Source organism: Phyllobates terribilis, unplaced genomic scaffold (genome assembly GCF_046119375.1).
Source record: "Phyllobates terribilis strain yellow unplaced genomic scaffold, ASM4611937v1 Scaffold_12__6_contigs__length_324123572, whole genome shotgun sequence".
NCBI lineage: Eukaryota > Metazoa > Chordata > Amphibia > Anura > Dendrobatidae > Phyllobates > Phyllobates terribilis.
The window spans coordinates 50172344-50316522 of NW_027362772.1; the positions used below are offsets into that span (position 1 = coordinate 50172344).

The window sequence follows — 144179 nt, forward strand, 5'->3', positions numbered from 1 at the left end:
CCGCCAGCTAGCCTACCTGGAGGATCTGCCGTCACTTGCCGTGACCACCTGCCAGCCAGCCGAGAGACTCTTACCCGCTCACTTGGGAGCGCTCACCTGCTACCCGCCTGCTAGCCTACCTGGAGGCTCTGCCGTCACTTGCTGTGACCACCTGCCTGTCTAGAGACTCTTACCCTGCTTTCACTTGCCGTGACCACCTGCCTGTCTAGAGACTCTTACCCTTCTGTCACTTCCCGTGACCACCCGCCTGTCAAGAGACTTTCCCCGTCACTTGCCGTGACCTCCTGCCCTTCTACCCAGAGACTGTTCCTGTCACTTGCCGTGTCTACCTGCCCGCCTTCCCTGGGAGCCACCTGCTTCCTTACAAGGACTGCCCCTTTGTATAGTAGCTCAGAGGTTCCACCTCCCAGACCAGTTACAGCTACCCCTAGCCCAACCCTACCCTACCTTACCCTAACCCTAGCTCAACCCTAACCCTAACCCAACTCTACCCCTAGCCCAACTATACCCCTACCCTAGCCCAATCCCAACTCAACCCTAACTCTAGCCCAACCCTAACACAACCCTAACCCTAGCCCAACCCTAACCCTAGCCCAACCCTACCCCTAGCCCAACCCTAGCCCAACCCTAACTCTAGCCCAACCCTAACCCTAGCCCAACCCTAACCCTAGCCCAGCCCTAACCCTAGCCCAACCCTAACCCTAGCCCAACCCTAACCCTAAAGTTTAATTTTTACGCCGCTCCTCGTGCGGTATAAGTGATTAGACGTCTTTATTCTTCGGGTCGGTGCAATTACAGCGATGCCAGATTCATATCGGGTTTTTATGATTGACAGCTGTCACACACTAAAAGATGCATTTTTTTGCATCGCCATATTTTGAGAGCTATAATTTTTTCCATATTTCGGCCGACAAGAGACATGTGATGGCTTGTTTTTTGCGGGACAAGTTGACGTTTTTTATTGGTACCATTTTCGGGCATGTGACATATTTTGATCGCTTTCTATTCTGATTTTTAGAAGGCAGAATAAACAAAAACCAACAATTCAGGAATTGTTTTTTTTTGGATTTTTTTATGCCGTTCTGCGTGTGGTAAAATTGATAAGGTAGCTTTATTCTTCGGGTCAGTACGTTTACAGCGGTACCGCATTTATATATTTTTTTTTATATTTTGGCGCTTTTACACAATAAAAACAATTTCATAGAAAAAAGAATTGCTTTTGCATCGCTTTATTCTGAGAGCTATAACTTTTGTATTTTTTGGAGGTTGGAGCTGTATGGCGGCTTGTTTTTTGCGGGACAAGATGACGTTTTCAGGGGTACCATATTTATTTACATTCGTTTTTTTGATCGCGTGTTATTCTATTTTTTGTTTGGCGGTATGATGATAAAACATCGTTTTAGGTTAGGTTTTTTATTGTTATTTTATACCGTGTTCACTAAAGGGGTTAACTAGCATGACAGTTTTATAGGTCAGGTCAATCCGGACGCGGCGATACCAAATATGTGTACTTTTATTGGTTTATTTTTTTTTCCATAAGATTATTTATTTATGGGTACTAATATATATATATATATATATATATTGTTATTATTATTTGTTTTATTTTTATTTTTTAATATTTTTACAATTTTTTTTTTTTCTTTTTCACTTTCTGACATTTTTATTACTTTTACACTTTGTCCCACTATGGGACTTTCACTTTTTGCCGCCTGATCGGCTGTATAGCACAGGAATGCAGAACTATCCCTGTGCTATGCAGCCTGTCAGCGCTGCACAGGGAGAAGTTACTTTGGTTGCGCATTGCGCATGACCAAAGCAACTTCCTGCCTTCTGGTAACCCGGATGTTGTCATGATGACATCGGGTCACCATGGCAACATTCGGGACTGGACTCAGACGCCGCTGGACGCCGGCAGAGAAGGTAAGTATAGCGCTTACCTCCTCTTGCCACCGGAATGCTGCGATCGATTTAGATCGCAGCATTTCAGGGGTTAATGTGCAGGGAACGGTGCGGGACCGCTCCCTCCACATAGCACCGGGTGTCAGCTGTAACAATCAGCTGACACCCGGCGGCGATCTCGCACGCACCGCTTGTGTGCGGGTGAAATCTCCAGGGCGTACTAATACATATCAGGCCCATAAGGCCCAGGGCACAGATACGTATTAATATGCCCTGGGTCAGAAAGGGGTTAAAAAGTATAAACCACTGAGGACTCAAATTTTAATATTATTCTATCTACTGGCCAGCACGGTACAAAGATATATTTTTTCTAAGTTTAGAAACTCTGATGTGCCACCTGGTGGCAAAGTGGTATTACTGCAGGCCAAGGAACATCCTGCTATGAAGTAGAGGGGGAATGTCCAGCTTTGGGAATATTATTTTTTCTTATTTAGATACATGTATTTGGGGCCAAAATTCATTTTTGCAATTGGAATCCATTAAAAACGTTGCACCGTTTGGCTTTTAGTCTTTTATCAATTGGGACTGGCATGTCTTCGCTAAGAATACGTGCATGCAGTGTTTTGTTTGTTCTTAAAGCCGATCCTCTCCAAAAGCAGAGTCAAAAACTTAATTATGAGTTTTTAATTTTTGCTTAAGAAGTTTTGAAAAATGTGTCATGGAAAAAAAAAAGAAAGTGCCGGTCAATTCTTTAAAAAATGATCCTTAAGAAATCCCCTGGCCGACTGAATCTGCAGCTGTGTAAGGTCTTTGCCCACCACTAACGCCGCCATCTCTCTCTACTGCTCCACTTTATAGCATAGTTTTACAAAGACACTGTGGGAAAGAAACTGCAGCTGCATCCTCCTCCTCTCAGTGATTTTTTGTGGTGGTGAACAATTACGGAGATCCTATAAACGGGCGAACTATAAGGTTTGTAGAAAATGAGGCTGAACAGATACGTAGATCTGCGAACTTAGAATTTATTTCTGGCTTATGTACAATACATGAAATTTTTCCAAAAGTTCTCGGCCCAAATTGCCATTAAAATATCAGTAGTGCTTTCAATCTGAGACGCACCCAATAAGTATCCTCTGAAATATCGATATATAATTGTCTCTGTGGGCAGACATATAGTCATGTTGCAGTCGGTCTCTTCCGGGCGTGTAATCTCTCCTTCGACTTATTCAATATGGAGTGCCACAGATACCTTGGCAATTGACGAAACCGTGCCCCACATTTGCACTGGAACTGGGATACGAGTGGATGAACCCAACTGTGGGCTTGAAGCTGCTGGTAACCTCTCAACAATTTTCCGCACGTGGCACAGATAAAACACGTGTCGCTTAGATGCTGCAACTGGTGGCGGAGGAAGTGGAGTAAACCCACCGGAGTTCGGCCACAATCGCACTGGTATTTCTTCCACCGAGATCTCATTGCACCCTTGTTCTGGTGACACTTCATCCTCCATGACTGGAAAAAGCACAAGCCACAGTCCCGACATCTGTACGGTGGCCTTGGCTTTTTAAAAAGGTGAACCAAAAACTCGTAAGGTAACGCCATAGTCGGTGGTACAGAACTCATACTGGGTTCGTTGGTGTCGAAAGTGAAGGAACTGGTTTGGGTCCTTGATGTGGTCTCCTCCACAGGCTCTAAAACCTCTACGTTTTGGATTACCTGATTATCCGTACTTGTAAAACCCTCATGGAAACTTTCTGTCCCCACTACTAGCTCGTAAATGAATTCTGGAACTTCTGCAGAAGTCTTCTGCTGGTCAAGATCAGCCAGCATACTCAGGTTTTCTTGCTCCTCCAAATTTGGATGGTTGGCCAGGCTGCCATAACCTTGATCAACGTCAAGGCCAAAAATAGGCAGAGCTTTACTACTGCTCTCTTTCGAAGAAGTCTTTAGATAATGTCCCATGGCAAAGGCATCACCTGTGACCAGGGCGGTCTGGGATGCAGCCTTAACATGTAGCACAAGCTCTCGTTCTTTTATGTGCCAACGAGTGTGGTTGGTGTGGGCCGAAGACTTATGAAACACTCTCCCGCATTCTTGGCAAGTGAAAGTATTGCCAGCCATGGCCTTTGTCTTATCACTACTCTGACGCTCAGCAGAAACAGAGGGGACTTGGGCTTCCTCTATCCTCATCTCCTGACCCTCCGCTACTTGGTTTAAAGCTGGTGTAACCGAAGAAGATGCCAAATTTCTACTCTTAACATGCCAGAGAGTGTGGGTAGAGTACGAGCACAGTTTATGAAAGACTCGGCCACATTCCTGGCACGTAAACGTTGGCCCAGTTTTCTTTTTCAAACCCATAGAAGTCACGTCAAACGGGGTCAGAAGAGCTCTGAAGTCGCCTGAGGAAAATGACTTATTCACAAAGGTCACCAGTTCTTTCTCCTTCCTATGCCATCGCATGTGGGTTCCATAGGACGATCGTCTATTGAACACTTTCCCACAATTTGGGCAATTGAAGACTTTTACTTGATTGGCGCCATCCTCACTTTTACTTACAGTAGATATGACTTGACTTGAGTCAACCTGATTGAAGTCCAAGTCTACTGAACTACTGGGTTGAGGGAAGCTCAGTTTTCCATCACTGGAGCACACATGAGACCCTAGATTAATCCTTCTCCTAAACTTGCGCCCGCAACGACGACATGTAAAAGGACGTTTGTACCTCAATACTCTATTGTCAGGGACCAGTTCATTTCTATGCGTTTCCGTCAAAACGCTGAGCGGAGGTTTCACTTCTTCTTTCTTGTACAGTTCCTGCAGGTTGTGAAGCTCCTTTTGCGCCTCAGCACACATCTTCTCCAACCTATTCATCGACTCTTCACTTTGTTCACATTTGTCCGGTAAATTATACATATCCGAGATGTTATCGGACATTATATTGTTCGGCCTCACCCTGGTTAGGGCCTCCTTGATGCACATATGGCTCTCCAGGTTGTATGTCCGTCCAAACTGACGCCCGCACTTGGTGCACTTATGGCTTCGCACCCAGGGCTTCAGCGTTCCCGCTCTCTGAGTTTTTGCATTATAGTAGCTATACTTCCCAAATAGCTCCGCCTCATCAGCTTCTTGGGTGGTGATCATTTCCTGATATAGCTCAGTTGGCTGAGTGGGAGAAGGACTACAATTCGGAGCTGGAATAATTTCCAAGTACGAGATTTCGGTTTCTTCCAAACTTGGTCCCAAAGGACAAGTCTGATCCTGATCTTCGCTGTTATATGCATAGCTCCATTCCACTGATGGGTCATTGTTCTGCAGAAAGGGCTCGGAGGTGGAGAACATTTGCCATCCCAACTGTTCATACCCTTTATTTAATGTCTTGACTTCGGGCACATATTTTGGTTTTTCCATATTCTTCTTCCCCTCGAAAGACGGGGAGAACACAAGCTGGTGGTCCAGGCTTTCATCACTACTCGAATCGTCAATGTAATGGAGATGATGCCAGGCTGGTAAATCCAGCTTATTCTCCTGAGGGAAAAATCAGAAAGAGAAAAGTCAGTACTAGTGTAAAAGCACAAAGGACTCTACGATTTTAGTATATGGGTCATGTTCTCATTTATGAACAATATTTTGAGATGCAGTCTACCTTCCCTTGAGATGACTCAACTTGTAGCTCGAAGACACGAAGATCGAGCAATTAAGTCCAAATCTTAAGAGACGCTGGTCTGACTCACCCAAGATGTGCAGCTTAGATTACCATCCAACGTTGAAACCACTGGTGACCCTGCCCTGTGGTGGTCCCAACAATACAGGACATGGGGTATCCAGAGACGCTGCCATACCCCATACTAATGCCTTATCTAGAAGATTGGAGTAGGTGGGCGCACCTGGAAATGTCAAGTGCAAGCTCAATTCTAACTCAGTGGGCTAAAAAGAGGGTCAACTGCTTTAAAGGGGATCTAGCACGGAGTAAAAAACAATATAGGTCTAAGTTTTCAGACTGCTAGACAATAAAAAAACAAACAAACAAGTAATGCAAACGACCAGGAAACTGCAACACATCTAAGGCTCCAGATCAGTCATTATCCATGGTGGCAAAGACTCCCGAGCTATGAAGAAAAACCGTCCCTGGTATCTGAGCTTGGAAGGTCAATGAGATTTCTGGTCCCTTCCGAGGTGTTAACATAAGAAATCAGTGGAGTCGCAGAATACATACAATAAATCACGACAGTATCTAAGCTGCTGTACCTACCACTTTTACTGCAGCAGAGTCCTCCACAATGGCGAGGCTGTCATTTAATTCAACTTCAGCACCGACTTCAAATCCCTGATAAGGATCCATGACCGAATCCTGACTATGATCACCTATAGGAAGAAGATGGCAAAGATGATAATGTGTATTATACTCCAGAGCTGCACTCACTATTCTGCTTTTGGAGTCACTGTGTACAAACATTACATTACTGATCCTGAGTTACAAACAGTATTATACCACAGAGCTGCACTCACTATTCTGCTGGTGCAGTCACTGTGTACATACATTACATTACTGATCCTGAGTTACATCCTGTATTATACCACAGAGCTGCACTCACTATTCTGCTGGTGCAGTCACTGTGTACATGCCAGAGACAGAAGAACACATCTGCCGTTACAGGTGAGAGGGAGGAGGATGAGGATGAAGGACTGTGGTGTCAGGAGATAGCGATATGTGTAAGCGCTGACCGCATACCGCCATCTCCGGGGCCATTAGGACACATACCTCGATCTCCGGCGAGGCTGGAGGAGTGTGGTGCCGGAGTACGCGCTAACGCATAGCGCGATCTCTGCAAATTTGTCTTCAACAAAATGGTGCCAGAGATCACGCTATGCGCAAACTCTGCAAGGGAGAGGGGAAAAGGTGAGTAGGAGTGGTTTTTTTTTTGAAAGGATGAAAGAACAGCTGAGCAAACAGGATGGGGGACCATATAACCGGGTGGGGGCACAAATACCAGAATGGGGGGGCATGGGCCATGATGGGGGAGCATATACCAGGATGGGGGACCATATACCAGGATGGGGGAAGCATATACCAGGATGGGGGAAGCATATACTAGGATGAGGGACCAGGATGTGGGGGGGGAGGGGCATATACCAGGATGACCAAAGAGCTGTTGAAGGACACCAGAAACAAAATTGTAGCCCTGCACCAGGCTGAGAAGACTTAATCTGCAATAGGCAAGCAGCTTGGTGTGACGAAATCAACTGTGGGAGCAATAATTAGAAAATGGAAGACATACAAGACCACTGATAATCTCCCTCGATCTGAGGCTCCACAAAAGATCTCACCCTATGGGGTCAAAATGATCTCAAGAAAGGGGAGTAAAAATCCCAGAATCACACGGGGGGACCTAGTGAATGGCCTGCAGAGAGCTGGAACCAACGTTACACAGGCTACCATTAGTAACACACTACGGCGCCAGGGACTCATGCGCATACCACGCTATCCGACGCCATTTGACTGAAGATACCATTTGCGAATTTGCAGTCACAGTGTCTTAAAAAAACGGCGCCAGAGATGTACCAATAAAATGCTCGCCACCCGGGTGTAGAACGGATTCAATAGCTAGTACACTATATTACTGATCCTGAGTTACATCCTGTATTATACTCCAGAGCTTCACGCACTATTTTGCTAGTGCAGATACTGTATGGGTTTGACTTCATAAACCTTAAAAAAAAAAAAAAAAAAAAAAAAGGAATACAAACAGCCTTTAGTTATGGCCAACAAAATAAAGTGTCCTGTAAGCAAGTCTCTGCTTAGCCAGTCCTGTGCGCACATAGACTGGGTAGCATCCAGTATCCTGGCTCAGTCTGGAGACCACAACACACAGGAGGACGTCTCCCTCCAAACACACAGACCATGTGCCAAACAACGGCCTCCATTTTATAGGCTGTTAACCACACCGAGGTGAGGTATGTGGGTAGCTGGACCCGCCCAACTCTCCAAATTACCCGTAACCCGGTCTCTGGTGCACCAATCAGTCCTCTTCGTGCTTAAGTGCACTAGAGCAACACTCCGGGTTACATCACAGAGGACAGCCATCTCTGTGATACATACCTCCCATCAACTATGTGACTATTAGTCACCTTACATATCTCCCTCCTCTGTCTAAAGCCTTGGGGCTTGGCACCTTCTACTACAGACAGGGGATTCTCGAGGGCATCTACATGGAAGTTGAAATCTTGTAGGGCTAAGAACCAGCGGGTGACCCTAGCATTTTTCCCCTTTGTTTCCCTCATCCACATGAGTGGGGCATGGTCGGATACAATCTAAACTTCCGTCCTAACAGATAGTACCGTAACTTGTCCACAGCCCACTTTATGGCCAAGTAGTCCTTCTCTACGACTGAATAATTCTTCTCACATGAGGACAGCTTACTACTCAGGTAGAGAACAAGGTGCTCCTCCCCGTGTATCTACTGGGAAAGAACTGCTCCTAAACCGACATCTGAGGCGTCCGTTTGGAGTATAAATTCTTTCTTAAAGTCGGGGGCAACCAGAACTGGTTGCCTACACAGAGCCACTTTCATTTCTTGAAAAGCCGTCTCCGCCTCTGCAGTCCACTTGGCCATAGCTAATTTTGTCTCCTTAAGGAGGTCAGTCAGGGGTGCGGCCATCATGGCGAAGTTTGGGATGAACCTCCTGTAGTATCCCACGATCCCTAGGAAGGCTCTAACTTGCTTCTTTGACAGCGGTCTTGGTCAGGGTTGGATTGCCTCCACTTTATTGATTTGAGGTTTGATCTCACCTCAACCCACTACATAACCCAGGTATTTGGCTTCATTCTCCATGGCATATTTGTTAGCGTTTATTGAAAACCCCGCCTTCGTTAGCATCTACTCTATTGCGACTTCTCCAACCTCACCTTCTGGTTTGACCAGCAAGCATGGAGCTTCAACAGCTACTCTGTCTTGTCACGGCCTGATGAGGTTGACGTGGCATATCTGGTGTGGCTTACATCGTCCTGGTTGATGAATCTTGTAATTCACTTCACCAACCTTTTCCATCACTTCATACGGCCCTTGCCACTTGGCCAAGAACTTGCTTTCCACTGTAGGAATTAACACGAGGACTTTGTCACCAGGATTGAACTGCCGCACTCTGGCTTGCCTCCTGTGCCTGGAGATATTCTTTTATGATGGGCATCACCTTCGGAATCCTCTCCTGCATCAGGGAGACGTGCTCGATGACGCTCCTGTGGGGCGTGACCTCGGCTTCCCAGGTTTCCTTTGGTACGTTCAGGAGACCCAGTGGATGTTGGCCATACAGGAGTTCAAATGGCGAGAACCCAGTAGAGGCCTGTGGAACCTCTCGGATAGAGAACAACAGATACGGCAGGAGACAGTCCCAGACTCTCCCAGCCCTTTCTATGGCCTTCCTCAGCATACTCTTCAGGGTTTTGTTGAACCTCTCCACGAGGCCATCAGTCTGAGGATGGTATAGTGATGTTCTCAGTTGGGAGATTCGCAGCACCTTGCACAGTTACCTCATCACCTTACTCAAAGGCTGTTCCCAGGTCGGTAAGGATCTCCTTTGGCAACAGTGTCCGGGAGAAAACATGGACCAACTTGCACGCTATACTCTTGGCAGAGGAGTTCCTCAGAGGGACCGCTTCAGGTTAGCGGGTAAATATATAGACAATAGCCACACTCAAAGTTGGTTTGCAAAAAAAGTAAACAGTTTATTCACAATTGTTTTACAATCATCACACCGTGGAGATCAGAACAAAAGGAGATTAATGTGATATGCCGTGACGTTTCGACCAGAGATGGTCTTTTTCAAACATCGCTTCAAGGGCTCCAGACTTGGAAATCAGGTGTCATGAAGGGTAGGTGTTTCTTTCTGCTTGGACGAGACTTAGTGGTGGTGTGAGGGGTCCGGGATAAGTTACTATGCCTCTACACGCATACACGCAGCCAGAGGCATAGTAACTTGTCCAGGACCCACACACCACCGCTAAGGCTCGTCCAAGCAGAAGGTAGCACCGACACTTCATGACACCCAAATACACTGTTCCACTTTTTTTGCAAATCAACTTTGAGTGCGGCTATTGTCTATATATTTACCTGAGGAGAGTATCCCATTTAGCCAGCACCTCATCTACAGCAGTGTGCGCATCTTCTTCTAATACATCAGGATAGCAGGTGGCATAGTTCAAGATATATATATATATATATTGATGCCCCCGAGCAGACTTAACTAAGAGACCGACCAAGTCCATAGCAATTCTCTCGAACGGTACTTCAATGATGGGCAATGGCACAAGGGGACTTCGAAAGTGAGAGGTGGGGCGGTTAACTGACACGTAGGACAGGACCTGCAATACTTTAATACTTAATAGTGACATCAGGGCCAGTAGAACCTCTGCATGATCCGTTACTGGGTTTTTTCCACTCCCAGATGTCCCCCCAAGATGTGTGAATGGGCCATGTCCAACACCCTCCGTCTATAGGGCCCCGGCACCAATAACTGTTCCACAAGCTCCTCCTTCGCTTTCATAACACAGTATAACTCCCCACTCAACATAAAATAGGGAAATCGTGTCAGCCCCCGGCTCCTGTGCAATCCCATTTATGACCGTGACATTATTGAAGGCTTCCCTCAGAGTTAGGCCACTATGTTGGGCAGACCCAAAATTCTCGCTGGTCACCCCTAACTTAGGGATGTCAGACTCAGGGGACACTACCTCCTCATCCACCACAAGGACACAAAAGGGAAACCCGTACGACTCTGGGTGTGGCGATACCTCTTCAGGGTTACCTTGTTTCTTATCCGAGCCAGTGAACCCTGAACCCTTCCCCCACAGATCCCAAAACGAACAAAAGTCCCGACCTATAATAATGGGGTGCAACAAGTCCTTAACAACGCCGACCTCGTGGGACTCAGTACTGTGGACCATTTCAATGTCCACTCTGGCCACGGGGTAGTCATTAGCATCACCATGAGTACACCAACTTTTTCCCCAGGATCAGTTGGAGAAGAAGTGTGGCCCTCACAAGGGTCACCAGAATCCCAGAGTCTAGCAGTGCGGTTACTTGTCAACCATTCACCTTTACGGGACATGCTTGTGGCCCCTCCCTGGGTGGACAGTTCACACTGCAGGCCGGATAGGCATAATATGAACGACAGCGTCCAATGATGCAGTCCATCTGCTCAGGGGTCAGGGGACAACGGGCAACTATGTGGCCTGGGCCGTGGCACCTCCAGCAAATGACATCACCCGTTGGGACCTTGGGCATTACCTCCCCCACCCCTTTGGACCTTGGACGCCCCACCCCCTTTTGAGCCTCCGACCCCTGTCGGAGTGGGCAGCCTTCCCAAGGAACCCCCTGGTATCTCTTGACCAGTCCAATTAGTTCATCGGCATTCCGGGGATCACCCTGGGCAACCCAGGTCTGTATTGGCCTTGGCAGGGAATGCACAAACAGGTCCATCACCACTGGCTTTACCATCTGCACAGGCGTAGAGGACTCCGGCTGCAGCCACTTCTGGAGCAGGTGAAAAAGGTCAAACATTTGGGAGCGAGGGGGTTTGTCCCGGTGATACGCCAAGGGGTGGACTAGCTGAGCAGTGATGGTCATTGTCACCCCCAAGCGCGCCCGAATCTCGGTTTTTAGCATGCCATACTCTTTAGAGTCATGCAAAGCTAAATCATAGTACGCCTTCTGGGGCTCTCTCGTCAAGTATGGCGCCAGTACCTCTGCCCACTGCTCTGGCAAAAGTTTCTCCCTCTCTGCAACCTTTTCAAATACTGGATCTGCTGTAACAACAGCCTGTTGGTCTCCTGATGCTGCGACTGGAACAAGTGTTTCGGCAGGTCCTCCGTTTTGTCTGACATTGCTTGTTGGCTTGCAGCAGACTTTACCCAGGACATGCAGTCTCGCCTGTAGCAGTCACATGTCTCTGCTGGAAACGCTGCCCGTACATCTAACACCAATTGTAGGGGTTATACTCACTTGGGTGCGACAGGAGGAAAACAGGGAGCATGTTCCTTTAAAATTCCATGTCAGTTTATTAAGTCATAAACCAAAAGGAATACAAACAGCCTTTAGTTAAGGCAAACAAAGTAAAGTGTCCTTTAAGCAAGTCTCTGCTTAGCCAGTCACAGAGGACCGCCATCTCTGTGACACATACCTCCCATCAACTAAACCACCATTAGCCACTTTACAATAGTTACATCCTGTATTATACTCCAGGGCTGAACTCACTATTCTGCTGGTGCAGTCACTGTGTACATACATTACATTACTGATCCTGAGTTACCTCCTGTATTATACTCCAGAGATGCACTCACTATTCTGCTGGTGCAGTCACTGTGTACATACATTACATTACTGATCCTGAGTTACATCCTGTATTATACCCCAGAGCTGCACTCACTATTCTGCTGGTGCAGTCACTGTGTACATACATTACATTACTGATCCTGAGTTACATCCTGTATTATACTCCAGGGCTGAACTCACTATTCTGCTGGTGCAGTCACTGTGTACATACATTACATTACTGATCCTGAGTTACCTCCTGTATTATACTCCAGAGCTGCACTCACTATTCTGCTGGTGCAGTCACTGTGTACATACATTACATTACTGATCCTGAGTTACCTCCTGTATTATACTCCAGAGCTGCACTCACTATTCTGCTGGTGCAGTCACTGTGTACATACATTACATTACTGATCCTGAGTTACATCCTGTATTATACCCCAGAGCTGCACTCACTATTCTGCTGGTGCAGTCACTGTGTACATACCTTACATTACTGATCCTGTGCTGATCCTGAGTTGCATCCTGTATTATACTCCAGAGCTGCACTCACTATTCTGCTGGTGCAGTCACTGTGTACATACCTTACATTACTGATCCGGAGTTACATCCTGTATTATACTCCAGAGCTGCACTCACTATTCTGCTGGTGCAGTCACTGTGTACATAAATTACATTACTGATCCTGTACTGATCCTGAGTTACATCCTGCATTATACTCCAGAGCTACACTCACTATTCTGCTGGTGCAGTCACTGTGTACATACATTACTGATCCTGAGTTACATCCAGTATTATGCTCCAGAGCTGCACTCACTATTCTGCTGGTGCAGTCACTGTGTACATACATTACATTACTGATCCAGAGTTACATCCTGTATTATACTCCAGAGCCGCACTCACTATTCTGCTGGTGCAGTCACTGCGTGCATACATTACATTACTGATCCCGAGTTACATCCTGTATTATACTCCAGAGCTGCACTCACTATTCTGCTGGTGCAGTCACTGTGTACATACATTACATTACTGATCCTGTACTGATCCTGAGTTACATCCTGTATTATACTCCAGAGCTGCACTCACTATTCTGCTGGTGCAGTCACTGTGTACATACATTACATTACTGATCCTGTACTGATCCTGAGTTACATCCTGTATTATACTCCAGAGCTGCACTCACTATTCTGCTGGTGCAGTCAATGTGTACATACATTACATTACTGATCCTGAGTTACATCCTGTATTATACTCCAGAGCTGCACTCACTATTCTGCTGGTGCAGTCACTGTGTACATACATTACATTACTGATCCTGTACTGATCCTGAGTTACATCCTGTATTATACCCCAGAGCTGCACTCACTATTCTGCTGGTGCAGTCACTGTGTACATACATTACATTACTGATCCTGAGTTACAGCCTGTATTCTACTCCAGAGCTGCACTCACTATTCTGCTTGTGCAGTCCCTGTGTACATATATTACTGATCCTGAGTTACCTCCTGTATTATACCCCAGAGCTGCACTCACTATTCTGCTGGTGCAATCACTGTGTACATACATTACATTACTGATCCTGAGTTACATTCTGTATTATACTCCAGAGCTGCACTCACTATTCTGCTGGTGCAGTCACTGTGTACATACAGTACAGACCAAAAGTTTGGACACACCTTCTCATTTAAAGATTTTTCTGTATTTTCATGACTTTGAAAATTGTACATTCACACTGAAGGCATCAAGACTATGAATTAACACATGTGGAATTATATACTTAACAAAAAAGTGTGAAACAACTGAAAATATGTCTTATATTCTAGGTTCTTCAAAGTAGCCACCTTTTGCTTTGATGACTGCTTTGCACACTCTTGGCATTCTCTTGATGAGCTTCAAGAGGTAGTCACCGGAAATGGTCTTCCAACAATCTTGAAGAGTTCCCAGAGATGCTTAGCACTTGTTGGCCCTTTTGCCTTCACTCTGCCGTCCAGCTCACCCCAAACCATCTCGATTGGGTTCAGGTCTGGTGACTGTGGAGGCCAGGTCATCTGGCGTAGCACCCCATCACTCTCCTTCTTGGTCAAATAGCCCTTACACAGCCTGGAGGGGTGTTTGGGGTCATTGTCCTGTTGAAAAATAAATGATGGTCCAACTAAACGCAAACCGGATGGAATAGCATGCCGCTGCAAGATGCTGTGGTAGCCATGCTGATTCAATATGCCTTCAATTTTGAATAAATCCCCAACAGTGTCACCAGCAAAGCACCCCCACACCATCACACCTCCTCCTCCATGCTTCACGGTGGGAACCGGGCATGTAGAGTCCATCCGTTCACCTTTTCTGCGTCGCACAAAGACACGGTAGTTGGAACCAAAGATCTCAAATTTGGACTCATTAGACCAAAGCACAGATTTCCACTGGTCTAATGTCCATTCCTTGTGTTCTTTAGCCGAAGCAAGTCTCTTCTGCTTGTTGCCTGTCCTTAGCAGTGGTTTCCTAGCAGCTATTTTACCATGAAGACCTGCTGCACAAAGTCTCCTCTTAACAGTTGTTGTAGAGATGTGTCTGCTGCTAGAACTCTGTGTGGCATTGACCTGGTCTCTAATCTGAGCTGCTGTTAACCTGCGATTTCTGAGGCTGGTGACTCGGATAAACTTATCCTCAGAAGCAGAGGTGACTCTAGGTCTTCCTTTCCTGGGGCGGTCCTCATGTGAGCCAGTTTCTTTGTAGCGCTTGATGGTTTTTACAACTGCACTTGGGGACACATTCAAAGTTTGCCCAATTTTTCGGACTGACTGACCTTCATTTCATAAAGTAATGATGGCCACTCGTTTTTCTTTACTTAGCTGCTTTTTTCTTGCCATAATACAAATTCTAACAGTCTATTCAGTAGGACTATCAGCTGTGTATCCACCTGATTTCTGCACAACACAATTGATGGTCCCAACCCCATTTATAAGGCAAGAAATCCCACTTATTAAACCTGACAGGGCACACCTGTGAAGTGAAAACCATTTCCGGTGACTACCTCTTGAAGCTCATCAAGAGAATGCCAAGAGTGTGCAAAGCAGTCATCAAAGCAAAAGGTGGCTACTTTGAAGAACCTAGAATATAAGACATATTTCCAGTTGTTTCACACTTTTTTGTTAAGTATATAATTCCACATGTGTTAATTCATAGTTTTGATGCCTTCAGTGTGAATGTACAATTTTCATAGTCATGAAAATACAGAAAAATCTTTAAATGAGAAGGTGTGTCCAAACTTTTGGTCTGTACTGTACATTACATTACTGATCTTGTACTGATCCTGAGTTACATCCTGTATTATACTCCAGAGCTGCACTCACTATTCTGCTTGTGCAGTCACTGTGTACATACATTACTGATCCTGAGTTACATCCTGTATTATACTCCAGAGCTGCACTCACTATTCTGCTGGTGCAGTCACTGTGTACATACATTACATTACTGATCCTGTACTGATCCTGAGTTACATCCTGTATTATACTCCAGAGCTGCACTCACTATTCTGCTGGTGCAGTCACTGTGTACATAAATTACATTACTGATCCTGTATTGATCCTGAGTTACATCCTGTATTATACCCCAGAGCTGCACTCACTATTCTGTTGGTGCAGTCACTGTGTACATAAATTACATTACTGATCCTGTACTGATCCTGAGTTACATCCTGTATTATACTCCAGAGCTACACTCACTATTCTGCTGGTGCAGTCACTGTGTACATACATTACTGATCCTGAGTTACATCCAGTATTATCCTCCAGAGCTGCACTCACTATTCTGCTGGTGCAGTCACTGTGTACATACATTACATTACTAATCCTGTACTGATCCTGAGTTACATTCTGTATTATACTCCAGAGCTGCACTCACTATTCTGCTGGTGCAGTCATTGTGTACATACATTACTGATCCTGTACTGATCCTGAGTTACATCCTGTATTATACTCCAGAGCAGCACTCACTATACTGCTGGTGCAGTCACTGTGTACATGCATTACATTACTGATCCTGAGTTACATCCTGTATTATACCCCAGAGCTGCACTCACTATTCTGCTGGTGCAGTCACTGTGTACATGCATTACATTACTGATCCTGAGTTACATCCTGTATTATACTCCAGAGCTGCACTCACTATTCTGCTTGTGCAGTCACTGTGTTCATGCATTACATTACTGATCCTGAGTTACATCCTGTATTATACCCCAGAGCTGCACTCACTATTCTGCTTGTGCAGTCACTGTGTACATATGTGGCACCCCAGGGGTCTGGTTTCCACAGTAACGGCAAGGTTATGTCTGAGAGCAGGTGGGAGGTCTCTTGGTCAGGAATCCTATGCATGCCACACCTCCTGCCCAGTCCTGGGAGGGGAAGAACTTCCCCTATATAAACCTAGGACTGAGGCAGGGTTAGTGAGTAGAGAAGAAGTAGAGACAGAGAAGAGAAGCAGCATAGGAAGAAACAACAGGAGCTCTGTGGGAGCAGTACTACAAGGAGTCAGGGGCTGGCAGCTGCAGAGCTCGCCCTGACTGAGAAGCTATCACCGGACCCGGAGTCCGAGGCTGTGGGGACTAACTCCTATCCAGCAGCAGAAACCGACCGGCAGGGGATTTCAGGTCCTCTGGCCAAGAAACCCGAAGGCACGGTCACACGCGTGGGACCAGCACCGCCGTCGTGGAGCGGAAGCTACTAGAAGGCCCCGAGTCACCGGCCATACGGGTGAGCACCACACGGTACACTCAGGGACGTGGGCTACTTATACCCGCCTCTAGCAAGGTAGCCAGAAGAGTACAGTTAGTTTGGGAGGCCTACAACTCTGCCTGGCCAGGGGAGATCCCATCTGCTCAAGGACTGACCAGGCCCCAATCGCTAGCCAGTACTCCGGGAGGGTCTATCTTTGTCACCAGTAAAGACCCTGAACTACACCGTACCGTCTCCGAGTGGTTCCTGCTACCCCCATCATCCACGTCGGCTGCCCTGAGGCCATACCCCTCTCGTTGGGGGTGATACTATCACGCTGCACAATCCTACCACAGGCCTCAGCGGTCTGCCCTGCAGCGGCAGCTCCTTCGCTGCATTCAACGGGTGGCGTAGTCGTACAACATCTGCCGCTAATAAAGCGCCACTTAGTCTGACTCCCTGGGCACGGACCGGGTCACCGCCACGAGACTACAACCCTCAACAGATCCGGCTCCGGGGAAGCTCCCGCGTGCGCAACGCTGCGCGACACAGGCCCAGGGGTGCGTCACATACATTACTGATCCCGAGTTACATCCTGTATTATACTCCAGAGCTGCACTCACTATTCTGCTTGTGCAGTCACTGTGTACATACATTACTGATCCCGAGTTACATCCTGTATTATACTCCAGAGCTGCACTCACTATTCTGTTGGTGCAGTCACTGTGTACATACATTACATTACTGATCCTGAGTTACATCCAGTATTATACTCCAGAGCTGCACTCACTATTCTGCTGGTGCAGTCACTGTGTACATACATTACATTACTGATCCTGAGTTACATCCTGTATTATACCTCAGAGCTGCACTCACTATTCAGCTGGTGCAGTCACTGTGTACATACATTACATTACTGATCCTGAGTTACATCCAGTATTATACTCCAGAGCTGCACTCACTATTCTGCTGGTGCAGTCACTGTGTACATACATTACATTACTGATCCTGAGTTACATTCTGTATTATACTCCAGAGCTGCACTCACTATTCTGCTGGTGCAGTCACTGTGTACATACATTACTGATCCTGAGTTACATCCTGTAATATACTCCAGAGCTGCACTCACTATTCTGCTGGTGCAGTCACTGTGTACATACATTACATTACTGATCCTGTACTGATCCTGAGTTACATCCTGTATTATACTCCAGAGCTGCACTCACTATTCTGCTGGTGCAGTCACTGTGTACATAAATTACATTACTGATCCTGAGTTACATCCTGTATTATACCCCAGAGCTTCACTCACTATTCTGCTGGTGCAGTCACTGTGTACATAAATTACATTATTGATCCTGTACTGATCCTGAGTTACATCCTGCATTATACTCCAGAGCTACACTCACTATTCTGCTGGTGCAGTCACTGTGTACATACATTACTGATCCTGAGTTACATCCAGTATTATCCTCCAGAGCTGCACTCACTATTCTGCTGGTGCAGTCACTGTGTAAATACATTACATTACTGATCCTGAGTTACATCCTGTATTATACTCCAGAGCTGCACTCACTATACTGCTGGTGCAGTCACTGTGTACATACATTACTGATCCTGTACTGACACTGAGTTACATCCTGTATTATACTCCAGAGCAGCACTCACTATACTGCTGGTGCAGTCACTGTGTACATACATTACATTACTGATCCTGAGCTACATTCTGTATTATACTCCAGAGCTGCACTCACTATTCTGCTGGTGCAGTCACTGTGTGCATAGATTACATTACTGATCCTGAGTTACATCCTGTATTATACTCCAGAGCTGCACTCACTATTCTGCTGGTGCAGTCACTGTGTACATACATTACATTACTGATCCTGTACTGATCCTGAGTTACATCCTGTATTATACTCCAGAGCAGCACTCACTATTCTGATGGTGCAGTCACTGTGTACATACATTATATTACTGATCCTGTACTGATCCTGAGTTACATTCTGTATTATACTCCAGAGCTGCACTCACTATTCTGATGGTGCAGTCACTGTGTACATACATTACATTACTGATCCTGTACTGATCCTGTATTATACTCCAGAGCTGCACTCACTATTCTGATGGTGCAGTCACTGTGTACATACATTACATTACTGATCCTGTACTGATCCTGTATTATACTCCAGAGCTGCACTCACTATTCTGCTGGTGCAGTCACTGTGTATATACATTACATTACTGATCCTGAGTTACAGCCTGTATTATACTCCAGAGCTGCACTCACTATTCTGTTGGTGCAGTCACTGTGTACATGCATTACATTACTGATCCTGAGTTACATTCTGTATTATACTCCAGAGCTGCACTCACTATTCTGCTGGTGCAGTCACTGTGTACATGCATTACATTACTGATCCTGAGTTACCTCCTGTATTATACCCCAGAGCTGCACTCACTATTCTGCTGGTGCAGTCACTGTGTACATACATTACATTACTGATCCTGTACTGATCCTGAGTTAAATCCTGTATTATACTCCAGAGCGGTACTCACTATTCTGCTGGTGGAGTCACTGTGTACATACATTACATTACTGATCCTGAGTTATATCCTGTATTATACTCCAGAGCGGCACTCACTATTCTGCTGGTGCAGTCACTGTGTACATACATTACATTACTGATCCTGAATTATATCCTGTATTATACTCCAGAGCAGCACTCACTATTCTGCTGGTGCAGTCACTGTGTACATACATTACATTACTGATCCTGAGTTACATCCTGTATTATACTCCAGAGCTGCACTCACTATTCTGCTGGTGCAGTCACTGCGTACATACATTACATTACTGATCCGGAGTTACATCCTTTATTATACTCCAGAGCTGCACTCACTATTCTGCTGGTGCAGTCACTGTGTACATACATTACTTTACTGATCCTGTACTGATCCTGAGTTACATCCTGTATTATACCCCAGAGCTGCACTCACTATTCTGCTGGTGGAGTCACTGTGTACATACATTACATTACTGATCCTGAGTTACATCCTGTATTATACTCCAGAGCTGCACTCACTATTCTGCTGGTGCAGTCACTGTGTACATACATTACATTACTGATCCCGAGTTACATCCTGTATTATACTCCAGAGCTGCACTCACTATTCTGCTGGTGCAGTCTCTGTGTACATACATTACATTACTGATCCTGTACTGATCCTGAGTTACATCCTGTATTATACCCCAGAGCTGCACTCACTATTCTGCTTGTGCAGTCACTGTGTACATGCATTACATTACTGATCCTGAGTTACATCCTGTATTATACCCCAGAGCTGCACTCACTATTCTGCTGGTGCAGTCACTGTGTACATACATTACTGATCCTGTACTGATCCTGAGTTACATTCTGTATTATACTTCAGAGCTGCACTCACTATTCTGCTGGTGCAGTCACTGTGTACATACATTACATTACTGATCCTGAGTTACATCCTGTATTATACTCCAGAGCTGCACTCACTATACTGCTGGTGCAGTCACTGTGTACATACATTACTGATCCTGTACTGACCCTGAGTTACATCCTGTATTATACTCCAGAGCAGCACTCACTATACTGCTGGTGCAGTCACTGTGTACATACATTACATTACTGATCCTGAGCTACATTCTGTATTATACTCCAGAGCTGCACTCACTATTCTGCTTGTGCAGTCACTGTGTACATACATTACTGATCCAGAGTTACATCCTGTATTATACTCCACAGCTGCACTCACTATTCTGCTGGTGCAGTCACTGAGTACATACATTACATTACTGATCCTGAGTTACATCCAGTATTATACTCCAGAGCTGCACTCACTATTCTGCTGGTGCAGTCACTGCGTACATACATTACATTACTGATCCTGAGTTACATCCTTTATTATACTCCAGAGCTGCACTCACTATTCTGCTGGTGCAGTCACTGTGTACATACATTACTGATCCTGTACTGACCCTGAGTTACATCCTGTATTATACTCCAGAGCAGCACTCACTATACTGCTGGTGCAGTCACTGTGTACATACATTACAATACTGATCCTGAGCTACATTCTGTATTATACTCCAGAGCTGCACTCACTATTCTGCTGGTGCAGTCACTGTGTGCATACATTACATTACTGATCCTGAGTTACATCCTGTATTATACTCCAGAGCTGCACTCACTATTCTGCTGGTGCAGTCACTGTGTACATACATTACATTACTGATCCTGTACTGATCCTGAGTTACATCCTGTATTATACTCCAGAGCAGCACTCACTATTCTGATGGTGCAGTCACTGTGTACATACATTATATTACTGATCCTGTACTGATCCTGAGTTACATTCTGTATTATACTCCAGAGCTGCACTCACTATTCTGATGGTGCAGTCACTGTGTACATACATTACATAACTGATCCTGAGTTCCATCCTGTATTATACCTCAGAGCTGCACTCACTATTCTGCTGGTGCAGTCACTGTGTATATACATTACTGATCCTGAGTTACAGCCTGTATTATACTCCAGAGCTGCACTCACTATTCTGCTGGTGCAGTCACTGTGTACACACATTACATTACTGATCCTGAGTTCCATCCTGTATTATACCCCAGAGCTGCACTCACTATTCTGTTGGTGCAGTCACTGTGTACATGCATTACATTACTGATCCTCAGTTACATTCTGTATTATACTCCAGAGCTGCACTCACTATTCTGCTGGTGCAGTAACTGTGTACATGCATTACATTACTGATCCTGAGTTACCTCCTGTATTATACCCCAGAGCTGCACTCACTATTCTGCTGGTGCAGTCACTGTGTACATACATTACATTACTGATCCTGTACTGATCCTGAGTTAAATCCTGTATTATACTCCAGAGCGGCACTCACTATTCTGCTGGTGCAGTCACTGTGTACATACATTACATTACTGATCCTGAGTTATATCCTGTATTATACTCCAGAGCGGCACTCACTATTCTGCTGGTGCAGTCACTGTGTACATACATTACATTACTGATCCTGAGTTATATCCTGTATTATACTCCAGAGCAGCACTCACTATTCTGCTGGTGCAGTCACTGTATATATACATTACATTACTGATCCTGAGTTACATCCTGTATTATACTCCAGAGCTGCACTCACTATTCTGCTGGTGCAGTCACTGTGTACATACATTACTTTACTGATCCTGAGTTACATCCTGTATTATACCCCAGAGCTGCACTCACTATTCTGCTGGTGCAGTCACTGTGTACATACATTACATTACTTATCCTGTACTGATCCTGAGTTACATCCTGTATTATACTCCAGAGCTGCACTCACTATTCTGCTGGTGCAGTCACTGTGTGCATACATTACATTACTGATCCTGAGTTACATCCTGTATTATACTCCAGAGCGGCACTCACTATTCTGCTGGTGCAGTCACTGTGTACATACATTACATTACTGATCCTTAGTTACATCCTGTATTATACTCCAGAGCTGCACTCACTATTCTGCTTGTGCAGTCACTGTGTACATATGTGGCACCCCAGGGGTCTGGTTTCCACAGTAACGGCAAGGTTATGTCTGAGAGCAGGTGGGAGGTCTCTTGGTCAGGAATCCTATGCATGCCACACCTCCTGCCCAGTCCTGGGAGGGGAAGAACTTCCCCTATATAAACCTAGGACTGAGGCAGGGTTAGTGAGTAGAGAAGAAGTAGAGACAGAGAAGAGAAGCAGCATAGGAAGAAACAACAGGAGCTCTGTGGGAGCAGTACTACAAGGAGTCAGGGGCTGGCAGCTGCAGAGCTCGCCCTGACTGAGAAGCTATCACCGGACCCGGAGTCCGAGGCTGTGGGGACTAACTCCTATCCAGCAGCAGAAACCGACCGGCAGGGGATTTCAGGTCCTCTGGCCAAGAAACCCGAAGGCACGGTCACACGCGTGGGACCAGCACCGCCGTCGTGGAGCGGAAGCTACTAGAAGGCCCCGAGTCACCGGCCATACGGGTGAGCACCACACGGTACACTCAGGGACGTGGGCTACTTATACCCGCCTCTAGCAAGGTAGCCAGAAGAGTACAGTTAGTTTGGGAGGCCTACAACTCTGCCTGGCCAGGGGAGATCCCATCTGCTCAAGGACTGACCAGGCCCCAATCGCTAGCCAGTACTCCGGGAGGGTCTATCTTTGTCACCAGTAAAGACCCTGAACTACACCGTACCGTCTCCGAGTGGTTCCTGCTACCCCCATCATCCACGTCGGCTGCCCTGAGGCCATACCCCTCTCGTTGGGGGTGATACTATCACGCTGCACAATCCTACCACAGGCCTCAGCGGTCTGCCCTGCAGCGGCAGCTCCTTCGCTGCATTCAACGGGTGGCGTAGTCGTACAACATCTGCCGCTAATAAAGCGCCACTTAGTCTGACTCCCTGGGCACGGACCGGGTCACCGCCACGAGACTACAACCCTCAACAGATCCGGCTCCGGGGAAGCTCCCGCGTGCGCAACGCTGCGCGACACAGGCCCAGGGGTGCGTCACATACATTACTGATCCCGAGTTACATCCTGTATTATACTCCAGAGCTGCACTCACTATTCTGCTTGTGCAGTCACTGTGTACATACATTACTGATCCCGAGTTACATCCTGTATTATACTCCAGAGCTGCACTCACTATTCTGTTGGTGCAGTCACTGTGTACATACATTACATTACTGATCCTGAGTTACATCCAGTATTATACTCCAGAGCTGCACTCACTATTCTGCTGGTGCAGTCACTGTGTACATACATTACATTACTGATCCTGAGTTACATCCTGTATTATACCTCTGAGCTGCACTCACTATTCAGCTGGTGCAGTCACTGTGTACATACATTACATTACTGATCCTGAGTTACATCCAGTATTATACTCCAGAGCTGCACTCACTATTCTGCTGGTGCAGTCACTGTGTACATACATTACATTACTGATCCTGAGTTACATTCTGTATTATACTCCAGAGCTGCACTCACTATTCTGCTGGTGCAGTCACTGTGTACATACATTACTGATCCTGAGTTACATCCTGTAATATACTCCAGAGCTGCACTCACTATTCTGCTGGTGCAGTCACTGTGTACATACATTACTGATCCTGAGTTACATCCAGTATTATCCTCCAGAGCTGCACTCACTATTCTGCTGGTGCAGTCTCTGTGTACATACATTACATTACTGATCCTGTACTGATCCTGAGTTACATCCTGTATTATACTCCAGAGCTGCACTCACTATTCTGCTGGTGCAGTCACTGTGTACATAAATTACATTACTGATCCTGAGTTACATCCTGTATTATACCCCAGAGCTTCACTCACTATTCTGCTGGTGCAGTCACTGTGTACATAAATTACATTATTGATCCTGTACTGATCCTGAGTTACATCCTGCATTATACTCCAGAGCTACACTCACTATTCTGCTGGTGCAGTCACTGTGTACATACATTACTGATCCTGAGTTACATCCAGTATTATCCTCCAGAGCTGCACTCACTATTCTGCTGGTGCAGTCACTGTGTAAATACATTACATTACTGATCCTGAGTTACATCCTGTATTATACTCCAGAGCTGCACTCACTATACTGCTGGTGCAGTCACTGTGTACATACATTACTGATCCTGTACTGACACTGAGTTACATCCTGTATTATACTCCAGAGCAGCACTCACTATACTGCTGGTGCAGTCACTGTGTACATACATTACATTACTGATCCTGAGCTACATTCTGTATTATACTCCAGAGCTGCACTCACTATTCTGCTGGTGCAGTCACTGTGTGCATAGATTACATTACTGATCCTGAGTTACATCCTGTATTATACTCCAGAGCTGCACTCACTATTCTGCTGGTGCAGTCACTGTGTACATACATTACATTACTGATCCTGTACTGATCCTGAGTTACATCCTGTATTATACTCCAGAGCAGCACTCACTATTCTGATGGTGCAGTCACTGTGTACATACATTATATTACTGATCCTGTACTGATCCTGAGTTACATTCTGTATTATACTCCAGAGCTGCACTCACTATTCTGATGGTGCAGTCACTGTGTACATACATTACATTACTGATCCTGTACTGATCCTGTATTATACTCCAGAGCTGCACTCACTATTCTGATGGTGCAGTCACTGTGTACATACATTACATTACTGATCCTGTACTGATCCTGTATTATACTCCAGAGCTGCACTCACTATTCTGCTGGTGCAGTCACTGTGTATATACATTACATTACTGATCCTGAGTTACAGCCTGTATTATACTCCAGAGCTGCACTCACTATTCTGTTGGTGCAGTCACTGTGTACATGCATTACATTACTGATCCTGAGTTACATTCTGTATTATACTCCAGAGCTGCACTCACTATTCTGCTGGTGCAGTCACTGTGTACATGCATTACATTACTGATCCTGAGTTACCTCCTGTATTATACCCCAGAGCTGCACTCACTATTCTGCTGGTGCAGTCACTGTGTACATACATTACATTACTGATCCTGTACTGATCCTGAGTTAAATCCTGTATTATACTCCAGAGCGGTACTCACTATTCTGCTGGTGGAGTCACTGTGTACATACATTACATTACTGATCCTGAGTTATATCCTGTATTATACTCCAGAGCGGCACTCACTATTCTGCTGGTGCAGTCACTGTGTACATACATTACATTACTGATCCTGAATTATATCCTGTATTATACTCCAGAGCAGCACTCACTATTCTGCTGGTGCAGTCACTGTGTACATACATTACATTACTGATCCTGAGTTACATCCTGTATTATACTCCAGAGCTGCACTCACTATTCTGCTGGTGCAGTCACTGCGTACATACATTACATTACTGATCCTGAGTTACATCCTTTATTATACTCCAGAGCTGCACTCACTATTCTGCTGGTGCAGTCACTGTGTACATACATTACTTTACTGATCCTGTACTGATCCTGAGTTACATCCTGTATTATACCCCAGAGCTGCACTCACTATTCTGCTGGTGGAGTCACTGTGTACATACATTACATTACTGATCCTGAGTTACATCCTGTATTATACTCCAGAGCTGCACTCACTATTCTGCTGGTGCAGTCACTGTGTACATACATTACATTACTGATCCCGAGTTACATCCTGTATTATACTCCAGAGCTGCACTCACTATTCTGCTGGTGCAGTCTCTGTGTACATACATTACATTACTGATCCTGTACTGATCCTGAGTTACATCCTGTATTATACCCCAGAGCTGCACTCACTATTCTGCTTGTGCAGTCACTGTGTACATGCATTACATTACTGATCCTGAGTTACATCCTGTATTATACCCCAGAGCTGCACTCACTATTCTGCTGGTGCAGTCACTGTGTACATACATTACTGATCCTGTACTGATCCTGAGTTACATTCTGTATTATACTTCAGAGCTGCACTCACTATTCTGCTGGTGCAGTCACTGTGTACATACATTACATTACTGATCCTGAGTTACATCCTGTATTATACTCCAGAGCTGCACTCACTATACTGCTGGTGCAGTCACTGTGTACATACATTACTGATCCTGTACTGACCCTGAGTTACATCCTGTATTATACTCCAGAGCAGCACTCACTATACTGCTGGTGCAGTCACTGTGTACATACATTACATTACTGATCCTGAGCTACATTCTGTATTATACTCCAGAGCTGCACTCACTATTCTGCTTGTGCAGTCACTGTGTACATACATTACTGATCCAGAGTTACATCCTGTATTATACTCCACAGCTGCACTCACTATTCTGCTGGTGCAGTCACTGAGTACATACATTACATTACTGATCCTGAGTTACATCCAGTATTATACTCCAGAGCTGCACTCACTATTCTGCTGGTGCAGTCACTGCGTACATACATTACATTACTGATCCTGAGTTACATCCTTTATTATACTCCAGAGCTGCACTCACTATTCTGCTGGTGCAGTCACTGTGTGCATACATTACATTACTGATCCTGAGTTACATCCAGTATTATACTCCAGAGCTGCACTCACTATTCTGCTGGTGCAGTCACTGCGTACATACATTACATTACTGATCCTGAGTTACATCCTTTATTATACTCCAGAGCTGCACTCACTATTCTGCTGGTGCAGTCACTGTGTACATACATTACTGATCCTGTACTGACCCTGAGTTACATCCTGTATTATACTCCAGAGCAGCACTCACTATACTGCTGGTGCAGTCACTGTGTACATACATTACAATACTGATCCTGAGCTACATTCTGTATTATACTCCAGAGCTGCACTCACTATTCTGCTGGTGCAGTCACTGTGTGCATACATTACATTACTGATCCTGAGTTACATCCTGTATTATACTCCAGAGCTGCACTCACTATTCTGCTGGTGCAGTCACTGTGTACATACATTACATTACTGATCCTGTACTGATCCTGAGTTACATCCTGTATTATACTCCAGAGCAGCACTCACTATTCTGATGGTGCAGTCACTGTGTACATACATTATATTACTGATCCTGTACTGATCCTGAGTTACATTCTGTATTATACTCCAGAGCTGCACTCACTATTCTGATGGTGCAGTCACTGTGTACATACATTACATAACTGATCCTGAGTTCCATCCTGTATTATACCTCAGAGCTGCACTCACTATTCTGCTGGTGCAGTCACTGTGTATATACATTACTGATCCTGAGTTACAGCCTGTATTATACTCCAGAGCTGCACTCACTATTCTGCTGGTGCAGTCACTGTGTACACACATTACATTACTGATCCTGAGTTCCATCCTGTATTATACCCCAGAGCTGCACTCACTATTCTGTTGGTGCAGTCACTGTGTACATGCATTACATTACTGATCCTCAGTTACATTCTGTATTATACTCCAGAGCTGCACTCACTATTCTGCTGGTGCAGTAACTGTGTACATGCATTACATTACTGATCCTGAGTTACCTCCTGTATTATACCCCAGAGCTGCACTCACTATTCTGCTGGTGCAGTCACTGTGTACATACATTACATTACTGATCCTGTACTGATCCTGAGTTAAATCCTGTATTATACTCCAGAGCGGCACTCACTATTCTGCTGGTGCAGTCACTGTGTACATACATTACATTACTGATCCTGAGTTATATCCTGTATTATACTCCAGAGCGGCACTCACTATTCTGCTGGTGCAGTCACTGTGTACATACATTACATTACTGATCCTGAGTTATATCCTGTATTATACTCCAGAGCAGCACTCACTATTCTGCTGGTGCAGTCACTGTATATATACATTACATTACTGATCCTGAGTTACATCCTGTATTATACTCCAGAGCTGCACTCACTATTCTGCTGGTGCAGTCACTGTGTACATACATTACTTTACTGATCCTGAGTTACATCCTGTATTATACCCCAGAGCTGCACTCACTATTCTGCTGGTGCAGTCACTGTGTACATACATTACATTACTTATCCTGTACTGATCCTGAGTTACATCCTGTATTATACTCCAGAGCTGCACTCACTATTCTGCTGGTGCAGTCACTGTGTGCATACATTACATTACTGATCCTGAGTTACATCCTGTATTATACTCCAGAGCGGCACTCACTATTCTGCTGGTGCAGTCACTGTGTACATACATTACATTACTGATCCTTAGTTACATCCTGTATTATACTCCAGAGCTGCATTCACTATTCTGCTGGTGCAGTCACTGTGTACATGCATTACATTACTGATCCTGAGTTACATCCTGTATTATACTCCAGAGCTGCACTCACTATTCTGCTTGTGCAGTCACTGTGTTCATGCATTACATTACTGATCCTGAGTTACATCCTGTATTATACCCCAGAGCTGCACTCACTATTCTGCTTGTGCAGTCACTGTGTACATACATTACTGATCCCGAGTTACATTCTGTATTATACTCCAGAGCTGCACTCACTATTCTGCTTGTGCAGTCACTGTGTACATACATTACTGATCCCGAGTTACATCCTGTATTATCCTCCAGAGCTGCACTCACTATTCTGCTGGTGCAGTCACTGTGTACATACATTACATTACTGATCCTGAGTTACATCCAGTATTATACTCCAGAGCTGCACTCACTATTCTGCTGGTGCAGTCACTGTGTACATACATTACATTACTGATCCTGAGTTACATCCTGTATTATACTCCAGAGCTGCACTCACTATTCAGCTGGTGCAGTCACTGTGTACATACATTGCATTACTGATCCTGAGTTACATCCTGTATTATACTCCAGAGCTGCTCTCACTATTCTGCTGGTGCAGTCACTGTGTGCATACATTACATTACTGATCCTGAGTTACATCCTGTATTATACCCCAGAGCTGCACTCACTATTCTGCTGGTGGAGTCACTGTGTACATACATTACATTACTGATCCTGAGTTACATCCTGTATTATACTCCAGAGCTGCACTCACTATTCTGCTGGTGCAGTCACTGTGTACATACATTACATTACTGATCCCGAGTTACATCCTGTATTATACTCCAGAGCTGCACTCACTATTCTGCTGGTGCAGTCTCTGTGTACATACATTACATTACTGATCCTGTACTGATCCTGAGTTACATCCTGTATTATACCCCAGAGCTGCACTCACTATTCTGCTTGTGCAGTCACTGTGTACATGCATTACATTACTGATCCTGAGTTACATCCTGTATTATACCCCAGAGCTGCACTCACTATTCTGCTGGTGCAGTCACTGTGTACATACATTACTGATCCTGTACTGATCCTGAGTTACATTCTGTATTATACTTCAGAGCTGCACTCACTATTCTGCTGGTGCAGTCACTGTGTACATACATTACATTACTGATCCTGAGTTACATCCTGTATTATACTCCAGAGCTGCACTCACTATACTGCTGGTGCAGTCACTGTGTACATACATTACTGATCCTGTACTGACCCTGAGTTACATCCTGTATTATACTCCAGAGCAGCACTCACTATACTGCTGGTGCAGTCACTGTGTACATACATTACATTACTGATCCTGAGCTACATTCTGTATTATACTCCAGAGCTGCACTCACTATTCTGCTTGTGCAGTCACTGTGTACATACATTACTGATCCAGAGTTACATCCTGTATTATACTCCACAGCTGCACTCACTATTCTGCTGGTGCAGTCACTGAGTACATACATTACATTACTGATCCTGAGTTACATCCAGTATTATACTCCAGAGCTGCACTCACTATTCTGCTGGTGCAGTCACTGCGTACATACATTACATTACTGATCCTGAGTTACATCCTTTATTATACTCCAGAGCTGCACTCACTATTCTGCTGGTGCAGTCACTGTGTACATACATTACTGATCCTGTACTGACCCTGAGTTACATCCTGTATTATACTCCAGAGCAGCACTCACTATACTGCTGGTGCAGTCACTGTGTACATACATTACAATACTGATCCTGAGCTACATTCTGTATTATACTCCAGAGCTGCACTCACTATTCTGCTGGTGCAGTCACTGTGTGCATACATTACATTACTGATCCTGAGTTACATCCTGTATTATACTCCAGAGCTGCACTCACTATTCTGCTGGTGCAGTCACTGTGTACATACATTACATTACTGATCCTGTACTGATCCTGAGTTACATCCTGTATTATACTCCAGAGCAGCACTCACTATTCTGATGGTGCAGTCACTGTGTACATACATTATATTACTGATCCTGTACTGATCCTGAGTTACATTCTGTATTATACTCCAGAGCTGCACTCACTATTCTGATGGTGCAGTCACTGTGTACATACATTACATAACTGATCCTGAGTTCCATCCTGTATTATACCTCAGAGCTGCACTCACTATTCTGCTGGTGCAGTCACTGTGTATATACATTACTGATCCTGAGTTACAGCCTGTATTATACTCCAGAGCTGCACTCACTATTCTGCTGGTGCAGTCACTGTGTACACACATTACATTACTGATCCTGAGTTCCATCCTGTATTATACCCCAGAGCTGCACTCACTATTCTGTTGGTGCAGTCACTGTGTACATGCATTACATTACTGATCCTCAGTTACATTCTGTATTATACTCCAGAGCTGCACTCACTATTCTGCTGGTGCAGTAACTGTGTACATGCATTACATTACTGATCCTGAGTTACCTCCTGTATTATACCCCAGAGCTGCACTCACTATTCTGCTGGTGCAGTCACTGTGTACATACATTACATTACTGATCCTGTACTGATCCTGAGTTAAATCCTGTATTATACTCCAGAGCGGCACTCACTATTCTGCTGGTGCAGTCACTGTGTACATACATTACATTACTGATCCTGAGTTATATCCTGTATTATACTCCAGAGCGGCACTCACTATTCTGCTGGTGCAGTCACTGTGTACATACATTACATTACTGATCCTGAGTTATATCCTGTATTATACTCCAGAGCAGCACTCACTATTCTGCTGGTGCAGTCACTGTATATATACATTACATTACTGATCCTGAGTTACATCCTGTATTATACTCCAGAGCTGCACTCACTATTCTGCTGGTGCAGTCACTGTGTACATACATTACTTTACTGATCCTGAGTTACATCCTGTATTATACCCCAGAGCTGCACTCACTATTCTGCTGGTGCAGTCACTGTGTACATACATTACATTACTTATCCTGTACTGATCCTGAGTTACATCCTGTATTATACTCCAGAGCTGCACTCACTATTCTGCTGGTGCAGTCACTGTGTGCATACATTACATTACTGATCCTGAGTTACATCCTGTATTATACTCCAGAGCGGCACTCACTATTCTGCTGGTGCAGTCACTGTGTACATACATTACATTACTGATCCTTAGTTACATCCTGTATTATACTCCAGAGCTGCATTCACTATTCTGCTGGTGCAGTCACTGTGTACATGCATTACATTACTGATCCTGAGTTACATCCTGTAATATACTCCAGAGCTGCACTCACTATTCTGCTTGTGCAGTCACTGTGTTCATGCATTACATTACTGATCCTGAGTTACATCCTGTATTATACCCCAGAGCTGCACTCACTATTCTGCTTGTGCAGTCACTGTGTACATACATTACTGATCCCGAGTTACATTCTGTATTATACTCCAGAGCTGCACTCACTATTCTGCTTGTGCAGTCACTGTGTACATACATTACTGATCCCGAGTTACATCCTGTATTATCCTCCAGAGCTGCACTCACTATTCTGCTGGTGCAGTCACTGTGTACATACATTACATTACTGATCCTGAGTTACATCCAGTATTATACTCCAGAGCTGCACTCACTATTCTGCTGGTGCAGTCACTGTGTACATACATTACATTACTGATCCTGAGTTACATCCTGTATTATACTCCAGAGCTGCACTCACTATTCAGCTGGTGCAGTCACTGTGTACATACATTGCATTACTGATCCTGAGTTACATCCTGTATTATACTCCAGAGCTGCACTCACTATTCAGCTGGTGCAGTCACTGTGTACATACATTGCATTACTGATCCTGAGTTACATCCTGTATTATACTCCAGAGCTGCTCTCACTATTCTGCTGGTGCAGTCACTGTGTGCATACATTACATTACTGATCCTGAGTTACATCCTGTATTATACCACAGAGCTGCACTCACTATTCTGCTGGTGCAGTCACTGTGTACATACATTACATTACTGATCCTGAGTTACATCCTGTATTATACCCCAGAGCTGCACTCACTATTCTGCTGGTGCAGTCACTGTGTACATACATTACATTACTGATCCTGAGTTACATCCTGTAATATACTCCAGAGCTGCACTCACTATTCTGCTGGTGCAGTCACTGTGTACATACATTACATTACTGATCCTGTACTGATCCTGAGTTACATCCTGTATTATACTCCAGAGCTGCACTCACTATTCTGCTGGTGCAGTCACTGTGTACATAAATTACATTACTGATCCTGAGTTACATCCTGTATTATACCCCAGAGCTGCACTCACTATTCTGCTGGTGCAGTCACTGTGTACATAAATTACATTATTGATCCTGTACTGATCCTGAGTTACATCCTGCATTATACTCCAGAGCTACACTCACTATTCTGCTGGTGCAGTCACTGTGTACATAAATTACATTACTGATCCTGAGTTACATCCTGTATTATACCCCAGAGCTGCACTCACTATTCTGCTGGTGCAGTCACTGTGTACATAAATTACATTATTGATCCTGTACTGATCCTGAGTTACATCCTGCATTATACTCCAGAGCTGCACTCACTATTCTGCTGGTGCAGTCACTGTGTACATACATTACATTACTGATCCTGAGTTACATCCTGTATTATACTCTAGAGCTGCACTCACTATTCAGCTGGTGCAGTCACTGTGTACATACATTGCATTACTGATCCTGAGTTACATCCTGTATTATACTCCAGAGCTGCTCTCACTATTCTGCTGGTGCAGTCACTGTGTGCATACATTACATTACTGATCCTGAGTTACATCCTGTATTATACCACAGAGCTGCACTCACTATTCTGCTGGTGCAGTCACTGTGTACATACATTACATTACTGATCCTGAGTTACATCCTGTATTATACCCCAGAGCTGCACTCACTATTCTGCTGGTGCAGTCACTGTGTACATACATTACATTACTGATCCTGAGTTACATCCTGTAATATACTCCAGAGCTGCACTCACTATTCTGCTGGTGCAGTCACTGTGTACATACATTACATTACTGATCCTGTACTGATCCTGAGTTACATCCTGTATTATACTCCAGAGCTGCACTCACTATTCTGCTGGTGCAGTCACTGTGTACATAAATTACATTACTGATCCTGAGTTACATCCTGTATTATACCCCAGAGCTGCACTCACTATTCTGCTGGTGCAGTCACTGTGTACATAAATTACATTATTGATCCTGTACTGATCCTGAGTTACATCCTGCATTATACTCCAGAGCTGCACTCACTATTCTGCTGGAGCAGTCACTGTGTACATAAATTACATTACTGATCCAGAGTTACATCCTGTATTATACCCCAGAGCTGCACTCACTATTCTGCTGGTGCAGTCACTGTGTACATAAATTACATTATTGATCCTGTACTGATCCTGAGTTACATCCTGCATTATACTCCAGAGCTGCACTCACTATTCTGCTGGTGCAGTCACTGTGTACATAAATTACATTATTGATCCTGTACTGATCCTGAGTTACATCCTGCATTATACTCCAGAGCTACACTCACTATTCTGCTGGTGCAGTCACTGTGTACATACATTACATTACTGATCCTGAGTTACATCCAGTATTATCCTCCAGAGCTGCACTCACTATTCTGCTGGTGCAGTCACTGTGTACATACATTACATTACTGATCCGGAGTTACATTCTGTATTATACTCCAGAGCTGCACTCACTATTCTGCTGGTGCAGTCACTGTGTACATACATTACATTACTGATCCTGAGTTACATCCTGTATTATACTCCAGAGCTGCACTCACTATTCTGCTGGTGCAGTCACTGTGTACATACATTGCATTACTGATCCTGAGTTACATCCTGTATTATACTCCAGAGCTGCTCTCACTATTCTGCTGGTGCAGTCACTGTGTGCATACATTACATTACTGATCCTGAGTTACATCCTGTATTATACTCCAGAGCTGCACTCACTATTCTGCTGGTGCAGTCACTGTGTACATACATTACTGATCCTGAGTTACATCCTGTAATATACTCCAGAGCTGCACTCACTATTCTGCTGGTGCAGTCACTGTGTACATACATTACATTACTGATCCTGAGTTACATCCTGTATTATACCCCAGAGCTGCACTCACTATTCTGCTGGTGCAGTCACTGTGTACATAAATTACATTATTGATCCTGTACTGATCCTGAGTTACATCCTGCATTATACTCCAGAGCTACACTCACTATTGTGCTGGTGCAGTCACTGTGTACATACATTACATTACTGATCCTGAGTTACATCCAGTATTATCCTCCAGAGCTGCACTCACTATTCTGCTGGTGCAGTCACTGTGTACATACATTACATTACTAATCCTGTACTGATCCTGAGTTACATTCTGTATTATACTCCAGAGCTGCACTCACTATTCTGCTGGTGCAGTCACTGTGTACATACATTACATTACTGATCCTGAGTTACATCCTGTATTATACTCCAGAGCTGCACTCACTATACTGCTGGTGCAGTCACTGTGTACATACATTACTGATCCTGTACTGATCCTGAGTTACATCCTGTATTATACTCCAGAGCAGCACTCACTATACTGCTGGTGCAGTCACTGTGTACATACATTACATTACTGATCCTGAGCTACATTCTGTATTATACTCCAGAGCTGCACTCACTATTCTGCTGGTGCAGTCACTGTGTGCATACATTACATTACTGATCCTGAGTTACATCCTGTATTATACTCCAGAGCTGCACTCACTATTCTGCTGGTGCAGTCACTGTGTACATACATTACATTACTGATCCTGTACTGATCCTGAGTTACATCCTGTATTATACTCCAGAGCAGCACTCACTATTCTGATGGTGCAGTCACTGTGTACATACATTATATTACTGATCCTGTACTGATCCTGAGTTACATTCTGTATTATACTCCAGAGCTGCACTCACTATTCTGATGGTGCAGTCACTGTGTACATACATTACATTACTGATCCTGAGTTACATCCTGTATTATACTCCAGAGCTGCACTCACTATTCTGCTTGTGCAGTCACTGTGTACATACATTACTGATCCCGAGTTACATCCTGTATTATACTCCAGAGCTGCACTCACTATTCTGCTTGTGCAGTCACTGTGTATATACATTACATTACTGATCCCGAGTTACATCCTGTATTATACTCCAGAGCTGCACTCACTATTCTGCTGGTGCAGTCACTGTGTACATACATTACATTACTGATCCTGAGTTACATCCAGTATTATACTCCAGAGCTGCACTCACTATTCTGCTGGTGCAGTCACTGTGTACATACATTACAGTACTGATCCTGTATTATACTCCAGAGCTGCACTCACTATTCTGTTGGTGCAGTCACTGTGTACATGCATTACATTACTGATCCTGAGTTACATTCTGTATTATACTCCAGAGCTGCACTCACTATTCTGCTGGTGCAGTCACTGTGTACATGCATTACATTACTGATCCTGAGTTACCTCCTGTATTATACCCCAGAGCTGCACTCACTATTCTGCTGGTGCAGTCACTGTGTACATACATTACATTACTGATCCTGTACTGATCCTGTATTATACTCCAGAGCGGTACTCACTATTCTGCTGGTGCAGTCACTGTGTACATACATTACTGATCCTGTACTGATCCTGAGTTACATTCTGTATTATACTCCAGAGCTGCACTCACTATTCTGCTGGTGCAGTCACTGTGTACATACATTACATTACTGATCCTGAGTTTCATCCTGTATTATACTCCAGAGCTGCATTCACTATTATGATGGTGCAGTCACTGTGTATATACATTACATTACTGATCCTGAGTTATATCCTGTATTATACTCCAGAGCTGCACTCACTATTCTGCTGGTGCAGTCACTATGTACATACATTACATTACTGATCCTGAGTTATATCCTGTATTATACTCCAGAGCAGCACTCACTATTCTGCTGGTGCAGTCACTGTGTACATACATTACATTACTGATCCTGAGTTACATCCTGTGTTATACTCCAGAGCTGCACTCACTATTCTGCTGGTGCAGTCACTGTGTACATACATTACTTTACTGATCCTGTACTGATCCTGAGTTACATCCTGTATTATACCCCAGAGCTGCACTCACTATTCTGCTGGTGGAGTCACTGTGTACATACATTACATTACTGATCCTGAGTTACATCCTGTATTATACTCCAGAGCTGCACTCCCTATTCTGCTGGTGCAGTCACTGTGTACATACATTACATTACTGATCCAGAGTTACATCCTGTATTATACTCCAGAGCTGCACTCACTATTCTGCTGCTGCAGTCTCTGTGTACATACATTACATTACTGATCCTGTACTGATCCTGAGTTACATCCTGTATTATACCCCAGAGCTGCACTCACTATTCTGCTTGTGCAGTCACTGTGTACATGCATTACATTACTGATCCTGAGTTACATCCTGTATTATACCCCAGAGCTGCACTCACTATTCTGCTGGTGCAGTCACTGTGTACATGCATTACATTACTGATCCTGAGTTACATCCTGTATTATACTCCAGAGCTGCACTCACTATTCTGCTTGTGCAGTCACTGTGTACATACATTACTGATCCAGAGTTACATCCTGTATTATACTCCAGAGCTGCACTCACTATTCTGCTTGTGCAGTCACTGTGTACATATATTACTGATCCCGAGTTACATCCTGTATTATACTCCAGAGCTGCACTCACTATTCTGCTTGTGCAGTCACTGTGTACATACATTACATTACTGATCCTGAGTTACATCCAGTATTATACTCCAGAGCTGCACTCACTATTCTGCTGGTGCAGTCACTGTGTACATACATTACTGATCCTGTACTGATCCTGAGTTACATTCTGTATTATACTCCAGAGCTGCACTCACTATTCTGATGGTGCAGTCACTGTGTACATACATTACATTACTGATCCTGTACTGATCCTGTATTATACTCCAGAGCTGCACTCACTATTCTGATGGTGCAGTCACTGTGTACATACATTAAAGTACTGATCCTGTATTATACTCCAGAGCTGCACTCACTATTCTGCTGGTGCAGTCACTGTGTATATACATTACATTACTGATCCTGAGTTACAGCCTGTATTATACTCCAGAGCTGCACTCACTATTCTGATGGTGCAGTCACTGTGTACATACATTACATTACTGATCCTGAGTTACATCCTGTATTATACTCCAGAGCTGCACTCACTATTCTGCTGGTGCAGTCACTGTGTACATACATTACAGTACTGATCCTGTATTATACTCCAGAGCTGCACTCACTATTCTGCTGGTGCAGTCACTGTGTACATGCATTACATTACTGATCCTGAGTTACCTCCTGTATTATACCCCAGAGCTGCACTCACTATTCTGCTGGTGCAGTCACTGTGTACATACATTACATTACTGATCCTGTACTGATCCTGTATTATACTCCAGAGCGGTACTCACTATTCTGCTGGTGCAGTCACTGTGTACATACATTACATTACTGATCCTGAGTTATATCCTGTATTATACTCCAGAGCTGCACTCACTATTCTGATGGTGCAGTCACTGTGTACATACATTACATTACTGATCCTGTACTGATCCTGTATTATACTCCAGAGCTGCACTCACTATTCTGATGGTGCAGTCACTGTGTACATACATTACAGTACTGATCCTGTATTATACTCCAGAGCTGCACTCACTATTCTGCTGGTGCAGTCACTGTGTATATACATTACATTACTGATCCTGAGTTACAGCCTGTATTATACTCCAGAGCTGCACTCACTATTCTGATGGTGCAGTCACTGTGTACATACATTACAGTACTGATCCTGTATTATACTCCAGAGCTGCACTCACTATTCTGTTGGTGCAGTCACTGTGTACATGCATTACATTACTGATCCTGAGTTACATTCTGTATTATACTCCAGAGCTGCACTCACTATTCTGCTGGTGCAGTCACTGTGTACATGCATTACATTACTGATCCTGAGTTACCTCCTGTATTATACCCCAGAGCTGCACTCACTATTCTGCTGGTGCAGTCACTGTGTACATACATTACATTACTGATCCTGTACTGATCCTGTATTATACTCCAGAGCGGTACTCACTATTCTGCTGGTGCAGTCACTGTGTACATACATTACATTACTGATCCTGAGTTATATCCTGTATTATACTCCAGAGCGGCACTCACTATTCTGCTGGTGCAGTCACTGTGTACATATATTACATTACTGATCCTGAGTTATATCCTGTATTATACTCCAGAGCAGCACTCACTATTCTGCTGGTGCAGTCACTGTGTACATACATTACATTACTGATCCTGAGTTACATCCTGTATTATACTCCAGAGCTGCACTCACTATTCTGCTGGTGCAGTCACTGTGTACATACATTACTTTACTGATCCTGTACTGATCCTGAGTTACATCCTGTATTATACCCCAGAGCTGCACTCACTATTCTGCTGGTGGAGTCACTGTGTACATACATTACATTACTGATCCTGAGTTACATCCTGTATTATACTCCAGAGCTGCACTCCCTATTCTGCTGGTGCAGTCACTGTGTACATACATTACATTACTGATCCCGAGTTACATCCTGTATTATACTCCAGAGCTGCACTCACTATTCTGCTGGTGCAGTCTCTGTGTACATACATTACATTACTGATCCTGTACTGATCCTGAGTTACATCCTGTATTATACCCCAGAGCTGCACTCACTATTCTGCTTGTGCAGTCACTGTGTACATGCATTACATTACTGATCCTGAGTTACATCCTGTATTATACCCCAGAGCTGCACTCACTATTCTGCTGGTGCAGTCACTGTGTACATGCATTACATTACTGATCCTGAGTTACATCCTGTATTATACTCCAGAGCTGCACTCACTATTCTGCTTGTGCAGTCACTGTGTACATACATTACTGATCCCGAGTTACATCCTGTATTATACTCCAGAGCTGCACTCACTATTCTGCTTGTGCAGTCACTGTGTACATATATTACTGACCCCGAGTTACATCCTGTATTATACTCCAGAGCTGCACTCACTATTCTGCTGGTGCAGTCACTGTGTACATACATTACATTACTGATCCTGAGTTACATCCAGTATTATACTCCAGAGCTGCACTCACTATTCTGCTGGTGCAGTCACTGTGTACATACATTACTGATCCTGTACTGATCCTGAGTTACATTCTGTATTATACTCCAGAGCTGCACTCACTATTCTGCTGGTGCAGTCACTGTGTACATACATTACATTACTGATCCTGAGTTACATCCTGTATTATACTCCAGAGCTGCACTCACTATACTGCTGGTGCAGTCACTGTGTGCATACATTACATTACTGATCCTGAGTTACATCCTGTATTATACTCCAGAGCTGCACTCACTATTCTGCTGGTGCAGTCACTGTGTACATACATTACATTACTGATCCTGTACTGATCCTGAGTTACATCCTGTATTATATTCCAGAGCTGCACTCACTATACTGCTGGTGCAGTCACTGTGTACATACATTACTGATCCTGTAGTGACCCTGAGTTACATCCTGTATTATACTCCAGAGCAGCACTCACTATACTGCTGGTGCAGTCACTGTGTACATACATTACATTACTGATCCTGAGCTACATTCTGTATTATACTCCAGAGCTGCACTCACTATTCTGCTGGTGCAGTCACTGTGTGCATACATTACATTACTGATCCTGAGTTACATCCTGTATTATACTCCAGAGCTGCACTCACTATTCTGCTGGTGCAGTCACTGTGTACATACATTACATTACTGATCCTGTACTGATCCTGTATTATACTCCAGAGCTGCACTCACTATTCTGATGGTGCAGTCACTGTGTACATACATTACAGTACTGATCCTGTATTATACTCCAGAGCTGCACTCACTATTCTGCTGGTGCAGTCACTGTGTATATACATTACATTACTGATCCTGAGTTACAGCCTGTATTATACTCCAGAGCTGCACTCACTATTCTGATGGTGCAGTCACTGTGTACATACATTACAGTACTGATCCTGTATTATACTCCAGAGCTGCACTCACTATTCTGTTGGTGCAGTCACTGTGTACATGCATTACATTACTGATCCTGAGTTACATTCTGTATTATACTCCAGAGCTGCACTCACTATTCTGCTGGTGCAGTCACTGTGTACATACATTACATTACTGATCCTGTACTGATCCTGAGTTACCTCCTGTATTATACCCCAGAGCTGCACTCACTATTCTGCTGGTGCAGTCACTGTGTACATACATTACATTACTGATCCTGTACTGATCCTGTATTATACTCCAGAGCGGTACTCACTATTCTGCTGGTGCAGTCACTGTGTACATACATTACATTACTGATCCTGAGTTATATCCTGTATTATACTCCAGAGCGGCACTCACTATTCTGCTGGTGCAGTCACTGTGTACATACATTACATTACTGATCCTGAGTTATATCCTGTATTATACTCCAGAGCAGCACTCACTATTCTGCTGGTGCAGTCACTGTGTACATACATTACATTACTGATCCCGAGTTACATCCTGTATTATACTCCAGAGCTGCACTCACTATTCTGCTGGTGCAGTCTCTGTGTACATACATTACATTACTGATCCTGTACTGATCCTGAGTTACATCCTGTATTATACCCCAGAGCTGCACTCACTATTCTGCTTGTGCAGTCACTGTGTACATGCATTACATTACTGATCCTGAGTTACATCCTGTATTATACCCCAGAGCTGCACTCACTATTCTGCTGGTGCAGTCACTGTGTACATGCATTACATTACTGATCCTGAGTTACATCCTGTATTATACTCCAGAGCTGCACTCACTATTCTGCTTGTGCAGTCACTGTGTACATACATTACTGATCCCGAGTTACATCCTGTATTATACTCCAGAGCTGCACTCACTATTCTGCTTGTGCAATCACTGTGTACATACATTACTGATCCCGAGTTACATCCTGTATTATACTCCAGAGCTGCACTCACTATTCTGCTTGTGCAGTCACTGTGTACATACATTACTGATCCCGAGTTACATCCTGTATTATACTCCAGAGCTGCACTCACTATTCTGCTTGTGCAGTCACTGTGTACATATATTACTGATCCCGAGTTACATCCTGTATTATACTCCAGAGCTGCACTCACTATTCTGCTGGTGCAGTCACTGTGTACATACATTACATTACTGATCCTGAGTTACATCCAGTATTATACTCCAGAGCTGCACTCACTATTCTGCTGGTGCAGTCACTGTGTACATACATTACTGATCCTGTACTGATCCTGAGTTACATTCTGTATTATACTCCAGAGCTGCACTCACTATTCTGCTGGTGCAGTCACTGTGTACTTACATTACATTGCTGATCCTGAGTTACATCCTGTATTATACTCCAGAGCTGCACTCACTATACTGCTGGTGCAGTCACTGTGTGCATACATTACATTACTGATCCTGAGTTACATCCTGTATTATACTCCAGAGCTGCACTCACTATTCTGCTGGTGCAGTCACTGTGTGCATACATTACATTACTGATCCTGAGTTACATCCTGTATTATACTCCAGAGCTGCACTCACTATTCTGCTAGTGCAGTCACTGTGTACATACATTACATTACTGATCCTGTACTGATCCTGAGTTACATCCTGTATTATATTCCAGAGCTGCACTCACTATACTGCTGGTGCAGTCTCTGTGTACATACATTACTGATCCTGTAGTGACCCTGAGTTACATCCTGTATTATACTCCAGAGCAGCACTCACTATACTGCTGGTGCAGTCACTGTGTACATACATTACATTACTGATCCTGAGCTACATTCTGTATTATACTCCAGAGCTGCACTCACTATTCTGCTGGTGCAGTCACTGTGTGCATACATTACATTACTGATCCTGAGTTACATCCTGTATTATACTCCAGAGCTGCACTCACTATTCTGCTGGTGCAGTCACTGTGTACATACATTACATTACTGATCCTGAGTTACATCCTGTATCATACTCCAGAGCTGCACTCACTATTCTGCTGGTGCAGTCACTGTGTACATACATTACATTACTGATCCTGAGTTACATCCTGTATTATACTCCAGAGCAGCACTCACTATTCTGATAAATAGTTACATAGTTAGTAAAGCCGAATAAAGACTTGCGTCCATCAAGTTCGACCTGTTAGTTCTGTAATTGATAAAGTTGATCCAGAGGAGGGCAAAAAACCCAAATGATTTGGCCAATCTTCACCTGAGGAAAAATTCCCTCCCGACTCTGAAACCAGCAGTCAGAATAAATCCCTGTATCAACCTACTATTTTATTTTATTTTTAAGTATATGCTGAAATCTGCCTGGTATCTAGAAATGCATCCAGTCCCCGCTTGAACTGGTTTAGTGAATCTGTCATTACCGTCTCCTCACTCAGTGAATTCCATATTCTCACTGCTCTTACCGTAAAGAACCCCTTCCTATGCTGGTGCTGAAACCTTTTCTCTCCCAGTCTTAGTGAATGCCCTCTTGTTACCGTAATATCCCTCCTTTTGAACAAATCCCGGGCAAGGTCTCTATACTGTCCCCTAACATATTTGCACACATTTATTATGTCCCCCCTCAACCTTCTCTTTTCCAGGCTGAATAGTCCTAGTTTTGACAACCTCTCTGGGTATTGCAGTCCCTCCATTCCCTTTATTAATTTTGTTGCCCTCCTTTGTACCTTTTCAAGCTCATTTATATCCTTTCTATATATTGGGCCCATAACTGAGCACAGTATTCCAAGTGTGGTCTGACCAGTGCTTTGTACAGTGGAAGAACAATGTTCTCATCCTTTGCAGCTATACCTCTTCTGATACATCCCATTACCCTGTTTGCCCTTACAGCAGTGGCCTGACTTTGGGCACTCCAATTTAGTTTGCTATCAATCAAGATGCCCAAGTCCTTCTCCATCTCTGAATTCCCCAATGGTTTCCCATTCAGTGAGTACTGGTGACTTCCATTTTTCCTTCCCATATGTATGACCTTACATTTCTCCTCGTTAAACCTCATTTGCCATTTAATGCTCCACCTACCCAGCTTATCCAAATCCCTCTGTAGGTCTGCACTGTCCTCTTTTGTATTAATTGTTTTACATAACTTTGTGTCATCTGCAAATATTGATATTTTACTATTTATCCCGTTGACTATGTCGTTAATAAAGATATTAAATAACATTGGGCCTAGTACAGACCCCTGTGGTACCCCACTAGTGACGCTTACCCAATCTGAGTATATTCCATTTATAACCACCCTCTGCCTTCTATCCTTTAGCCAGTTAGCTACCCACTTGCAGACATTTTCCCCCAGCCCCATCATTCTCATTTTGTATACCAACCTATTATGTGGCACGCTATCGAACGCTTTTGAGAAGTCGAGATACACGACATCCACTGGTTCCCCCTGATCTACTCGAGAGCTAACCTCCTCGTAGAAGTCAATCAGGTTAGTTTGGCAGGAGCGATTCCTCATGAATCCATGTTGGTTCGGGGTTAATAGATTATTAGCAGCAAGATGCTCCGTAATTGCCTCTTTAATGAAGCTTTCAAAAATTCTGCCCACAACGGACGTCAGACTCACCGGCCGATAGTTTCCGGCGTCACTTTTCGCTCCCTTTTTGAATATTGGCACTACATTCGCCTGTCACCAATCAAGTGGTACAGACCCAGTCTCAACAGAGTCCTTAAATATAAGATATAATGGTCTGTCTATCACATTACTTAGTTCCCTTAGTACCCGTGGGTGTATGCCATCAGGTCCTGGTGATTTGTTTATTTTAATGTTACTGAGGCGTTTCTGTACCCCAGCTTGGGTTAGATTTGTCATACTTAGTGGAGGATTAAGATTGTCACTTGATGGTGCAGTCACTGTGTACATACATTATATTACTGATCCTGAGTTACATTCTGTATTATACTCCAGAGCTGCACTCACTATTCTGATGGTGCAGTCACTGTGTACATACATTACATTACTGATCCTGTACTGATCCTGTATTATACCTCAGAGCTGCACTTACTATTCTGCTGGTGCAGTCACTGTGTATATACATTACATTACTGATCCTGAGTTACAGCCTGTATTATACTCCAGAGCTGCACTCACTATTCTGTTGGTGCAGTCACTGTGTACATGCATTACATTACTGATCCTGAGTTACATTCTGTATTATACTCCAGAGCTGCACTCACTATTCTGCTGGTGCAGTCACTGTGTACATACATTACATTACTGATCCTGAGTTACCTCCTGTATTATACTCCAGAGCTGCACTCACTATTCTGCTGGTGCAGTCACTGTGTACATGCATTACATTACTGATCCTGAGTTACCTCCTGTATTATACCCCAGAGCTGCACTCACTATTCAGCTGGTGCAGTCACTGTGTACATACATTACATTACTGATCCTGAGTTATATCCTGTATTAAACTCCAGAGCAGCACTCACTATTCTGCTGGTGCAGTCACTGTGTACATACATTACATTACTGATCCTGTACTGATCCTGAGTTAAATCCTGTATTATACTCCAGAGCGGCACTCACTATTCTGCTGGTGCAGTCAATGTGTACATACATTACATTACTGATCCTGAGTTATATCCTGTATTATACTCCAGAGCGGCACTCACTATTCTGCTGGAGCAGTCACTGTGTACATACATTACATTACTGATCCTGTACTGATCCTGAGTTACATCCTGTATTATATTCCAGAGCTGCACTCACTATTCTGCTGGTGCAGTCACTGTGTACATACATTACATTACTGATCCTGAGTTACATCCTGTATTATACTCCAGAGCTGCACTCACTATTCTGCTGGTGCAGTCACTGTGTACATACATTACATTACTGATCCTGTACTGATCCTGAGTTAAATCCTGTATTATACTCCAGAGCGGCACTCACTATTCTGCTGGTGCAGTCAATGTGTACATACATTACATTACTGATCCTGAGTTATATCCTGTATTATACTCCAGAGCGGCACTCACTATTCTGCTGGTGCAGTCACTGTGTACATACATTACATTACTGATCCTGAGTTATATCCTGTATTATACTCCAGAGCAGCACTCACTATTCTGCTGGTGCAGTCACTGTGTATATACATTACATTACTGATCCTGAGTTACATCCTGTATTATACTCCAGAGCGGCACTCACTATTCTGCTGGTGCAGTCACTGTGTACATACATTACATTACTGATCCTGAGTTATATCCTGTATTATACTCCAGAGCAGCACTCACTATTCTGCTGGTGCAGTCACTGTGTACATACATTACATTACTGATCCTGAGTTACATCCTGTATTATACTCCAGAGCGGCACTCACTATTCTGCTGGTGCAGTCACTGTGTACATACATTACATTACTGATCCTGAGTTACATCCTGTATTATACTCCAGAGTTGCACTCACTATTCTGCTGGTGCAGTCACTGTACATGCATTACATTACTGATCCTGAGTTACATCCTGTATTATACTCCAGAGCGGCACTCACTATTCTGCTGGTGCAGTCACTGTGTATATACATTACATTACTGATCCTGAGTTACATCCTGTATTATACTCCAGAGCTGCACTCACTATTCTGCTGGTGCAGTCACTGTGTATATACATTACATTACTGATCCTGAGTTACATCCTGTATTATACTCCAGAGCTGCACTCACTATTCTGCTGGTGCAGTCACTGTGTACATACATTACATTACTGATCCTGAGTTAGATCCTGTATTATACCCCAGAGCGGCACTCACTATTCTGCTGGTGCAGTCACTGTGTACATACATTACATTACTGATCCTGAGTTACATCCTGTATTATACTCCAGAGCTGCACTCACTATTCTGCTGGTGCAGTCACTGTGTATATACATTACATTACTGATCCTGAGTTACATCCTGTATTATACTCCAGAGCTGCACTCACTATTCTGCTGGTGCAGTCACTGTGTACATACATTACATTACTGATCCTGAGTTAGATCCTGTATTATACCCCAGAGCGGCACTCACTATTCTGCTGGTGCAGTCACTGTGTGCATACATTACATTACTGATCCTGAGTTACATCCTGTATTATACTCCAGAGCTGCACTCACTATACTGCTGGTGCAGTCACTGTGTACATACATTACATTACTGATCCTGAGTTACATCCTGTATTATACCCCAGAGCTGCACTCACTATTCTGCTGGTGGTTATGGGGTATGTTGGACTTCCTAACCCTATAGTCAGGTCCTTCGTGGCCAGAATGGCTGATAACAGTGAGCAGTAGCTGACAGTTCCAGCACTGCCTGGAGCTCACAGCTGCGCTGTCCCTCACACACAGCTCCTCGGTGTCTGCAGCTGCTGAGGAACCACAAGTCCCAGCAGACACACAGGCGCCTTCTCACTCACCTCACATCCCCAAACTGAACCTTCCAGGAGAAAGTCACACAGAAGACGAACATGTGACCTGGAAGTTGTAAACAGAGCATGCTGGGAGGTGTAGTCAGGAAATCTACCCCAACCTGAGCAGAACTACATTTCCCAGCATGCTAGGGGGCGGGAGCCTCAGGGGGACAGTGGCTGCCGAGGGACAAACTACTTCTACATGCAAAATAGACGGTGCACCTGTGCGGCCCATGTAATACAGGAGCTGGGTCCGCACTCATCCTTCCCGCCTGTGCCCCCTACAGGTCTAGGAAGCTCCGCCCTTCTGTGTCAGGTGACTGACACCAGCCTTAAATATTATCCTATTTTCAGGGTAATTTTTATCATCAAATAGACAGTTTCATTTGCTTTTGTTGTTTTTTTACGATTTTGACTAGAGTTTGAAGAAAATAATATTAGGTTAGAGGTTGTAGTTTTCACCTTTGGCCACCAGATGGCAGCACAAGAACTCTCTCCTCTGCGGCTCTGTTGTTATGGTGACTGATCGGAACCTTTCTCTCCCGGAACCTACTGTACGTCCTGTGTTTTCTGGTTGGACGTTTTCTGTTTTACTGATGAGCAGACGAGAGGAGAGAGCTGGTGAGTGACAGCGGGGACTCGGGGGAGTGGAGGCTACTGAGTGTACGGGGAGTGCGGGACTCCTGGTCTACGTAGTAGGCTTTCATGGTGTGTCCTGCAAATGCCTTCCCCAATGTAGTGGTGCTGAGCCGTGTCCGAAACAGCTCCCCCCGCTACAACTGCTCCATCCAGGGCTCCCCCCGCTACAACTGCGCCATCCAGGGCTCCCCCTCTGCAACTGCGCCGTCCAGGACTCCCCCCGCAACAACTGCGCCATCCAGGGCTCCCCCTCTGCAACTGCGCCATCCAGGGCTCCCCCCGCAACAACTGCACCGTCCAGGGCTCCCCCTCTGCAACTGCGCCATCCAGGGCTCCCCCTCTGCAACTGCGCCATCCAGGGCTCCCCCTCTGCAACTGCGCCGTCCAGGGCTCCCCCCCTCTGCAACTGCGCCGTCCAGGGCTCCCCCCGCTACAACTGCGCCATCCAGGGCTCCCCCTCTGCAACTGCGCCATCCAGGGCTCCCCCCGCTACAACTGCGCCATCCAGGGCTCCCCCCGCTACAACTGCGCCATCCAGGGCTCCCCCCGCTACAACTGCGCCATCCAGGGCTCCCCCTCTGCAACTGCGCCGTCCAGGGCTCCCCCCGCTACAACTGCGCCATCCAGGGCTCCCCCCGCAACAACTGCGCCGTCCAGGGCTCCCCCCGCAACAACTGCGCCATCCAGGGCTCCCCCTCTGCAACTGCGCCGTCCAGGGCTCCCCCCGCTACAACTGCGCCATCCAGGGCTCCCCCTCTGCAACTGCGCCGTCCAGGGCTCCCCCCCTCTGCAACTGCGCCGTCCAGGGCTCCCCCCCGCTACAACTGCGCCATCCAGGGCTCCCCCTCTGCAACTGCGCCGTCCAGGGCTCCCCCCGCAACAACTGCGCCGTCCAGGGCTCCCCCCGCTGCTACAACTGCGCCATCCAGGGCTCCCCCCGCAACAACTGCGCCGTCCAGGGCTCCCCCGCTGCTACAACTGCGCCGTCCAGGGCTCCCCCGCTGCTACAACTGCGCCGTCCAGGGCTCCCCCGCTGCTACAACTGCGCCATCCAGGGCTCCTCCCGCAACAACTGCGCCGTCCAGGGCTCCCCCGCTGCTACAACTGCGCCATCCAGGGCTCCCCCCGCAACAACTGCGCCATCCAGGGCTCCCCCCGCAACAACTGCGCCGTCCAGGGCTCCCCCGCTGCTACAACTGCGCCGTCCAGGGCTCCCCCGCTGCTACAACTGCGCCGTCCAGGGCTCCCCCGCTGCTACAACTGCGCCGTCCAGGGCTCCCCCGCTGCTACAACTGCGCCGTCCAGGGCTCCCCCTCTGCAACTGCGCCGTCCAGGGCTCCCCCCCGCTACAACTGCGCCATCCAGGGCTCCCCCTCTGCAACTGCGCCATCCAGGGCTTCCCCCGCTACAACTGCGCCATCCAGGGCTTCCCCCGCTACAACTGCGCCGTCCAGGGCTTCCCCCGCTACAACTGCGCCGTCCAGGGCTTCCCCCGCTACAACTGCGCCGTCCAGGGCTTCCCCCGCTACAACTGCGCCGTCCAGGGCTTCCCCCGCTACAACTGCGCCGTCCAGGGCTTCCCCCGCTACAACTGCGCCGTCCAGGGCTTCCCCCGCTACAACTGCGCCGTCCAGGGCTTCCCCCGCTACAACTGCGCCATCCAGGGCTCCCCCTCTGCAACTGCGCCGTCCAGGGCTCCCCCCCTCTGCAACTGCGCCGTCCAGGGCTCCCCCCCGCTACAACTGCGCCATCCAGGGCTCCCCCTCTGCAACTGCGCCATCCAGGGCTTCCCCCGCTACAACTGCGCCATCCAGGGCTTCCCCCGCTACAACTGCGCCGTCCAGGGCTTCCCCCGCTACAACTGCGCCGTCCAGGGCTTCCCCCGCTACAACTGCGCCGTCCAGGGCTTCCCCCGCTACAACTGCGCCGTCCAGGGCTTCCCCCGCTACAACTGCGCCGTCCAGGGCTTCCCCCGCTACAACTGCGCCGTCCAGGGCTTCCCCCGCTACAACTGCGCCGTCCAGGGCTTCCCCCGCTACAACTGCGCCGTCCAGGGCTTCCCCCGCTACAACTGCGCCGTCCAGGGCTTCCCCCGCTACAACTGCGCCGTCCAGGGCTTCCCCCGCTACAACTGCGCCGTCCAGGGCTTCCCCCGCTACAACTGCGCCGTCCAGGGCTTCCCCCGCTACAACTGCGCCGTCCAGGGCTTCCCCCGCTACAACTGCGCCGTCCAGGGCTTCCCCCGCTACAACTGCGCCGTCCAGGGCTTCCCCCGCTACAACTGCGCCGTCCAGGGCTTCCCCCGCTACAACTGCGCCGTCCAGGGCTCCTCCCCCCCGCTACAGCGGTGCCGTCCAGGGCTCCTCCCCCCGCTACAGCGGTGCCGTCCAGGGCTCCCCCCCCCCCCCGCTACAACGGTGCCGTCCAGGGCTCCCCCCCCCCCCCCCCCGCTACAACGGTGCCGTCCAGGGCTCCCCCGCTACAACGGTGCCGTCCAAGGCTCCCCCCCGCTACAACTGTGCCGTCCAGGGCTCCCCCCCCCGCTACAACTGTGCCGTCCAGGGCTCCCCCCCCCCCCCCGCTACAACTGTGCCGTCCAGGGCTCCCCCCCACCCCCGCCACAACGGGGCCGTCCGGGGCTCCCCCCCACTACAACTGCGCCGTCCAGGACTCCCTCCTCTACAAGGGCGCCGTCCAGGGCTCCCTGCCCCCCCTCCCCGCTGTAGCAGTGATGGCCATAGTACTAATAACAGTGTTGACCCCCAGGACACGTTGTTTTGACCCCTTACTGTTCTCTTCTTGCTGTCAGTGAATGACGATTTGGGAGAGTGATAAATCAGCAGCCGGTAACGTTTACTGAGCAAGAAAACTCTGGAAAAGAACCATGTCTGACTCCGGACACAGCCAGCCCGGCATGTACGTCCCCGGGCGTGCCAGGAGGCGGCGCTGGATGGACCAGGGTCCCCCGGGGAACCTCAACCTGTCTGAGCCCGGCCGGGAGCGAGACCCCATGCTGCGAGACCGCGACCAGGACAAGTGGGTGAGTGCAGAGCCGGGGTCTCGGGCTGCGGCCCTAGTGCAGAGCTGGGGTCTCGGAGTGCGGCCTAGTGCAGGCACCTTTGGGGTGTGCAGGGCGCCACTGACCCATGGTGGCAGCATCGGGTATTACATAACAGTGACGCTTTGCAAAACTTTACAAATTAGAAGTCACTTTCCTTCTTTTCAGGATGTAAATGATGACAACTCCGTGTACACCATGCAGAAAACCCCCATCATCCTGGCTAAGCCCTCTGCCGAGCGTGTGAGTGGTGCATTGTGCCATCCCTCTGTTATTCCTCCTGGTGCTTTTTAGTATTAATTTTATTTTTTCCCGTTCTTTTAGCCTAAGGCGGCGCCCGCTGCACCTGCCCTGGAAAAGCCCATTGTGCTCATGAAGGCCAGAGAAGAAGGGAAGCCCCCACCGACAGCCGAGGGCGCGAGCCTGACACCTGCCGCAGCCACCGCCGCCGCCAAGGTAGAGAAAGAAGGGCAGCGCCCCACACAGCCCGTCTACCAGATCCAGAACAGGGGCATGGCGGCTGCAGCGGCCAACGCCGGCGGGAACGTGGATCGTAAGTGCTGGGCCATGTAGTTCTCCACCTTGGTGATTGTGCAGTCTCCTCACCAGCTCTTCTTCTCTCCCGTCCTGGCAGCGGTGGTCGGGCAGGCGAAGCTTCTCCCTCCTCAGAAGATGAAGCACAGCATCAAGCTGGTGGACGAGTACATGAACTGGTGTGACAGCGCCATCGAGGTGCTGGGAATTTTTTTAAGGGGGTTTTATTATGGCTGAATCGGGTGGGGGAGGAGACAGCTGACCTTAGTTCGGTGTCGCCCCCTTCTGGCTGGTTGCACTCAGCGGTGTATTCACGCTCTGTATGTTATTGCAGTTCTTGCTGGATCAGACTGACGTCCTGGTCGTCGGCATCCTCGGCTCGCAGGGCACCGGCAAGTCCACCATGATGTCCCTTCTGTCGGCCAACTCTCCAGATGACGACCAGAGGTGAGGACCCCGATACGCTAATGGCCGTCTATACGTCACATCTATAGCAGAGCCGCTGACATGTCACGATCAAGGCAGGAAAAATGTCTGCATTTTAAAGGGTTGGACCCCTCCACTTCAGATACTCCCCTCCCCGATAACTGCACCGCTATTTCGCAACAGCGGACGTATGCGGAATATTGATCGACTGCAGTGGTCAAGTGACATGTTTTATTTTTTTTTTAATTCTATATAGGACACTTAAATACTTCTGGACCACTCAGACTATAAACGTCCGGGTGGTCCGCGCTCTGTTCCCCATTGATGTTCCAAAACGTTACTGCAGCCAGACACGGCCCGGCTACTCACAGAGAAGGCAGAGACGGTTCATCACCATCACTGCCTTCACAAGCTGTATGTCTGCAGTAATAGGAAGGCGTGACAGTGCGCTCTCCTCCGAGCCCAGTGATCGTGGGGTTATTGGTTGTGACTCCGTCAGCTCTGCTATGCAGGCTGACCTGAAAACGGCAATTTTTATTTTTTTATTATTTTTTACATTTTAATTATTTTTCTTTTTTTCCTTTTAAGATTGTCGTGATTTAAATATTGTATATATATTTTTCTATTATTATTATATATTTTATTTTACTTATTTTTTTTTTGCTACTTTTTACATATTTTTACTTCCCTGCGAGTATTTTCTTCTTGCATCATATCCTGCTGGTTGCAATATTTATGACGGGAATGTTTCGGAATCTCCTATGAAACCTTATCCATAGGCTACGGGGGGACCTTCTTCAGGAAACCCCCCAACTGCCATAGTAACCCATCAGTACCCCACAAGTGTGACCACCCTTCCCCAACCCACTCGCACAGGGCACACCGACATTTCAGCCCCTTTAATGCTGACAAACTCCACTTAACCCCTTCCCACCCGCTAACCTCCTATCCCTATTGTTGGACTCCAGATCGTACGTCTTCAGGATGCAAAGCCAAGAGGTGAGAGAGCGAGCCGGGAACCAGACCAGCGGCATCGATTTCTTCATCAGTCAGGAGAGGATCATCTTCCTGGACACTCAGGTAAGCGACGTGCGGAGCGTCGATGACTTCCGTCCTGCAAATTATATTATTTTTATTATTAACCCCTTCGCAACCTTGGGATTTGTCGTTTTTGCATTTTCGTTTTTTGCTCCCCAAAAAACGTAATTCTGGCGTTTAGAATTTTTTTCTCGTTACGCCGTTTACCGATCGGATTAATTATTTTTTTATATTGATAGATCGGGCGATTCTGAACGCGGCGATACCAAACGTGTATGTGTTTTTTTTTTTTAATTATTTTATTTTGAATGGGGCAAAAGGGGGGTGATTTAAACTTTTATATTTTTTTAACATTTTTAAAAACCTTTTTTACACTTCTTTCTTGCTTCTATAGTCTCCATAGGAGACTAGAAGCACCAACTGTCCGATCGCCTCTGCTACATAGAGGTGATGAGCAGATCACCTCTATGTAGCAGAAATGCTCCTGTGCTATGTGCGCCGACCACTAGGTGGCGCTCATAGCGATCCTTACATGACAACCACTGGAGTCGTGACCCACGATCACGTGACGGGGTCGCCGATGGGCGGGGCTTAGGACGTGCTTCCCGGAAGCGCGAGTTAAATGCCGCTGTCAGAGATTGACAGTGGCATTTAACATATTAACAGCCGCGGGTGGATCACGATTCCACCCGCGGCTGTTGCGGGCGCATGTCAGCTGTATTAATCATCTGACATGTGCTCTGTACAGTGCGGGCTCAGCGCCGGAGCCAGTGCTGAACAGGGGGTGACAGCCTGGTGCGTACTAATACGCCACAGGATGTAAACTGGTTAATAGTTTTTTGTTTTTTTTTTCATTTTTCTAGCCCATGTTGAGTCCGGCCATACTGGACCATCTGATCAATAACGACCGGAAGCTTCCCCCAGAATACAATCTTCCGCACACGTACGTGGAGATGCAGGTGAGCGCAACTTCCAACCAGCACACGGCATAGTATCACTGAAAATCCTGTTTTGCAGAACATGTACTTACAGCCTATGGCCACCAGATAACGCATGGTGATTCTTTAGCACAGTACTTACTCTGCTACGGAATCTCCATCCGCCATCTGGTGGCCATAAGCTGTAATTACATGTGTAGAGATTTTTTTTTTCCCCCAACAGTTGAGCATTTTTTGGTAAAAAAAAGAATATCTCACATTTCCCTGCTTGGTAAACTCAATTTTTTTAATCTTCTTTCAGTCTTTACAAATAGCCGCCTTCCTGTTCACGGTGTGTCACGTAGTCATCGTTGTCCAGGACTGGTTCACCGACTTTAACTTGTACAGGTAAAGTCATACAGCTCAGTACAGGGGGTAACAGATGTATTATCGCTGGGGGGGACCCCTCCAGGCCGCTCCATGCACTGTCTATAGAACAGATGGAGATCGCTGGGTGCGGTACTCGGCAGTGAATCATTATCAATTCTTCCCATTATTTGAGATCTGCTCACGCGTGCCTGGATCGTTACAAGACGTAGAGAACGAGCTGATACAGTCCACGTGACCCGGACTGATTTATTTTTTTATGTTTTGTTGTTTAGGTTTTTGCAGACGGCCGAGATGTTAAAACCGTCCACCCCGTCCCCCAGCCACGAATCGAGCGGATCGTCCGGAGGAGATGACGGCATCGAGTATTACCCGCACATAGGTAAGTCCTCGTAACCGGAGACCTCACCGGCTTTTGGATGCTTAATTTTTGACTCTTTATTAACTTCTTAATGGCCAGAAAGATCCTTAATGGCAGGTCAATTGTAATGCGCTACTTTTTTTTTTTTTTAGTGTTTCTACAGAATAAAGCCAAACGAGAAGATTTCTGTCCCCGATCCTTGAAGCAGATGAACCTGGTGGTTGACAAGCTGATGCTTCATTCGCGGCTGCGCTACAAAGGTAACGGACACCGCAGACTGATGCCAGACACAGTGAATGTAGTCCTGGACCCCAGTGCTGAGACCAATGGAGAAAGTATATATTGCTCTGCCCTCAACTGTAGAGCCGTCTGTGAGCGATAAATCCCCCCGCGGCTCCCGCAGTCCTGTGCAGTGAGGGGCAGACGTGGCACCTGAGCCGTGTCTGCAGGGTGATGTTACTAATGTCACCCTCTCTAGAATTGCTCTCTTCTCTTTAAGGCACTGTCTCCATGTTGGACTGCAACATTTTTCCTGGATTATCCTATGATTTCCTGGAATCGGAGGTGAATTTATTTTTAATACCAACCATGGAAAATGATGGTGATGAGACCGTGTCCAAATCAGGTACATCACCGTCCTCTTCTATGTCTCTTTCACATTATCCTCACTTTCTCATGCTCTCTCTTTTTCACACTGTCACTCTTGCTGTCTTTCGTTGTCTTCCTCTCTCCCCCCCCTCGCTCACCTTCCCTCTCTCCCCCCCCTCGCTCACCTTCCCTCTCTTCCCCCCCTCGCTCACCTTCCCTCTCTTCCCCCCCCCTCGCTCACCTTCCCTCTCTTCTCCCCCTCGCTCACCTTCCCTCTCTTCCCCCCCCTCGCTCACCTTCCCTCTCTCCCCTCCCCCTCGCTCACCTTCCCTCTCTCCCCTCCCCCTCGCTCACCTTCCCTCTCTCCCCTCCCCCTCGCTCACCTTCCCTCCCCCTCGCTCACCTTCCCTCCCCCCCGCTCGCTTGCCTTCCCTCCCCCCCCCCTCGCTCGTCTTCCCCCACCCCCCCTCGCTCGCCTTCCTCTCCCCCCTCGCTCGCCTTTCCTCTCCCCCCTCGCTCGCCTTTCCTCTCCCCCCTCGCTCGCCTTTCCTCTCTTCCCCCCTCGCTCGCCTTTCCTCTCTTCCCCCCTCGCTCGCCTTTCCTCTCTTCCCCCCTCGCTCGCCTTTCCTCTCTTCCCCCCCTCGCTCGCCTTTCCTCTCTTCCCCCCTCGCTCGCCTTTCCTCTCTTCCCCCCTCGCTCGCCTTCCCTCTGTTCCCCCCTCGCTCGCCTTCCCTCTGTTCCCCCCTCGCTCGCCTTCCCTCTGTTCCCCCCTCGCTCGCCTTCCCTCTGTTCCCCCCTCGCTCGCCTTCCCTCTGTTCCCCCCTCGCTCGCCTTCCCTCTGTTCCCCCCTCGCTCGCCTTCCCTCTGTTCCCCCCCTCGCTCGCCTTCCCTCCCCCCTCGCTCGCCTTCCCTCCCCCCTCGCTCGCCTTCCCTCCCCCCTCGCTCGCCTTCCCTCCCCCCTCGCTCGCCTACCCTCCCCCCTCGCTCTCCTTCCCTCCCCCCTCGCTCTCCTTCCCTCTCCCCCCCCCTCGCTCGCCTTCTCTCTTGCCCCCTCGCTCGCCTTCTCCCTCTTGCCCCTTCTCTTGCCCCCTCGCTTGCCTTCCCTCTCTCACCTTCCCTCTCTTCCCCTCTCTCCCCCCCTCTCTTGCCTTCCTCTCTCCCCCCCTCTCTTGCCTTCCTCTCTCCCCCCCCTCTCTTGCCTTCCTCTCTCTCCCCCCTCTCTTGCCTTCCTCTCTCCCCCCCTCTCTTGCCTTCCTCTCTCCCCCCCCTCTCTTGCCTTCCTCTCTCCCCCCCCTCTCTTGCCTTCCTCTCTCCCCCCTCTCTTGCCTTCCTCCCCCCCCTCTCTTGCCTTCCTCTCTCCCCCCCCTCTCTTGCCTTCCTCTCTCCCCCCCTCTCTTGCCTTCCTCCCTCCCCCCCCTCTCTTGCCTTCCTCTCTCCCCCCCCCTCTTGCCTTCCTCTCTCCCCCCCCTCTCTTGCCTTCCTCTCTCCCCCCCCCTCTCTTGCCTTCCTCTCTCCCCCCCCCTCTCTCGCCTTCCTCTCTCCCCCCCCTCTCTCACCTTCCCTCTCTTCCCCCCTCTCCCCCCCTCTCTTGCCTTCCTCTCTCCCCCCCTCTCTTGCCTTCCTCTCTCCCCCCCTCTCTTGCCTTCCTCTCTCCCCCCCCTCTCTTGCCTTCCTCTCCCCCCCCCCTCTCTTGCCTTCCTCTCCCCCCCCCTCTCTTGCCTTCCTCCCCCCCCCCTCTCTTGCCTTCCTCTCCCCCCCTCTCTTGCCTTCCTCTCCCCCCCCTCTCTTGCCTTCCTCTCCCCCCCCTCTCTTGCCTTCCTCTCCCCCCCCTCTCTTGCCTTCCTCTCCCCCCCCCCTCTCTTGCCTTCCTCTCTCCCCCCCCTCTCTTGCCTTCCTCTCTCCCCCCCCTCTCTTGCCTTCCTCTCTCCCCCCCCCCCCTCTCTTGCCTTCCTCTCTCCCCCCCCTCGCTCGCCTTCCTTCCCCCCCTCGCTCGCCTTCCTTCCCCCCCTCGCTCGCCTTCCTTCTCCCCCCCCCCTCGCTCGCCTCTCCCTCTCTCCCCCCACCTCGCTCGCCTTCCCTCTCTTCCCCCCCTCGCTCACCTTCCCTCTCTTCCCCCCCTCGCTCACCTTCCCTCTCTTCTCCCCCTCGCTCACCTTCCCTCTCTTCCCCCCCTCGCTCACCTTCCCTCTCTCCCCTCCCCCTCGCTCACCTTCCCTCTCTCCCCTCCCCCTCGCTCACCTTCCCTCTCTCCCCTCCCCCTCGCTCACCTTCCCTCCCCCTCGCTCACCTTCCCTCCCCCCGCTCGCTTGCCTTCCCTCCCCCCCCCCCCTCGCTCGTCTTCCCCCACCCCCCCTCGCTCGCCTTCCTCTCCCCCCTCGCTCGCCTTTCCTCTCCCCCCTCGCTCGCCTTTCCTCTCTTCCCCCCTCGCCTTTCCTCTCTTCCCCCCTCGCTCGCCTTTCCTCTCTTCCCCCCTCGCTCGCCTTTCCTCTCTTCCCCCCTCGCTCGCCTTTCCTCTCTTCCCCCCTCGCTCGCCTTTCCTCTCTTCCCCCCCTCGCTCGCCTTTCCTCTCTTCCCCCCTCGCTCGCCTTTCCTCTCTTCCCCCCTCGCTCGCCTTCCCTCTGTTCCCCCCTCGCTCGCCTTCCCTCTGTTCCCCCCTCGCTCGCCTTCCCTCTGTTCCCCCCTCGCTCGCCTTCCCTCTGTTCCCCCCTCGCTCGCCTTCCCTCTGTTCCCCCCTCGCTCGCCTTCCCTCCCCCCTCGCTCGCCTTCCCTCCCCCCTCGCTCGCCTTCCCTCCCCCCTCGCTCGCCTACCCTCCCCCCTCGCTCTCCTTCCCTCCCCCCTCGCTCTCCTTCCCTCTCCCCCCCTCGCTCGCCTTCTCTCTTGCCCCCTCGCTCGCCTTCTCCCTCTTGCCCCTTCTCTTGCCCCCTCGCTTGCCTTCCCTCTCTCACCTTCCCTCTCTTCCCCTCTCTCCCCCCCTCTCTTGCCTTCCTCTCTCCCCCCCTCTCTTGCCTTCCTCTCTCCCCCCCCTCTCTTGCCTTCCTCTCTCCCCCCCCTCTCTTGCCTTCCTCTCTCCCCCCCCTCTCTTGCCTTCCTCTCTCCCCCCCTCTCTTGCCTTCCTCTCTCCCCCCCCTCTCTTGCCTTCCTCTCTCCCCCCCTCTCTTGCCTTCCTCCCCCCCCTCTCTTGCCTTCCTCTCTCCCCCCCCTCTCTTGCCTTCCTCTCTCCCCCCCCTCTCTTGCCTTCCTCCCTCCCCCCCCTCTCTTGCCTTCCTCTCTCCCCCCCTCTTGCCTTCCTCTCTCCCCCCCCCTCTCTTGCCTTCCTCTCTCCCCCCCCTCTCTTGCCTTCCTCTCTCCCCCCCCCTCTCTCGCCTTCCTCTCTCCCCCCCCTCTCTCGCCTTCCTCTCTCCCCCCCCTCTCTCACCTTCCCTCTCTTCCCCCCTCTCCCCCCCCTCTCTTGCCTTCCTCTCTCCCCCCCTCTCTTGCCTTCCTCTCTCCCCCCCTCTCTTGCCTTCCTCTCTCCCCCCCCTCTCTTGCCTTCCTCTCCCCCCCCCTCTCTTGCCTTCCTCTCCCCCCCCCTCTCTTGCCTTCCTCCCCCCCCCCTCTCTTGCCTTCCTCTCCCCCCCCTCTCTTGCCTTCCTCTCCCCCCCCTCTCTTGCCTTCCTCTCCCCCCCCTCTCTTGCCTTCCTCTCCCCCCCCCCTCTCTTGCCTTCCTCTCTCCCCCCCCCTCTCTTGCCTTCCTCTCTCCCCCCCCCTCTCTTGCCTTCCTCTCTCCCCCCCCCCTCTCTTGCCTTCCTCTCTCCCCCCCCTCGCTCGCCTTCCTTCCCCCCCCTCGCTCGCCTTCCTTCCCCCCCCCTCGCTCGCCTTCCTTCTCCCCCCCCCTCGCTCGCCTTCCCTCCCCCCCTCGCTCGCCTTCCCTCTCTTCCCCTCCTCGCTCACCTTCCCTCTCTTCCCCTCCTCGCTCACCTTCCCTCTCTTCCCCTCCTCGCTCACCTTCCCTCTCTTCTCCCCCTCGCTCACCTTCCCTCTCTTCCCCCCCTCGCTCACCTTCCCTCTCTCCCCCCCCTCGCTCACCTTCCCTTTCTCCCCTCCCCCTCGCTCACCTTTCCTCCCCCTCGCTCACCTTCCCTCCCCCTCGCTCACCTTCCCTCCCCCTCGCTCACCTTCCCTCCCCCCGCTCACTTTCCCTCCCCCCCCGCTCGCTTGCCTTCCCTCTCCTACCCCCTCGCTCGTCTCCCCCCCCCCTCGCTTGCCTTCCCTCTCTTCCCCCCTCGCTCGCCTTCCCTCTCTTCCCCCCTCGCTCGTCTTTCCTCTCCCCCCTCGCTCGCCTTTCCTCTCCCCCCTCGCTCGCTTTCCCGCTCTTCCCCCCTCGCTCGCTTTCCCTCTCTTCCCCCCTCGCTCGCCTTCCCTCTCTTCCCCCCTCGCTCGCCTTCCCTCTCTTCCCCCCTCGCTCGCCTTCCCTCTCTTCCCCCCTCGCTCGCCTTCCCTCTCTTCCCCCCTCGCTCGCCTTCCCTCTCTTCCCCCCTCGCTCGCCTTCCCTCTCTTCCCCCCTCGCTCGCCTTCCCTCTCTTGCCCCCTCGCTCGCCTTCTCTCTCTTGCCCCCTCGCTCGCCTTCTCTCTCTTGCCCCCTCGCTCGCCTTCTCTCTCTTGCCCCCTCGCTCGCCTTCCCTCTGTTCCCCCCTCGCTCGCCTTCCCTCTGTTCCCTCCTCGCTCGCCTTCCTCTCCCCCCCCCCCTCTTGGCTTCCTTCTTCCCTCCCCCTCGCCCGCCTTCCCTCTCTTCCCCCGTCGCTCGCTCTCCCTCTCTCCCCCCCCTCGCTCGCCTTCCCTCTCTCCCCCCCCCCTCGCTCGCCTTCCCTCTCTCCCCCCCCCTCGCTCGCCTTCCCTCTCTTCCCCCCCCTCGCTCGCCTTCCCTCTCTTCCCCCCCTCGCGCACCTTCCCTCTCTCCCCCCCCTCGCGCACTTTCCCTCTCTCCCCCCCCCCTCGCTCACCTTCCCTCTCCCCCCCCCCTCGCTCGCCTTCCCTCTCTCCCCCCCCTCGCTCGCCTTCCCTCTCTCCCCCCCCTCGCTCGCCTTCCCTCTCTCCCCCCCCTCGCTCGCCTTCCCTCTCCCCCCCCTCGCTCGCCTTCCCTCTCCCCCCCCTCGCTCGCCTTCCCTCTCCCCCCCCTCGCTCGCCTTCCCCCCCCCCCTCGCTCGCCTTCCCCCCCCCCCTCGCTCGCCTTCCCTCCCCCCCCCTCGCTCGCCTTCCCTCCCCCCCCCCTCGCTCGCCTTCCCTCTCCCTCCCCCCTCGCTCGCCTTCCCTCTCTCCCCCCCCTCGCTCGCCTTCCCTCTCTCCCCCCCCTCGCTCGCCTTCCCTCTCTCCCCCCCCTCGCTCGCCTTCCCTCTCTCCCCCCCCTCGCTCGCCTTCCCTCCCCCCTCGCTCGCCTTCCCTCCCCCCTCGCTCGCCTTCTCTCTTGCCCCCTCGCTCGCCTTCCCTCCCCCCTCGCTCTCCCCCCCCCTCGCTCGCCTTCTCTCTTGCCCCCTCGCTCGCCTTCTCCCTCTTGCCCCTTCTCTTGCCCCCTCGCTTGCCTTCCCTCTCTCACCTTCCCTCTCTTCCCCCCTCTCCCCCCCTCTCTTGCCTTCCTCTCTCCCCCCCCTCTCTTGCCTTCCTCTCTTCCCCCCCTCTCTTGCCTTCCTCTCTCCCCCCCTCTCTTGCCTTCCTCTCTCCCCCCCTCTCTTGCCTTCCTCTCTCCCCCCCTCTCTTGCCTTCCTCTCTCCCCCCCTCTCTTGCCTTCCTCTCTCCCCCCCCTCTCTTGCCTTCCTCTCTCCCCCCCCTCTTGCCTTCCTCTCTCCCCCCCCTCTCTTGCCTTCCTCTCTCCCCCCTCTCTTGCCTTCCTCTCTCCCCCCCCCTCTCTTGCCTTCCTCTCTCCCCCCCTCTCTTGCCTTCCTCTCTCCCCCCCCTCTCTTGCCTTCCTCTCTCCCCCCCCTCTCTTGCCTTCCTCTCCCCCCCCTCTCTTGCTCTTGCCTTCCTCTCCCCCCCCTCTCTTGCCTTCCTCTCCCCCCCCTCTCTTGCCTTCCTCTCTCCCCCCCCTCTCTTGCCTTCCTCTCTCCCCCCCCTCTCTTGCCTTCCTCTCTCCCCCCCCTCTCTTGCCTTCCTCTCTCCCCCCCCTCTCTTGCCTTCCTCCCCCCCCCCCTCGCTCGCCTTCCTCCCCCCCCCCTCGCTCGCCTTCCTTCTCCCCCCCCTCGCTCGCCTTCCTTCTCCCCCCCCCCTCGCTCGCCTTCCTTCTCCCCCCCCTCGCTCGCCTTCCTTCTCCCCCCCCTCGCTCGCCTTCCTTCTCCCCCCCCTCGCTCGCCTTCCTTCCCCCCCCCCCTCGCTCGCCTTCCTTCTCCCCCCCCCTCGCTCGCCTTCCTTCTCCCCCCCGCCTTCCTTCTCCCCCCCCTCGCTCGCCTTCCCTCTGTTCCCCCCTCGCTCGCCTTCCTCTCCCCCCCCTCTCTTGCCTTCCTCTCCCCCCCCCCTCTCTTGCCTTCCTTCTTCCCTCCCCCTCGCCCGCCTTCCCTCTCTTCCCCCGTCGCTCACCTTCCCTCTCTCCCCCCCCTCGCTCACCTTCCCTCTCTCCCCCCCCCTCGCTCACCTTCCCTCTCCCCCCCCTCCTCGCTCACCTTCCCTCTCTTCCCCTCCTCGCTCACCTTCCCTCTCTTCCCCTCCTCGCTCACCTTCCCTCTCTTCTCCCCCTCGCTCACCTTCCCTCTCTCCCCCCCCTCGCTCACCTTCCCTCTCTTCCCCCCCCTCGCTCACCTTCCCTCTCTCCCCCCCCTCGCTCACCTTCCCTCTCTCCCCTCCCCCTCGCTCACCTTCCCTCTCTCCCCTCCCCCTCGCTCACCTTCCCTCTCTCCCCTCCCCCTCGCTCACCTTCCCTCCCCCCCGCTCACCTTCCCTCCCCCCCGCTCACCTTCCCTCCCCCCCCGCTCACCTTCCCTCCCCCCCGCTCGCTTGCCTTCCCTCTCCTACCCCCTCGCTCGTCTCCCCCCCCCCTCGCTCGCCTTCCCTCTCTTCCCCCCTCGCTCGTCTTCCCTCCCCCCCATCGCTCGCCTTTCCTCTCCCCCCTCGCTCGCTTTCCCTCTCTTCCCCCCTCGCTCGCTTTCCCTCTCTTCCCCCCTCGCTCGCTTTCCCTCTCTTCCCCCCTCGCTCGCTTTCCCTCTCTTCCCCCCTCGCTCGCCTTCCCTCTCTTCCCCCCTCGCTCGCCTTCCCTCTCTTCCCCCCTCGCTCGCCTTCCCTCTCTTCCCCCCTCGCTCGCCTTCCCTCTCTTCCCCCCTCGCTCGCCTTCCCTCTCTTCCCCCCTCGCTCGCCTTCCCTCTCTTCCCCCCTCGCTCGCCTTCCCTCTCTTCCCCCCTCGCTCGCCTTCCCCCCTCGCTCGCCTTCTCTCTCTTGCCCCCTCGCTCGCCTTCTCCCTCTTGCCCCTTCTCTTGCCCCCTCGCTTGCCTTCCCTCTCTCACCTTCCCTCTCTTCCCCCCTCTCTCACACTCTCTTGCCTTCCCCCCCCCCTCTCTTGCCTTCCTCTCTCCCCCCCCTCTCTTGCCTTCCTCTCCCCCCCCTCTCTTGCCTTCCTTCCCCCCCTCTCTTGCCTTCCTCCCCCCCCTCTTGCCTTCCTCCCCCCCCCCCCTCTTGCCTTCCTCCCCCCCCCCTCGCTCGCCTCCCCCCCCCCCCCCCCTCGGTCGCCTTCCTTCTCCCCCCCCCCCCCCCGCTCGCCTTCCCTCCCCCCCCTTGGTCGCCTTCCTTCTCCCCCCCCCCCTCGCTCGCCTTCCTTCTCTTCCCCCTCCCTCGCTCGCCTTCCTTCTCTTCCCCCTCCCTCGCTCGCCTTCCTTCTCTCCCCCCCACCTCGCTCGCCTTCCTTCTCTCCCCCCCACCTCGCTCGCCTTCCTTCTCTCCCCCCCCACCTCGCTCCCCCTCCCTCGCTTGCCTTCCTTCTCTTCCCCCCCCACTCACCTTCCTTCTCTTCCCCCCCTCACTCACCTTCCTTCTCTTCCCCCCCACCTCGCTCGCATGCCCTCGCCCCCCCCTCGCTCGCCTTCCTCCCCCCCCCCTCGCTTGCCTCCCCCCCCCCTCACTCACCTTCCCTCTCCCCCTTCGCTCGCCTTTCCCCTTTTTCCCCCTCCACCCCTCACTCGTTTTTCCTCTCGCACCACTATCGGACTCTCTCTTTCTCACGCACTCCCTGACGCTGTCTCGCTCACCTTCCCTTTATCTCCTTTTTGCTCCATCTCTCTCCTCTCTCCCTGCTTTCTCTGGTGCTGGATTAGTGACATTTTTGTCTGTCTAGATATTATAGTTTTATGTATATTTCTGTGGTTTTTTTTTTATCAGGGTCAGGAGGAAATTCTGCTTCTCTGCTCCTGCCGGGTTACAAGGGGCACCCCAGCTTTCACACCATGATCAGTAAGCTTCGCAGCCAGATGATGTCCATGTCACGGCCGCAGCTGTCACACACCATCCTGACCGAAAAGAACTGGTAAGGAGATCGCTGATATCACTCCCTCTAGAGGCCGTGCCGGGACATGTCTGAGCGCCATTACCATAGGCCAAACTCATAGGGATTATTTGTATTTTCTTAGTTTTAAATAGTTTTTGCTGTTTTAGGTTTCACTATGCCGCTCGTATCTGGGACGGGGTGAAAAAGTCATCGGCACTCTCTGAGTACAGCAGATTACTGGGCTAGGGAAGACTGGCAGAGCCTCGGTGGGTGCAGGCGTTGTGCGCTCCGGTCGATACACAGGACATAAGGCCAGAAGTCACAAGTGTGGAGTCCAGGACACAACTTGGGGGACTCCCTAGTTATGGCTGTCTGATCGAGGCAGCGTGACCGCAGGTGACGGTATAAATCCCCTTGTCTGTACCGGTAAATCGCCTGCAGTAGATGAGCGCCGGGATGTGACAATCTGTACTGATCACAAGATGTTGTAAATACCTTCCAGAACTGGCGGGCGGCGCCACAGTCGGAGCTTATCCCAGCGATAATGGAGGACAATAAAAATGCAACAACCTGACCAAGCGGTGTATATAACTTACAGAATCCAGCTCTTCTGCCTGTAGTTGGAGTATCGATTTACTTTGTCCCGATCCTGAGTTACAGCGTTCTCGCCCTAAAGCTGCTTGCACACTAGATTTTGTCAACTCTACGGCGCCATGTTTTTCACATAATCTGTCGGTCCAGTCACAAAGGCGTCATGAGAAGAAGTGTGAATTCAGCTCTGGATGTGAGCGGAGAAGACTTACAAGTCTCCGAGGAAGAAGTCTGATATATTCCGTGTCATAAGCCATTTAATAGGTGCGACCACAAATATGTCCGACCCCTTCCAGCACTGACTATTTTTTTTTTTTTTTTGAAGACCACCTTTCATTTTAAGGCGTAGTCTCTTCCCAACATTCAGCAGATTAGTGAGGGTCCACTCATTGCTAAAAAATAACTAGCAAACAAACGCATGATTGCGTACTCAGAGCGGTGTACTGGCCGAACAGAAAGTCTGTGAGCCTGATCTCAGTGAAGTAATGGTCACTTTTGGACCCGTACGTATCTCTGGGAATATGATCATGAAGGAGCTCAGCTCTTCTGTATCCTAGGGTTATTCCCAAAAGAGCACATCCAAGTACTTGCACATCATTGGAGGTCTGATCACTGGGACTCCCAGCATTCACAGTGTTGGGGGTCTAGAAGTTTACCTACATGGGACAAGAGACCCCCAGACCTCTGAAATCTGGAAACCGCTTCAAAAGAACTTTCCCCGAGGTGCCAAGCCCAAGCATCTGATGTTAGCAGGTAATATGGAGCTGCATTATGATGTCTATGACCTTACTGTGTTATTTTTCCTACTTCCAAAATTAATAAAAAGACAAAAAAAAACCAATGTAAACATTTTTAATATTTCCAGTGAAAGCCTCGTGCACTTGAGGGCCTTCTCTTAGATGTACATAGTTGTAATATGGTGACCATAGAAGTCTTTGGGCACATAAAATAGCACCTTCTTAATGTGTTATGGAGTCACAGGAAAGTTTGTCCTCACGGATCGTTGCGTTATCAAGAAATTCTTCCTTGAATCATCGTTGCATGAAACGGAGACACCATGTAGCGGAACACAAGATTGCTTCTTCATGTGGATACAGGGTATATAAACTACTCACAAAAAGTTCGGGATATTTGGCTTTCGGGCGAAATTTCAGGGTGAATCTAAAATGCACGCTAACTTTTTCAGGTGAACTTAATGTGACCTTCTCTAAACTTTTGACTGCACATGTCCAACTGGTCAATGTCTCAGTACTGTTCTCTAACAAGAAGCTTAATGGCAAAATTCACAACAGGTGTTTGATCTATGAATCAGCTAATACATTTCCTGGTTCAATTAGAATTTGTTTTAAACAGTCCTCTTCATCATGCTGTTCACATTTTGACATCATGAGACCAAGACGACACCTACCAATGGACCAACAGTACTGCGCCATTGCAAGACTTCAAGCAGGATCTTCTCAGACGGATGAGGCCACCGAGCTTAGAGTGTCACAGAGTCATCAGCAGGTTGCAACAGGGAGACTGGAAGAGTCCCAGAAAGGCAGAGGAGTGGACGTCCTTTGGCCACATCCCACACTGATGACCTCTTCATTGTGAACAATTCACTTCCAAAACGGATGATGAATGCCACACAACTCCAGGCACATTTAAGATAGTTGATAGGCCTCACAGAGTCACATCAGACCATTCGAAACAAATTACAACAACGTGTTCTGCATGCTAGATGACCTGCAAGGGGGGTACCTGACCACACCACCACTGGACGAGAGATCATTGGGCCTCACTGATAAAAGTAAATTGACGCTGACCAGAAATGATGGCTGCCAACTACAGTACAGACCAAAAGTTTGGACACACCTTCTCATTTAAAGATTTTTCTGTATTTTCATGACTATGAAAATTGTACATTCACACTGAAGGCATCAAAACTATGAATTAACACATGTGGAATTATATACTTAACAAAAAAGTGTGAAACAACTGAATATATGTCTTATATTCTAGGTTCTTCAAAGTAGCCACCTTTTGCTTTGATGACTGCTTTGCACATTCTTGGCATTCTCTTGATGAGCTTCTAGAGGTAGTCACCGGAAATGGTCTTCCAACAATCTTGAAGGAGTTCTCAGAGATACTTAGCACTTGTTGGCCCTTTTGCCTTCACTCTGCGGTCCAGCTCACCCCAAACCATCTCGATTGGGTTCAGGTCTGGTGACTGTGGAGGCCAGGTCATCTGGCGTAGCACCTCATCACTCTCCCTCTTGGTCAAATAGCCCTTACACAGCCTGGAGGTGTGTTTGGGGTTATTGTCCTGTTGAAAAATAAATGATGGTCCAACTAAACGCAAACCGGATGGAATAGCATGCCGCTGCAAGATGCTGTGGTAGCCATGCTGGTTCAGTATGCCTTCAATTTTGAATAAATCCCCAACAGTGTCACCAGCAAAGCACCCCCACACCATCACACCTCCTCCTCCATGCTTCACGGTGGGAACCAAGCATGTAGAGTCCATCCGTTCACCTTTTCTGCGTCGCACAAAGACACGGTGGTTGGAACCAAAGATCTCAAATTTGGACTCATTAGACCAAAGCACAGATTTCCACTGGTCTAATTTCCATTCCTTTTGTTCTTTAGCCCAAACAAGTCTCTTCTGCCTGTTGCCTGTCCTTAGCAGTGGTTTCCTAGCAGCTATTTTACCATGAAGGCCTGCTGCACAAAGTCTCCTCTTAACAGTTGTTGAAGAGATGTGTCTGCTGCTAGAACTCTGTGTGGCATTGACCTGGTCTCTAATCTGAGCTGCTGTTAACCTGCGATTTCTGAGGCTGGTGACTCGGATAAACTTATCCTCAGAAGCAGAGGTGACTCTTGGTCTTCCTTTCCTGGGGCGGTCCTCATGTGAGCCAGTTTCTTTGTAGCGCTTGATGGTTTTTGCAACTGCACTTGGGAACACTTTCAAAGTTTGTCCAATTTTTCGGACTGACTGACCTTCATTTCTTAAAGTAATGATGGCCACTCATTTTTCTTTACTTAGCTGCTTTTTTCTTGCCATAATACAAATTCTAACAGTCTATTCAGTAGGACTATCAGCTGTGTATCCACCTGACTACTGCACAACACAACTGATGGTCCCAACCCCATTTATAAGGCAAGAAATCCCACTTATTAAACCTGACAGGGCACACCTGTGAAGTGAAAACCATTTCCGGTGACTACCTCTTGAAGCTCATCAAGAGAATGCCAAGAGTGTGCAAAGCAGTCATCAAAGCAAAAGGTGGCTACTTTGAAGAACGTAGAATATAAGACATATTTTCAGTTGTTTCACACTTTTTTGCTAAGTATATAATTCCACATGTGTTAATTCATAGTTTTGATGCCTTCAGTGTGAATGTACAATTTTCATAGTCATGAAAATACAGAAAAATCTTTAAATGAGAAGGTGTGTCCAAATTTTTGGTCTGTACTGTATGTTAGAGACATCAAGGAGAGCGCTGTGCATCTGCCACTGTTGTCACCAGACGAGCCTTTGGTGGTGATGGTGTTACAGTGTGGGCAGGGGTGTCTAGTCAATAAAGAACTGTCCTACACTTTGTGACAAGCCCTTACTACTTGAATAGCCTAATTAATCCAGTCATTGTGTCTCTGCATGAACAACACAGGCCTACTCTCACCTTCACGGACAACAATGCTCCAGCTCTTCGAGGTTGCATCATTAAGGAATGGTGGCTAAAGACTGAGGAACCTCAAATAGAGTGGCCTGCACTTTCTCCAGACCTGAATCCTATAGAAAATCTAGGGGATCAGCAGAGTCGCCGTGTAGAGGCTCGTAACTCTGTACCTCACAACCTCAATGACTTGAGGGCCGCCCTTCAAGAAGAGTGGGATGCCATGCCTCAGCAGACAATAACTCCACTTATGAACAGCTGGACATGTCGTTGTCAAGCTGTAATTGATGCTCAAGACCACAAGACAAGTTATTGACACATTGACATTTTGTTGGGGTATACCCACCTCTGTTGTTGGCTTTTGTTTCAATAAATTGAGATGAGGAAATCACCATTGCATGCTTCTACTTAAATGCCCAACTGTCATGATAAAATATCACTGTGGTTTGAACTTTTACATTTTCCATATATTTTGCCCAAATTCCAAATATCTCTTAACTTTTTATTAGTAGTGTATATGACGTAGCGTGAGATAACACATCCAGTTCTGAACTTTTGCCCTAAGGATTCATACAATTTTTTTGTTTAAGGCATCACGAGTGGTTAAAAGGCCTCTTAGAGAACATGTAAGGGTTAATCAGAAGTCGCTAATGCCATCGTCAGCACCCTTGTAGCATCTTCTGCCATGGCTGATAGGAAGCTGCTGAGTGTCCAGTAAGTCGTCCCGAAGGCGACCCCTCCACTTGCCAATGTACCAATCTGCGGAACAAACTGATTTACACATGCAGTCACTATGCGGCCCATGTCTGTCAGACCCTGACTCTTTAGGTGATAGAAAACCAATTCGGGGGTTATCTCCTCCGAAGCAGTTGTGGTTCTGATTATTGACCTCAAATTTTCAAGATCTTTCCCAAAGGTATCCGATAGCATTTTAAGGGATCTCACATCCAGTCCGAATGTTTTCTTGTACTCTTCCAATACGTTGACTAAGAGAGTGAGGTCACCATTGGCCGATAAATATGGAACACACAACATACTATTCGCCCCCTGCCTTTGTGATGTTGCAACGTTCATAGCAGAGACGATGGCCCATTTCCAAATCTGCGCTAGAAAGGCCTTTCTCTTCTTCTCTAGGGCCTGGTGGAAAAAATTGGGCTGAGACAAAAGAAATACATGTCTCTTTTGACTCGGAAGTTCGTCCTCTAGTGTTTTCTGGATGAGGTAGAAGTCATACTTTTCAGGTTCCAGGCTGGAGATTAGAAACACTCGAGGGTTCTCAATACCTCCAGTTCGGAGACCATTTACGCAATCCTCGTGGATTTTTTTCAGCAGATCTTCATCCTTGCAGCAGTTCATCCTTCCTCGTCGACATCCTTTTAATACAGAGTCTATTTTGGATCTCAAAAAATAAAACTTCTTCCCCATGGACTTGATAGCTTCTGCCAACAGGATGTGACATTCTCTGAAACGTTCGGTTGTGATGATCAGAAAAAAGTCATATTGGTGGAACTTCACCAATTGCAGATAATCAATCGGTTTAAATCCGGGACTTCCGATCCCGGGAAGGTCCCAGTATTTCACGTTTCTGTGATGCGGGTGTAAATAAGGTGATGGGACCGTGGTAGTCTCCACCACACCTGTCTTGGCAGAATCTTCTTCCTCATCGCCAAGGCCTCGAATTACATTGATAAAAGTTGACTTTCCTGATCCCGATTCTCCAGTTACGGCAACGTTCAAAGGGACTTGGTCAATGTCTTCCAGGCATCTCTTCACACTTTCTACGGCTTCTGCAAAATCTCTGTTTTCAAAGAAGTTCTTCATCTCCTGAAGTTCATTTTCAGGAACTAAAAGTTGGGAATCCATATCTTTATCTTCAGTCTCAAGTGCTAAGGGGCAAAAAAGAAGACAACACATTAGAACCCATTGTGGACAGAGTGAAGGCAAAAGTAAAAAATCTGCTTTGGGTCTGACCTTCTGAATCGATCAATGCAGTCAAGTACTTTGTATGGGCCCTAAATTGATCTAGCAGGGAATGTCCACTAATGGCTTTAATTGACTATTCATTCTAGCCCCCATACATATGCACGCTTTGTTTGGTCAAGCTTGCACTTGTTTTCAATAGGATAAAGCAAGTAAGCCGTTGCCGCCACCTCTTCTAGAGGCTTATCTCTTGCTAACAAAAGAATTGGACTTTGAAATTTACTATGCCCAATCTTTCTTTCCCACTGACAACATAGTGGGATTGTCATGAGGCCCTCATACACATTAGATAGTCGGTCCTTATGACCTTTGTATGTGAGTACATAGAAGCTGTGCAACAAATAGGATTTTTAATCACGACTGCAAAATTGTTCCATTTGTTTTTACATGCATTGGATCAATTTGAAAAAAAAAATGTTGTAGAAGTCTGCATGTCCTTTACCAATGAAACCTGTCAACTTTATAAAGAGTGAGATTATGGTCACACAATGACTTGTGTCATAGGACAGTAATTCTTTGACAAGTTACTCAATCCAAGACAGGTAGCAATTAGTGATGCTTGCCACTCGATCGAGCATCGGGGTGTTCTGGTATGCTTCGAGTATCGCGGGTACTCATGCTCAAGTACCCGCCCCGCATCTTTCGCGGCTGTTGGATATCAAATAAAAGTGGAGATTTCCCGTGTATTGGCTGTCTTAACAGCCGTGAAACATATTGGTCAGGGACTCGAGCAAGGCTCTTGGGCACCCGCGATACTAAGATGAGGACCCCCGAAACGCGATCAAGTGGCGAGCTCACTCCCTGATCACTAGTAGCAACCTATAGAGGCGAAGTCAAGTGCAACTTGCTATCAAAAATCCAACAGGGTTGGATTTAGTGCAATTTTCACAAAGTGACCTTATTGCCAATCAATTGATGTGGTGTCACACGTGGTCCCATCCGGACCGTACGTACACAGCCACATCGCTGTAGCATTGCAGCTCCCTGATCGGACTTTTGTAACATTTCAGACTTGTGTATAACTTTTGAAAGCTGTTCTCAGGACAATCACTAAAATATCCGATTGACTTCTACAATGCACTCATTTTTGGAGACCTTGAAAATGATAATAAAAATTCCACTTTATATTTTTGTATTATTGTTGAAGACACAGGAGATCTGCAATGGCAAAGTGATAACCAGTGAAACTGAAAGTGCAGAAGGTAGGAGATGTGATTACAGGGTCAGTGTGTGTTATAAGCTCTGACCCTGCACACAGTCGCTTCCTTTTTATATCCGGTTTCTTTTCTCTTTTTTTCCCCATCTATAGACAGATCCTCCCTGATTAGGAGATCTCGTTACATACCTTGCTCTTCGTTTTGTCTTCCTACTTATTCAAGTTGTGGATGTGACGCCATAGGGAGGAGCATGTACATAATGTGAATAATGGAAACTATGTGAAAGAGGAGACGTCACTGGGCGGGAGAGGACATGCCAAAGAACAGGAGCTGCTGAGTGCAGGACATAAAAAACTATGAAAAATGTGAAAGCGTCATAACTTGGGGGCCACGTATAAGGTTTCTCTTTTCACTCCCACCCAACGACACTGCATCCAGGATCTTGCTCTGCTTTGCCCTTCCTCCCCCTACAGCTGCTGCAGATTTTCTGTTTTGTCTTTGCTGGGTGGAAAATCTGCAGTGATTAACTGCAGCTGCAAAATAGATGAAGTTCGTGCAAATCCCATCCACGCACTGCAGAAATGTTTTGTGCAGATATCGTGCAATTGTTTTTTTCCACTTGAAAACCACACTAGTCCAGCGTCGAAATGCTTTCTGGAAATAAAAACCGTTCAACTCTTCTTGGTCCTAAGGATTCTTGATTAGAGCAGCACAGCCTAATATACTGTTATCATCCAAATTGATCAGCTTTAAAGAATTAGGATCCAGAAGGATAGGGATCACGAGCAGAAAATGTTTTCGATATAATTGTGCTAAAATGTTTTCAGGACATTAGTCTAGCAAACCCCACAATAATCCTTTTGCGGAGAGCCCTGCAGAACTCCTAATACCTGCAGCACCCCCCTCAGATCTTCTGATCAGTAGACCCTTGTGATATTTATGTGCGAATCTGAGACCTACACATCATAAGATCATAAGAAGCACCAGGGATGCCGGCAAGTAGGAGGAGGTTCACAGGGCTCCGGATTACTGATGTGGCTGCTGGATCAGATCCTGCAAATCTTTTTGCTCAATTCTAATAATCATTTCTCATTTACACTTTTTGGGCAAATATCAAAGCCTCCTGATACTTTCCGGGGACATTTGACATTCTCTAGAAGGTTCTCAGGTTTCCCACAGTGACGACACCGGGGAGATCACGCAATATCTCACCTTGCCGTCACTGTCACGGATTTTGTCCGGAATCGCGAGCACACGATCCAGACTTCTCATTACGGGGGTGTCGGCAAGCGACCAGTGAGCATATGGCGTCACACCTCCGGATTCCAACGTATGGTATATGTGTATACGTTTTCCTTACGGTCACTGTCAGCTTCAAAATAGCCCGATTATTCATATTATTCGCTGAAATATAATACATGCCTGGGTGGACACCTGCGTTTTGGTAGCGTATGGCTTCGGGGGAGGGAAAGATTATAGCACAAAAGAAACAGAACTATTACGTTTTATATTTAATCCAAAAGGGAGGCAGTGTTATGAAAAATATACAAAGATTTTACAAAGGGGACAATACAATACAGAATATACAGTTACACAAAATAATATGGATTAAAGGAGAAACTTACTCTACCGCTCGCAGGGACGACTCAGCACAGGTGGAGGGGAGATGCTCCAGATTTGATTAGACTGTTATCAAACAGGATCCGTTGCATATATTAAATATGTACTCCCGCAATGAATGAATCTCCAACCTCAGCAAACTATTTTATGCTGAAAGGAGAGAGCCGCCCACACCCCTCTGTGCTGACATCACAGGGGCTGGGCTCCACCCTTCATGACGTTATTAAAAACTCCAACTTCTGGGATAGCTTATCGCGTGTTGATCCCAGAAGCCCAAAAGTGATACCAAATTTTCTATTATGATTTTACCTTCATTTAGAGACCACACATTGCGCCGTTGTGGTCTGCTGTTCTGGTGCTTTTGCGCTACAGCTCCACGGAGGGTTTTCCAGCTATGAAAAAATTAGCATATCGCTCTTTTGCTGACCCGGCCACTAAAAATATAGGTCCCATTATTATCAGAATTATGGAACTTCAGTTGTTCCATATTTTGTATTGGTGTCGGCGAGACCATAGATTTCCTTTTGAAGCTCAGGAAGCAAGCTCCAACAGTTACAAGTAAATTATTGCAAGCCTGCATCTAATCACCCCCTGAGGCTGCCAGGGAGAAAGACGCTCGCATTTTAATTAGGCTGTAACACTTCTTGGCTGGCATTTGTTTGTGTAAGCTATTTTGGCTGTGGGTGATAATTTGCAGGGAGACACTGTAGATTGCCATCTCTGGACAAATACTATAGGGGAGGTGTGAGGGGGCTTCAGGGGAAGCAAGAAAGAATTCGTCAACATTTCTCAATATTTTCCTGACAAAGTTTTTCCAACTTTTCAAAAAGTTTGAAACGTCTCCCTTCCAGTCAGTCTGAAAGAATTGATAAGTATGGCAGTATTTGACCTGCGGTGCCTATTTTTTCAAACCTTATAGCAAAGAGAGAAAAATGATGTAACGGCACCAAGCACCCTAATATCAAAAACTAATAATAACTTAAAAAGCTAACCTTAACATGTCAATTTTTGCAGCAGATCAGTTGCAGATTTGTTACTGATTTTCCCTATTTAATAGAAAAGAAATCCACAACTAACTTCAATTGCTTTGAGTTACCATTGGATCCTGTTCAAAATCTGTAAGCCCTAAAATAAAACTTAAAAAACAAATAAATGTAAAGAACTTGGTCTTTCATATCTCCTTTGGTTTCTGCAAGACATCACCGGGTTGTACAGAAACCTCTATGGGACCTGGCAATGAAGTCATGGAAACACCTTCAAGTGAATTTAGCATCTTTAATCCTTTGCTCAGACTCTGCAGAAATCACCAGCAAAATCCATTTGGAGCTTTTGTAATTGGGTTTCATTAAGAATGCTACACTATTTACTTTCTATAATCTCTGCGTATTGCGTTGTCTAGTGCTTGCTGCAAAGTGAGTTCACTGTGAGTCCATCAGTCAAATCATTCAAACTGAATGATGAGAGCGTTTGTAATTCTTTCATTTTAACTTTTTCCGAGCTCCTCTTGGTCAGTTTAATACCACAGACCACATCAAAGTTGAATGTTCATAAAAACACAGAGCCTTTAACAGGCAAATGGTGCAAACATTTTCTTGAAACCCAAATGTAAAAAAAAAATGCTGCAAATTTACAGTCCTGGTTTGTGGTAGAAAACCTGTAGTGATATTCAGTAGCACCAAAGTGAATGAGTTATGAACACATCTCATTTAAGCACGGGAAACACATAGAAGGGAATTATTCATTATATTTGATATTTTCAGGTTTTTATTCTTCGGTTTTTGCCTTTCTATCTTAATTTGCGCCATGTGTTCTTGACGTTTCCTCAAAGCCACTGAGTAGCCCGTGGATTATGAAGCAAACTCTGTGTGAGCACTCGTCAGAAATTTCGTAAAAAATTGCATCATTCTTTTTTATTATCCTAAATCAAGCACAATACCCTGGAAATGACGGTGATTAATCCCCAGTGAACTTGAAAAGGCACTGGGACAAGTAAAGGAGCTCTTCTTTTGTGAGGGCTCTGCATACAGCACGCGATCCAGACTACTCTCTACGGAGGTATCGGTAAGCGACCAGTGAGCGTATGGCGCAACACCCTGGGTTCCACAGACTGGAATCCGTGTTTAACTCCCTCCGTACAGTCACTGTCAGCTTCACGATAGCCCAATTATTAATACTCTCTGCCACCACAGGCCGAGTTTGAAATATAATACAGGCCTGGCCGGACGCCGGCGTTTTGGTAGCGTATATGGCTGCGGGGAAGGGAACTATTACAGAACAAAAGAAACAGAACTATTAAATTTTATATTTAATCCAAAAGGGAGGCAGTGTTTAGGAAAAATATATACAAGGATGTTATAAAGGAGACAGTAAAATACATAGGCAGTTACATAAAATAAACAGGAAGAAAGAGAAGATAACTTACTTACACTATACGATCGCGGAGACGATTCAATATAGGTGGAGGAGGGGCTCTCCAGATTATGCTGTTATTGAACAGGACCCGTTGCTTATAATTCTTATTCCCCCCTGGCAATGAGTGCTCCTGTCTTCTCCATAGATTCTTTTAAACCTAAGGAAGATCTGGCCACACGCCCCTTGTGGTGACATCATGTGGGCCGGTCTCCAGCCTGTACATTTTTATTAGAAACGCTAACTTCTGCGATAACTCATCGCCCGTTGATCGCAGAAGCTTGCAGACTACTCCATTTTTTCCCTTATGATTTTATCTTTATTTTGATATCACACTTCGCATAGCTGCAGTCTGCCATTCTGGTGTTTTTGCGCTGCAGCTCCCTGATTTTGGTTACAGCCCTGGAAAACTACCTACACATTCCTGGGCTGATTTGGTCACTACCCATTTGGGTCTCGTTATTGCCGGACGTATGGAACTCATAATATCTCATAATTCATATCGGAGTCATCATGTCTGCAAATTCCCCTTTGAAGCTCGGGAAGCAGCTTCAACAGTTACACGCAAATTAGTGCAAGCCTGCATTTTAATTACCTCTTGCATCTTTCAGAGACAGGATGCTTGCTTCTTAACGAAGTTATAACACTCCTTGGCTGGCCTTGTTTGCATAAACTATTTACCAGGCGTGGACTAATTGGGGCTTTTGTGCTGAGCAGAAGGGGAATAAGGGAGGGGGGTGAACATCTATCTCAGGCAGATATGGACGAACATTTCCCTGATATTAATATTTTATAATATTCCTGACAATATTGTAAAAACTTTATTGCCTCACTTATATAAATTGTTGAATCGTTTATTAATTATTTCAGCATATTTTTTTTTAATTACATTTACAATACATTTTCATTTTTTCATCTGGGAGTTGTTTTCTATATTTTATTGTGTAGGAGAAAAATGCCTAAAGGGGTGACTCTAATGCCTTCATAAGAACATGCTCTGCATCTTCAGCAATCTTATTAAGGAAATCACAGAGCATCTGGTAAGCAGTACCAAAGGGGATGTTCACTGGTGCAAGGTTACATAGCAATGGGATAGTGCGAATATACTGAACAATTGCACTGTCTTTGGCCCATCTGTCTAGTAAGGTGGTGACAATCTCATTATTTATCTCTTTTATGACTATAGGGGACTTGATCACGGATCTTAACTCGCTGACGTCTTTACTAAACTTGTCAGCCAACTTTTTCAGAGAGTTTTCATCCAAGCCAAAAGCTTTCTGGTAGCTTATCATTACTGTCATCAGGATGTGTACACCACTAGGTATGAACAGGTTTGAGATTGTAGACACTGCATAAGAATAAAGGGCCCATTTCCATATGTCCTTCCTCAGAGCCTGACGCTTCTTCTCAAGGACTGGCAGAGAAATTTTGGGCAGACACATCCGGAATATGTGTCTCTTGTGTTCTGGAAGCTCCTTTTCTAGAGTATCTTGCATTTTGTGAAAGTCGTACTTTGCCAGCTCCAGGAGTGAGAGAAGATACACTTGGGGCTCGGTGATTCCCCCGTCTTTGAGATTTTGAATGCAGTTATTTCTAATTTCATTGAGCACATTCTCTTCATTGAACGTCTTCTTCCTTCGTATCATGGAAGCATGCAAGTCAGAGTCAACTTTGGATCTCACAAAGTAGAATTTCTTGTTCACAGCTTGAATCGCCTTCGCTAGGTCAATATCGTTTTTCTTAAAACGTTCTGATGATAAGATGATGAAAAAGTCATAGCGATTGAATTCAACAGACTGGAGATACTTGCCTGCCGCAAAATCTGGAGTTCCTATTCCTGGAAGATCCCAAAAAATTACATTAGGATACTGCAGATGGATGTATGGAGTTGGCTTCATTGTTGTCTCCACGACACCAGTTTTGGCCGAGCCTTCTTCTTCATCATCCATGCCACGGATGACGTTAACAAAGGTAGATTTTCCTGTTCCTGACTCTCCCATAATGGCAATGTTCAACGGGGCACTTTCTATTTCCCTGAGGGATTCCACAAGTCTTTCAGTTGCAATACAGAGGTCTCCTTCTTCTAAAGCAGACCGAATGTGCTGCACTTCTTCTTCACTGATGATGTTGATAGAAGAATCCATTATCAGTTATTAATCTGAAGAAGGATAAGAAAGGATTGGTGAGAGATGGATCTTTACTCACTAAAGTCTGTGCTGATATTGTTACATATTCTAGTCCCATCTGCAGTGTCAGCACCAGGAGGGATATCTCATTCTTCCCACAGCTCTGCAAACAGTTACTGTGTCTCACTGCAGACGAGGCAGAGTAACTGCAAATTTTCTTTTGCTTAATGACTGCCGACTCTACGACAACACACAACACTTATTTCAGTGGCTTGTGTAGTTTTAGAATGAACTATGGAAGCACTCAGTTATATTTTCTCCGTTCATGAATGTACACAGTCAAGATAATCGCAGAAAAAAATCTCAGAAAAATTTCCCAAAAAGTTTATTAGCTTTTCATCCCTCCTTCTCCTTCCCCTTTTTCCCTTTACCCAGTTAATTTCCTTGTTTTAATATCCTTGGTTTAAATGTTTCACTTTATAATCTTGAAAAACTCAATAAAAATAGCTTGCTGAAAAAAAATAAATTTTATAAATACTGTTAATTTACAGCCTGGCTTTGTAAATGGAAAATCTGCAGTGATAAACAGCTCTACGGAATCAGCATCAAGGGAACATAGAGACCTCAGGCAGAATTTTTTTCCCTTCACCCATGACAGCACACCTGAGAGGTGTTCGCCCACGAAGACAAGAAAGCTACTGAAATAAAAGGGCAGCACCCCCCCCCCCCAGTTGGTTTCCTGTCCTTGGTGGGAACCTTGTGCTGGAATTCTGCGCTGAAAATAGAACAAAAGATCTTACCCAGCCCTGTCCCGGCATTTGGATTAATAGGCTTCATGCCTGTGGCGCCGGTCTTCAGATTTCTGGAAGCACCGTCCACTGGTTCATGGTGGGCTGTGTTGTATGTGTGGGCGCGGTTGGCAGAGACTAAGATGCGCTGCATGTCTCAGACCGCCGCATGGCCCTCTCTCCCGTGTGGCATGTTGAATGTGGCCAAGACCCGCAGGAAGTGATGGCGCGCTCCGCTGATGTCACGAGCACAAGGCACTCTGGGATTGAACGTGCCTGAGTGATGTCACAGGGAGCGTGACGGGGAAGATGACGCTCCATACTGGCATTGCCATCCGAGGCGCATGAGGAAATGGTACGTCCTGTTTGGGTATAGAGGGAGGGCAGTATCCGAGGAGGGAACCGGAGGAGGTGGACCGGGAAGAAAACACTGTGGGTCCCACGTAAATTGGGGACAGACCACAGATGGATCGCTCACACTCCAGCTTCAGCTCTCCTTCCTGAGGTACCATGGTTCCGGATCATAATCAGCAGCACGGACACCGCAATGGGGGCAGCCTTTCAAGTGGCAGGAGCGTCAGCCGTCCAAGTCAGAGGAGAAACGTGTCTCATGACTCGGTGTCCAGAGAGGATGCTTCATGTATCTCAGAACAGCATCCGAATCCGGAGTGATCTTTGTGAATGTCACCATTTTAATAGGCCCCCTTGTGTTTGTTTAATCACTAGGGAAGGCCTTAAAAAAGCTAGCATTAAGAAGAACAACAGAGAATGTGCGCTATGTAAAACCCCGCTAGCAGTGGACTGGCAGAAAATTCTCTGTTCAGCTGCATTCAGAAGACAATTAGCAAGGAGTCTCCCGACTTTACCTCAAGCCTTAGATCTGTCATCAGGGCTGCGGTGGAAGGCTCCCTAAAATCCCTATTAAAAAAAGGGAAGAGAAAATTTAGAGATCTATTCTGAATCTGATGTTTCCCTGTTATCAGAAGGAGATATCAAAGTAATACGTCTTCCTCATCTTCCTCGGGCATTGACATGGGGGGCAGACCGTGTTTTCCGGCAGAAGATAGGGATAGACTAGTCAAAGCCTTAAGGTCAACAGTGGGCCTAAAAGAGGACAAGATGGCTAAATCCCTAGAAGATGTGATGTTCGGGGGGTTAGAGCAGATAAAGAAACATCCCTTTCCTGTTAATAGTAAGATCCAGGCACTCATTAAGAAAGAGTGAAAAAACCTGAGAAAACCGATTACTTTCCCTCGTCTTCAATAAGGACATATTCTTTTGAGGAGAAGGATTCAGAGTTATGGGACAAGGTCCCTAGGACTGACAGGGCTGTTCCAAATTCCTCAAAAACAGTCTGCTCTACCCTTTGAAGATTCAGGAGTACTAAGAGATCCGTTGAAAAAAAATCATATGGATATCTGAAACCCATGTGAGAAGCAGCAGGGGTCTGAAACTTACGATTGCAGGAACTTGTACAGCCCATTCCCTAATGATTTGGCTGCAACAAGTGGAGGAACAGCTGAAAAATAAAACCCCATGGGTTAAGATTCTGGCCAACCTGCCTTTATTACAAGGAGCCGCAACGTTTCTGGCAGACTGCAGACTCTGTAAGGCTCAAGTAGAAGACATACAACCGTACTCACAAAGGATTATAAAAAATGTTCCTTTTTAAGTTTCAAAAACAATTGAGCATTGTGATTGGTGTAACAAAAACGGTGAGTAAAGCGACTGTTTTCTGATGTTTCGACCCGAGCCTGAGTCTTTTTCAAAGTCGCAATAATAGGTTAAGTCATCATCTAATCTGGCTGTTGTACAGCAGGGGTAGTCTGGTATCCCGAATAGGGCATAAGGTCTTAGGTAAATGGTATGCACCAGCTCACACTGCGTTTTTTTCACATGGTCCCCCTGATGTCTGATGTCATATGTCCTGCTGGTGCTACCAGGCTACCCAATCTCTGACAGATACTTTCACCACTGCCAACTTGCATACCATTTTGGGATACCAGACTACCTCTGCTGTATAACATATCTTACCAGTCACAGAGGTGAATTATTTTTTAAACTATTAAAAAGGAACATTATTTATCATCTCCTGCGAGTATAGCTGTTTATCTAGCACTTGATTATTTGGAACTTCTTCCAGTCCTGCCAGTATAGCCATAGCCACTGAGTGCACAACTCTCTTTTCTACGACTCTATAAGGCTATTGTCTAGGTCTGCTGGTTTGTCAAATGCAGCAAGATGGACTTTGTTGCTCAAAGGCTGTCCAGGAGACCTTCAGTCTAAAAACGAGCTATGGACAAAAGGGAAAAAGCCTGCACTATATAACCTGCATGTCCTTAATAAACTGTGTTATTCAAGAGCAGAGAAACCGCCATGAGAACACCCAGGTGTGTACTTGAAGAAAGGTTCATGAATCATGGTAAAAAAGGAATGGAAGTAGCACTCACCGGTTCTTCAAAGTCTTTATTTAAGGCATAAAAAACTTGCAGCAGGGAGGGATAGAGCACAATGAACGAACGACTGCCGTTTCACGCAGGTCCAGGACCCGTTGAAGTGCACACTGTGCGAAAAGGCCGCCGTCCGTTCATTGTGCTCTATCCTTCCCTGCTGCAAGTTTTTTATGCCTTAAATAAAGACTTTGAACTTTGAAGAACCGGTGAATGCTACTTCCATTCCTTTAAACCTAAGAACAAACTATTCTCTATCCCTTGTGATGGCCAATTTTTGCTTGGGAAGAAATTAGACGATATCTTAGAAAAAGCTGGGGGCAAGAAGAAGGGCTTTACCGTTTTCTTCACAGGTCATACAAGGAAGACTTCCTTTTGAAGGAAAAGATTTAATAGGTGACGTCCTTCGGGGGAGAGAAGGAAGTATGAGTTGGATCCTTATTATCACGTCCCAATCAATCTAGACCATTAAAGGTACCTGAGAGATGCTTTGTACATTCAAGGGTAAATCAGGCATTACCAATTCAGAGCCCTTCCATTCTGTCTGTCAGTGGCTCCAAGGATCTTCACCAAGGTAATAACCAAGATGACTGCCTACCTTCAAGTTCGGAACACCACTATTGTTCTTTACCTAGACGACTTCCTGATAGTGGGGAAATCGGAGGACCACTGTGCAAAACAACTGAGAGATGTAAGAATCATCTTGGAAGATCTTGGCTGGATGGTAAACACTCACAAGTCAAGGCTAAATCCAGTGAGAATACAGTCAGTCCTGGGCCTCATTCTTAATTCTGAACTTCAGACTTCTCTTTCCCGAGAACAAAATGTACAAAGTGGTAGACCTTGCCTCTTGCCTCAGCAGCAATAGAGGTTCCAAGGAAGGCAATGTCCCTGTTAGGAACCCTAACATCCAGCATCCCAGTGGTGAGGGGGGGCCAGCTCCACACGAGGCAGCTTCAGTGAGAAATTGTGTCTGCACAGAGGTTGCTAAAAGGACATTTAGAAGGGAAGAAGGAACTTTCTTTAGAAGCCAGAAACTCCCTCTCGTGGTGGGTAGACAGAGCAAACCTAACATTAGGGGTCCAATGGATAAAACCAGTAAGCTACATGATCACAACTGATGCAAGCAATTCAGTTTGGGGGGCGCACCTGAAAGATTGTACAATTCAGGGTCCTTGTCACTCTTCGAGAGGGATCAAACATCAAACCTGAAAGAGTTATGGGCTGTAGAAAGAGCTCTAAAGAGCTTTCTTCCTTCCCTCCTTGGTCTTCACATCCGTGTCATGGCAGACATCCGCGCTACTGTGGCGTATATCAACCAGGGGGGAACAAGGTTCCAGTCCCTAATGGAAGGAGCAAACAGACTCTTCCAGCTGGTAGAGCAACACCTTCTGTCGCTAACAGCACTGCACATAAAAGGGACAGAGAACACCAAGGCAGACTTCCTCAGAAACAACAGACTGAAACAAGGGAAATGGACCCTAAACTCCCAGGTGTTTAGCCTTGGGTTCATTATACAGTTATAATCTCGCGGCTAATAAGTAGGTATCAAGGTTTATAAAATCCTGTGATGGATCCAGGCCAGTCGCAATTCCAATGGTTCCCCTATGTGATCTATGCTTAGTACTGGATGCACTGACCAAAAATCCATTTGAGCCATTGTAAGAGTTGTCGGTTAAGTATCTTACCTTTGAAACTATTATATTGGTAGCACTGACCTCTGCCTGCAGGGTGAGCGATATCCAGGCCTCAGCCCACTGGGTGAGAGATATCCAGGCCCTGTCAATAAACCCTCCTTACATGCAAGTATATGAGGATAGGATTATGTTAAGACCTGATCCAGCCTACCTTTCCAAGATAGCCTTAAAATTTCATAGAAGTCAAGAGATTGTCCTGCCCTGCTCCTTCTGTAATAACCTTAGGAATTCTCGGGAGGAAAAATTTAGCAGTCTCGATGTTAGATGAACATTGTTAGAGTACATATCTATAACAAGTCAGTGGAGGAACACCCAGTCCTTGTTTGTAGCCTTTCGGGGTAGCAAAAAGGGGTATGGGGTATCAAAGAGTACCATTGCATGGTGGATGAGGGAGGCCATTAGTTTAGCCCACAATGCCAGCGGTGCTCTGATCCCTGACAGCATCAAGGCTCACTCCACCAAAGCCTTAGCGGCCTCCTGGACAGAGAAAGCAGAGGTATTGATTGATCAAGTTTGTAAGGCCGCTACCTGGTCCTCACCCTCTACTTTCTTTAAGCACTACAGACAGAATCTAGCCTCCTCTGCTGACTTAACCTTTTGGTAGAAGGGTGCTGCAAGCGGTGGTTCCTCACTAAGATGTTTTTGTTTCTCCATAAACTTCTCAGGTGTGCTGTCATGGGTGAAGGGAAAACACCAAGGTTACATACCGGTAGCTGTTTTTTCCAGCACCCGTATATTCCCCCCCTTTTCTCACCATATAGGTGTGCACTATAGATTGTGTGTTTTGATGTTTTGGTTAAGTATATCATTTTTTTGGAGGTCCTCTCTTGCTCTGTAACCCAACTGATGCTTGGGAGAGGTGCCGCCGTTTTATTTCAGTAGGTTTCCTGTCCTTGGTGGGCAGATCCCTCTCTCAGGTGTGCTGTCATGGGTTATGGAAAAACCAGCTACCGGTAAGTAACCATGGTGTTTTTTCAATAGAATCACTTCTTTCTTTGACTATGCCCCGACCATGATTCTCCCAACACCTTTTGAAAGTACATTTGGGTATAGCCTCCTGAAATATGCATTCATGGAAGTTTTGGTGGTCCCCAGCTGGTCTTTCAACATCTTCAGGATTATAAAAGGTATGCCCACTTTTTGGGAGCCTCCCGGACATTTTAAAAAATTCACTATTTGCATTGTAAATTTTTCATACCTTTTCATTCCGATTTTTGTAGCAGATGATTTTCTCCATTAATATCAATGGAAAAGAAGAAATCTACAACAAACTTAAATTGCTTCAAATCATCTAGATCTACTTGTTTGAGAAAACATACCTAAAAATAATAAAAAGAACACTAATCCATCCTCTCCTGGTGCTTTCATGGCTCTGTTGCCTTCCCTCCCATTGGTCTTTGTTGGCCAAAGCCAATGCAAGACGTCATTGCTGCTAATCAGGTTAAGAAACTGTTATGTGACTGGGCCAGGGAGTCTTGGAAGCACCAGGTGATTTCAGAGTCTTTGATCATTTTTACAGGCTCTGTGGAAATTACCAGCAAAAGCCTCCCAATTCAGCTGAGTTCTATGCAGATTTTTGTGGAAGTTACCTGTGGCTATTACCTTATGTGAAGGTGGCATTCTAGGAATTCAGCTGTCAATCAGTGCTGACTGGTGGAGGACTGCACTCAGTACATGAATATGGAAGACTAAGACTCCATTCTCAGCTAAATGTGAGCACTGAATGTGATAAAGGGCACATTTCACAGAAATTGCACCACAGAGGTCCATGCTCATAAACAAGTGTCATTCACTGACTGCAAACTAGTTTTTTGACCTTGGTGAGAAATTCAAACAAATAGAAGTGAATTGCATTTTTCTTCTGTGATTTATGCCTCTTTATCGAAGATTGTGCCTATATTTTTGGATTTGTGTCATTTTCTTTTCTCATGGATCATTATGGCCATGATTTTCACTGCATTATTTTTTCTGGAAGCTCAATTTTTGTGCAGTTTTAATCCAGGCCAAGAGTGGCCTAAAATGATTAGTTTTTACAATCCTATATGTGTTAAGTCATTAAAAACCAATAAAAAAATATTGAAAAAAAAGTAAAATTTTTCCAATTTTAAATCGAAAACAATCTGATGGCAGCTGACATATCCGGGCTGCTTCTTCCAGACTCTCTGTCCAGTCTTTCATCAACAAATTGGATCTATTAAACTTTGGAAAGTGATTCAGTAAAGCTTCTACTGGTGTAATGCCCTCAAAGTTGGGGATTACATTATGGAAATATGTAGGGCAGCTAGTGGTCACGGTCCTGCTTGCTTGGAAGTATTCCACAATGTCGGTATTGGACTCCAACTTAGACATCTAGATGGTCTTCCTGCGTTGCACTCCTTATGTACGCCTAGTTTCCATTATCTGCTGCGGTCAACCTGGTCTCTGTACTTGTCATCTAAGAACATATATGGTCCTCTGCTGTTAGCATCTATGGCTGCTTGAGTAAAGCTTACATCTGGTTTACTATGACATCACGCCTGCTGACTCTCCTGTTTCCTCCAGCACATCACATCATGGAGAGCGCCACTAATCACCATAGCTATGAGGGAACAGTATAATGCTGGCATCGCCCCCCACACATCCACAGCCATGTGCCATATACCACTACATCAGTGTTTCAGGCACGGCCTCCACCACTGCTGACACCTTGAGGATCCAACCCATGCCCGGTGCACTGTGTTTCCTTGTGTACTGCACTTGTATCCTTAGTTTCTGAAATGGAGGATGATGCCGCTCTCTGTCATCATCCATCTTGCCAAATGTGCAAAATGTAAAGTGATGGTGGATGACAATAATGACACTAAGACAAAGAGATGCAAAGACCTCACGATCTGACCAAACCTCCTACTCTTGGTGCCAGTCACTTTCAGCTGGTTCTATAGCTCCATCCGTAGTGGTCGGAGTCTGAACGGAGTTATTCCCCCATGAGGTGGCAAAAACCCTTTATCAGTTTGTATGCCCTTTTGTCTAGCGTTAATTATGGGATTTTAAGACTTTTTCTAATGTTATATCCCTGCTATTAGATTTTCCCTTAGAAGAACAAATGAGATGAGCATTTTTAACTTTTTTATGTGACTTTTTCTTAGCTCCTCTCTACTGATTTATCTTCGGAGAACACATCAAAAATTTAAACCCGTAAAAGCCAAACAGAGCTACATTTTTAATTAAATCCAGTTGTAAAAAATATTATTAACTCTAAATACACACATTTAAGATAAAAATTGGCCCCAAAGATGGACAACACATTTAAAGGGGTTTACTCCACAAACAAAGATTCATTGTAATCAATAGATCTTGGAATAATAATAACTTCCATAATTGGATGTGTTTAAATAAAATGTTCCTGTGCTGAGATAATCTTATAAATGTTCCCCTGCTGTGTACTGTGTAATGGCTGTGTCTGACCGTACAGGAACATGCTCTGATCATACCACATCTCCTGGGCAGGGGAAGATGGAAAAGAAAGTATACAGACATTACAGCACGGGATTGCAAATAATTCTTTCTTTGAGGTAAAACATTGCTTAAAAGAAGGCAGGGAAATGTTTTACCTTGCAAATAGAATCAGCTGTGACCCCGTGTTGTCCTATCTGTATAATCTTTTCTGTCCTCCCCTGCCCAGGAGATGTGGTATGATCAGAGCATGTTCCTGTACGGTCAGACACAACCATTACACAGCGGGGGCACATTTATAAGATTATCTCAGCACAGGAACATTTTATTTAAACACATCCAATTATGGAAGTTATTATTATTCCAAGATCGATTGATTAAAATCAACTTTGTTTGTGGGAACACCCCTTTAAGTGAAGCTAAAAAAAGAAAAAGCTTGCTTCTTGCCTCTTTAACTCTAACTCTCGTTTTTAAAACCACCACCGCACCCTGGAAATGCCAGTGAGTAACCTTCAGTACCAATGTTGAACTTTAAAGGAGCATAAAGAGCTTTCCATTGCATATTACAGCCCTTAACTCTGCTTCCTATGGTACTATAAGTGTGAGATTTAGAAAAGACGAGGGGTTGGAGACTAAGATCAGTCAGATTGGAATTTTTAGGTCTAATTGAAGAAACAATTGTAGTGGTATATTTCTAAACAAAGAAGAATATTAAAATCAGATGCACAAACTAAACATGTAGTTAATGTAAAGGCTTTATTGCATCACTTATAAATCATTGATTTTTAATTACATCATTGTATCTCATGTCTGGGATTTCTTCCTGCATTTTATTCTACGGAGAAAGATGCCTAAACAAATGTCTCCATTGTTTTCTGAAGAACACGCACTGCATCTTCTGCAATCTCTTCCAGGAAGCTATAGAGCATCCAGTAAATGGTACCAAATGAGATTCCCCCTGCTGCAATAGTACCCAGCACTGGGATAGTGCTAACAGCATATTCAATTAACCCAAGACATGCCACAGCCCCTTTGGTTATTAAACTGATGACAAGGTCTTTAGTTATCTCGTGTAAGACTAAAGAGGACTTGATCACTGATCTTAACTCTCTGACGTCTTTACCACTCCTATTGGCTAACTTTTCTAGAGATTCATTATTCAAGCCAAAAGCTTTCAGGTAAGTTTTGATGGCATTCACCAGGATTCCTATATCACAAACTACAGACAGGCCTGGGACTGGGACCATAGCCACTGTACAAGAAAGAAGAGCCCACATCCATATGTCCTTCCTCAGAGCCTGACGCTTCTTCTTAAGGACTGGCAGAGAAATGTTGGGCAGAGAGATCAGGAATATGTGCCTTTTGTGTTCTGGAAGCTCCATTTCTAGAGTGTCCTGCATGTTGTGAAAGTCATACTTGTCCAGGTCCAGGAGTGAGAGGAGAAACACTTGGGGCTCGGTGATTCCCCCGTCTTTGAGACTTTGAATGCAGTTATTTCTTATTTCAGTGAGTATGTTCTCTTCATTGAACGTCTTCTTCCTTCTTATCTTGGAAGCATGCAAGTCAGAGTCAACTTTGGATCTCACAAAGTAGAATTTCTTGTTCATGGCTTGAATCGCCTTCGCTAGGTCAATATCGTTTTTCTTAAAACGTTCTGATGACAAGATGATGAAAAAGTCATATCGACTAAAATTAACAGACTGAAGGTAATTGTCTGCAGTAAAATCTGGAGTTCCTATTCCTGGAAGATCCCAAACAGTTACATTAGGATACTGAGGATGGACGTATGGAGTTGGCACCTCTGTTATCTGCACCACACCAGTTTTGGCCGAGCCTTCTTCTTCATCATCCATGCCACGGATGGCATTAACAAAAGTGGACTTTCCCGTTCCTGACTCTCCCGTCATAGCAATGTTCAATGGGGCATTTTCTAATTCCCTAAGGGATTCGATGAGTCTTTCAGTTGCTGTACAGAGGTCTCCTTCTACTAAAGCAGCTTGAATGTGCTGCACTTCTTCTTCACTGATGATGTTGATAGAAGAATCCATTATCAGTTATTAATCTGAAGAAAAATAAGAAAGGATTGGTGAGAGATGGATCTTTACTCACTAAAATCTGAGCTGATATTGTTACAGTTTTAAGTCCCATCTGCAGTGTCAGCACCAGTAATGACATCCTATTCTTCCCAAAGCTTTGCAAGATGGTTAATGCATAGCTTTCAACCATCCCGGATTCAGCGGGACTGTCCTGATTTTAGAGCTCAGTCCCGCCGTTCCAACATGTCAGGGCTTTGTCACGGCTTCTAACACTCGCCTCTCTCTGATGTCTTCATCGCTCCTCCACCGGGGCCGCATCTCTTTGCTCAGTGCATAAATTAAATGATATTATTCACTCTTCTTCTCCTGTAATTGAGGGCTGATATTACCTCGTTGGGAAAGTCAATGGTTATTGGGCCATTCCCTGCCTATAAATAAAAGCTCTCAGCCACCTCAGAAGTGGTACATCACATTTTTAATGGAGCAAAAGGGGCGTGATTTGAACTTTTGTGGTTTTTGTTTTTTATAGTTTTTAAAACTTTTTTTTTTTACTTTTTGCTGATTTTAATAGTCTTCTTAGGGGACTTAAAGCTATGATTGTCTCATTGCTTGTGCTATCCATAGCAGTGCATCAGCATCAGTCCTGCTAGGTATAGCAGAAATCATGGTCTTTTCAACTTTTTTTTTTTACTGTGAGCACAGCAGCACCTGCTGTAGTTGTTATCAGCGACAGCAGACGTAGGCTGATGGGAGGAGTAGTCTCTCAGCCGACACCTGTGACCCATGGTCAATTCTTTGTGTGTTTTTGCCGCCTTTATAACCCATCGATTTCAATTAAGTCAGTGAAATGCGCAGCAAAAATCCGCAGCAAATCATTTGTATACCTGCGTTTTTTCTGCTGATTTGACGGACTCAATTGAAGTCAATGGGTGAAAAATGCGGCAAAACCCCACAACGAATTGACATGCTGCAGAATTAAATGCACAACAAATCCTGAGAGGAAAATTACGGATCATGTGCACAGCACTTCGGGATTCTCATTGATTTTGGGCCAATTCCGTGCAGAAAAAAATGCTGCAAAAACGCCACAAAAATGCACAGTGTGCAGACAGCCTTAAACTCCTCGGTTGCTTTTGCAGTATGTTCTGGGTCATTGTCCATCTGTCCTGTGATGCGCCATCCAATCAACTTTGCTGCATTTTGTTGAATCTGAGCAAATTTCGCCCTGTGCACTTCATAATTCATCTAGCTAGTTCTGTCTTCAGTCACATCATCAATAGAAACTAGTGACCCAGCGCCATTGCAAGCTAAGCATGCCTGCCCGCGCAATCACACTGCTTCACCATGTGTTACAGAGGATAAGGTGTGCTTTGGATCATCAGTCGTTCGAAGGCTTCTCCATACTTTCTTCTTCCCATCATTCGCGTACAGGTTGATCTTAGTTTCAACTGTCCAAAGAATGCTTTTCCAGAATTACACAATTACTTTTGATGTTTTTTGGCAAAGTCTAATCTGGCCTTTCTATTTTTAAGGCTGATGAATAGTTTGCACATGGTGGTATTTGCTCTCATGAAGTCTTCTCTTTATGGTAGACTTAGGTACTGAAATACCTGCTTCCTGGATAGTGTTTTTCACTTGGCTGGATGTTGTGAAGGGGTTTTTCTTCACCATGGAAATGATTCTTTAATTATCCACCACTGTTGTCTTCCATGAAGTCTAGGCTTTTTTGAGTTTTCAAGCTCTCCAGTGGGCTCTTTTCTTTTTTTTTTAGCAAAATATACCAAACTTTTGATTTGGCCACTCCTAACTTTTCTGCTATCTCTCTGATGGATTTCTTCTTTTTTTTTTTCAGCTTAACCCCTTCGCAACCCTGGGATTTTCCTTTTTTGTATTTTCGTTTTTTGCTCCCCTTGTTCCCAGAGCCATAGCGTTTTTATTTTTTGGTCAATATGGCCGTGTTAGGGCTTATTTTTTGTGGGACGAGTTGTACTTTTCAACGCCATTACTAGTTTTACCATATCATATAATAATAGGAGAAACAGAGTACATATGGGCATAAAAACAGTATAGCTTTATTAGATATCAAATATAAAAAGGGCCACGACAGGTGGCGACATGAAGTAGTAATAGATTACAAAATGCAGCACATAGTCATATGAATACAGGATATATATACTTTGAGAAAAATTTCCTCAGGAAAAAAGAGGAAAAGGGGGCAAGCACAAAAGGATATAAGACACACCATGCAAATGCACCGCTCCATACAAGTGTACGGGTAAATATGCAGTGTCAATGTAAATATCAGATGTCGCTTACCAAACGCAATAATAGATAAAAGTAAGAGACAGGCCAAGGACCAGGAGAGACAGAGATACCAGGTGGCCCTAATTAGAGCCTCGACGCGCGTTTTGCCCCTGGATAGAGGGCTTTCTCAAGAGGCATAGATGGGTAAAAGATCAGGACCTTTTTAAAGATTGGTAACAGGTCACGTGACCGCATCGTAGGCCACGTGACCGGAAGTCCGGAAGTGATCAGCGCCCAGCGGCGCATGCGCCGGATGCCAGGCATCGTCGGCGCGGGCAGCGTCCGTCACCTGGCAACGCACATAGCGGAAGCACCTGGTATGTGCCCCGGGAGTACGTGGCGAGGAGCAAGACGGCCGTGCCCGGGCCGAGAACGGCGTGCCTCCGGCGCATGCGCACCGCAAACTGAGCACAAAAATGGAGATTGCCACTAGCAAAGAGAAAGCGAACCACGGGAAATAAACAGGGACCAGAGCAGAAGGGGAGAGGCATCATACATCACGAGTATAGTGCAACAAAATACAACATGAAATGATTCAATCCAATGTAGAAGTTGTATTAGAACAAACAGTGCTGTCACATATATAGCAGGCATCCAAATTCCGATGCATGACATCAGTCCCATAAGATCCAGCTTGGTCAACACGTGGGTCACAAATTGTTTTCTTTTATGGATTGTATCTTGGCAAAAATAAAAATAAGAAGAAAATAAAGTAGATAGGGTGAAAAGCACACACCAAGTGATGTTAAAAGCAAAAAACAACAATTATTAGAAGGAGGGCCACAAAAATAATAATAATAAAATAAAGTATAATAGCATAACATCTGAGGCGGAGAACGATCCATAGAAAAATTCATATCACAAAAAAGGAGCGAAACTGAGAGTCTCGTTAAGACCTAAAGGAGACATGGTTTTCAGACGTATTATCCATTTAATTTCTTTTTGGCCAAGGATTTTAGTCCAATCACCGCCACGAGAGCCGAGGTGTAGAACATCAATTCCACGCACCTTCAAAGATTTAGGGTCACAATTATGTTTTTGATGAAAGTGACGTGGGATAGTTTTTAATTCCCGTAGATCGGCCACCGTCTTAGCGGCACCAATGTCGCGCACATGTTCCCGTATCCTCACCCGTAGCTCCCTCGTAGTGAGTCCAATATAAATTAAATTGCAAGCACAAGTTGCGTAATAGATTACATTAGTTGAAGCGCAAGATATAAAGTGACGGATTTGGTAGTCACGGGAGCCATCGGATGAGGAGAAGGAAACAGAGCGCACGGCATTGGCGCAGGCCAGACAGCGGCCGCAGGGAAAAAAAAACAAGTCTAGGTCCACGGGACCCGAATGGGTTAGTTGGTGGGGGAATGTAATGACTCCGTGTCAACATGTCACCAAGGTTATTGGCTTTCCTGGGTGTCATGAGTGGATATTCCCCCAGAAGATTGCGTAGGGAGGGCTCCGCACCAAGAACACCCCAATGTTTGGAGAGGATCCGCCGCATCTCCCCCCACTCATGATTGAAGGTGGAAATGTAGCGGATCCTCCCCGTGTCTCTCTTCCTACCAAGGGAAGCTGAATACAGTAATTGATTGCGAGAGGTGACCCTCGCCCTCCTATAGCCACGGCGGATGCATCTATTACTGTATCCTCGTTCTTGAAACCGTCGAGTGAGATCAGCTGACTGAATCTCAAATTGAGAGTCAGTCGAGCATATGCGCCTCATCCTCAGGAATTGTCCCACCGGGACGGCACCAATGGTAGAGGCAGAATGAGCAGAGGACGCATGGATGAGGGAATTTGTGGATGTCGATTTACGAAAGACATTGGTCTGTATAAAACCTCCTTCATCAACTTCCAGATCAATGTCTAAAAAGGACATTTTGGATTGATGATGGGTATAAGTAAGCCTAATTCCCCACTCATTTTTATTTAACCTGCTCATGAATGCCTCCAGCTCCTGCGCCGTGCCCCGCCACAAAAGAAAAATGTCATCTATATATCTCAGCCATGTCACGGCCAGGTCGCTACCCTGGACACCCCATCGCCAAACATATCTCTTTCCCAAGCACCCAGGAAGAGATTGGCGTGTGAGGGTGCACAGGCCGCTCCCATGGCCGTGCCACGTCGCTGGAGATAAACAGTGTCCTTAAATAAAAAATATTTATGGTGCAGGACAAAACGCAGGAGCTCGAGCAAAAAGTCACCAGAGGGGCCGTCCAGGTCGGAACCCCGGAGGAAGAGGCGCACAGCCTCCAGACCCAGTTCATGTTGGATACACGTATAGAGGCTTTCCACATCCGCCGTGACTAATAGGGTCTGATCGTCCACAAGGACCCCGTCGACCCGTCTTAGGACCTCCGATGTGTCTTTGACATAGGAGGGTAGAGTCTCCACTAGTGGGCGAAGGTGATTGTCAATGTAAGTACAAATGGGGCCCACCAGTCCACCTATACCAGACACAATCGGACGTCCCGGTGGGTGGAGGGGGTCCTTGTGGATTTTAGGGAGCAAATAAAATGTAGCTGTACGAGGGAAGCGTACTGTTAGCGCCTCTACCGTTTTTTTGTCAATAATATCCATTTCACATGCCCGAGCTAGGATGCCTTGGAGGGTGGAGGAAAAGGAGGCGGTAGGATTAAATGGTAATTTGGAGTATGTATTACTATCCCGTAGTTGTTTCAGGTCTTCTTTTTTTTTGCCACGATCATTTAAAATGAAGGCCCCCTTATGTATATTTTACCATATCATGTACGGGAAAATGGGAAAAAAATTCCAAGTGCGGTGAAATTGCAAAAAAAGTGCAATACCACAGATGGTTTTTTTTTATTTTTTTTTAACCATGTTCACTGAATGCTAAAACTGACCTGCCATTATTATTCTCCAAGTCATTACGAGTTTGTAGACACCAAACATATACACTTTCTTTTTTATTTAAGTGGTGAAAAAAAATTACAAAATTTGGTAAGAAAAAAAAATCGTGCCATTTTCCAAGACCTGTAGCGTCTCCATTTTTCGGGATCTGGGGCCAGGTGAGGGCTTATTTTTTGCGCACCGAGCTGAAGTTTTTATTGATGCCATTTTGGGGTAGATCCGATGTTTGATCACCCGTTATTGCATTTTATTGCAATTTTGCGGCGACCAAAAAACGTAATTCTGGCGTTTAGTATCTTTTCTCGTTACGCCGTTTACCGATCGGATTAATTATTTTTTTTATATTGATAGATCAGGCGATTCTGAATGCGGCGATACCAAATATGTGTATTTGGTTTTTTTTTTTATTATTTTATTTTGAATGGGGCGAAAGGGGGGTGATTTAAACTTTTATGTTTTTGTAATTTTTTAAATATTTTTTAAAACATTTTTTTTCACTTTTTGCATGCTTCTATAGTCTCCATAGGAGACTTTAGAAGCAGCACTTGTCTGATTGGCTCTGCTACATACAGGGGACAAGCAAATCCCCTGCATGCAGCAGAAATGGTCCTGTGCTATGAGCGCCGACCACTAGGTGGCGCTCATAGCAACCAGTACATAACAACCACTGGAGTCTGCTGCAGACCCAGGGTTGTCATAATCACCCATCGGTGACCCGCGATCATGTGACGGGGATCGCCGATGGGCGGGGTAAGTGACGCACTTCCGGCGCGGCGCTATTAAATGCCGCTGTTGGTGATTGACAGCGGCATTTAACATGTTAACAGCCGCGGGTGGATCGCGATTCCACCCGCGGCTGTTGTGGGCACATGTCAGCTGTAAGTATCAGCTGACAGGTGCTCGGTTCAATGCGGGCAGAGTGCCGGAGCCCTCACTGAACCGGGGGTGATAGCCCATGGTGTACTAATACGCCATGGGCTGCAAAGAGGTTAATAATGGTCTGTTTCACTTCCATTGAGAGCTCCTTTGACTGCATGTTGTGGGTTCACAGCAGCAGCTTCCAAATGCAAATGTCACACCTGGAATCTTCTCCAGAAATTTTACCTGCTTAATTAATGATGAATTAATGAATGAAAAGCCCATGAAGCCTATTAGAGAGCTTTTGAGATAATTGTCCAAATACTTTTGGTCCCTTGAAGAGGGAGCTACATATTCCACAACTGTAATCCCTTACTAGAATTAGGATGTGAATACACTCAAATTAAAGCGAAGAGTCTGCACTTTAAGCCCATATTGATTATATAAATGTATCTTGAATATGTTTTGGTAAACAGGTAAAATGCCAGAACTTGTGTCAGTGTCCAAATATTTCTGGACATAACAGTACTTCTCCAGCACAGCACTTTCAATCAAGTGTCGCATCATATTAAGTTTTCTGGAGTCACTATTTCTTTAAAATACATTTTTGTTGCCAATTCTGGATGTCAGACGAGTCTACAACCACAGCGCTTATCTCTGGCTGCCACAACACTTAAACCACCTCCTTGGTCTGTACATGCGCCCGCTCATGTATGAAAGTAGCAGTGCATACTTGCCATTAATTTTAGGTGTAAAAGTCTTATGCCAGGTTCCCTTTACCCTTCTCTACCTCCCCAAAACTGCACCTCGTACCTGGTCTAACAGCTTGCCTATACTTTTCCTGCATATAACAGAGAAATGTTGCTTTTCTTCTAGTTATTATACCCGACCATTTGGGCATACGGATCACCTTTTACACAAACTCAGGGTTCAGGAGAGAGGGAAGGTGACGAGTCGAGAGAGGTAGAAAACCGTTCCCCAAATTTTGCCCACAATTGTTCTGCAGCCGCATGGTAGTGGGAGCAGAATTCAGTTTCACCATCCTTTTTTTTCTTATCACAAAACACAACGAACACACAACCACAAACCAGAGGGGTATCCCGGTTCTGACCCCCATACCCTGCCTCCCTGCACTGCCCACTATAAATATAAGTGAGTATAAAAATGATATATCTCTCACCTGCAATAGTGTTCCTTGGGATCCCTCTTGGACAGTTCAGAGGAACAAAAAATCCAGGAAAGTAGAACTGTCAGTATTGCTACTGATATGTCGAAGCTTGAAAAACAACTTAGTTTCCTGGGCAATCCGTGGTTATCACAGAGCCATAACCAGTTTGAGTTAGAATACTACAGAATTGAAAGTTATGTGACATTTGATAAGGAGAGACTTGGCTATATGCCATTTCCGTTATGCAAAGGCGTAGCTAGAGGTTAAACTCGGGGGATGGGGGGGAGGAAACATCTGAGTGGCCCCTAACCTTATAACCATGTTTACTATAACAGTGGTGCATGCTAATCGTGGGTATAGGGGAACCTCAATAGATGACCGTGCTGTTACTGAAAATAAATCTCTAAACAAAGACCAACACCGCCATACAGTGACCATATAGTGGTAGATACCAGTCCTGCAGAACATATAAGGGATTACAGATAGTGACTTACAGCTGACGCTCTTTCTGATGGAGTTGTTCTCTTTCATCGTCTTTTCCATCTGACCCAGACCGACATAACGACTTTTCCCAGGCACGACTCTTCTGCAGAATTTGCAACAAAGGCACATTTGACTTTGCACTTTTCCAGCATCGCCCCATCTATTCTCAGCCTACACAAACTCAATCCTGCTGATACCCCAATGCTGAGCCTCTGCTGCCATATGTGTCCCTAATATAGCTGCACCTTCTGTAATAATATCCCCTGAGTCCCCCCATGTACAGCTCCCTATACACAGTAAGATTCTCTCACAGCTCCACTATTAAAAGTATGGTGTCCCCACAGCTCCTCTATACACAGCATGATGGTCTCACAGCTCCCCTGTAAATAGTATGATGTTTACAGAGCACTCCTATACATAGTTTAATGGGCCAACAGCTCCCTTCCATGCAGTATGATAAGCCCACAGCTCCCCTATATGCAGTATAATGCCTTCCATACTTTATGATGCCCCCACAGTGGTCCGCATGCTGTATAGTGTCCCCCACAGCTCCCTATGATTGTCCAAAAGCTTTATTATACACAGTGTGAAGGGCCCACAGCTTCCCCTATATTCAGTATGATGGACTCACAGCTCCCCTGTACATATTTTGATGCACCCACTGCTCCCCTATATGCAGTTGAATGCCCTCCACACTATATGATGCCCCCACAATAGTCCACATGCTTTACGATGACCCTCAGACTAGATTTCATGCTGTATGATGGTTTCGACAGTAGTTACCTTGCTATATGATGGCCTCTACAGTAGCTCCAACACTATATGAGGACCCCCACAATAACAACACCTGTGCTGTATGATGACCCCCCAAGTAGCCCCCAAGCTCTGTGATGGCCCCAACAGTGCCCTGCAAGCTATATGATGGCACCAACAGTGACTTCCATGAGGTATGATGGTCCCCACAGTGGCTTCTATGCTATATGATTGCTTTAACAATGGCCCAAATACTGTATGATGGTCCCTACTGTAGCCCCCATGCTGTATTATGGTCCCAATAGTGACCCCCACACTATATAAAGGCCCACTGCTGAAGCCCCCTGGCTGTACGATGGCCTCAACAGTGCCGCCCACACTGTATAATGGCCCCAACAATGCCCCTCATGCTGTTTAATGGTCCTAACAGTGCCCCCACTCTGTAAGATGACCCTAATAGTGTTCCCATGCCCTATGATGGCCCCCACCGTATCCCCCAGGTTGTATGATAGCCCCAATAGTTCCCCACATACTGTAAGATGGCCCCAACAGTGCTCCCTAAGCTGTATGATGCCCCTAACTGCTCTCACACTGTATGATGGCCCCAACTGTGGCTCCCACGCTGTATGATGTATCCCGCAAGTTGTTAAGATAGAAAAAATAATTTAATCATCTATCCCTGGTTCCTGGCAAGTCCGCTGGCAGACAACGGCGTGGGCGGACCAACACGGTGATGTCATCAAACTGGGGCATGAACCAGACGTGAGAGTCATGGCGTGATGATGTCATCCATCACTTTGCTCTGACTGGGGCTCATCCAGTACATCAACCTGCCTTGAGTGACCTGCGGTTTCCAGAATGGGAGCAGTAGTGAAAGGAGACCATGTCTCACTGCTCTGCTGCAGAGTTTAACTGTATTGACATGCTGTGTGCATTGACACACTTAAGAGTGATGGTTGCTCTTGATGGGCACCTCCAATGGGCGACTGCCCTTTCTGCCTACCTGGTAGTTAAGCTACTGCTGGGGTCTGCACATGCAGAACAATAGCACATTTGTAATACACGTGATGCATACTTTCAAAGATAAGGAAAAGTCTTGTGTTATTTTTAAAGATGATGAGAAACGTGTACTGAGATGTAGGAGCAGGGAAACGTGGGTGTAGATAACAAAGTTATTTAAAACATAGACTCATGCATACCTGACCTTCTAGAAGACTTCACTGGATAGTAATAAAGTCCTCAGTTACAAGAAAAGATTACTTGTGTTATAACAGTAATATAACAAATTATATAAAAATTGCATGGAGTTGTGTGTCTATCTCTGGCTGATAATATTCCTTTTTAACTCCGTTTTTATTGCTGTGTAATTGAAGTAGCTTGTAATAATCTATATAAGGTCTAGGAATGATGGTTTAAGTTGTATTCACCCGAGGAAGGGTATGGACCGTCCCTGATATGCTTAGTATCCTTTAAACAGTTAATCTTCGTTTGTGTCACGGTTTGATATCTGACTATGGCCTAAGGACACTGTGAGTGACAGCTCAGCCACCTTATGGGATCTGGAGTGTGCTGGACTGTCAGTTTTGTGAGTGACAGTCATCTAATCTGATCCTGAGGCGTGCTGGTCTGTCAGTGTTTGGATTGACAGCCCTGCTGTTCAATCTGGTTTAGCCTGCGGGCTTTTCCTCGGGTGCCTCAAATGATTTGCAAGGTATTTAGCTGGTTGCTGTGAGCAGCAGATTAGCAGTTGTAGATTTGCTTTAGTTAGGTGTATTTACTTGCTCTGTGTCTGACTTCTGATCTTGTTGATGACCCTGGATTTTGTTGTGACTACTCTTGTGGACTATCCCTTCTGCTATTGACGCTCTCTGGTATCTGATCCTGGACTTGGCTTCTGACTCTCCGACTGGTTTTGACATACCCTCTTGGCATTTGACCTCGACCTGTAACTTGACCATGCCTTTGTCTCATCCCTGTGTACTACGAGCCCTCCTGGTATTTGACTTCGGACCTCCTGACAACCCTATCTCATGGCTTTCCCGTGAGTAGGGACTCAACGTCACAGTTTGATCTGGTTGTTTTTTTTCAATCGCACTGCCCTTTTTGTATCTGTTTTTCATCTCCTCCACTGCCTTTGGTGCCAGTCACTCTCTTCTATAGTTCCATTTCCAGTGGTCAGATTCTGGACAGAGTTATTCCCCATGAGATGGCAATTCATTAATTGTTTTCCCATTAATTATTATAATTACTATTCATTATTTTGCAGGTAAGCAGCTGATTTTCCCACAAAACTGGATAGCTGATAATAATTTCAAAACTGTGTTACACAACTTGCTACATGTCTGTACTGTACAAACCGGTGATCAGGAGAAAGGGCACAATGGCTGTCATCTGAATTACTTGACATCTCAGAGATAGAGCTATGACCTGATCCCAGTACACAGTAATAAGAAAAGGTCTCGCCTCCACTCACCTGTCACTGGGGCCGAGTTTGTGGCCAAGGATCACATCAGTGCTCCATTGCCAGGGTCCTTGTCCACAGACACAACCATATTTTTGTAGGTGACCACTTAAAGGAATGATATACTGGTTCTTTGTCATATTGTAGTTGGAATTGTGGCATTTTTTACATTAATCAATGGGTCTGTTTATCAATTTTTAATAGATTCATTTACAATAAAGTTTGTATTTAATGTGAGATCTAAATTGTTCATCCATGTGTTCTTGAAGTTTCCTTAAAACCACTGAGTGACCCGTGGATTATGAAGCAAACTCTGTGTGAGCACTTGTGAAAAATTTTGTATAAAATTGCATCATTCTTTTTTATCAACCTAAATCGAGCACAATACCCTTGAAATGACTGTGATTAGCCCCCAGCACCACCAGTGAACTTGAATGGCACAAGGACAAGTAAAAGAGCTCTTCAGTGTGAGGACCCTGCATACAACACCCAGAACTCTGTTACTGGGCTCCTGTAAGTAAAAGTTTGATGGGTTGAGGACTAAGCACTCAGATTTGATTTGTAGGATTGATTTGAGAAAACCCTGTAAGTGATATGTTTCAAAACAAAAAAAGCAACTAAAAATCAAATCAAATACACAAAGCCAACAAATAGATATTGTAATAACTTTATTGCCTCCCTTATATACACTGTTGAATCAGTTCTTAATTATTTCATCATTTTTTTTTCATTATATGCCATATCTGGGAGTTTTTTCTATATTTTATTGTTAAGGAGAAAGATGCCTAAAGGGTGACTCTAATGCCTTCATAAGAACACGCTCTGCATCTTCAGCAGTCTCTTTAAGCAAGTCACAGAGCATCCGGTAAATTGTACAGAAGGAGATTTTAACTTTCACTTGGCAATTGGGAAAACACTCCACTTCCATATGACTCCCTTTGTCCGCTCTTTTTAGTAAAGTGGTGACTGACGCGCCCCCTGGGACATATTCCTTTTTGAGGGGAATACCCGGCACCGGATCAGATGGGGGGTTGTAGTCTCCGAGCGGCTGTGACCCGGTCCCGTGCCCAGGGCGTCAAGCTCAGTGTTATGTGGCAGTCCTACAGATGTTATTAAAGTTCTTTTATGTCGACTACGCCACCCGTTGTGATGCGGTCACTGTGGCCGCCGCTGCAGCAGGGTCCGCTGAGGCTGATGGTGGATGTGCAGCTTGGTGGGATAACCCCCAACGGGAGGGGTATAGCCTCAGAGGGGACAGGCGCAGAGGATGGGGGTTGTGGTGGTGCGATGCAGCCGGCAATGAAGACAGACTCGGGTTGTGCAGTTAAGGGAGTTTACTTACTGCGGATGTTTCGGTCACTCCAGCTGTTAGTGACCACCCGAGCCGTGCTGCGTCCACCAGGTCCTGGATCCGGCCAACCCCCAAACAAGTCCGGAGCGTGGCCCTGAGCTCTCCCTCTGTCCTTTCTTCAGCCGTCCCCACCAGTGATCCACCTAGGTCCAGCTCCCTCGGGCCTTCTGTTGGGCAACCCTTGGCCTTAGGTTCCCTGACCCTCCATATGGTATGCCTTCAGGGTGGATGTAGTGGGTGGCCGTGGCAGATGCTGCCCACAGCCTCCGGTCTCTGGCTAGGGATGTTTTTGCCCCCACCAGCTTGGGTTCCGGTACCCTTGTGCTGACTCCTCACCCGGTGCTCTAATTTGGGTTCTTGGGTCCCTTCTGCTGTCCCCCTCTGGGTCTTTCTCTTTCTTTCTCCTCTCTCTCTCTCCAGGGCTGCTGTTTCCTTCTCTCTCCTCTCCAACTGACTTGTTCTCAGCGTCTGACCCTGATCTAAGTTGGTGCCCTCCTTATATATCCCTCTATGTGTGAGCTCAGGTGACCAGCACCCAATGAGCTCCTATCACTACCCAGACTGCTCCCCCTATCTGCCCCTACACTACATGGGATGTACCACCCCCCTCCCACTCCAGCCAGGAACAGGCTCGGTTGTACCTGCACATTTCTAAGTGGGAGTACCGTCGGCCTGCTCCTCTGGAATGGGATGTATGTAGTGCATGCAGTCTATCTGAGCTCAGTTCCACACTCCTTCCTTACCCGGGAGTGGAATATCACACCTCTGGGTTGAGGTGCAATACCCCTGTAGCAGCCGAATCCTCAGGGTGCTACATTCCCCCCTGGTAAATCACAGCACGTCCTCGGGCTGTAAGACAAAACACCAAAACATACAAAATTTTTATATGAACATATAAAACATATAAAACATTATATATATATAAAACTTTTTCATATAAACATTCTCGTCGTCTCTGGTTTCAGGTTCCTCCTCCGGACACTGTGCAACGTGTGTCCGGGAAAAGTGCGACAGTCTTTCTAGAAAAATGGTTTCTCCTATAAAACCGGTAGGGGGCGCTTTAGGAAGCGCAACTATATACAGGGGAATTTGGAAGTTGGCCGCTCTCAGTCCTCGGCCAGGTAGAGGGAAGGGAATGGCTGCTCACAGTCCTCAGCCTGCAGGATGAAGGGGTTAACGGGTAAAACAGTTCACTGGTCCCAACGGGGACTATTTTAGCAGCAACAACAGTTCCAGTTCCTTTATACCCCGATTGGGTAACTATTTACAACACCTGCTCTGCCGCACTCAACGGCGTCTTCCTCCTGCTCTTTGCTTATAGCTGGTTGTTACTTCAGACCCGTCCGGGTCCTCTTGCTCCTCCTCCTCGCACCGCAACTCCTCCTCCGTCAGGCGGTGTACGTGGAGGGCGTAAGGTCCTTTGGCACACTTGTGCCGGGTGAAAGTGACCTCGTCTCCGACGTAGAGGTCACGGCCTTTGTGACCTTCCGGCAGGTGGGACTCGACGTCTCTGCGGGTCACAAAAACGTCACCGCGGTTGTTACGGTCCCGAATAAAGCCCCACCCATGCTGCGGGTTGAACTTTATCACTGTCCCGATGGTGCGGGGACAATGCGCTGCACGGGGGTTCCTCCTAGTCCGGCTCTTCTGCTCCGCGCTCTGGATTTGGGCCTGTTGTTCTCTGACCCGCCTCTCCTCCCGTTCTCTCTTAAACTCTGCCAGCTGTTGACGGCAACACTCTGTACGTTCAGCTGCGGCTGCCCGAGTTTCTCCGGTGAACCCCATCAAATCTTCTCCCGTGGGGTCCCACACGAATTGGGCTTCTGCTAGAGGAGGCGAGACCCGAGCCACGGGCTTCGGAGCCGGGATTAGGGGCTCACACAAGGGCCCTTGTCTTTGCTGCCGCTCCAGCTCAGGGTACCCTTCGGGCCAGATGAAGGGCCGCCCGTCCGGCCATGTGAGCTGGCCGAAGAGGTCCTCCCCCAGGTGTGGCACCCTAGGTATTGCGGGCGCGGGCGCGGTGGTGATGGCGCCCGGGTTGCCCAGGCCTTGCGGCCAGGCCTGGGGCACCTGGAAGGTGAAGGGCACCATTAGGACGGCGGCGCCCTGGGCTACCTGGCCTTGCGGCCAGGCCGGAGGCTCCGCGGAGGTAGGGGGCGCTGTTGGTGGTGCGGCGCCCGGGGGTACTAGGCCTTGCGACCAGGCTGGTGGTAATTCCTGCTTTGTCACGCTCCGGGTCGGTGCGTGTGACGTCACAGGGGTCGCGGCGGCGGCTTCCGGTCGGGGCCTAGTCCATGGCGGTGACCTGGCGGCTACGGGCACAGCAGGGGGACTTTCGGGCTCTGCGACGGGGAGCTGGGGCAGGTGAGCGGTGTCACGGCTTGGGGTATAGGCGTCCCCTTTACCTGCCTCCATGCGTTCGGCTCCCTCCTCGGCGCCGTCTCCGGCCTTGGGTCCTCCTGCGCCATCCTCAGAGGCGGTCTGCTTCCTCTTCCAGGGTAGCGTGCTCCGCTGACTGGTCTCTGCGTGCTGAGCCATCTCCCGGCTCCACTCCGCCAGTATCTCCCGCTGTACTCGGGCCATCCTCCGTGCGAGGCCCTCCAGGGCTGTTTGTGCACACTCCCGGTCTCGGGGGAGCTGCGCTAGGATCTCCGCTAGACCTAGCGGGGTTGTGGACTCCAGCAGGCTCCTGGCCAGCGGGCCGGTGCTGCTCTGCCCTCCTTCCTCGGTCTCTAGCAGACTCCTGGCCAGCGGGCCGGTGCTGTTCTGCTTTCTTTCCATCTCCGGGTGAGCTTTTCTGCTGCTCCTTTCTAGGCTTCCTGCCTCCGGGTGCGCTCGCTCCAGACTGCTCCAAGCGACACCCATCTTTTCTCTTCTCTTTCGTCTCCTCCCACTTCGAGGGCGGTCCCAGGGCAACTCGGTGACTGTCAGCTCCAGGGGGAGTTCTTTCACGCTGACAGACACCTCCAGCATCACAGTCTCTGTTGGTGGGGGCGGTTTCCACTTTTGGCGCCATTTTCTGTCCCGGCCCACGATGGGATGTGGCCTCTTGCCCTCCTTTGGCACGCCCATAATGGCGTCCGCTGCTCTTCCAAGGCGGGAAATCTGCGGTTTTGGCGGGAAGCGTCGCCCAGTGGCGGGAAACTCTGCAGATGGCGGGAACAAGCTGGAAATGGCGGACAATCGGCGGGAAACGACTGGTGATGGAGTCCGATGGCGTGGACCCTCCGGAACCGGCGGGAGACTTCTTTCTGAGGTAAACTTGCACTTTTCTTCAGGCACGCAGTACCCGGGTGTTGCGGGCACGTAATCCTGCCGACTACGCCAAAGTTGACGCGCCCCCTGGGACATATTCCTTTTTGAGGGGAATACCCGGCACCGGATCAGATGGGGGGTTGTAGTCTCCGAGCGGCTGTGACCCGGTCCCGTGCCCAGGGCGTCAAGCTCAGTGTTATGTGGCAGTCCTACAGATGTTATTAAAGTTCTTTTATGTCGACTACGCCACCCGTTGTGATGCGGTCACTGTGGCCGCCGCTGCAGCAGGGTCCGCTGAGGCTGATGGTGGATGTGCAGCTTGGTGGGATAACCCCCAACGGGAGGGGTATAGCCTCAGAGGGGACAGGCGCAGAGGATGGGGGTTGTGGTGGTGCGATGCAGCCGGCAATGAAGACAGACTCGGGTTGTGCAGTTGAGGGAGTTTACTTACTGCGGATGTTTCGGTCACTCCAGCTGTTAGTGACCACCCGAGCCGTGCTGCGTCCACCAGGTCCTGGATCCGGCCAACCCCCAAACAAGTCCGGAGCGTGGCCCTGAGCTCTCCCTCTGTCCTTTCTTCAGCCGTCCCCACCAGTGATCCACCTAGGTCCAGCTCCCTCGGGCCTTCTGTTGGGCAACCCTTGGCCTTAGGTTCCCTGACCCTCCATGTGGTATGCCTTCAGGGTGGATGTAGTGGGTGGCCGTGGCAGATGCTGCCCACAGCCTCCGGTCTCTGGCTAGGGATGTTTTTGCCCCCACCAGCTTGGGTTCCGGTACCCTTGTGCTGACTCCTCACCCGGTGCTCTAATTTGGGTTCTTGGGTCCCTTCTGCTGTCCCCCTCTGGGTCTTTCTCTTTCTTTCTCCTCTCTCTCTCTCCAGGGCTGCTGTTTCCTTCTCTCTCCTCTCCAACTGACTTGTTCTCAGCGTCTGACCCTGATCTAAGTTGGTGCCCTCCTTATATATCCCTCTATGTGTGAGCTCAGGTGACCAGCACCCAATGAGCTCCTATCACTACCCAGACTGCTCCCCCTATCTGCCCCTACACTACATGGGATGTACCACCCCCCTCCCACTCCAGCCAGGAACAGGCTCGGTTGTACCTGCACATTTCTAAGTGGGAGTACCGTCGGCCTGCTCCTCTGGAATGGGATGTATGTAGTGCATGCAGTCTATCTGAGCTCAGTTCCACACTCCTTCCTTACCCGGGAGTGGAATATCACACCTCTGGGTTGAGGTGCAATACCCCTGTAGCAGCCGAATCCTCAGGGTGCTACATGACGAGCTCTTCATTTATCTCTTTTATGGCTATAGGGGACTTGATCACGGATCTTAACTCACGAACGTCTTTATTAAACTTGTCAGCCAACTCTTCCAGACAGTTTTCACTGAAACCAAAAGCTTTCTTGTAGCTTTTCATTGCTTTCATTAGGAGGTTTATATCACAAGAGATAGGCATGCATGGGAGTTTGACTGCAGTCACTACACAAGAAATAAGGGCCCACATCCATATGTCCTTCCTCAGAGCCTGACGCTTCTTCTCAAGGACTGGCAGGGAAATGTTGGGCAGAGACATCCGGAATATGTGTCTCTTGTGTTCTGGAAGCTCCTTTTCTAGAGTGTCCTGCATTTCGTGAAAGTCGTACTTGTCCAGCTCCAGGAATGAGAGGAGAACACTTGGGGCTCGGTGATTTCCCCGTGTTTGAGACTTTGAATGCAGTTATTCCTAATTTCATTCAGTACATTCTCTTCATTGAACGTCTTCTTCCTTTTCATCATGGAAGCGTGCAAGTCAGAGTCAACTTTGGATCTCACAAAGTAGAATTTCCTGTTCATTGCTTGAATCGCCTTCGCTAGGTCAATATCGTTTTTCTTAAAACGTTCTGATGATAAGATGATGAAAAAGTCATAACGATTGAATTTAAAAGACTGAAGATAAGAATCTGCTGCAAAATCTGGAGTTCCTATTCCCGGATGATCCCAAAAAATTACATTAGGATACTGAGGATGCTTGTATGAAGTTGGGATCATTGTTGTCGCTACCACACCAGTTTTGGCCGAGCCTTCTTCTTCATCATCCATACCACGGATTGCATTGACAAAAGTGGACTTTCCTGTTCCTGACTCTCCTATGATTGCAATGTTTAATGAGGCATTTTCTTTTTCTCTGAGGAACTCCCTGAGTCTTTCACCTGTTGTACAGAGGTCTCCTTCTTTTAAAGCAGCTCGAATGTGCTGCACTTCTTCTTCACTGATGATGTTGATAGAAGAATCCATTATCAGTTATTAATCTGATGAAGAGTAAGAAAGGATTGGTGAGAGATGGATCTTTACTCACTAAAGTCTGTACTGATATTGTTACATATTCTGGTCCCATCTGCAGTGTCAGCACCAGTAAAAATATCCCTTTCTTCCCACAGCTGTATAAAACAGTTACCCTCTCACTGCATAGGCGAAGTAACTGTAAATGTCTTCTTGCTTATTGACTGCCGACTCTAGGACAACACACAGCACTTACGAGCACTGGTATATCAGTGGATTGAGCAGCTTGAGAATGTCAGTGGCTTGTGTAGTCTTAGAATGAACTATGGAAGCACGCAGAGTTATATTTTCTCCATTCATGACAGTACACAGTCAAGATAGTCGCAGTAAAATATCTCAGAAATACTGCTAATTTACAGCCTAGCTTCCCGGATGGAAAATTTGCAGTGGTAAATGAAAGCCTAAAATCTAATCCACACACTATACAGAATCAGCATCAATGGTAGATAGAGACCTCAGGCAGAATTTTTTTTCAATACAAACAAACCACTCCTGTTTTTGATCATGCCCCCGCCATGATTGTCCCAACTCCTTTTGAAAGTGCATTTGGGTATCGCCTCCTGAAACATGCTTTCATGGAAGTTTTGGTGGTCCCCATGTTGCCTTCCAACATCTTTCAAATTATAGGAGGTATTCCCACTTTTTGGGAGCCTCCTGGACATTTTTAAAAATTCACTATTTGAATTGTGAATTTTTCAAACCTTTTCATTTCGATTTTTGTAACAGATGATACAAACTTAAATTTCTTTAAATCTACTAAATTTACTTCTTTGAAAAAAAAGTACCTAAAAAAATAAAAAGAACACTAATGCCTCCTCTCCAGGTGCTTCCATAGCGTCGTTGCCTTCCTTCCCATTGGCCTATGTTGGCCAAAGCCAATGCGAGACAAGCAAGATGTCATTGCAGAAAATCACGTTAAGAAACTGGTATGTGACTGGGCCAGGGAAGTCGTGGAAACAACAGGTGAGTTTAGAGTCTTTGATCATTTTCCAGGCTCTGCGGAAATTGCAAGCAAAAATTCTCTTCCCCAAAAACGTCAGACACCATGGCTTGGATGTAATTGGCCGCAGTGGCCTTCATTAACGCAATAATAAACGTGTTGTATATAATATACATAAAGACGCAGTAAGGTCCTTGAATCTAAAAAGAGTCTGGTGATCCCAATGACACAACTCCACTTGCTCCCAGTCACGCACTACCAGCTCGGGATCACTGCGAACCCCCCAAACCCGGGGGGTTTAAAACGATTTGAAACCGCCACACCCGGGACTCGACATTCCTTTGTCGTAAATCCCGCAATTCACCAGACCCCAATACCACACATATAACCGAGGGATCCATGTCCTGTGGACACTCCCATACCAATTTATAACCAAGTTCAAGGACCCTACGCACGCCACCACGAGAGTACTTGACACCTTAAGTACTCGAGACCCCGCTTAATTTTATAAAATTTGCTTGTTCAATGCCTCTCCGCAATGCTGATGACCATATGTTCAAATTAACTCCGTCGCTTCTCCAAACTTCATCCAAGTCATTTTCCAATCCGAATTGCCTGACTGATTCCCGTTTTCCAAGACATATTTTTTGCAACTTCCCTATTCCCTTTTCTTCGTGCTTTGTTTAGACCAGTGTTTCCCAAACTCCAGTCCTCACGGACCCCACAGGTCATGTTTTCAGGATTTCCTGGTGTTTGGGAAACACTGGTTTAGACTGTCTATTGACCTGGCGTTTCGCCAACTCTTACGAGGAACAATCTCTGACCAGACTGCTGTAAAAATCGTGCCTGCCATCTCTTAGTTCCCTACCTGGCCGAACTCCTACGTCATTACCCCCTACGTGCAGCAGCAGTACATCCGGAGAGGGGAGCGGGGAGGATGGGAGATTTAAACGCACATTTTTTTTTTTTTTTTTTTTTTTACCTCCTGCAATACCCTGTTCCACCCCAGCCTTCTAAACCCCCGGCCAGCGTATAGTGGCTTTGTCCCTTGGGATGCCGAGTTGCCTTCCATCTCGCCTCACGTCTGCTCGCAATGCACCCCAGTGGACGTAGGAGTGACCCATTATCCAAACCAGTAGGGGGAGGGACCTAAGTTGAAGACAATATATATATATTAGAACCTCCCCCATACCCATTTATCGCAAGTTAACTAATGCCTCTGGTCTCACGTATGATAAAACGTTTTTAATTCCCACCCCCTATGCGTTTTGAAGGTTTCTGCCCTTAGACCTCACGCCGCTGCCTCTGTAGCGGCCCCATCCGGGAGGAGTGAGGGGGAAAACTGTGCGGATCCAACCCCACCTTACTCAGACATTTTCAAAAAACGCTGGTGAAATGGTACGCCGATAGAAATATCCTATCTTCACCCCCAAGTCTCTTGAAACGCTCAAAGGTTTTTAACCCTTTCGCAACCTTGGGTTTTGTCGTTTTTGCTTTTTCGTTTTTTGCTCCCCTTGTTCCCAGAGCCATAGCGTTTTTATAGTTTGGTCAATATGGCCATGTGAGGGCTTATTTTTTGCGGGACGAGTTGTACTTTTCAACGCCATTACTAGTTTTACCATAACATGTACGGGAAAATGGGAAAAAAACTCCAAGTGAGGTAAAATTGCAAAAAAAGTGCAATACCACAGTTGTTTTTTATTTATTTTTTTTACCACGTTCACTGAATGCTAAAACTGACCTACCATTCTTATTCTACAGGTCATTACAAGTTCATAGACACCAAACATGTATAGGTTCTTTTATATTTAAGTGGTGAAAAAAAATTCCAAAATTTGGTAAAAAAAAAATAATAAAAATAGCGCCATTTTCCGAGACCTGTAGCGTCTCCATTTTTCGTGATCTGGGGCTGGGTGAGGGCTTATTTTTTTGCGCGCCGGGCTGACGTTTTTATTGATAACATTTTGGGCTAGATCCGATGTTTTGATCGCCCGTTATTGCATTTTATTGCAATTTTGCGGCGACCAAAAAACGTTCTGGCGTTTAGACTTTTTTTCTCGTTACGCCGTTTACCGATCGGATTAATTCTTTTTTTATATTGATAGATCGGGCGATTCTAAACGCGGCAATACCAAATATGTGTATGTGGGGTTTATTTTTTATTATTTTATTTTGAATGGGGCAAAAGGGGGGTGATTTAAACTTTTATATTTTTTAAATTTTTTTAAAAACTTTTTTTTTTCACTTACTGCATGCTTCAATAGTCTCCATAGGAGACTAGAAGCAGCAGTTGTCTGATCGGCTCTGCTACATACAGGGGACCAGCAGGTCCCCTGTATGCCGCAGAAATGGTCCTGTGCTATGAGCGCCGACCACTAGGTGGCGTTCATAGCGACCAGATCATGACAACCACAGGCGTCTGGGTTGTCATGCACGCCCATCGGCGACCCGCGATCACGTGACGGGGTCGCCGATGGGCGGGGCTTAGGACGCGCTTCCAGGAAGCGCGCGTTAAATGCCGCTGTCGGAGATTGACAGCGGCATTTAACAGGTTAACAGCCGCGGGTGGATCGCGATTCCACCCGCGGCTGTTGCGGGCACATGTCAGCTGTAAGAATCAGCTGACATGTGCTCGGTTCAGTGAGGGCTCAGCGCAGCAGCCCTCACTGAACGGGGGTACGCAAATGTGCGTACTAATACGGCATGGGCTCTAAAGGGGTGGGGGGGTGGCACATTTCTAACCCCCGCACCGTTCCCAACTACACTTTCTTCCTTCCTCCCAGTTGTTCTGTTTTAGAATAATAATAATAATAATTTTTATTTATATAGCGCCAACATATTCCGCAGAACTTTACAATTAAGCGGGGACATGTACAAACAATAAATTCAATACAAGGTGAGACAGTTTAAACAGTTACATCAGGAGTGAGGTCCCTGCTCGCAAGCTTACATTCTACAAGGAAATGGGGGGACACAATAGGTGGAAAGTGCTTGTTATTTCAGGTCTGGCAATTATAATAAGTCGGGATTATCATATAAAGCTGTATGATCCGATCATCAGCACGTATGTTCAAGTGCAATACTCAATTACCGAGTGCAGTTATCGTGTGCATGGAGGGTGTAGAGACAGATGAACAGTAGGGAGCAGATTCTGAATAGTATTTAGGAGGGAACAGGGGAAGGTTAGTTTACTTGGTATTTGAGGTGGTAGGCTTGTTTAAAGAGATGGATTTTTAAAACGTGCTTGAAGACATTGGGGCTAGGCATCAATCGGATCGTCTGGGGTACAGCATTCCAGAGAACTGGCGCAGCACGATAGAAGTCTTGGAGATGGAGGTGCGAGGTTCGGATTATGGGGGATGTTAGTCTTAGGTCATTTGTGGAATGGAGGGCACGTGTAGGACGATAGACTGAGATGAGAGAGGAGATATAAGGTGCAGAACTGTGGAGAGCTTTGTGGGTGAGAGCAATGAGTTTATATTGGATCCTGTAGCGAATGGGTAACCAGTGTAATGACTGGCACAAGGTGGAGGCATCGGTGAAGCGGCTGGACAGAAATACGACCCTGGCTGCTGCATTCAGGACAGATTGGAGAGGGGAAATTTTGGTAAGAAGTAACCAAGATTCCACTCCTTCCTTTTGTTGCCAACATGTCCCTTGCTAGTAACCCCCCCCACGTTCCCAGATGGGGCTACAAGCTCGCTAACTCATAAAGCCCCGAAAAAGGCCCAGGAGAAAGCTAGGCGGAAGAGTGTTGTCATACTCTGACCTGCAGATTACTAGCAGTTCACACTGGCAATGCCCCCTCACTGCTCCGCCATATGCTGAGTTATTAGTGTTCACTCGCTGCACCGCCATGTGCTGACTTATTAGTTTCCACTCACTGCTCCACTATGTGCTGAGTTATTAAAGCCCACTAAATCCTCCGCCATATGCCGAGTTATTAGGCCATATTCAGTGTTCTTACCAAAATATCTGATTATGTCCATATGAGAAAACAGATATGACCAGGCTCCAGGTAATCCACTCAGTCTTGTGCTCACTACGAACATAGATAATGTAAAATTAATCCCTTTGTGGGTATATACAGCTTATGCCAGCCTGTTCGTTGGCAATATGCCGAAACAGGTTATACATAAAGGAAGATAACCTGTACCACAGGATCTGTATACAAAAAATATGCCACCTATATAGTGAGGAGTGACAAACTGGATTCACCGGATCCGTAAACCGCACAGGACTGGAGCCTGTCCCATATTACACGCATAGTATATGTTACACCTATACTATATAGTGATAATACCCTTGATATACTGCCTCTGTATCCATAAGCATACAGCACAGGAATGGAGCCATAAGTATACTGCACAGGAGTGGAGCCTGTACCTGTATCACCCATCTATAATTTATAGTGATAATACCGTTGATATACCGGCTCTGTATACCTAAGTATACCGTATAGTGTACCCTGATAATACCCTTGATAGTGACAATACCCTTGATGCACTGGTTCTGTATACATGATACGTATACTGCACAGGGGTTGCCTGGATTGAGTGAGAATACCCTTGATATATTGGCTCTGTGTACATAAGTACACCATATAGTATTCAGTGATAATACCCTTGATAGCAACAATACTCTTGATATACCGGTTCTGTACACATAAGTATACATCACAGGGATGGAGCTTGTATACCAATTACCGTCATATAGTAAAGAGTGTATATGGGATGGGAATGGAGCATGCAGCCACATCATCCCTTTATAGTGATAATAATAACAAATATATATATTGAGGCTAATATTCTGGATATACTCGACCGGTATACATAAGTAAACTGCACCAGGGGCCTGAATACGGATCTGTCCCAGGGGCCTAAATACCGATCACCCGCATATATAAGCAATGATAACTTTGCTACACAGGATCTAAACACACCACACTGTCCATATATATATATATATATATATATATATATATATGTATATATATATAATGAAATGATCACTTTCATACACAGGATTTGCATGCATGGCATGATCCTTCTTTTTTTTTTGCGCATCCAGACTCCATACATGGGAGGGGGGGGGGGGGTTATATACAGCACACAGCAGGGTCAATGTACATTGTCCTGAAAGGAATGCAGCTTCTCTCTTTACATGCATTCTTAGATATACACTCCCCCACCCGTCTCTCCCAAGTCTCCAGTAAATGTGGCTGCTCAGAGAGCATAGTAATGGCAAACCCTGTATGATGTAGGATATACTATTACACTAGTACACGGTATCTGAAGTGAACGTGGTCACACCAATAGCAATGTGAGGGTGATGTCCCAGTCTTATACTTCCCTGAGGCTGCAGATGATGCTCCTGACTTGTGCTCCAGAGAGATCACAGCTGGGGGGTCACTATGGATGCTGCAGTCATGGGACTGGTGAGAGGGAACAGAGAGGGGAACAGTTGAGAAAACATGTGGGGCTGGAAGGGGACGCAGCAGCAGAGTGACCCAGAGGCTGCTGCGACGGTGGGACTGGGAGCCAGGAGCAGGGATGCTAGCAGGGCTGCAAGCATGGCAGTGTGGCGGGGAAGGGACTAATGGCCAGGGGGAGACACGAGACGGGGGAGGGGGGGGGCTTATAGAAGTAGAGGCTGCTGCCTGCGAAAGCTGCGAAAGACAGGAGCAGGGGTGCAAGCAGGGCAGGGGGTGGTGGTGGTTGAGCACATGGGCAGGGGTCGGGGGGGGGGGGACAGAGGTGAGGTGAGGCTCAGAGACAGGAGCAGAAAGAGACAAGAGAGAGAGAAAGAGGAAAGTCAACATTATGGAGGGCAAGTGGGGGGGGGGGGGGGGCTATGACTTGCTTCCCGCTGTGCATCTGTGTCCAACACTGATCCAGGTTTCATGGGGGCATGTACCGGCCCTGGCTGCAGCGCCAGGCTGCCGTTGCACAGCACCGCAGGTCCTGAAGGTCGTGTGACCGCAGGTCCTGCCGCCAACCTCCTCTGGCATGCGCAAGCTCCTCCCCGTGGTCACGTGACTGCAGGTCCCCAACACCACGTGACTGCAGGTGCTGCCACTGGAGGGCATGTTCTTCACCCCCTGCTGCGCCGTGCCCATCCTCATCATGGCTGGGTGCGATTGGCAGCCCAGCCGACCCCAGACTGCCGCGGCCCGCCGACACTTGAGGTTTCCAGGCCATGCTATGTGCACCCGGTGCTGGCTCCGCCACCCGGCAGGCAGAGGCCTGCTAGCAGATGATGCTATGGGCTGCGCCAGCTGTGTCCTTGCGGCACGACCTCGGGAAAGTGGCACAGGCACATTAGGGTGTGGGGGGGCGATACTTGAGGGACTCTGCGGGATCGGGGGTTCTGTGGGGGAACGACGTGGACACGGGGGCTCGTAGGGGTTTGGAATGCTGGAGGCTCCATAGATGGGTTCCCCTGCTGGCGCCTAGGCCTTGGTCTGGCCTAGGAATAGACCCGTCTCACCGGCGGCCTTGATTTCTGGGAACGACGGACCCTCGATGCTGCAGCCTCCAGTTCTCCACCTACGATCTGGGCCAACTGGTCCTCCTGCCAGCCAGAGGGGTTTTCTAGCTGCCGCCATTCGCAGGGCCTCCAGTAGCTGCCGACATGATCCATGTAAGGGACTTGTGTCGTGTCCTGAAGATGGGGAGAAAGATCAGACCACTCCCCCGGTGGCCTTATAAGCTGCCCCACTAGCCCCCACCTTCTCTGTCCTGTCCCCGCCTATGCCTCACCCCCATCATGCGTGCTTCCACCCTATTGGGCCTAGGCGATTGCTCCAGCCTTTTCTGACTGCAAACTAGTTTTTGGACCTTGGTGAGAAATTAAAACACATAGAAGAGAATTATTCATTGTTTTTTGTCTTTTCTGTGCTTTTTTCTTCTGTGATTTATGCTTCTTTATCTTTAGTTTGTGTCTATATTTTGGCATTTGTGCCATTTCTAACTTTTTCTAATGTTATATTCCTAGTATTAGATTTTCCCTTACAAGAGCAAATGAGATAAGAGTTTTTAACTTTTTTTATGTGGCTTTTTCTCGACTGATTTATCTTCAGAGACCACATCAAAATTAAAGCGCAGAGCCTGTAAAAGCCAAACGGAGCTACATTCTTACATCAGCACAGTTTTGGAACCAAATGTTTTTCTCTGTTAGGAAGTTACAAGGGTTAAAAGTTGAACAGGGATTTCTCATTTTCAAACAAAATTTACAAAATAATTTTTTAAGGACCATATCACATTTGAAGTGACTTTGAGGGGCCCTTATGACAGAAAATACCCAAAAGAAGTTTATTAACCCTTCAGGTGCTTCAAGGGAATTTTTGGAATGTGAAAGAAAAAAATTAATATTTAACTTTTTTTCACAAAAATGTTACTTTACACTGTGTTCCAAATTATTATGCAAAAAGTGTTTAGGAGTGATAAGGGAAGAATTTGTTTGTTTGTCAGTTAAACTCATTGATGGTGATGTGTGTCAGGGCTCTTTATATCACTGTAAGCAATTGCAGACACCTGCGCTAATTAGTTTGGCAGGTGTGTCCAATGAAAGGCAAGACTACTTAAGAAGGCTGTCCCACATTATTAAGCAGCCTACATTTTCTGCCAAAATGGGAAAGAAAAAGGATGTGTCGGCTGCTGAGAAGCAACAAATTGTGGAGTGTTTAGGTCAAGGCATGACTACAATCAACATTGTCAAGACACTTCATCCTGATCATCGCACAATCAAGAAGTATGTAGCTGATTCACAGCACACACGTGTGCATGCTGATAAGGGAAAATTGAGGACTCTTTCCTACAGGCAATTTCGTCAGGTTAAAATAGCAGCTGCAAAAAAGCCTTGTCATAGCAGCAGACAAGTTTTTGAAGCTGCTGGTGCCTCTAACGTCCCCCGAACAACAAGATGCAGGGTCCTTCAGAAGTTTGCAGCTGTGCGTAAGCCATCCTGTCGACCTCCTCTATGCACTGCACACAAGCAGAAATTGCTCCAGTGGGCCAAACAGTACATGAAGACTGACTTCAAAACTGTTTTGTTCACCGATGAGTGCTGTGCAGCGCTCGATGGTCCTGATGGATGGAGTGGAGGATGGCTGGTTGATGGACACCCCATGCAAACACGGCTACGGCGCCAACAAGGAGAAGGTGGAGTAATGTTTTGGGCTGGAATCATGGGGAGAGAGATTGTCGGCCCCTTTAGGATCCCTGAAGGGGTAAAGATGAACTCCATAATGTATGTGGAGTTTCTCAAACAGCACTTCCTGCCATGGTTCAAGAAGAAGAACCGTGTATTCCGCAGCAAGATCATTTTCATGCATGATAATGCACCGTCTCATGCTGCACATAACACATCTGCATCTCTGGCTGATATGGGTATAAAAGGGGACAAACTTATGGTGTGGCCCCCATGCTCCCCTGACCTCAACTCCATTGAGAACCTCTGGAGCATCATCAAAAGGAGTGTCTATGATGGCGGGAGGCAGTTCACATCTAAGCAACAGCTCTGGGAGGGTATTCTGTCCTCATGCAAAACAATTGTAGCAGAAACCATCCAAAACCTGACAAATTCAATGGACGAGAGAGTTCAGAAACTCCTTTCGAACAAGGGGTCCTATGTGCAAATGTAACATCACCTAGAATAAAGTTTTGAGTTGAAAACTGTTTGATTTCAGTTTGTAATAACCTGCTAATGCTTATAATTTCATAAATGACCATTTTTTTGTTCTTTATTAAAATGAAAAGGTTGAAAACTCTGCTGTGCATAATAATTTGGAACATGCATTTTGAGTGCAGTTTGAGTGTTTTATTTATTTTTTAAATATACTGTTATCATAGGCAGTTTGTACAAAAACCTTTCAATTGTACTCTAATAGTTATTTGACTGGAAAATTACAATGACTGCAATTTATATAGGTAATTTGGGAAAATCTGAGAAAATATTATTTGCTTAATAATTTGGAACACAGTGTAGACCCCAATTTTTTTATTTTCGCAGTGGTAACAGGAAAAAATGGACCCCAACATTTGTTGTGCCATTTCTCTTGAGTATGCCGATACCCCACATGTGGGGGAAAACTACTGTTTGGGCACACGGCAGGGTTTGGAAAGAAAGGAGCGCCATTTGACTTTTTGAATGTCGCGTTTGGGAGCCCATGATGTGCCTGACCTGTAGAAACCCCCCACAACTGACACCATTTTATAAACTAGACCCCTCGGGGAACTTATCTAGATGTGTGGTGAGTAGTGTTGAGCCACCCCCGTAGTGTTCGGGTTCGGTTCGGTTCGTCGAACACCGGGATGTTCGAGGAACTGTTCGTCGAACTGTTCGTCGAACACCTTAGAACACCGTCGAACACCGTTAAAACCAATGGCAGGCAAACAAAAACACATAGAAACACATAGAAAACACCTGCAAAGGTGTCAAAAACTGACAAACTGCTCAGAAGACACTCTGTTTAAAAAAGCCGGCCGGCAAATTCAGCAGCGGCATACACTGGTACCCGACAATTTAGACAAGAAGGAATAGAGCATCACACATAGATTAGATAGATAGAAACATGTCAGTCACACATATAAGAAGCACAGTGACAGTGTTGGTTACTGCATTTGTCATTTAGTGTAAAGGATTTATTAAAAAAAATATTAGTGTTTTCATGCACCGTCTCTTTAAAAAAGCCGGCCGGCAATTCAGCATCTGTACCCGACAATTTAGAACAGAAAGAATAGAGCTTCACACATAGATTAGATAGATAGAAACATGTCAGTCACATATATAATAAGTACAGTGATAGTGTTGCTTACTGTACTTGTCATTTAGTGTAAAGGATTTATTTAAAAAAATAATAGTGTTTTCATGCACTGTCTCTTTAAAAAAGCCGGCCGGCAATTCAGCAGCGGTACCCGACAATTTAGAACAGAAAGATAGAGCATCACACATAGATTAGATAGATAGAAACATGTCAGTCACATATATATGAAGTACAGTGATAGTGTTGGTTACTGTACTTGTCATTTAGTATTAAAATAAAGGATTTATTATTAAAAAAATTGGCGTGGGGTTCCCCTTAATTTTAGGCTCTAGCGGAGGTTAAGCAGACGGCTGGGGCAGATGTTTGAAGCCTGGGAAGGGGGTAATACCCACGGAGCTTCCCAGGCTACTAATATCAGCCCCCAGCTGAATACATAGCCTTTACTAGCTATTAAAATGGGGGACCCCCCCAAAAAAAATGACGTGGGGTCCCCCCTAATTTAATAGCTAGCAAAGGCTAGGCAGACAGCTGGGGGCTGATATTAATAGCCCAGGAAGGGAGCCATGAATATTGGCCCCCTCCCAGGCTAGAAACACCAGCCGTCAGCCGCCCCAGAAATGGCGCATTCATAGGATGCGCCAATTCTGGCACTTAGCCTCGCTCTTCCACGCTGCCCTGGTGCGGTGGCAGGGGGTAATAGGGTTGGGGTTGATGTCAGCTTATAATGCCAGCTGACATCAAGCCCAGGTTAGTAATGGAGAGGCGTCTATAAGACACCCCCATTACTAACCCCATAGTCAAAGTTAAAAAAAACACAAACACCCAGAATAAAGTCCTTTAATTGAAATAAAGACACAATCCTTTATTGTTCTAAATTAAACCATACCTACCATCACGCCCATTCCAGCTGAAGCCAACGATCTCCTGCAATAAAAGAAAAATAATAAAGCAACCTCATCCTTACCTTTCCATGGTTCCCACGACAGCTTCAGCTCTGCTACATCGAGATGACAGGCTGGACCGCAGCAGAACGCCGCCATCCAGCCTGTCATCCCGCAGACACTGAGAAGCGCAGGCTTGCTTGCGCTGCTCAGCGTCTCTCTGTGACGACATCCAGATGAGCCGAGTTCATGTCCAATGAACTCGGCTCACCTCATGCACGTCACTGACAGCGTGGGAAAATTCTCACGCTGAAGCGCTGATTGCAGGAGAATTTTCCCACGCTGTCAGTGACGTGCAGGAGGTGAGCTGAGTTCATTGGACATGAGCTCACCTCATGCACATCACTGACAGCGTGGGAGAATTCTCCTGCACTCAGCACTTCAGCGTGAGAATTTTCCCACGCTGTCAGTGACGTGCATGAGGTGAGCCGAGTTCATTGGACATGACCTCGGCTCATCTGGATGCCGTCACAGCGAGACAGTGAGGAGCGCAAGCATGCCTGCGCTTCTCAGTGTCTGCGGGATGACAGACTGTATGGCAGCGTTCTGCTGCGGTCCAGCCAGTCATCTCGATGTAGCAGAGCTGAAGCTGTCGTGGGAACCATGGAAAGGTAAGGATGAGGTTGGTTTATTATTTTTCTTTTATTGCAGGAGATCGTTGGCTTCAGCTGGAATGGGTGTGATGGTAAGTATGGTTTAATTTAGAACAATAAAGAATTGTGTCTTTATTTCAATTAAAGGACTTTATTCTGGGTGTTGTGTTTTTTTTAAATACTTTACTAGAAATTCATGGCGGTCATGTCTAATACTGGCGTGACCCCATGAATTTTGGGCTTGGGGCCAGCTGATAATACCAAGCTGGCCCTAACCCCTTTATTACCCAGTGAGCCACCGCACCAGGGCCCTGGATGAGTTGGGTACAGCGCCAGAAGATGGCGCTTCTATGAACGCGCCATTTTCCGGGGTGGCTGCGGACTGCAATTTGTAGCGGGGGGGGGGCCCAGAAAGCTTGGGCCTCCCTGCGCTGCAGATTCCAGCCCCCAGCTGCCTAGTTGTACCTGGCTGGACACAAAAATAGGGCGAAGCCCCACGTACTTTTTTTTAAATTATTTCATGAATTTCATGAAATAATTAAAAAAAAAGTACGTGGGGCTTCGCCCTATTTTTGTGTCCAGCCAGGTACAACTAGGCAGCTGGGGGCTGGAATCTGCAGCGCAGGGAGGCCCAAGCTTTCTGGGCCCCCCCCCGCTACAAATTGCAGTCCGCAGCCACCCCGGAAAATGGCGCGTTCATAGAAGCGCCATCTTCTGGCGCTGTACCCAACTCATCCAGGGCCCTGGTGCGGTGGCTCACTGGGTAATAAAGGGGTTAGGGCCAGCTTGGCATTATCAGCTGGCCCTAAGCCCGAAATTCATGGGGTCACGCCAATATTAGACATGACCACCATGAATTTCTAGTAAAGTATTTAAAAAAAACACAACACCCAGAAAAAAGTCCTTTAATTGAAATAAACACACAATTCTTTATTGTTCTAAATTAAACCATACTTACCATCACGCCCATTCCAGCTGAAGCCAACGATCTCCTGAAATAAAAGAAAAATAATAAAGCAACCTCATCCTTACCTTTCCATGGTTCCCACGACAGCTTCAGCTCTGCTACATCGAGATGACAGGCTGGACCGCAGCAGAACGCTGCCATCCAGCCTCTCATCCCGCAGACACTGAGAAGCGCAGGCTTGCTTGCGCTCAAGAGTGTCTCTCTGTGACGTCATCCAGATGAGCCGAGTTAATGTCCAATGAACTCGGCTCACCTCATGCACGTCACTGACAGCGTGGGAAAATTCTCCTGCACTCAGCGCTTCAGCGTGGGAGAATTCTCACACTGAAGCGCTGAGTGCAGGAGAATTCTCCCACGCTGTAAGTGACGTGCAGGAGGTGAGCTGAGTTCATTGGACATGAGCTCACCTTATGCACGTCACTGACAGCGTGGGAGAATTCTCCTGCACTCACCGCTTCAGCGTGAGAATTTTCCCACGCTGTCAGTGACGTGCATGAGGTGAGCCGAGTTCATTGGACATGAACTCGGCTCATCTGGATGTCGTCACAGAGAGACGCTGAGCAGCGCAAGCAAGCCTGCGCTTCTCAATGTCTGCGGGATGAGAGGCTGGATGGCAGCGTTCTGCTGCGGTCCAGCCTGTCATCTCGATGTAGCAGAGCTGAAGCTGTCGTGGGAACCATGGAAAGGTAAGGATGAGGTTGCTTTATTATTTTTCTTTTATTGCAGGAGATCGTTGGCTTCAGCTGGAATGGGCGTGACAGTAAGTATGGTTTAATTTAGAACAATAAAGAATTGTGTCTTTATTTCAATTAAAGGACTTTATTCTGGGTGTTTGTGTTTTTTTTAACTTTGACTATGGGGTTAGTAATGGGGGTGTCTTATAGACGCCTCTCCATTACTAACCTGGGCTTGATGTCAGCTGGCATTATAAGCTGACATCAACCCCAACCCTATTACCCCCTGCCACCGCACCAGGGCAGCGTGGAAGAGCGAGGCTAAGTGCCAGAATTGGCGCATCCTATGAATGCGCCATTTCTGGGGCGGCTGACGGCTGGTGTTTCTAGCCTGGGAGGGGGCCAATATTCATGGCTCCCTTCCTGGGCTATTAATATCAGCCCCCAGCTGTCTGCCTAGCCTTTGCTAGCTATTAAATTAGGGGGGACCCCACGTCATTTTTTTTGGGGGGTCCCCCATTTTAATAGCTAGTAAAGGCTATGTATTCAGCTGGGGGCTGATATTAGTAGCCTGGGAAGCTCCGTGGGTATTACCCCCTTCCCAGGCTTCAAACATCTGCCCCAGCCGTCTGCTTAACCTCCGCTAGAGCCTAAAATTAAGGGGAACCCCACGCCAATTTTTTTAATAATAAATCCTTTATTTTAATACTAAATGACAAGTACAGTAACCAACACTATCACTGTACTTCATATATATGTGACTGACATGTTTCTATCTATCTAATCTATGTGTGAAGCTCTATTCTGTCTGTTATAAATTGTCGGGTACCGCTGCTGAATTGCCGGCCGGCTTTTTTAAAGAGACAGTGCATGAAAACACTATTATTTTTTTTGATAAATCCTTTACGCTAAATGACAAGTACAGTAAGCAACACTGTCACTGTACTTCGTATATATGTGACTGACATGTTTCTATCTATCTAATCTATGTGTGAAGCTCTATTCTGTCTGTTATAAATTGTCGGGTACCGCTGCTGAATTGCCGGCCGGCTTTTTTAAAGAGACAGTGCATGAAAACACTATTATTTTTTTTGATAAATCCTTTACGCTAAATGACAAGTACAGTAAGCAACACTGTCACTGTACTTCGTATATATGTGGCTGACATGTTTATATCTATCTAATCTATGTGTGAAGCTCTATTCTTTCTGTTCTAAATTGTCGGGTACAGGTGTATGCCGCTGCTGAATTGCCGGCTTTTCATGTTTCACTGTTGGCACTGTTCCCATCGATTTGGGCAACCACTGTAATGCCACAACCACCATGGCTGTGGCATTACAGTGAGTGGCAGACAATCCCTGCATGATTGGTGCTCTAAATAGCGCCAGACATGCAGGACACGCTTTTGGTGCACGAACAGTTATCGAACATAACCTCGAACAGCCGAATTTTTTGCAAATCGTTCGGGTTCGTGGAACAACTCGAACACCGCCCAAAACAGCTCGAATTTGAGATTGGCGAACAGTTCTAGTCGAACACCGCTCATCTCTAGTGGTGAGCACCTTGAACCCCCTGGTGCTTCACAGAAGTTTATAACATTGAGGCGTAAAAATAAAATGTTCACATTTTTCCCACAAAAATGTTTTTCAGCCCCCAATTTTGCATTTTCATAAGGGTAATGAGAAATTGCACCATGCAATTGGTTGTGCAATTTCTCCTGAGTAAGCCGATACCACAGTTATGGGGAAAAACCACTGTTTGGACGCACGGCAGGGTTTGGAAGGGAAGGAGCGCCATTTGACTTTTTGAATGTAAAATTTGCTTGAATAATTAGTGGATGCCATGTTGCGTTTGGAGAGCCCCTGATGTGCCTAAACAGTGGAAACCCCCCACAAGTGAACCCATTTTGTAAACTAGACCCCTCAAAGAACTTCTGTAGATGTGTGGTGAGCACCTTGAACTCCCAGGTGCTTCACAGAAGTTTATAACGTAGAGTCATGAAAATAAGAAAAACAAAAAATGATCTTTTAGCCCCAAATTTTTTATTTTCACAATGGTAAGAGGAGAAAATGGATGCGAAAAAGTTGTGAAATTTCTCCTGAGTACGCTGATACCCCATATGGTTTGGGCACACGACAGGATTCAGAAGGGAAGGGAAGGAGCACTGTGTGACTCTTTGAACTCAAAATTGTCTGGAATCGAGGGTGGAGGCCATGTCGCATTTGTGGAGCCCCTGATGCACCAAAATAGTGGAAACCCCCCACAAGTGACCCCATTTTGGAAACTAGACCCAGGATTTTATCAAGGGGTATAGTGAACATTTTGAACCCAGAGGTACGACACAGAATTTGATAACATTAGATCATCATATTGAATAAGTTGTCATTAGTCTTGAGCTCAAGTGCTCGCTACTTGAGTTTGCATCAGGTACTCAGGAATGCACCATGTATTGCAGGTGCTCGAGTGACATGCTCGAGTCCCCACCCTGCATGTTTCACGGTTGTTAGACACCCAAAAAAACATGCGGTGATCGCTCGTGCATGGCAGGCAATCCCCACAAGTTTTTTTTGGCTGTATAACAGCCACGAAATATATGGGGCAGAGAATCGAGCATGTCACTCGAGCACCCACAATACTCTGTGCATACCCGAGCGCCCAATGCAAACTCAAGTAGAGAGCACTTGCGCCCAACACTAGTCGCTATATCGTCATAATTTTTTTTCTTTACTTTTAAAAAAGTCCCAACTCCAACACAACCCTAGCGCAACACTAACTCTAGCACAACCCTAATCCTAGCACAAACCTAACCATAAAAAAACCCTAACCCTAGCACAACCCTAACCCTGGAGCTTATTTTTTATGCCGTTTCTCGTGTGACTAAGTGATTAGACGACTTTATTCTTCGGGTCGGTGCGACTACAGCGATACCAGATTCATATCGAGTTTTTATGTTTGACCGCTGACACACATTAAAAGACGCTTTTTTTGCAAAGACTAGTTTGTGCAATCATGTTTCCATATTTCGGCCAACAGGGTTATGTGAGGGTTTGTTTTTTGCGGGACGAGTTGATGTTTTTATTGGTACCATTTTCAGGCAAATTACATTTTTTGATCACTTTCTATTCCGATTTTTGGGAGGCAGAATAAACAAAAACCAACAATTCAGGAATTTTTTTTATTTTTTTTTATGCCGTTACATGTGTGGTAAAATTGATAAGGCAACTTTATTCTTCGGGTCAGTACGTTTACAGCGATACTACATTTATTTTGTTTTTTATGTTTTGGTGCTTTTACACAATAAAAACTATTTTATAGAAAAAGGGATTTTTTTGTATCGCTTTATTCTGAGAGCTATAACTTTTTTACTTTTCGGCTGATGGTGCTGTATGGGACTTGTTTTTTGCGGGACGAGATGACGTTTTCAGCGGTACCATTTTTATTTATATTCGTCTTTTTGATCGCGTTTTATTCCATTTTTTGTTTGGCGGTATGGTGATAAAGCATTGTTCTTTGCTTCGTTTTTAATTTATTTTTTTTTACAATGTTCACTAAAGGGGTTAACTAGTGGGACAGTTTTATAAGTCAGGCCGTTCCAGACGTGGTGATACCAAATATGTGTACTTTTTATTGTTTTGTTTTTTTCATAATAATATTTATTTGTGGGTACAGTAATTATTATTTATATATATTTATATAGAGAGATATATATAGAGATATATATATAAATATGTAATTTATAATTATAATATATATTATATAATATATAATTTATAATATATATAATTTATATATATATATAATATATATATATATATTATATTATAATAAATTATTATATATTATTATTTATATATATATATGTATATCGAGTCACCATGGCGATGACCAGGACCCAGCAGACACAGTGTGGGACCCCGGAAACAAGGTAAGAGGGACGCCCTTACCTCCCCTTGCTCCCGGAATGCTGCAATCGACTTCAATCACAGCATTTCGGGGGTTAATGTGCCGGGAGCGATGTGGGACCACTCCTGGCACATAGTACCGGGTGTCAGCTGTGAGAATCAGGCTGGCGCGATCACATTGTGCTTAATAGTACGTACCTGGTCCATAAGGCCCAGGACACAGGGACGTACTATTACTGATAATGTCAGTAAGGGGTTAAATTAAAAATAAAAATTGGCCCCAAAGATGGACAACACCTTTAATTAAGTGATGGTAAAAAAAGCCAAGGCTTGCTTTTGCCTAACTCTTAACTATAAGTCTCATTTTTAAAACCACCACCACCGCACCCTGAAATGCCAGTGAGTAACCTTCCGTACCAATGTTGAACTTTAAAGGAGCATAAAGAGCTTTCCATTGCATATTACAGCCCTTAACTCTGCTTCCTATAGTATTATACAGTAAGAATGAGATTTAGAAAAGAAGAGACTAAGATCACTAAGATTGGTAATTTTAAAGTGGGTACTGAAAGTATTCAGACCCCTTTAAATTTTTCACACTTTGTTTCATTGCAACCATTTGGTAAATTATAAAAAGTTCATTTTTTTCTCCTTAAAGTACACTCTGCACCCCATCATGACTGAAAAAAAAACAGAAATGTAGAAATTTTTGCAAATTTATTAAAAAAGAAAAACTGAAATATCACACGGTCATAAGTATTCAGACCCTTTGATCAGACACTCATATTTAAGTCACATGCTGTCCATTTCCTTGTGATCCTCCTTGAGATGGTTCTACTCCTTCATTGGAGTCCAGCTGTGTTTAATTAAACTGATAGGACTTGATTTGGAAAGGCACACACCTGTCTATATAAGACCTCACAGCTCACAGGGCATGTCAGACCAAATGAGAATCATGAGCTCAAAGGAACTGCTCAAGGAGCTCAGAGACAGAATTGTGGCAAGGCACAGATCTCGCCAAGGTTACAAAAGAATTTCTGCATTACTAAAGGTTCTTAAGAGCACAGTGGCCTCCATAATCCTTAAATGGAAGAAATTTGGGACCACCAGAAGTCTTCCTAGACCTGGCCGTCCAGCCAAACTGAGCAATCGTGGGAGAAGAGCCTTGGTGAGAGAGGTAAAGAAGAACCCCAAGATCACTGTGGCTGAGCTCCAGAGATGCAGTAAGGAGGTGGGAGAAAGTTCCACAAAGTGAACTATCACTGAAGCCCTCCACCAGTCGGGCCTTTATGGCAGAGTGGCCCGACGGAAGCCTCTCCTCAGTGCAAGACATATGAAATCCCGCATTGAGTTTGCTCAAAAACACATGAAGGACTCCCAGACTACGAGAAATAAGATTCTCTGGTCTGATGAGACTAAGATAGAACTTTTTGTTTATTAGTGATGAGCGAGTACCATAATATTCATAATCGCTATAATCGTAACGAGTACTTTGTAATAATCGCATATTCGTTCGGAATAGCAAGTACAATGTAAGTCAATGGGAAATGCGAATAATTTTCTGCTGGACCCTACAAAGGGGTATGGGGGCCTGAGGAAAAGGCTGAAATGGATGGAAAAGTGATGAAATAGAATGGGAAGAGCCTGGAGAATGTGCCTGCATGCATTTCTGACTCACATATGGTTTCTGGGAATAAGTTTGTCGCAGTATTATGCCAATTATACAGACACACAAGAACAACTACCAAACCTAACCTAAATTGCATTTAACAGGCCAGAAAGGTTAAGAAACAGTTTTTCCTGCATAATCACTTGTATATAAGGCTGAATAAACCAGAGAAACCAAAAAAATATCCCTTTTAGCCTTTGTTCACACATACTATTGTGGCTTTTTTCCGCCTTTTATAATTGGGAGGGCCCTGACTTATACATTTTGTAGGTCCCTCTGTCACACATAATTTTTAGTTCGCTATTCCCTAGCACTTTACAAGTACAGCTAGAACGCACCAGTAGGCATGTTGATCTTTGACCTGAGAGGCCTCAGGTGGCTCTGCAATATGCATTTCGGAGGGACAGCTGTTACTTAGACATTTGGGCGGTCCCTCTATCATTGACACACAGATCGTGGAAGACATATTCAGTAGCAGTTTACAATGTGCCCATTGTAGCGTTGGGCTTGACTCTCCTCCTCCTCCACCACCATGTGATACTGCGGCCCTAAATTCAAATGTTCAGGGGGCCTGCAGTAGGCAGGAAAGCTGAGTTTTGGAAGAGCCCTGTAACATACATTTTGAAGTGCTCTCTTCTAGAGATTTTTGAGGTCCCTCTTGTGAACAATATGTTTGTCATTTATTCATATTGTAGGGCTCTCACTCTATTATTTAACTCATTTAAGGGCAGAGGCCACAACAAACACCCACATCTTCTCGCCTGACCTTCCTGTCCCAATTCCTAGGGGACCGCAGCACACCACTTATTGAACCCAGAGCAGTGTCAAAAGGTTGTTGATTGGATAGCGGATAATGCTTCCAGTCACTTAGCCACCACCACCACCCTGTCTTCCACATGGTCAAGTCTCAGTAGCCGTGAGTCTGGACCACATATTCCTCACCCTGATCCTCCTTCTTCCTCCCACCATGCCGAGTGCCCGGAGAACACTGATCCCACACTTGGACACTCTGAAGAGCTGTTGACTTTTCCATTTATAGATTCAGGCCTCTCGCCCGCTCCACTTGAAGCGGGGCAAGAGGAGATCGCATGTAGCAATGCCCAAATATTTGAGCAGCCACAGTCACACGAAGGCAATGATGAGACACAATTGCCAGAAAGCCAGGAGGAGGACCAGGGTGCGGAAGTGGAAAACGAGGTGGTGGATGATATAATAACTGACCGAACCTGGCAGGAGGACATGCAGAGTGAGGATAGCAGCACACAGGGGGAGGGAGGCAGAGCACCCCAACAGGCAGGAAGAAGCAGTGTGGTGGCCGCAGACAGAAGGCAGGTAACCATTCCCCGTAACACCAACACGAAGGAAGTTGCCAGTACAACTGTTTGGTCTTCCCGAGTCTGGTTGTTTTTTAAAGACTCTGCCAGTAACCCCAAAAGGCCATTTGCACCACCTGCCAGGCCAACATTAGCAGGGGTGGCAAAACGACCAGCATGATCAGGCACATGGCAGCAAAGCACCCGACTTTGTGGGCCGAACCCCAGGGTCCAGGAACAGTGTCTGCGGGTGGCACCATTGCTTCTTCCGCTGTTGTGCATGCAAGCCAATCCCCTGTCCATTGTGCATGCGAAGATGCCTCCTGCCCTGCACCTGTCGTTGCATACTCTCAAGTAGCAGCATCGGGAAGCACGTCCATGTCCTTGTCCCAGCGCAGCGTTCAGTTGTCCATACCCCAGTCCTTGGAACGCAAGCGCAAATATGCAGCCAACGCCCCACAGGCCACACTACTAAATACTCACATTTCACGACTGCTTGCGCTTGAAATGTTGCCTTTTAGGCTCATGGAGACGGAAGCATTCCGCAACCTGATGGTGGCAGCCGTCCCTTGGTACTCGGTCCCCAGCCGCCACTATTTTTCCCGGTGTGCCATCCCCGCATTACACAAGCACGTGTTCAAAAACATTAGCCGTGCCCTCAACAACGCAGTTACTGGGAAAGTCCACCTAACCACGGACACGTGGACAAGTGCTTGTGGGCAGGGATGGTACACCAAGAATTGCTCGCCCTAGGTCAATCAAGGTTGCCCCCCCGGTCTACAGCTCGTGCATCTCATCCTCCTCAGTCTCCTCCTCCTTTTCAACCTCCATCTCTGAAATGACCACATCAGTCACAAGCTGGAAGCGCTGCAGCACTGCCTCGGCCAAGTGGCAACAGGCTGTGCTGAAGCTAATACAGTGGTGGCCAAAAGTATTGGCACCCCTACAATTCTGTCAGATAATACTCAGTTTCTTCCTGAAAATGATTGCAATCACAAATTCTTTGTTATTATTATCGTCATGTAATTTGTCTTCAATGAAAAAACACAAAAAGAATTGTCCTAAAGCCAAATTGGATACAATTCCACACCAAGCCTAAAAAAGGGGGTGGACAAAGTATTGGCACTGTTTGAAAAATCATGTGATGCTTCTCTAATTCGTGTAATTAACAGCACCTGTAACTTACCTGTGGCACCTAACAGGTGTTGGCAATAACTAAATCACACTTGCAGCCAGTTAACATGGATTAAAGTTGACTCAACCTCTGTCCTGTGTCCTTGTGTGCACCACATTAAGCATGGAGAAAAGAAAGAAGACCAAAGAACTGTCTGAGGACTTAAGAAACCAAATTGTGAGGAAGCATGAGCAATCTCAAGGCTACAAGTCCATCTCCAAAGGCCTGAATGTTCCTGTGTCTTCCGTGCGCAGTGTCATCAAGAAGTTTAAAGCCCATGGCACTGTGGCTAACCTCCCTAGATGTGGACGGAAAATAAAAATTGACGAGAGATTTCAACGCAAGATTGTGCGGATGGTGGATAAAGAACCTCGACTAACATCCAAACAAGTTCAAGCTGCCCTGCAGTCCGAGGGTACAACAGTGTCAACCCGTAATATCCGTCGGCGTCTGAATGAAAAGGGACTGTATAGTAGGATACCCAGGAAGACCCCACTTCTTACCCCGAGACATAAAAAAGCCAGGCTGGAGTTTGCCAAAACTTACCTGAGAAAGCCTAAAACGTTTTGGAAGAATGTTCTTTGGTCAGATGAGACAAAAGTAGAGCTTTTTGGCAAAAAGCATCAACATAGAGTGTACAGGAAAAAAAAGGAGGCATTGAAAGAAAAGAACACGTTCCCTACAGTCAAACATGGCGGAGGTTCCCTGATGTTTTGGGGTTGCTTTGCTGCCTCTGGCACTGGACTGCGTGACCGTGTGCATGGCATTATGAAGTCTGAAGACTACCAACAAATTTTGCAGCATAATGTAGGGCCCAGTGTGAGAAAGCTGGGTCTCTCTCAGAGGTCATGGGTCTTCCAGCAGGACAATGACCCAAAACACACTTCCAAAAGCACTATAAAATGGTTTGAGAGAAAGCACTGGAGACTTCTAAGGTGGCCAGCAATGAGTCCAGACCTGAACGCCATAGAACACCTGTGGAGAGATCTCAAAATGGCAGTTTGGAGAAGGCACCCTTCAAATATCAGGGACCTGGAGCAGTTTGCCAAAGAAGAATGGTCTACAATTCCCGCAGAGCATTGTAAGAAACTCACTGATGGTTACCGGAAGCGGTTGTTCGCAGTTATTTCGGCTAAAGGTTGTGCAACCAAGTATTAGGCTGAGGGTGCCAATACTTTTGTCTGGCCCATTTTTGGAGTTTTGGGTGAAATGATCAATGATTTGATTTTTGCTTCATTCTCTTTTGTGTTTTTCCTTGCAAGCAAATTAAATGAAGATAATGATACCAAGGAATTTGTGATTGCAATCATTTTCAGGAAGAAACTGAGTATTATCTGACAGAATTGCAGGGGTGCCAATACTTTTGGCCACCACTGTATGCTTAGGTGACAAACTGCACAATGCTGAAGAGTTGTGGACAGCACTGAAAGAGCAAGCAGATCTGTGGCTCAAACCGCTCAACAGCCAAGCATGGTCGTGTGTGACAATGGCCGGAACCTGGTGGCGGCTCTGAGGCGAGGCGAGCTCACACACGTACCATGCCTTGCCCATGTGCTTAACCTCGTGGTTCAGTGGTTTCTCAAATCCTACCGTATTTGCTTGTTAAAGTACGCCACCTGTGTGCCCATTTTAGAAAGTCACCTACAGCTTCCGCCGCCCTTGCCGTGTTTCAGCAGCATTTACAACTTCCAGCTCACAAACTGGTGTGTGATGTCTTCATGTATTGGAACTCTACGGTGCAGATGTTGGGAAGGATTTGTGAGCAGAAGAGGGCAGTTGTTGTGTACCAACATCAACAAGGCCGTCGGTATTCAGTTCAGACTCCACACATAAAACCTCAGAAGTGGACCTGGATGTCAGACATATGTACCATCCTCCAAAACTTTGAGGACTCCACCCAAAATGTGAGCGGCGATGACGCCATAATTAGCATCACCATCCCGCTTCTCTGTCTTCTGAAATGCTCTCTGGTCACAATCAAAAAGGATGCATTGCAGGCAGAGCATGATGAGATGGAGTAAGGAACCATACAGGGTGATTACACACAGCCAAGCCTCATCTCATCCCAATGTGGATTGGGTGACAATGAGGAAGAGGACGAGTAGGAGGAAGGACAGGAGCTAGTTTCATGCGCTATAGACGGTACTACCTGCACATACCTGCACAGCTGTCATACCGTCTGTTCAGCGTGGATGGCCAGAGGACAGAGAGGAGGAGGAAGAGGAGGAGAGCATGGTCAGTCATCCTCTTAGTGAGGACACGGAAGCTTTGCCTGTTAGTCCAGCAGAGGCAGGGGAACACTGTCAAAGTTCTGGGAGAGTTTTCTCAGCCCCTCCCATCGCACAGGCCCTGAGGCGCGGGGTACTATCACAAGGAGTGCAAAGTTTGGAAAGATGCTGAGGGAGTACCTTGCCGACCGTACCAACATCCTCCGTGATTCCTCTGTGCCTTATAATTATTGGGTATCCAAGCTGGATACGTGGAATGAACTGGCTCTCTATGCCTTGGAGGTCCTGGCCTGCTCTGCCGCCAGCGTTTTATCAGGGCGGATTTTTAGTGCCGCTGGTGGAATTATAACTGATAAGCGCATCCGCCTGTCAACTGAAAATGCTTACAGGCTGACTCTTATAAAAATTAACAAGGGCTGGATTGGGCCAAACTTCTCTACACCACCGAATGATAGCAGCATAACATAAACTCAAATCCAGTGTCTTTTTTTGGGAGGTGTATTCCCATGCACCTTTTCACACCCAGACATGGGTATACGCTTCCTGATTTTGGCTATTTACTCTTGTCCTCCTCCTTCTCATCATCCTCCACCACCATATCACCAGGGTGACCATGGTCCGTGATGCAACACCCACATAATTTTTTTAAAGGGTCTTTATGATGCCCGTAAAAATCTTTCTTATACAGTATGTTCATGTATACACCCCAGGGGTAAATGTTTGTCAGCCCATACACTTAGTGCATGGGCATTACAAGTATAGGAGGCCCACTCCTTTCTAATGGGAACATTTTTTTATGAGGCCCTCCTCCACGTCTCTTCCAAGGGGCATTGGAGTGCCTCCGAATTTTTGGCAACCCTTACATTCACTGCATAGGCAAACACAATGGGAGACCCACTTCCTAATAATGGTAACATTGTTTTCATGAGGCCCTCTGACCTCCACGTCTCTTCCAAGGAGCATTGGAGTGCCTCCAAATTTTTGACAACCCTTGCATTCACTGCACAGGCAAACACAATTATGGGAACATTGTTTTCAGGAGGCCCTCCTCTAAGTCTCTTCAAAGGGGTATTGGGGTGCTTCCAAATTTTGGGCAGCCCTGGCACTCACTGCATATGCAATAACAGTATAGGAGACCCACTCTTTAGAAATGGGAACAATAAAACATAGCCGGCTGATGGCTCTCTAAGAATAGTGAGGGCCGACTGCTGGCCCTTTAAGAATAGTAAAGGCCGCCTGATGGCCCTTTAAAAATAGGCTTTGTGACTTTCAGAGTCCCTCCTTCATAAATGAAACACAATGTGTCTGATGATATCTCACACACCACATGGCCAGATAAGGTTGTAAAATGTTAAAATTACATTTCCTGGTGAATACATTTGTCACGGTTGAAAGCAATGCCAAAGTGAATAAACACATCAAAAATGCTACATGTGAACATAGCCCAAGGTGTGGAAGAGCATTTTTGTGTTTTGGTTATCTATTTTGCTTTATATACTAGTCTTTACCCTGGAAAGGATGTTCCTCAACAAATTTCCCAGGAAAATCCATTTTGGTTTCGTTTTGGTATGTTTTATTGTGAGTCCGTAAAAGTGGCGTAATACCTCTGACAACGTTGTTGACAGCAGTGACCTGGGAGTCAGAAATGCTTCCAAGGGTCTTCCCCATGCTGTCCCCATGTCATTTGAGCACTGTTCCCATCGATTTGGGAAATTTCTAGTCCCTCTGCAGACCGCCGGGGGGAGCTGCCTGAAAACTGCTCGAGTTTCCGATAGACTTACATTGGGCTCGTTGCTTGGGTCGAGCACCCGAGTATTCCAATGTGCTCGACTCGAACATCGAGCACCCGAGCATTTTAGTGCTCACTCATCATTAATGATGACTGTTTCCTGTTAAGTCCAATAATTTATATAAGTTGTTACTGTTTACAAAACTTTTCTTCACTCAGTCTCTAAGTGCACTCATCAATACAACAACATCTTTCACTTTCTGTTTCCTGCCCTGACCTTTTATCTGTTGGTATATTCAACAGTTGTGGACTTCTTTGTTTGTGTGAAGGAGGACTTTATGCTGATCTGACAGTAGATGGCGATGTTGTGAAAAGTTTCCTTGTTTACTATATTGTAAAAAGAAAAAAGTCTCTCTTGTACTTTCTGTTTTGCACTTACTTCCTTGTGCAGTACTGTTTGACTGCATTTTTTCCTTTACCTCATGTTCTGAGAAGTAAAAGCTTGTTATCCCATGTAATCTTCTCTGTGAAGTTTCTACTGCAACTGTGGGTATCCAGAAGCTGTGCAATATTATCCACCTCCTTAACCCCTATTTCTTTAAGTCCTTCCTTGCCAGCTGTTTCTAGTCATCCACATAGTTCTTCAGCATAACCCTTTCAATCAAATGTCACTTCTTCATAATTTCCTTTTCTGAGTTTTCTGGAGTCATTCTTTCTTTTGAATAGACTTTTGTTGGCAACTCTGGAGCTCAGAAAAGTCTGAACTCACAGCCCTTATTTCTGAGAGCTGTCAGGAGACATAAACCACTACCTTGGTCTGTACATCCACCAGCCCATGTATGTCTCCAGGGAGAGTAATCTCTCTTAGTGGCGAGAAGGCTGGATCACCTGACTGCTTTCACAGTAGCAGCTCACCATGTGTGCTTCTGCTCCCTAAGTTTCCTGGAGCATTTGCTTAAAGAGAAAGTGACGTAAGGATTTTACACCTCAAACTAATGGCACATATATAAGTTCTTTCATACTGATTAAATCCATACCTTAAGGGTATGTGCACACAATGCAGAAATGAAGCAGAAAATTTCTGCATCATTTCTGCATCTCCCAGGCAGAAAAAACGCATGCAGATTGTGCATGCGTTTTTCCTGCAGAATACATGCGGATCCACATGCGTTTCCGCATGCAGATTGACAAGCGCTTTCCAGGCGATTTTAGCATCACCTGGAAAGTGCTTGACAACTAGGTCACACTATGTAAATCCATGCAAACAGCATGGATTTATATAGTGTGACCCGAGAGAGTGTATATACTTACCTCCGATGGCCCGCGCTGTCCTGCTTACACTCCGTTCTCCCGGCAACTTTGAATTGAAAGACCTGCCGACGTCAGCGTCACGTGACCCGTCACATGACCCTGACGTCACCGCAGGTCCTACAACTCACTGCAAGTGCCGGGAACAAAGCAGGAGCGGTGCGCGGGCCGACAGATGGTAAGTATATATATATTTTTTATTTTATTCTTGTTTTTACAGCTTTTTTAATGGTACCTGGGTGTGGATGAGACTCTCCTCTCCTCCACACCCGGGTACCATCCGCACATTAGAACGCACCAATTACGCAAGTACAGATGCAGTCTTGCGGAATTGGCGCATTCTAATGCAAGTCAATGGCGGCGAAAACGCCGCGTTTCCGCAAAATTAAATGACATGCTGCGGATTTTTGAGCGCAGCGTTTACGCTGCGGAAAAATCCGCATCATGGGCACAGCACATGCGGATTTCAATTGGGGAACATTGCTTCCCTTCTACCATGCGTTTTTCATGCGTTTCCGCGGCGTTTACGCAACTGCAAAAACGCCGCGGAAACGCATGAAATACGCATCGTGTGAACTCAGCCTAATTGTGAAAACCAGTTTTGTAGTTTGTGGGAAATACAGGGTTCAAATAACATAGAAATGAGCTGCAAGTGCTTTGGGGTAGGATATTGCACTTGCAGCTCTCCTGATTGCGCTCTATATACCCTGTCCATCTTCTGTCTCTGACTGACATGGCAGGGGAGACAAGTCACCGCAACAAGAATGACCTGTCAGTCAAGAACAAGTCAGATGGTGGGCGGGGAACGGGGAGGGTAGACAGGAGAGCTGCAAGTGTAATTTATCTACCTGAAGTACTCATTTGCATATATATGATTTTGAAACCAGGATTTCTCAGAAATGTCAAAAGAGATTTGTATAATGAAGGTATGGATTTAATCAGCATGAACGCAACAGTGCATACTTTGCCATTGGTTTTAGGGGCAAAATCCACATTCCAGGTTCCCTTTATGCTTCTCTACCTCCCCAAAACTGGACCTTCTACCTGGACTAACATCTTGCCTACTTCCAAATAACCAAGTTTTTAAGCTTTTCTTCTAGTTATCATACCTGATCATTCAGAACTACAGATCACCTTTTCCACATGCTCCTTGAGATTTGCAAACTTGCTTTCTTCTGGATATTTTACTTAAATTTCAAACCAAGGAGTGAAGTCAAAGTTATATTCCACGTTTCAGTTTTAACTGTCTTCTGTGGTGAAAGTGCAATGAACGTTGGAGCTATGGGTTCAGGACAGAGAGGACAGAGAGAGGAAACCGTCCCTCACATTGTGCTCACAACAGTTCTGCAGCCGAATGGTAGGAAGAGCAGAATTCAGTTTCATGATCCTCGTTCTCCGCCTCTGCAGCCAAGGTTTTCTGGTCACATATTATATAGAAAGGGATCTGCCTCTTGATTCTTTGCCATCTTTTCCCATGCAGCTCCACATTCAGCTTCTTACAATCTTTTACTTACATATCACATAATTCTAGGTTGATAATAAATTAGCATCAAATGAACCTTCTATTAGCCAATGTTTGGAAAAACCATGAACCAAGATATAGGCGCTTCCACTTGATGTTTCCAAGATTCCAAACTGGTACAGGATGTTGCTGTTAAAAACAAAAATTATTTTTGGAATGTGCAGTGTGAAACTCCAACGTACAAGAAGTTGGGAAGGAGCAATAAAAATACAATAAAAACACAACACATTTCATCTATCCAGCCTTCATCACATGCATCAGGTTGCACCTGATGAAGGCTGAATAGCCGAAACGTGTTGGGTTTTTAGCGTATTTTTATTGTTCCTTCACATTTTCTTGTACATTGGAGATTCACACTCCACATTCCAAAAATATCTTTCTTACAACAGCATCCTTTACCAGTTTCGTTGGAGATTCACACTCCACATTCCAAAAATATCTTTCTTACAACAACATCCTGTACCAGTTTCATTGGAGATTCACACTCCACATTCCAAAAATTTATTTTTTTACAACAACATCCTGTACCAGGAAATATTGAGTGGAAGCACCTACATCTTGGTTCTTTGTTTTTCCATCACCCCTTTCCTAAGGACTCATCCACAGTTTACCACATTGGCAGCAAACTACCACGAAGGATCAGCATGGGATGCTCACTCTTCCAGAGTTGCGCCTGTTTGCACAATCGCACAAGGTGAGCAACATTCCCTTCTCACCTTTTTTTTGGTCCCAATAATTTCTAATACTACGCTAATATAGCGCTCCCTTATTTCCCCTACATTTTTTAGCTAACACTTTTCAGCTATTAGACTCTGGGTATGTGGCTTATCATTATACGTCAATCAAGTGACCTTACAACAATTATCATGATATAATCAAAAAAGTTGAAATATAGGGGTAAGAGTAAGCAACAAAAGTAAACCCCATAGTAGGACTTAAAAATCATGAGGACTACCGAAGTGTATCATTTAAAGAAGAAAAGGGGGGAGAGAAAAACTTCGAAAAGCGTCCAATAGATGAAAAAAATTGTATATACTTTATTAGAAAAGAACATGAAACAAATGGATCACAAATACAAATATAAAAACAGAGATGGAGGGAAATACATGTAAGTATAAGGAAAAACGGCTACTAGGAATAAAAGACAATCTCATAGATATACTTATACAAAAAATTATATGGATAAATGCACATAGTGGGGTCAATAACAACAGGTCCCAAAGCTTTGGATAAAGATCACATGTATTCTGGACAAGTACATAGCCAAAGGGACTACCCCAACCAGAGGAAACAAAAATAAAGGTAAGTATAATTAGAGATCTATAACAGACTTAGTAGTGTAAACACTGAAAAAATATATCATACAATAGTAATATGGTAGTCACTGTAGAATGAGAAAACTGCAAGTGTGCCCACCCTGGTCAACAACCAATAACTCCCACAGGGGGAAGGAGAAGGGGGGAAAAAAAAAAAAAAAATAGACAGCTATATGTGAATAATGTCATAAGGTCCAGTTGCAGCCATCATAGAAAGATTATCACGGATGTATAAACATATAACAGCTATCATGTAAAATTACATACTTGCAATAAGAGTGTAGCCGAAGCCTAGCACGAACAGGGGGGTCCCTGACGAAGGCATTCCCAGCCGAAACGCGCGTTGGGTTGAGGGTGGCGTGTTCGTGCTAGGCTTCGGCTACACTCTTATTGCAAGTATGTAATTTTACATGATAGCTGTTATATGTTTATACATCCGTGATAATCTTTCTATGATGGCTGCAACTGGACCTTATGACATTATTCACATATAGCTGTCTATTTTTTTTTTTTTTTCCCCCCTTCTCCTTCCCCCTGTGGGAGTTATTGGTTGTTGACCAGGGTGGGCACACTTGCAGTTTTCTCATTCTACAATGACTACCATATTACTATTGTATGATATATTTTTTCAGTGTTTACACTACTAAGTCTGTTATAGATCTCTAATTATACTTACCTTTATTTTTGTTTCCTCTGGTTGGGGTAGTCCCTTTGGCTATGTACTTGTCCAGAATACATGTGATCTTTATCCAAAGCTTTGGGACCTGTTGTTATTGACCCCACTATGTGCATTTATCCATATAATTTTTTGTATAAGTATATCTATGAGATTGTCTTTTATTCCTAGTAGCCGTTTTTCCTTATACTTACATGTATTTCCCTCCATCTCTGTTTTTATATTTGTATTTGTGATCCATTTGTTTCATGTTCTTTTCTAATAAAGTATATACAATTTTTTTCATCTATTGGACGCTTTTCGAAGTTTTTCTCTCCCCCCTTTTCTTCTTTAAATTATCATGATATGTAAGAGGATCTCATCTAACATACTTGATCATAAAAAATATAAATGTAGTAGTCTCAGTCATACTTTTAGTGACAGGCTTAAAATATTTCAGCATTATATTAAATCTTTTCCAACTTGCTGATGTAAACCTCCTCTTCTCTTGCAATTGCTTCTCATGTTTCGTAGAAGAGTTTCCCATTGTCCCCTATGACACTGAGCGTTCACCCTCTCAGTAAAGTGATTTATACTTACTAAAGTTGGGTTGGTATCGCAGCTACTTCTATGTATCTATCCTCCATAGACGCTTCTTCTCTGCCTTTCCTTATCATAAAACACGACCACAAACAAGAGGGGTGTCCCACTTCTGATCCCCCCACTACACTATAAATATCAGTGAGAATAAAAGAAAATATCTCTCACCTGTAATGGTGTTCCTTGGGATCTCTATTGGGGGTGCAGAGGAACAAAGAATCTGGGAAAGTAGAAAAACTGTCGTTATCACCTCTGGCTTGAAAAATGACTTGGTTTACTGAGCAGCCAATGGTTATCATAGAGCCATAACCAGTTTGAGCTAGAATAATACATAATTGAAAGTAACTTGACATTTTATAAGGAGAAACTTGGCTATATACCAACCTAAAGCTACGCTATTTCCCGGATCCAGAGGCGTAGCTTGTGGTTAAATGGACAAATATTTTCTTATAAATTAATTGTATTAATTTCTTTCTAGCCACCTGAGGAAGGCTGCTCACACCCGAAACATGTTGTGGTTTTAATACATTTTTTTATCCTCATTTTAATTTATCATCTCTCATTCACCATTAGGATTTTTTCCCCATTTTATTTGGGAGCCCCCAGCACCTGGACCTTTTACCTTCAATATTCTTCTGCCTTAGGTTTTTGTCCCTTTTCTTCCATTCTACTTCTGATCTAGTGACTATTCCTGCCAGATCGCTCCACCGGCCAGTGGCTTCGCTGAAGACTCACACATGCTAAGTGTGTAAGTCCACATCACTGTACTCCGACTATTAGGTCCTGGGGGAGCCCTGGTCTTTACACTTTAACCCCTGTGAAGAGTTTCACCTGACCATCGGGATAGCTAGGCAGAACCACTTGACACTATTCCTATGGCCTATGAATGTTATTTTACCCACTATGCAGCTATTTCTATTATGTAAGCACAAAAAAGTTGTGTACTGACTACACACTTTTATAAGGGGACTTAGTACCTGTCTTATCATACTCATTACATTGTTATATGTTAACGATATGGATTCTTCTACTTTTACTATATTGATACTGGAGATCAGTGTCCAGGGGGAATGCTATTTCTAAACTGTATCATAAAATAAGAAATTCATATTTGTGGGCTGAGACTGAAAATAAACCCATAATAAAGATCTGCGAATGGTAAATAAACTCCATGATGATAATTTCAAGATACAAATAGATCTTTTTATTTACTGCATAAAATCTGCAAAAGAGTCATAAAGTATAATCTCACAATTAGTTGTGATCGATCGGATCTCGCCGAGTACTTGCAAGATGCTCGGGTCCCCTCCCTGCATGTTTGTTGCTCTTTAGAACGCCAATGAACATGCAGGGATTGCCTGCCACTCACTGTAGTGCCGTAGCCATGTTGGTAGTGATTGGCTGGCCGCACAGCGTCATCAGATCTAAATCAGACCTGGCGCCGCCATGCTTGTCACAGTCACTCCGGAATCGGACAGTGTAGGGAGAGGTGCTGCTGAGCTAGGGAGAGATTTGCTTGTGTATTAGGTAGTGTATGTAGAGAACAAGTACATTACACATATCCATCTTAACAAACAGTCCTTCTGAGGACTAATCCATCTGCATACATATCAGGCAGGCAGTGTATATAGCAGACTGCAGTGCATATAGCACAAGAGGCTCCATTCCAGTTCTGCCTGTTGCTGCTGTTAGATATTTCTAGACATAGGCCCAGGTCTCAGGGGCAAGGAATAATTTTTTTGGGATCTTAATCCTAATTATTTGCTTAAAAATCAATCCAGGGAACACTGTTGTTCTGTACCATTTGCTTGTTGGCACTGCAGAATACAGCCAGGTCCTTTCCATATTACAGCGCTAAAAATCCAGCTATTTAAAACTGTGGTTTGTCCATCACACGGATCACATATACGTTTTCTGAAAATTCTGCCATTTCTGTCCTCCATTAAAAAATTTTTTCAGTGTGTCAGCAAAGTTTTTGACACCGGTGACACAGGCCAGATATTTAAAACTGTGGTTTCTCCGTCACACGGATCACGTATAAGTTCACTTCAAATTCAGCCATTTGTAGTGAGTGTGGAAGATATAGTCCTCCATTTAAAATGGGCAAGGCGCGTGGCAAGAGACGGGGAACTGAACGTGAGGGTGATGGTGATGGTGCATGCAGAGGCCGAGGACGTGGGCAAGCTGAAATTGTGCCACAATAAACACCCACATCTTCTCGCCCGACCTTCCTGTCCTAATTCCTAGGGGACCGCAGCACACCACTATTGAACCCAGAGCAGTGTCAATAGGTTGTTGGTTGGATAGCGGATAATACTTCCAGTCACTTAGCCACCATCATCACCACCACCCTGTCTTCCATACCGTCAAGTCTCAGTAGCCGTGAGTCTGGACTGCATATTCCTCACACTGATCCTCCTTTCTCCCACCATGCCGAGTGCCTGGAGACAACTGATCCCACACTTGGACACTCTGAAGAGCTGTTCACTTTTCCATTTATAGATTCAGGCCTCTCACCCGATCCACTTGAAGCAGGGCAAGAGGAGATCGCATGTAATGATGCCCATATATATATTTGAGCAGCCACGGCCACACAAAGGCGACGGTGGGAAAGTGTCATAAGAGGTGGATGATGATGAGACACAATTGCCAGAAAGTAAGGAGGAGGACCAGGGTGTGGAAGTGGAAGACAAGGTGGTGGATGATACAGTAACTGACCCAACCTGGCAGGAGGACATGCAGAGTGAAGACAGCAGCACACAGGGGGAGGGAGGCAGAGCACCCCAACAGGCAGGAAGAAGCAGTGTGGTCGCCACAGACAGAAGGCAGGCAACCGTTCCCCGTAACACCAACACGAAGGAAGTTGCCAGTACAACTGTTAGGTCTTTCCAAGTCTGGTTGTTTTTTTAAAGACTCTGAAGATCACCCCAAAAAGTCCATTTGCAACACCTGCCAGGCCATCATCAGCAGGGGTGGCAAAACTAGCAGCCTGACCACCACCAGCATGATCAGGCACATGGCAGCAAAGCACCCGACTTTGTGGGCCGAACCCCAGGGTCCAGTAACAGTGTCTGCTGGTGGCACCACTGCTTCTTCCGCTGTTGTGCATGCAAGCCAATCCCCTGTCCATGGTGCATGTGAAGATGCCTCCTGCCCTGCACCTGTCGTTGCATACTCTCAAGTAGCATCATCAGGAAGCACGTCCATGTCCCAGCGCAGCGTTCAGTTGTCCATACCCCAGTCCTTGGAACGCAAGCGCAAATATGCAGCCAACGCCCCACAAGCCACACTATTATATTCCCAAATTTCACGACTGTTTGCGCTCGAAATGTTGCCTTTTAGGCTCGTGGAGTCGGAAGCATTCCGCAACCCGATGGCGGCGGCCGTCCCTCGGTACTCGGTCCCCAGCCCCAGCCTATTTCTCCCGGTGTGCCGTCCCCGCATTACACAAGCACGTGTCCCAAAACATTAGCCGTGCCCTCAACAACGCAGTTACCTGGAAAGTCCACCTAACCACGGACACGTGGACAAGTGCTTGTGGGCAGGGACAGTTCATCTCGCTGATGGCACACTGAGTTAACATAGTGGAAGCCGGGACCCAGTCGTACCTTGGGACGGAACATGTCCTCCCGACGCCAAGGATTGCTGGCCCTAGGTCAATCAGGGTGGCCCCCACAGTCTACAGCTACTGCACCTTATCCTCCTCAGCCTCCTCCTCCTCTCAGCCTCCATCTCCGAAATGACCACATCAGTCACAAGCTAGAAGCACTGCAGCACTGCCTCGGCCAAGCGGCAACAGGCTGTGCTGAAGCTAATATGCTTAGGTGACAAACCGCAAAATGCTGAAGAGTTGTGGACAGCTCTGAAAGAGCAGGCAGATCTGTGGCTCACACCGCTGAACATACAGCCAGGCATGGACGTGTTTGACAATGGCCGGAACCTGGTGGTGGCTCTGAGGCGAGCTCACACACGTACCATGCCAGGCCCATGTGTTTAACCTGGTGGTTCAGCGATTTCTCAAAGCCTACCCGGAGCTGCCAGATTTGCTTGTTAAAGTACGCCGCCTGTGTGTCCATTTTAGAAAGTCAGCTACAGTTTCTGCCGCCCTTGCCGTGTTTCAGCAGCGTTTGCAGCTTCCGGCTCACAGACTGGTGTGTGATGTCCCCACGCATTGGAACTCTACACTGCAGATGTTGGGAAGGATTTGTGAGCAGAAAAGGGCAGTTGTTGAGTACCAGCATCAACAAGGTCGTCGGTATTCAGTTCAGACTCCACACATAACACCTCTGGAGTGGACATGGATGTCAAACATATGTACCATCCTCCAAATCTTTGAGGACTCCACCAAGATGGTGATCGGCGATGACACCATAATTAGCGTCACCATCCCGCTTCTCTGTCTTCTAAAACTCTCTCTGCTTACAATCAAGGAGGATGCATTGCAGGCGGAGCACAATGAGATGGATCAAGGAACCATACAGGGTGATTACACACAGCCAAGCCTCATCTGATCCCAATGTGGATTGGGTGACAATGAGGAGGAGGAAGAACAGGAGCTAGTTTCATGCGCTATAGACTGTACTACCTGCACAACTGTCATACCGTCTGTTCAGCGTGGATGACCTGAGGACAGAAAGGAGGAGGAGAGCATGGTCATTCGTCCTCTTGGTGAGGACATGGAAGTCTTTTCTGTTAGCAGTCTGGCATGCATGGCTGAGTTTATGTTTCGCTGCCTTTCCCATGACCTTCGCGTTCTTAAAATTTTGGGTGACAGTCATTACTTGTTGGTGACACTTCTGGACCCACGCTACAAGGAGAACTTTCTATCTCTTATTCCTGAGGTGGACAGGTCTACAAAAATGGGGCAGTACCAGAAGGCCCTTGTTGCGGAACTATTAAAAAAATTCCCATCTGAAAACGCTGGCGGCAGAGGTCACAGTTCGTTGGACAACCAAGGAGTACAGGCGAGAGAGACACAACTCCAATCCAGTAGAGGCAGGGAAACACTGTCAAAGTTCTGGGAGAATTTTCTCAGCCCCTCCCATCGCACAGGCCATGAGGCGTGGGGTACTGTCACAAGGAGTGCAAAGTTTGGAAAGATGCTGAGGGAGTACCTTGCCGACCGTACCAATGTCCTCCGTGATTCCTCTGCGCCTTATAATTATTGGGTATCCAAGCTGGACACGTGGGATGAATTGGCTCTCTACGCCTTGGAGATCCTGGCTTGCCCTGCCGCTAGCGCTTTATCAGAGCGGGTTTTTAGTGGCGCTGGTGGAATTATAACTGATAAGCGCATCTGCCTGTCAACTGAAATGCTGACAGGCTGACTCTTATAAAAATGAACAAGGGCTGGATTGGGCCAGACTTCTCAACACCACCGAATTATAGCAGCGTAGCATAAACTCAAATCCAGTGTCCTTTTTTGGGAGGTGTATTCCCATGCACCTTTTCACACCCACACATGGGTATACACTTTCTGATTTTGGCTATTTGCTCTTGTCCTCCTCCTACCTTCATCCTCCACCACCATATCACCAGGGTGACCGTGGTCCGTGATGCATCACCCACAAAAATTTTTTAAAGGGTCTTTATGATGCTCGTAAAAAAAAATGTATACAGTATGTTCATGTATACCTACCAGGGGTAAATGTTTGTCAGCCCATACACTTAGTGCATGGGCATTACAAGTATAGGAGACTGGCTCCTTTCTAATGGAAACATTTTTTATGAGGCCCTCCTCCACGTCTTTTCCAAGGGGCATTGGAGTGCCTCCTAGTTTTTGTCAGTCCTTGCATTCACTGCATAAGCCAACACTATGGGAGACCCAATTGCTAATAATGGGAACATTATTTTCAGGAGGCCCTCCTCTAAGTCTCTTCAAAGGGGTATTGGGATGCGTCCAAATTTTGGCAGCCCTGCCACTCACTGCATTCGCAATAACAGTATAGGAGACTTACTCTTTAGTAAGAACAACAAAGCATAGCCGGTTGATGGCTCTCTAAGAATAGTGAGGGTCAACTGCTGGCCCTTTAAGAATAGTAAAGGCCACCTGATGTCAGTATAAAAACAGGCTTTGTGACTTTCAGAGTCCCTCCTTCATAAATCAAACAGAATGTGTCTGATATCTCACACATCACATGGCCAGATAAGGTTGTAAAATGTTAAAATTACATTTCCCGGTGAATGCATTTGTCACGGTTGAAAGCAATGCAAAAGTGCATCAAAAACGCGAAGTGTGAACAAGGTGTGGAGGAGTATTTTTGTTTTTTGGTTATTTATTTTGCCTTATATACAAGTCATTACCCTGGAAAGGATGTTCCTTAACACATATTTCCCAGGAAAATCCATTTGGATTTGTTTTTGTATGTTTTATTGTGAGTCCGTAAAAGTGGCGTAATACCTCTGACAACATTGTTCACAGCAGTGACCTGGGATTCAGAAATGCTTCCAGGGGCCTTCCCAATGCTGTTCCCATGTCATTTGAGCACCCGAGTATTCCAATGTACTCACAATACAAAGTGCAGCACTTCACTCTAAAGTTGCCTCATTCAAATATGTTAACCAACTTTTATTTTTCATTATTCAAATAAAGAAACTATAGATGGTGTCATGCTATTCCTTGTTGCTAATTCTATGTGAGCCTACAGACTGAAGATCCTAGCAGACTGGTCTTGTGGGTGCGTGAATATTCGGTATGACTCATGGAAATCCTTTTATGCTTCCAAACCCAACTATGGATGCAGCGGTGATACCAAATATGTAGGTTGGTGTTCAGAGACATCACGGTTTCATGCAATGTAATGTGAATAATAGTTTTAGTTAAATAACTTCTACTAACATTGGATCTGGATTAATGGAAAGTCATTGGGCATCACAGGTGGGACAATGAAGTAATCAACCATTTAGGATAGATTGTCAGATACAGTAATATTGGAAATAGAAGTTGTTTTTTGTGAAAATTGAATAATAGGAGGTCTGCCCATATCTATGACTACAAAAATGGTAACATATAGACAATGTGAGAGATCACATGACGGGCCTTAAGTCCCTGACTCTCATAGCAATCCATGCGATCTCGGAATATAGAGAGGGGTAATGGGTGACCTAACATCCAGACTGGATTGAGGCGCTTATATGCCACTATCAGTGATTGAAAACAGCATTTGAGAAGTTAATAGTGGTCATCAGTGGGCACACCAATCACTGCTGTTAGAGGCAGATGTCAGCTATGTAATATAACCGGTATCTGTCCTGTGTAGAGAGGCCTCTGCTTCTGAGTCTGCTCCAAAGGCTCAACCACGCTCCATTATATATACATATCCGAGAT

General features: G+C 46.5%; 5 protein-coding genes across 7 annotated transcripts; 1 reads left to right on the forward strand and 4 right to left on the reverse strand.

Annotated features, from left to right (window-relative positions):
* Positions 1-2405: 2405 nt before the first annotated feature.
* Positions 2406-47565, reverse strand: LOC141172019 (uncharacterized). The gene is made up of 3 exons (XM_073655797.1): positions 47413-47565; positions 6152-6264; positions 2406-5427 (listed from the first exon to the last, which is right to left on the reverse strand). The coding sequence occupies exons 2-3, from the start codon at positions 6239-6241 to the stop codon at positions 3079-3081; spliced, it is 2439 nt and encodes an 812-aa protein (XP_073511898.1). The 5' UTR covers positions 6242-6264; positions 47413-47565; the 3' UTR covers positions 2406-3078.
* An 11-nt stretch (positions 47566-47576) lies between these two features.
* SMG9 (SMG9 nonsense mediated mRNA decay factor) lies at positions 47577-65227 on the forward strand. The gene is made up of 14 exons (XM_073655798.1): positions 47577-48027; positions 50855-51085; positions 51272-51346; positions 51428-51656; positions 51738-51835; positions 51972-52084; positions 53032-53143; positions 53965-54060; positions 54341-54426; positions 54681-54787; positions 54919-55026; positions 55266-55391; positions 63684-63828; positions 63957-65227. Exons 2-14 carry the CDS (start codon positions 50930-50932, stop codon positions 64033-64035), a joined length of 1530 nt encoding a protein of 509 aa, XP_073511899.1. The 5' UTR covers positions 47577-48027; positions 50855-50929; the 3' UTR covers positions 64036-65227.
* A 3306-nt stretch (positions 65228-68533) lies between these two features.
* On the reverse strand, positions 68534-72967 carry LOC141172021 (interferon-inducible GTPase 5-like). 2 transcript variants are annotated; one of them, XM_073655800.1, is made up of 2 exons: positions 72802-72967; positions 68534-69925 (listed from the first exon to the last, which is right to left on the reverse strand). In XM_073655800.1, exon 2 carries the CDS (start codon positions 69900-69902, stop codon positions 68673-68675), a length of 1230 nt encoding a protein of 409 aa, XP_073511901.1. In that variant the 5' UTR covers positions 69903-69925; positions 72802-72967; the 3' UTR covers positions 68534-68672. The 2 variants fall into 2 exon arrangements, with proteins under 2 accessions (XP_073511901.1, XP_073511900.1); XM_073655799.1 differs by lacking the exon at positions 72802-72967 and adding an exon at positions 71365-71549.
* Positions 72968-75086: 2119 nt separating this feature from the next.
* LOC141172022 (interferon-inducible GTPase 5-like) lies at positions 75087-95311 on the reverse strand. Of its 2 annotated transcripts, none has more exons than XM_073655802.1 (2): positions 94948-95298; positions 75087-77363 (listed from the first exon to the last, which is right to left on the reverse strand). In XM_073655802.1, the coding sequence occupies exon 2, from the start codon at positions 77347-77349 to the stop codon at positions 76165-76167; it is 1185 nt and encodes a 394-aa protein (XP_073511903.1). In that variant the 5' UTR covers positions 77350-77363; positions 94948-95298; the 3' UTR covers positions 75087-76164. The 2 variants fall into 2 exon arrangements, with proteins under 2 accessions (XP_073511903.1, XP_073511902.1); XM_073655801.1 differs by lacking the exon at positions 75087-77363 and adding an exon at positions 86485-87760 and having other exon boundaries at positions 94948-95311.
* Positions 95312-104509: 9198 nt separating this feature from the next.
* On the reverse strand, positions 104510-137194 carry LOC141171688 (interferon-inducible GTPase 1-like). The gene is given in 3 exon segments (XM_073655343.1): positions 104510-104907; positions 104910-105527; positions 137021-137194. Coding segments are annotated over 2 exon segments (1002 nt in total). The 5' UTR covers positions 105514-105527; positions 137021-137194.
* Between the last annotated feature and the right edge of the window lie 6985 nt (positions 137195-144179).

Coding starts and splice junctions, on each gene's coding strand:
- LOC141172022 (XM_073655801.1), bottom strand. CDS start 87,746: ATGGATTCTTCTATCAACATCATCAGTGAAGAAGAAGTGCAGCACATT.
- LOC141172019 (XM_073655797.1), bottom strand. CDS start 6,241: ATGGATCCTTATCAGGGATTTGAAGTCGGTGCTGAAGTTGAATTAAAT. Junction 5,428..6,151: donor ACTCTGCTGCAGTAAAAGTG/GTAGGTACAGCA, acceptor TTTTTCCCTCAG/GAGAATAAGCTGGATTTACC.
- SMG9 (XM_073655798.1), top strand. CDS start 50,930: ATGTCTGACTCCGGACACAGCCAGCCCGGCATGTACGTCCCCGGGCGT. Junction 51,657..51,737: donor CGCCGGCGGGAACGTGGATC/GTAAGTGCTGGG, acceptor CCGTCCTGGCAG/CGGTGGTCGGGCAGGCGAAG. Junction 54,061..54,340: donor ACACGTACGTGGAGATGCAG/GTGAGCGCAACT, acceptor ATCTTCTTTCAG/TCTTTACAAATAGCCGCCTT.
- LOC141172021 (XM_073655800.1), bottom strand. CDS start 69,902: ATGGATTCCCAACTTTTAGTTCCTGAAAATGAACTTCAGGAGATGAAG.